The sequence below is a fragment of the Mytilus californianus genome, unplaced genomic scaffold (genome assembly GCF_021869535.1).
Source record: "Mytilus californianus isolate M0D057914Y unplaced genomic scaffold, xbMytCali1.0.p SCAF_12, whole genome shotgun sequence".
Lineage (NCBI taxonomy): Eukaryota > Metazoa > Mollusca > Bivalvia > Mytilida > Mytilidae > Mytilus > Mytilus californianus.
In genome coordinates, this window is record NW_026262604.1 from 65,104,967 (window position 1) to 65,231,679 (window position 126,713).

General features: G+C 32.8%; 5 protein-coding genes and 1 pseudogene across 7 annotated transcripts; 1 reads left to right on the forward strand and 5 right to left on the reverse strand.

Annotated features, from left to right (window-relative positions):
- The first annotated feature begins 2,658 nt into the window (after positions 1-2,658).
- On the forward strand, positions 2,659-10,040 carry LOC127722193 (uncharacterized). Of its 2 annotated transcripts, none has more exons than XR_007991694.1 (2): positions 2,659-9,656; positions 9,933-10,040. XR_007991694.1 is itself a non-coding variant. In XM_052229092.1 (2 exons), the coding sequence occupies exon 2, from the start codon at positions 3,231-3,233 to the stop codon at positions 9,330-9,332; it is 6,102 nt and encodes a 2,033-aa protein (XP_052085052.1). In that variant the 5' UTR covers positions 2,659-2,846; positions 3,123-3,230; the 3' UTR covers positions 9,333-10,040. The 2 variants fall into 2 exon arrangements, 1 of the variants encoding a protein (XP_052085052.1); XM_052229092.1 differs by having other exon boundaries at positions 2,659-2,846; positions 3,123-10,040.
- A 315-nt stretch (positions 10,041-10,355) lies between these two features.
- Positions 10,356-20,591, reverse strand: LOC127721175 (uncharacterized; annotated as a pseudogene).
- A 7,702-nt stretch (positions 20,592-28,293) lies between these two features.
- Positions 28,294-44,122, reverse strand: LOC127722206 (uncharacterized). The gene is made up of 7 exons (XM_052229111.1): positions 44,093-44,122; positions 35,402-35,779; positions 31,790-31,999; positions 31,330-31,404; positions 30,544-30,624; positions 29,395-29,511; positions 28,294-28,506 (listed from the first exon to the last, which is right to left on the reverse strand). The coding sequence occupies exons 2-7, from the start codon at positions 35,698-35,700 to the stop codon at positions 28,476-28,478; spliced, it is 813 nt and encodes a 270-aa protein (XP_052085071.1). The 5' UTR covers positions 35,701-35,779; positions 44,093-44,122; the 3' UTR covers positions 28,294-28,475.
- Positions 44,123-69,432: 25,310 nt separating this feature from the next.
- On the reverse strand, positions 69,433-78,140 carry LOC127722197 (uncharacterized). Its single transcript, XM_052229095.1, has 5 exons — positions 77,896-78,140; positions 74,423-74,570; positions 73,925-73,975; positions 72,668-72,727; positions 69,433-71,135 (listed from the first exon to the last, which is right to left on the reverse strand). The coding sequence occupies exons 1-5, from the start codon at positions 77,897-77,899 to the stop codon at positions 69,491-69,493; spliced, it is 1,908 nt and encodes a 635-aa protein (XP_052085055.1). The 5' UTR covers positions 77,900-78,140; the 3' UTR covers positions 69,433-69,490.
- Positions 78,141-95,680: 17,540 nt separating this feature from the next.
- LOC127722199 (uncharacterized) lies at positions 95,681-105,863 on the reverse strand. The gene is made up of 8 exons (XM_052229099.1): positions 105,664-105,863; positions 104,577-104,777; positions 103,623-103,767; positions 101,669-101,716; positions 99,891-100,652; positions 98,903-98,959; positions 98,349-98,393; positions 95,681-96,022 (listed from the first exon to the last, which is right to left on the reverse strand). The coding sequence occupies exons 1-8, from the start codon at positions 105,668-105,670 to the stop codon at positions 95,977-95,979; spliced, it is 1,311 nt and encodes a 436-aa protein (XP_052085059.1). The 5' UTR covers positions 105,671-105,863; the 3' UTR covers positions 95,681-95,976.
- Positions 105,864-109,554: 3,691 nt separating this feature from the next.
- On the reverse strand, positions 109,555-120,929 carry LOC127722205 (uncharacterized). 2 transcript variants are annotated; one of them, XM_052229110.1, is made up of 7 exons: positions 120,836-120,929; positions 116,360-116,410; positions 115,057-115,303; positions 114,390-114,488; positions 112,782-112,823; positions 111,723-112,022; positions 109,555-110,489 (listed from the first exon to the last, which is right to left on the reverse strand). In XM_052229110.1, exons 1-7 carry the CDS (start codon positions 120,843-120,845, stop codon positions 110,396-110,398), a joined length of 843 nt encoding a protein of 280 aa, XP_052085070.1. In that variant the 5' UTR covers positions 120,846-120,929; the 3' UTR covers positions 109,555-110,395. The 2 variants fall into 2 exon arrangements, with proteins under 2 accessions (XP_052085070.1, XP_052085069.1); XM_052229109.1 differs by having other exon boundaries at positions 115,045-115,303.
- Between the last annotated feature and the right edge of the window lie 5,784 nt (positions 120,930-126,713).

Sequence of the window (126,713 nt, forward strand, 5' to 3'; positions counted from 1 at the left end):
AACTCTCAATATAAAAATAAGGAGATGTGGTATGATTGCCAGTGAGACAGCTATCCACCAAAGTTCAAATGAAGCAAATGTAAGCAATTATAGGCAACCGTACGGTCTTCAACAATGAGAAAAACCCATACCGTACGGTCTTCAACAATGAGATAAACCATACCGTACGGTCGGCTATAAAGGGCCCCGACATGAAAAATATGATTCAGAAACAATTCAATTGAGAAAACTAACGGCCTAATTTATAACAAAACAATTTACGTAAAACAAATATGACAGACATGAACCAACGACAACAACTGAACTACAGGCTCCTGACTTGGGACAGGCACATACAAAATGTGGCTCAGACTGGTAGGGAACATGAATTTTATCGGAATCATTGTATCGATAGTTGGTACATAAAGATGGAAACTTTACAATGAGAAAATTTGATTTTTTTTTTTTTATATCATTTTTATCACAAATTGGCGAGAGCAGGAGCCTAATAAGTATGTTGTATTTAGTTAAACTGGTGATAGTTGTTCAGATGTTCGGAAATTTGCATTGACTACCTACGTGTAAGGGTAATAAGCAAACTATACATGTAACCAGGAGAAATTTTTTGGTGGTTTTCATAAAAAAAGATTGAGCTTTAATTGTTTTCAAATCAAATACAAATTTGTTTATGTATATGCAATCTTCAACACATGCCCTTAGAGGTCGGTCCAATTTCCCTCCCCCTGTATTTGTTTACGTATATGAAATCTCCCACACATGCCCTATAGAGGTCGGTCCAATATCCCCTGTATTTGTTTACGTATATACAATCTCCCACACATGCCCTTTAGAGGTCGGTCCAATTTCCCCTGTATTTGTTTACGTATATGCAATCTCCCACACATGCCCCATAGAGGTCGGTCTAATTTCCGCTGTATTTGTTTACGTATATGCAATCTCCCACACATGCACTATAGAGGTCGGTCCAATTCCCCCTGTATTTGTTTACGTATATGCAATCTCCCACACGTGCCCTATAGAGGTCGGTCCAATTTCTCCTGTATTTGTTTACGTATATTCAATCTCCCACACATGCCCTATAGAGGTCGGTCCAATTTCCCCCGTATTTGTTTACGTATATGAAATCTCCCACACATGCCCTATAGAGGTCGGTCCAATTTCCCCTGTATTTGTTTACGTATATGCAATCTCCCACACATGCCCTATAGAGGTCGGTCCAATTTCCCCTGTATTTGTTTCAATCACAAGGTCAAAATCTAAAAATAGTTAAAACCTTCTGATGATGGAGATGAAAAAGAGTCTATATGATGCTGTCACACATATTCCCAACAATTTTACATAATATTTCAAATAGATAAAAATCAAATTCAGCGATCCTGATTCAGCTGATGAAGACAATATTGCAATTCTGACATGCTTTTGTAAAATTTTGCATCGAAAGACGTATCTTACCAAAAATAATTACATGTATACAAAAATCTATTTTATAGCTTTACTTACCACAGAATTTTGGTTGTTGTTAAGGATATCCTGCTTATATCTTTTTTGGATAAAACTAAAATTTAGTCAAATCTGTCAAATTTGCACTTTCGAGCCATCTTGAGGCGTTTTATAACTTGCTCACGTGTTAAAAATTACACCAAAATTTTGTTAAAACCTTTTAAAATATATATTTCAGTCTAATATATTTTGAATCGAAGAAAAGATTGGAGGATAAAGAAAAACCATGGCGGCTTTTGTATTTTGAATAAATTAATCAATGAACTATAATCATATTTATAGAGAAGATGAAGGATAGAAATGTTATCCACGTGGTAATAAAACTTACAAAGTATTATTGTAATGCATATTCTGTATGCAAATATAAATGAGGGTATGGAAGGGGGTCCTTCAATTCTGTATTCTTTAAATTTTTAAGCCATTTTTCTCTAATCTTTATAAATTTTGCCCATTTTTTCTATCCTTTAAAAATTTTGTCCATTTTTCTCTATTCTTTTTATTTAAACACCCTATTATTCTCTTTTTTTTTTCCCCATTTTTATCTATTTTTTATTTTTTGGCCCATTTTTTTTTTTTTTGCAATATTGACCCATTATTCTCTATTCTTTAAACCCCGACAAGAGCCTCGTATATATGGATTGATTTAACCACTTAAATATTAATTAGCATATTAAATTAACTGCGAAGGTTTTATGGTTACAAAATATTTCTTCTGTGCATGCTCTTTTCATGTTTAGATGCAAATTTCGCTGTTGCGTGTAATGTCCGCTCTTCTAATTTTAATTGTTAAAGTTCAACAATTCTGTAATGAAGATTGGAATGAGTCAAATTTATTTATATAAGAAAATTAGGTTCCAAGTTTCCTGATATGATTGTCTTAATCTGTTCATGACGCGAAGCATCTAGTATGTTTGCATTGATGCAAATGAAAAAATTACGAAATTTAAGCGTTTCTAAACCACAACTTTTAAAAATCGGTATGATTTAGAGTTTGACATATTGGGTAAACTATATTGCCCTTCAGATTTTTTTAAGTATTTTTTGTCGTTGGGTTGTTGTGTCGTATACACCAGATATCCTTAAATTTATATGAGAAAATAGTGTGTGCACAGAAACATGTGTAAAGAATAAGACACCAACCATGTTATTAGTGTAAAGGCCAATTTCCTGTTTAGAATTGTAACAAATTTCGTTTTGCAAATTTATTGATTTTTGATGAAACTTACCTAAGTACATCGGTTACTTTCCCCTGTATATATATTTCCCTGAAAACTGAGAATGGGTCACGACAATTTTGAGCCCTTTAATTTTGAATTATTTAGAAATATCAGAGTCTAACAAATAAGGTACGTTATTTTCTACATATATTCTATGCATTTTGTGATAATATGAAAGTAAATTTAGCTATTTCAATGCCATTAATATGAACTTGAGACAATGACAAAATATTGCCAATCGGATAATTGTTTACTTTCGAAATATGAACTTTATTCATAACTTGTGTAAATCCTAGATGTTGCAATGACTGTTTTCTATATTTTCACACCTATGTTTATATTTTTGTGTATGTTTTGAACATTGTAATTGGTACAAATCTCATGATGATTGCATTTTCTTTGTAGTCAATCTCATCTCACCTGTTTATACTTTGGATCCAGTAACTTGGAATATTTTTGGAATAAACTTGAGGTGTGAATTGTGTTATATTCATTTCGACTGATATTAGCGGGATGTATTCATTGACTTATTTGACGAATATGAGCACGCCAGAAGAAGTCGACTCAATTATAGAATCAGATCTGATTTTGAAAAGTGTGGACACAGAAATAAGTGGACAACAAATAAGTTCCGAAACAATTATGGATGAGAACGTCAAAACAGAAACGACAGATAAAATGGAAGAACAGAAAACCCTTGAGGCAGTAGGCGGGGTTAGGCCGAGAAAGTATACGGACAAAGGAAAAGAATTTAGCGAAGGACAAATAGCTCAGTGTTTTAATGGATTAAAGGTGTTAAGTGAAAAAATAATCAGAATGATATCTGACAAAGAACACAACGAGGCAATACGAGTGAACTATAGTAATTGGATGCAAGACTATGAACAGTTTCTTATAAAGCATCAAACACATTTTAGTAGATTAAAAGAGACAGAACAAGAAGAGTACATGCAGATTCATACTCCTAGAGATGTCTTTCTAATGAACTGTAAAAGTGAAATACAACAAAATATTAATTCAAACCCTGTCCAAAGACAAGAAAGTGCTAGAGGCAAATCAGTAAGAAGCGCGGGCAGCTCGTCAGTATCTTCAAAACGACTAGAAGTTGAGGAAAAAAGGATCGAGCTAGAGGCAAAAAGACAAGCAATGAAACGGAAGCGAGAACTTGAAATGGCGAAAAAGTCATTACAGTTAGATGAAGATGAACTTCAAATGCAAACCGAAATAGCTGTCGCTGATGCAAAAGCAATGATATACGACAAGTTCGAAAGAGGTGAAATTGACGGCGTTGAATTGCCGAAAGTAAAACTTGAAAACATAGAATCTATGCCGAAACCTTTACAGGACAAAGTGCAGTCGACTGTCGAGTCAAAGACATTAAACCCTGTGGCAAAAGCATTTCAACCAGCGAAGGAGAAAATGGCCAAAGTAAAGGACACTGGTAAATTGGATTTTATGAAGCTGCCACCTGTCGGAATGACAGAAAACACTACAGTTCCAAAACAGAGTGTTCATGTACATTTACCATCATACAGACCAACCCAAAGTGACGATGTAACATCTGCGCCGATTCAAAACTTGGCTTGTAATTCTAACAGTAGTGCTGAAACAGCTTTTCAAAGTATGGTGCAGCATTTGAGAAAACCGACACCGGAAATAAGGAAATTTAATGGAAATCCTCTGGAATATAGGAAGTTTCTCCGACAATTCGAAGCTAAGGTTGTTATGAACTGTGAACATGACGATGAAAAGATGAACTATCTTGAGCAACTAACATATGGAGAAGCGCATAAGGTAGTATCAAGTTACAGTCACTTGCCAGGTAATAGAGCATATCAGGCGTCAATGCGTCATCTTGAAGAGCGATATGGGGATACAGACGTGATGGCGTCGGCCTTTATTAAAAAGGCTTTGGATTGGCCAAGTATTAAATCAGGAGATATTAAATCGTTGGACGAATTTGCGTTGTTTTTGGTTGAATGTCAATACGGCACAGAGAGTATGGAAGCCGGAAATGTTTTAGAGTACTCTGAAAATATTAAACGTCTGATGTCAAAATTGCCCTTTCATATGCACGATCGATGGAGAAATGTTGTATATCGTTTAAAGGAATTGCACAAAACAGTAAAGTTTATTGACTTTGTGAACTTTGTTAAAACGGAAGCGAAAAAGGCAACGGATCCGACCTATGGTAACATCGCCATGAATTATTCGAATTCTCGTAGCACAAATCAACGACAACATGGACAAAGAGTTTCAAACGTCTGTGATGCGGCAAAGAATACTAGTACTGAAATACACTGTTCCTACTGTAACGGAACACATGAATTAGGCAATTGTAAACGACTTATTGCTCGTCCACGGGAAGACCGAATCACTTACTTGAAAAGTAAAGGACATTGCTTTGGGTGTTTGAGAAAGGGCCATATGAGTAACAAGTGTAAAAAAAGACTCAAATGCTCAATCTGCGGGCGACTACATCCAACTATTCTTCATAATGACAATCAATCAAATAAACCGCCATCGTCACAGCAAGATTCATTTAGTAAAAATGATGATTCTCAAAAATCCGAAAATCATGAAAGCACACAGCAACTTGAACAAGTGGTTAATAGCTCTACTTGTAGTGATAGAGGGGCTGGCGATGTTACTTGTGCTATGGCGATAATACCTGTGCGAGTTAAATTGAACAATAAATCCCAGAGTGTCAAGACTTATGCCTTCTTCGACTCAGGTAGTAGCATAACCTTTTGCAGTGATAAACTAATGCGTCAACTTGGAGCCAATGGTAAGAAAACTCAGATTACCATCAATACTATGGGAAACACACAAACTCTAAATACATATGCGATTAATGGTCTACAAGTGTCAAGTTTGTCAATGGAACACGTGGTTGATTTGCCAAAGGTGTATACTAAGGTCAACATGCCTGTATCAAAGGAACATATTCCCACTCCGCAAGAAATTGAGAAATGGACTCATTTAGATTCGGTTGATATCCCAGAGATAGATGCGGACATAGGAATTATGATTGGCAACAACGTTCCGGATGCATTTACGCCATTCGATGTGGCAACAGGGCCGAGTGGTTCTCCACATGCAACGAAAACGAGACTAGGATGGATACTTTGGAACGTTTTACGTGAAACACAAGGAAATAGTTTTGAGGTTAATAGAGTGCACCTCCAGAGAGAAGGAATCGATGAAACACAACTTGACATTTTAATGCAAAGTATTAATTTTGATTTTCCAGAAAGGATAATAGAGGACAAGAAAGAAAATTCAGTGGAGGACAACATGTTTATGCGACAAGTTGAGAAATCAATCAAACTTGATGAAGATGGTCATTATTGTATTGGTTTACCGTTCAGAAACAATGAAGTATATTTTCCAAATAACTCGGAACAATGTTTGCAGAGACTGAATTCGTTAAAGAGGAAGTTATTGAAAAATCCTCGTTTTAAGCAGGATTATCTGAAATTTATGGACAAGATTATTGAAAGAGGTTACGCAGAACCTGTTCCTTCCGATGACTTGGATAGAAATGACGGAAAGGTTTGGTACCTACCCCATCATGGTGTGTACCACCCCCAAAAGCCAGAAAAGATTCGCGTCGTTTTCGATTGCTCTGCAAGAAATCTAGGTGTTTCTTTGAACAATGAATTGTTACAAGGCCCGAATTTAGCAAATAATCTTTTAGGCGTTCTGATGCGATTTAGGCAAGACAAGATTGCAGTGTTAGGCGATATTGAATCCATGTTTTATCAAGTCAAAGTACCAACAAATAACAGAGACTGTTTGCGATTCTATTGGTGGAAGAATGGAAACATAGATGAAAACCCAACAGAATATAGAATGACTGTGCATTTATTTGGAGCAACATCTTCGCCTAGTTGTTGCAACTACGCACTTCAGTACACTGCAGAAAAGTTCAAAGACGAATTTGACACTAAGGTGACAGATACTGTGAATAAAAACATGTACGTTGATGACTGTTTGTCGTCAGTTGATGAAGTGGAAAAGGCAGTTTCACTTATAAAGAACGTTACTAAACTGTGTAGTAAAGGAGGTTTTAATTTGACTAAATGGATGACAAACAATCAAACTGTTCTGGAATCTGTACCTGAAAAGGATCGTAGTAAGAGGTCACATGAATGGAGTTTAAGCAACGAAAGTGGAGTCGAACGCGCTTTAGGCGTTTATTGGTTCGTAAATGAAGATAAACTTGGTTTTCACATCAACATGAAACATAAACCACAGACTAGACGTGGAATTCTTAGTGTAGTTAGTTCTGTCTATGATCCTATTGGAATCGCGTCTCCCTTTGTGTTATCTGCGAAATCCATTCTTCAAAGTCTTTGTAAAAGGGGCATAGGATGGGACGAAGAGATCCCCGACAATGAGCTTACCAAATGGAATAAATGGCTTAATCAACTAGAACAACTGGAAGGTATCAAAGTCGATAGGTGTTACAAACCTCAAAGTTTCAAGACTGTTGTTTCTTGCCAATTACATTGCTTTGCGGACGCAAGTGATTTAGGTTATGGATCCGTCTTTTACCTTAGATTAGTCGATGAAGAGGGAAATATTCAATGCTCGTTCGTATTAGGAAAATCGAGAGTGGCACCGTTGAAAACGGTTACAATTCCTAGAATGGAGCTGACAGCTGCTACAACTGCGGTGAAACTTTGTCGTATGATTACAAAGGAACTTGAATATACAATTGATGAAATTCATTACTGGACAGACAGTATGTCCGTACTCAGATACATTGCGAACACAAAAACACGTTTTAACACTTTTGTAGCCAATCGTTTGGCAGTGATTCAAGATGCAACTAATATTGACCAATGGCATTATGTTGATACGAAACAGAATCCAGCAGATTTAGCCAGTAGAGGAACTTCGATTGATAAATTCCGTTCGTGTATGCAATGGTTCAATGGTCCAGAGTTCTTGTGGAAAGCCGTGGAATCGTGGCAAGATAATAGCGCAAGCACGACGTTAGACTTAAGCGTTTCAGATGACCTTGAGATTAAGGGTGTCGGCACGGTTTGTGCTGTCAAGCCAGAATCTACTTTTGGACTTGATCGCTTAATTGAACACTTTTCTGATTTAAAAAAGTTGATTAAGGTAGTTGCCTTATTTATCCGTGCTATTGACAAGTATAAAACTAAACACAAGTTATCACTTGAAAGCGTTAGAAACGAGAAATCTACTGGAAAGAAGATCGACATGATTTCAACTGAAATGATTGTCAGAGCAGAGAAAGTACTTTTAGCGTATATTCATAGAAAACATTTTATAGACGAAATAGAAGTGTTACAGAAGCAACAGATAGGCAATATTGTAAAACATCTCAAATCTTCATCGAAACTAAGGAAGCTTGATCCATTTTTGGACGAAGAAGGATTGTTAAGAGTAGGTGGTCGGTTGGAACGCTCAGATATTCAGTACGATGCAATGCACCCAATCATTCTACCGAAGGATTCAACAGTGTCAAAGCTTATAATCGAAAACCTTCATCGTTCTATTGGACACTTAGGAAGGAATTCAATGTTGGCTGTTCTTAGACAACATTATTGGATCTTAGGTGCTAATGCGATTATAAAGACATTAATTGCCAAATGTGTACTATGTAGGAAGTATCAAGGTGCTTTAGGCAAACAGAAAATGGCAAGCCTTCCTGAGGAATGTTTGAAGGCAGATGATCCGCCGTTTACAAGAATCGGTATAGATTTCTTTGGACCGTTCGAAATAAAGCAAGGCAGAAGTGTTGTGAAGAGATATGGTGTGATTTTTACATGCTTGAATATCAGAGCAATTCATTTGGAGTTAGCACATTCGCTCGACACTGACTCATGTATAAATGCTATAAGACGATTTATAGCGAGACGAGGAGTACCTGAATTCATTAGGACAGATAATGGTACAAATTTAGTGGGTTCAGAGAGGGAACTCAGAGAAGAGATAAATCGATGGAATATAAATCGAATGCAGGAATTTATGATACAAAGACATATTCAATGGGAATTTAATCCTCCTTCTGCATCACATTTTGGAGGCGTTTGGGAGCGTCTGATAAGATCTGTGCGAAAGGTTCTTTTTTCGATCATGCATGAACAGAACATTCGATTGACTGATGAAGGTCTTATGACTCTATTCTGCGAAGTAGAAGGCATTCTTAATGGAAGACCGATCACAGAAGCGTCAAACAGTATTACAGACTTGAAAGTATTGACTCCGAATCACTTGATACTTCAGCGTCCGGGTGAAAGTTTTCCACCTGGTGTGTTCTCTAAAACCGACAACTATGTCAAAAGAAGATGGAGGCAAATTCAATATCTTGCTGATCTGTTTTGGAGCAGGTGGAGAAAAGAATATCTGCCTCTTCTGCAGAACCGCCAAAAATGGACAAAATCTGAAAGAAACATGCAGTTAGGTGATATCGTTCTTATTGCGGACAATGCACCGAGAAATTCGTGGAACATGGCTCGAGTGATTGAACTCATCAAAGACAAGAACAATGTAGTTAGAGTTGTTAAGGTAAAAACCTCAAACTCTGTGTTGATGAGACCAGTTGCGAAACTTTGTCTTCTTCTAGAATCAGACTGAAAATACTCACCGCTGCCACCAAACCTGTGTTGTTATGATAGACATGTGTTGAACATTTATGATATAATTGACCTTTGATTTTGTTTGAGTAATTGCGTTCTAGTTAAGAACCCAATTTAGGGGCTGGTATGTAAAGGCCAATTTCCTGTTTAGAATTGTAACAAATTTCGTTTTGCAAATTTATTGATTTTTGATGAAACTTACCTAAGTACATCGGTCACTTTCCCCTGTATATATATTTCCCTGAAAACTGAGAATGGGTCACGACAATTTTGAGCCCTTTAATTTTGAATTATTTAGAAATATCAGAGTCTAACAAATAAGGTACGTTATTTTCTACATATATTCTATGCATTTTGTGATAATATGAAAGTAAATTTAGCTATTTCAATGCCATTAATATGAACTTGAGACAATGACAAAATATTGCCAATCGGATAATTGTTTACTTTCGAAATATGAACTTTATTCATAACTTGTGTAAATCCTAGATGTTGCAATGACTGTTTTCTATATTTTCACACCTATGTTTATATTTTTGTGTATGTTTTGAACATTGTAATTGGTACAAATCTCATGATGATTGCATTTTCTTTGTAGTCAATCTCATCTCACCTGTTTATACTTTGGATCCAGTAACTTGGAATATTTTTGGAATAAACTTGAGGTGTGAATTGTGTTATATTCATTTCGACTGATATTAGCGGGATATAATTAGTATGGGAAGGGTCTAGAATGTTACATTTCCTAATACCAACTTTGAGTGAACACGACCTAGAAAAGTCACATTGAGGAAATAAATGCCTGAAAATTTTATCTCAACATAACTTCACATTAGGTTTTATTTCACTTGATTTTTTTTAATGCATTACGAAGAAAAATAAGTATTATTGCGTCTTTGCGAAAACAAAATTTTTGGTGAACATAAAGTAAACTCTTACTAGTTTTTTCATCTCTCACCGAACCACAACTAAAATTTCAAATGGTTAGGGCCTAAAACTGATTAATGCATTTTCACTATTGTTAATCAAAAAGGCTTACTGTGGATGCAGGTTGTTGAGAAGTATGGGCATGTTCCATGCATAACTCTTTGTGGTCTTCCTTTTTGTCATTTCTCACCAATTTATGACACACGTCACAATATGACTGCCAGTTCTTCCTTGGACAAGTACGCTCATGAGTTCCCCATGTTGATCTGTAGGACATGTACGAAAATATTAATAAGACTCCTTGAAGTTTAACATACATGTATAACAAGAATGCATTTTCATAAAGATTTGATTGCTTGTGTGAAGATTTGATTGTTTCCTTTTCTATTTCTAGTTTCATTGGCATGTAAGAGTTAACCTGTTTTTTTGCTTGCACTTCATACCACGTGCTATATCGACGTCAGTTTGCTTTGCAATCTTTGACTTTAAGCTAGATAAAATAGTATAAGTGTTCTCAATATGACCATTGAACAATAAACGAACAATTGACCAGACACATTTTGCAACAGTCAACCTGTGGTCAAACAGTTAAACTTATTAAATTAAAAGTTACATGATACCATAGTACTGTCAACCCTTCCGAAGCATTAGATATGATATACTGACCGACTTTAGAAACGCAACACTAGATTATTCTTTTTAATTCCCATTTTCAAATATTCAATGTTTGTTAAACAAATGTATGAACTTAAATGTCATTCATTACTTCATTGTTTAAAAAAAAAATGCAGTTCGAAAGTTGAATTGGTTACATCATTTTTAATGTTCAAATCATGTGGTATGCACTGAAACCCTGGTTTTCCCCTTACCAATGGATGTGTCACCGTCGAAAGCAATGACTGCCTGTAACCAACGCCAAAGTGATTGTCCGAAAGGTCAACCAATTCTGTTCGGCATGTTTTGGGTTCTGTTTTGCACCTTCTAATTTTGCCTTTGTCCCACCCATTACAGTGTGTTTTGGCAACTATGCGGTTGAAACTTAAGGCTTTAAATGTTTTTCTGCAGTCGATTCTTTAGCATTTCAGTTTATAGGAAACATTTATGGCATGAATCTGTGTGCCATGGCATTTGGCAATTTGATTAGGAGTTGACGTTGATGCCGTAAACATGTCTCGCAAATGACGTTGCGTAATCAAATTCTATTGACGTGTAATTGTCACTACATATTGATCTGGTCATTGATGGTCATCAACAAATCCCGTCTGCATGTATTGTTGTTGGAAGGACAGTAAGACGAGTTTCGGACGTCAAACTGTCTGGTTACAGCACGTTCACGTTTTCCTGTCTGCAATATTCTTATGGGCTGATTCAGTTTTTTATTGCTCAGACTTGGCAATACGGAGATGCAACATTGTTTAACTGATTTAAGTGTTGGTATGGATTGAAAGAGTTGTTTCACGAAGAAAAAAAAATGAAAAAAATCATTTATGGGTTCCAAATTTCTCTTTAAGAAATTCGTGCGACTTCAATAATCCGGTATGTTCAATAACCACAGGTAAGTCAGATGTTGATTTTTCCTAAACAGATCGAAGTATGGTAAGCATGAATAGTAGTTGTATGAGGACCAAACATGATTTGGTAAAAAAAATCAACAAAATGAGTGTTGCGTTTTTAAAGTCAGTCAGTATATATAGTCGTGTTATTTGTGTTTTAGTCATCTGTGTGTATTCTTTTCATTTCGGTCATGGCCTTGATTTTTTCTTAGATAACCGTTGATGATAAAAAAAAACTTTACCCAGGAACCATCATTCCACATAATGGACATGCCTTCTTCGTCTGACAGGTTTTTAAGTGGGAATCAAGTTTCTTGAAAGGCAATTTTCTCCCACAAAACTCACACTGTGACATTCGAAATGGACATGATGCTGTATGAATTTGTATATTAATTCGTTTATCTCTGGTTTTACATCCCCTTTCAGAATTTGCACAACTGATATTTGCGTGTAAGCATGTTGACCTGTGTTGTAACATTTTGTATCTTGTCATTGTTAAACCACAACCAATGTTTGGGTAAGAGAGTTCCGCCATTAAACAAGCGTCCAAGTGAAAAGGCTCTTCCTCACGAAGCATCGTCTTTTTACAAAGCTTGCATTTTGTTTCAGACTTCGCACAATACTTTTCATGTTCACGTAAATCTTTTTTCATCATGGCTTGACCACATTTATTGCAAAGTAATGAAGCAAACAAGCAGGTATCTGAATGTTTGAAGGCGTCTTTTTCTGTAAGTCGTTGGTCACAGCCAAAATGGTGGTTTGGGCAAAGAATGGAGCGATGTTGACATTTTAACAAGTGTTGTTCTATTCGACATCTTAGGATTTTCTCTCAACATCCAACTGATAGACAAGTTATATAGGTAAGTGGACATTCCTCGACATGTTTATCGACACACCATTTCGGGAGGAATGTCTTGCGAGCTTTGTTTGGACAATTGATTGGTCTATATCTGAATATTTGTACATGCCTTATAAATCTGGTGAATTCTCAACCACTGCAAGCAAATGAACAATGGCCGTACCGGCAGTTTAGAAAGCAGTGTTTTAATACACCTGTTAATCGCCACAGTTGAAATGGATTGATTTTGTGTGTTGACTGATCAGATGCCTTCTTTTTCAATGCTGATTTTTTTTAACTTTTTCAACAATATTCCGTGTCCACGTCAGTGTTTTTATACCATTCCATCTAATTCGTCTAAACTTTGGTGGTGGTTCTATAATAGAATAAAATAATATTTAATACGAAACGTGATACAATATATAAATAACACATAGCTGAGATGGTGATAGAACAGATTGTTACCCCGAGAAAACATTGTCAACAGCGGCGAAGCTAAGGTTGACAATGCTTTTTCGAGGGGTACCCTCTCAGCTATGTGTTATTTAATTTATTATACTGAATGTCCTATCATTATTATCTTTTACGGATGAATTTTATTTAAAAGTATTTTCTATGGCGTCACGTACATAACAACGTTACGAGTATTAGAAAAATCAACAGAAATGAAGCAAGATGTTTTATTTCAAATAATAGAATCTGAGCCAAAACGTAGAACTTAAGCATTGTCTTTAATAACTTGATGTAAATTCAATTTATTGTCCTTTAAAGTATCGATTTTTGATTGGTCTGGACGAGAGGGTGACATTCAAAAAAATTGTCACCCGCTCAGCCATGTAATAGAGTAAATTAACACCCTCGTATTAGCCAATCAAAATATGGCATTTTAACGTGAAGTATAATAAAAGGGTTTAAACTCCTTAACAATCGGAATACAAAATTTCCGTTAGTACTTGCTTGAAAATTTTAGATGGAAATCGTTAAGCAAGAATCACTAAAAACTTTAAACCTACTTAAGCTGACTACCCCAGCATTCAATAAAAATTACAACAGGATTCGAGTTCAATCTTTTCAAGAATAATTCAACGATGTACATTTAACTAGCAAAACTTGATCATAGTAAATTGATCGTCTTTTAATCGACGAAGCCTAAGAAGGTAAATGTTGATTTAATTGTTCGTCGCCATATAACGTTGTTTTAGATAAGTACTGATGGACAAAACCCTGTACTAGCTGCAGTAAAAAAGATGTTTTTCGTTGAGTTGTAGTTAAGCAAAGAAACAAAGCGCTCAAATATCAAGGACAATTCAAGATCACAATATCTAACAAAACAAAATATTAAATAACGAGCTTCAAAACTTGTTTGGCACTTGTATTGAACGGGCCGGATTGGACTAAGTCGTGCGAGCTGGCTTCGGTTTATCGAGAGAAATGATCGTGAAAGAATACTTAACGGTGGTCAAATATTACGATTGGATCGTGAAAGCTCTGGTATAGGATCGTGAATTCAATCTTATCAAGAAGACATATGCTATTACTAATCTAGTATGATGAATTATACGAACAAATTTACAAAAAAATAAAACTGTCTGTCAAAATGGTTCAACATAATGATAAGTATCAGAGAAAAATCAAGGTTTAAAATTCAACAGTTCTTACAAAACTACAAAAGGCAGATTGCTTCTCGACATTTCAATGACATTAAAAATGTAACCAAACAAGATTTTTTTCATAACTCGAATGACTAAACAACTTTTCGATGAAAAATGATCTACCATTTTAATGATTCAAATGGTTCTTACAGTTATTTTGTGTTAGCATTATCAGAAATTTTGTAAAAATGGAAATATTTACAAAACGTTAATTTTTTTTTATCGTAAAAGATCGTGTACCGCTTTTGAAGATCGTGAAAAGGATCGTGAAAGATCTGATGCTACGAAAACGTTCAACTCATTATTTAATTATATGGTAATTTCTATTTTTAATTGGTATAGCAAATATTGGATTTGCATGACTCATTCAGTTTCTCTTTTGTTGGCGAATAGGGCTATAATCGTTCAATGCCATTGGATCTGATTAAGGTATCTTATACATGTAATACCCAACCGACTAGGTGCCTTATAGCAAAATCAGTTCTAATTTCCGTCCTTCATAAGTTTTGATTTCTTAAACAAATTTAAGATTGAGAATAGAACCTAATCGGCTACATTACAGTTTAAGCTGGGCATCATGCACAATCGATCGCGAGGTACGTTGATTGGTAATATCCCCACTAAATTGGTACAATGACGTATAACTATTGTGAACAGACTTGTCAAACAATCGAGTATAAATAACGTTATCTTGGTACCTTTTTGTTTTATGTCAGCGCAGCCACGAAATAAACAATAAATAAGCAAATATTGTCATACGATGTACGGCACGCATGAAAGATAATCCTTATAACTGAAGGTAACATCCCTTACACACACACACACACACACACACACACACACAAAACAAACAAAAAAACTTTCACATTCATATATGTTCAGGGGGGTGCATTAAGCATTACAGATACATATAAACTTTTACTTTTTATCAAAAAATTTCGCTCCTGAAGGTCCTTTTATCTTGGAGAGATACATAAGCTAATACATGTAGGACACACGTTTAAGTTGAGTCTTTGAGACAGAAAATATAGACGTAAAAGAGAATGACAATATTATTTTACTTAGACTATGTACTTGTTCATAAACATGTCAGAGTTATCTTTCTTTGCACTAGTATTTATAGTATTTTATAGTGTTTTGTAGGGTCTTTATATGAGACGACTGTTATTTTGTTGAAGTCCTAAGACCTTTAATAAAGAATCCTTACAATATTTACGACCGAGTGCTGTTATAATGATGCCTATTTCCACCCGGTTTCAGCTATTCCCCGCTTAAATATTTTTCTGGGATCCGGGCCCGTCTGGCCACCACAGGGGTTCAAAGTTGTCCCTTAACATACATTTCTGGGATCCGGGTCCGTCTGGCCATCACAGAGGTTCAAAGTTGCCCCTTAACGTATTTTCCATACCAACCACACATTCGTTACTCATCGGTATATCCCTACGGCAAAGTTCCGAACCAGACCTAGCTCATTTCAAAGGTATTGACCCATGCTATTCCCCGCTTAAATATTTTTCTGGGATCCGGGCTCGTCTGGCCACCACAAAGGTTCAAAGTTGCCCCTTAGCGAATTTTTCAAATTAACCACACATTCGGTACTCCTCGGCATATCCCTACGGCAAAGTTCCGAACCGAACCTAGCTCATTTATAATATATTGACCTGCGCTATTCCCCGCTTAAATATTTTTCTGGGATCCGGGCCCGTCTGGCCACCACAGAGGTTCAAAGTTGCCCCTTAACGTATTTTCCATACCAACCACATATTCGGTACTCCTCGGCATATCCTAACGGCAAATATCCGAACCGGACCTAGCTCATTTCAAATGTATTGACCGAGGCTTTTCTCCGCTTAGATATTTCTCTGGGATCCGGGCCCGTCTGGCCACCACAAAGGTTCAAAGTTACCTCTTTGCGAATTTTTCAAATTAACCACACATTCGGTACTCCTCGGCATATCCCTACGGCAAAATTCCGAACGGGACCTAGCTCATGTCAAAGGTATTGACCTGCGCTATTCCCCGCTTAAATATTTTTCTGGGATCCGGGTCCGTCTGGCCATCACAGAGGTTCAAAGTTGTCCCTTATCGTATTTTCCATACCAACCACAAATTCGTTACTCATCGGTATATCCCTACGGCAAAGTTCCGAACCAGACCTAGCTCATTTCAAAGGTATTGGCCCATGCTATTCCCCGCTTAAATATTTTTTTGGGATCCGGGCTCGTCTGGCCACCACAAAGGTTCAAAGTTGCCCCTTAGCGAATTTTTCAAATTAACCACACATTCGGTACTCCTCGGCATATCACTACGGCAAGGTTCCGAACCGAACCTAGCTCATTTATAATATATTGACCTACGCTATTCCCCGCTTAAATATTTTTCTGGGATCCGGGCCCGTCTGGCCACCACAGAGGTTCAAAGTTGCCCCTTAACATATTTTCCATACCAACCACATATTCGGTACTCCTCGGCATATCCTAACGGCAAATTTCCGAACCGGACCTAGCTCATTTCAAAGGTATTGACCCAGGCTTTTCTCCGCTTAAATATTTCTCTGGGATCCGGGCCCGTCTGGCCACCACAAAGGTTCAAAGTTACCTCTTTTCGAATTTTTCAAATTAACCACACATTCAGTACTCCTCGGCATATCCCTACGGCAAAATTCCGAACGGGACCTAGCTCATGTCAAAAGTATTGACCTGCGCTATTCCCCGCTTAAATTTTTTTCTGGGATCCGGGCCCGTCTGGCCACCACAGGGGTTCAAAGTTGTCCCTTAACGTACTTTGCACATTAACCACCCTTGCTTTCGTTACTCCTCGGCAACTCCCTACGGCACAGCATGTTCCGAACCAGACCTAGCTCATTTCAAAGGTGTTGACCGAGGCTATTCGCCACTTAAATATTTTTCTGGGATCCGGGCCCGTCTGGCCACCACAAAGGTTCAAAGTTGCCCCTTAACGTATTTTCCATTCCAACCACATATTCGGTACTCCTCGACATATCCCTACGGCAAAGTTCCGAACTGGACCTGGCTCATTTCAAAGGTATTGACTTACGCTATTCCCCGATTAAATATTTTTCTGGGATCCGGGCCCGTCTGGCCACCACAGGGGTTCAAAGTTGCCCATCAACGTATTTTTTCCATACCAAGGAAAATTTCAGTTTTTAATCAATGAACTGGTAATGATGCAAGCCGTACAAAATAGTCCACGTAGGATTTTTTATGAAAATACTTGTTCACATTAAAAAAGAGATAACCATTACACGTATATCGAAATGTTTTAATTTCATATATACAGAAATAGATTTTAAAAATGGTTTCATCTAAAATACTGGATATTTGAGGATGTATGTGATTTTTCTATCTTCCATCGCATCTATTTTATTCAGTCCAAATTGGTTGGAATTATCTATTATTAACAATTATAATTGTACTTTGATTTTTTTCTAATTTTCTATTCCTACATTTTTTCTGTACCTCCTTATCATAAGGAACCAGAAAGGATAAAAAAAACACGAAAAAAAACTATTTTAAATTGTACATCATACATTTTTTTTATTAAACAAACGGTGTTCTCCGAAAAAAGGTGGCTGCTATCATTATTGGTATTTGAAACGGACTGAAATCCTTCGAGAATCACCACAAGCCGTGGAATTGTCGAATCGTTGTTAAATTATATTTAACTAAGATTTTTAGATTTTTGGAACGTTTGAGTCTTATACAGTTTTTTGGTTTTTGGGCATATCATGAAAATTGGCTGCTGGAAAAAGTGGCTGCTACCTTGATTGGCTGCTAAAAGTGGCTGCCAACTTGAGTCTGGTTCAGGGGCGTAGCTAGGCCAATATGATGTGTACTCAATGCCGAAGGAGGAAGTCAAACAGCGAGGGGTTTGGGGTCCCTAGAAGCTCTGGGTAAATGGTGCAAAATCCTGCATTCTCGCAATTTCCTGGGACTTAAAATGACCTCACCGAAATCTTATTATCATGAGTAACAAGTCAGCTTTAAAAAAAAAATGAAAAAAAAATATAATAATTAGAGAAAAACAAACAAGTACTGTTGGCTTAGGAATTTGGATTTTCTAATGTGTAGTGGGTTGAGCTTGATTAAATTAAATTAAAATGATATTCGTTGCTAGTTAGTTTAGTTTGAAAGGGGTGGTAAAGGGTGGTACTTGCACGGAAAAAACGTTAAATACAAAGAAGGTATAACAATTTCAATAATTTCGTCCATGAACGTTGATAAAAAAGTACTATAACGAACGCGTATCATACGTTGGAAACCTTTAACTAGCAAGTATATAATATATACGTTTTAAGTCCCGGAATCTGAATCAAATCTATAAGGAAAATCATCAAATTATTTCCGATTTTTTTTTATTAACTTCCTAAACGATAGTCTTTTAATTTTACCAAGCATGGAATACAAACACTTTAAATCTCGAAGCATGGAAAATAAGCACTTTTAATCTCGAAGCACGTATTATTAAGTTGGGGAAACACTTTGAACGAGGCACCCGTCTTGCACAACCAAACGTAAAAAAAAAAAAAAAAAACGGCAAGCACTATGCACGAAACTTACCCTTTACCAACCCCGTTAAACTTAAGTCAGACTGGCTTGTTTAAAAAAATCTGTTATGACGACGTATGTAATTAAGACTATACATACCTCACATGAAATTCATGAGAATGAATCGTTGTCCATGGTCTCTTTAGAACGTCATATTTTATTTCGTCAGTTATTTTGAAATCTTCAGAAAAGATGTCAGGACTGGGTAAGGAGGCATAGAATTGATTTCTGATACCTCGGGGGCCATTTTAATTGTTTGCATCAGCAACATAATCATGATGCTGGTTCCGTAAATTAAAAGTAATTTCAGAAACGGAATATAGCTACAAAGTGATTATTAACATGTTTGTTAGATAGTTTTTAATTTAATTTATTACTTTAGTTTTATTCTTACTAGATTTACCATATTTTCATTTTTGTAAAATTTTCGATGTGTACGCAACTGCGTTTTTGCGTACGGGTTGCTACGCGCCTGTGGTTTTTGATATTGCGCCGTATATCTTCCTGTCTCATCAGGTGTAGTCAAGGTGTAAAGAAACCCAGTAACTACCACAGGTCAGTCATCTACACACAAACCTGAATAGACAATAACTGCAAACAGATATCACTTATGACATTCATTACTTTGGATTGGGACACGCATATTACATAAAACGTAATTATATTTGCATATGATATCAAGTTTTTGTGATTTCTGACAGTCGTGAAATACTAGTATTACTTTTTTAATAAAAGTTTGTATAACATTGATTTTATACTTTCTTATATAAATCATATCAAAGTTATCCAATAAATGTAAAAAAATTAAAAGGGGAACGGAGAATTGAGGGAATGATGAGCGTGATATTTATCAATTATGGATGACGAGGTCAATACGTTATATATGTACCTGTTCAGATTATATTGACCGAGGACGAAGTCCGATTGTCAATATAATATAACAGGTCCATTTATAACGTATTGACTAAGTGAAAGTCCTTAATTTATATATTACATATGTAAATAATGTATTAGGAAAATGGACTTCAATGTTCTTTCTGTATATTTTTAAAATGTATTTTGCAAGATTTTTAACATTATATTGAAAATATCAATAAATAAGATGAACTTGTTTTATTGTAAACAAAAACACAGCATATTTTATATTTTTTTTCTGTTAAGAACAAAAAAGAAATCAAATGGAACTCATTTCAGTCTACTTTTAAACATTAATCTGATGTTCAGTAGTTGTCGTTTGTTGATGTGGTTCATAAGTGTTTCTCGTTTCTCGTTTTTTTTATAGATTAGACCGTTGGTTTTCCCGTTTGAATGGTTTTACACTAGTAATTTTTTGGGGCCCTTTATAGCTTACTGTTCGGTGTGAGCCAAGGCTCCGTGTTGAAGACCGTACTGTGACCTATAATGGTTTACTTTTATAAATTTTTACTTGGATGGAGAGTTGTCTCATTGGCACTCATACCACATCTTCTTATATCCAATTAAAGTTGTAACTGAATGTTACATTTGATCAGTTATATAAGTTTGGCATAGACATCACTGAAGCCCTTTGAGGAATAGCATATTTACTGGTGTATTGTCTGTTGTCTGGACAGGAACAACTTCCCTAACAAGATCATAAGTCTTGAAAATATCATTGAGTTCATCATTGAATAACTCACGATCGGTCGAATCACCAACATCGGCCAACAATACTTGTTCTTGGGAACAATAGAGCGTCATGAGTTCTGTACTTTGATCATTTAAATCTGATATTGCAGTTGTAGCAGTGTAGGTAGATGTAGTAGTATCTTAGACTTTGTTAGTAGCAGTGTAGGTAGATGTAGTAGTTTTTTAGACTTTGTTAGTAGCAGTGTAGGTAGATGTAGTAGTTTTTTAGACTTTGTTAGTAGCAGTGTAGGTAGATGTAGTAGTATTTTAGACTTTGTTAGTAGCAGTGTAGTTAGATGTAGTAGTATTTAAGACTTTGTTAGTAGCAGTGTAGGTAGATGTAGTAGTATTTAAGACTTTGTTAGTAGCAGTGTAGGTAGATGTAGTAGTTTTTAAGACTTTGTTAGTAGCAGTGTAGGTAGATGTAGTAGTATTTAAGACTATGTTAGTAGCAGTGTAGGTAGATGTAGTAGTTTTTAAGACTTTGTTAGTAGCGTTGGTCTTTTTATTTAAAGTGTCTGACATAAGTTTCTTTTGTTTCTTTACTCGTTTGTCCAGTGTATGTTTTAAGGGAGTTCGCAGATTGGTGTCCGGTTATAGACATTATATAGAAATAAGAAGATGCGGTATGAGTGCCAATGAGACAACTCTCCATCCAAGTCACAATGTGTAAAAAGTAAACAATTATAGGTCAAAGTACGGCCTTCAACACGGAGCCTTGGCTCACACCGAACAGCAAGCTATAAAGGGCCCCAAAATGACTAGTGTAAAACAATTCAAACAGGAAAACCAACGGTCGAATCTATACGAGAAACGAGAAACGCTTATGAACCACATCAACAAACGACAACCACTGAACAATTATATGTCTTTTTGGAAACTGGGCAACATCAAGAACATGTACAGTGGTTGCTCTAAGAGAATGGTTTGTATAAGACATTGACAATTTGGCAGCTGCAGATATTTTTTTCATCCTTGAACCGAGATAGTTATGGCCCAAAGGAACATTGGTGTAGTATGTTTTGTCCTTCGGTTCATTCCTAGACTGCTGAAAAAATTATTTACATTTTGAATTGAGTCTTTTAATGTATGCCACAAGACTGCGAACTGGACATCTGGGACTTTCTAAAAATAGAATGAAAAACAAAGCACATTAATACTGATAGGTTATATTTAGATGACAACATAAGATTTTTACATATAAAGTTTTACGGATAGACACAATACGTAGATGCTGAAATTAGAATTGAATATATATATATAGTATATTTTAACTCTTAGACCGGTCTTCCAGTTATGATATGTCATTGAGATATACATCTGTCTTGAAAGATTTTAGGAACTATAGTTGCATGTATAGAAACAAAACATAGTATTTGAGATAACAAGTATTAACATGTAGCAATAACAATTTTAATTTTAAATGAAAGTGTCTTTTCACCTTTAATTTCTTTCATCCTCCATTCACTTTTGGCATCATCTGCCTGGTAGCTTTTAGTTAGCTCATCCCGAACTTTATAAGCATAAAATGCCCCCCCCCCCTGTCCATCACGAGTAACAGCAAAATCATCTCGTTGTAGGTCCCTAAGATTTTCCCGGCCACGTCTCCCAAAATGGAGCATAACATCCACAAAGACCTACAAATTAAAGAAGTTTTGCTTTATATCTATCTTTACAATACAGAAAAAAAGTAACAAAAAGTGTGTATAATCAAAGTTTGCATCATTTTAAAATTTTGTTTTTAACATGTCTTATGTGTGTGTCTGTGTGGTCTTGGTATTAATTGTGGTGGATGTCAGTTTTTTTTGTTTTTTTTTTTAATAGGGAATACTTATGCTATTTAAAATGTAATATAATATACATGTATAGAAAAAAGAGTAAATGTGGGGAATTCGTCACGAAAAGTCTTTATAATACAGGGCAGTATCACTAATATTACATTTGGTGTAGCAAAAGCTTACAAATCACATGACAATCTAAATCTTTTGTGCGTTTTAGATTTCCAAACACCCAGAATACTTACTTTTCCTCTTCTGCTTCAAGAAAGACGGTGAGAATTGACATGGAACCAACTAAACCATAAATATTCCCTTACCTTGTCCCTCTGACACTGTCATGACAGTGATATAATGAATCCTTTGCCATTTTTTGAAAAAAATGAAATTCTCCTTGGAATCAGTGCAGTGACTCTTTCCAATCACAGTTTAAGTCATGAAGTGATGAGTCTGTGCACTGGCTTACCATACAGTAGACTATTTTGTTTTCAAAGAAACAACCATTTGAGTTTTTATGGGGGGAGGGGGGCATGGAAGTGACTTCAAATCCTGCTTTTTTTACACAATTTTTTATCCATTTTGGTTTGACCTTCACATCGTACTGGTCCACTGTAAACATAAATTATATCCAATGGGATAGAATTTTAGGGAACAAATATTCCATAGGATAACATTTTATTGAAAAATTAATAAAAAATATGTGATATTTTATCTCCCAGTAATATATTTGATCCGTCATTGGGGTTAAACAGAATTACGAAATATTATCCTTTATTCATGATCATGATGATAAAACAAGTGTTTATTTGTATGTGCATATTGAAGGGATTGTTAAGGTCTTCATTCATCTTCTTACATTCATAAAGTCAAAAATGATAGCAGAGTACAAAATTTCGCTCATTATTTTTGCAATTTGGAAAATATTGACTGTGCAATGTTGATTAAATTAAAATAGACTGAGCACATTTATCAATGTCCACACCGAATCGTTAATAAATGTGAGAAGTTCTCCCCATTAATCTAAAAGTTTTGTTTGGAGGAAAATATATCTGTAATTGGTTATGGAGTTCATAAAAGATATAAAAGCTATATTTTAATGCAATAGTTTTGTAAACATATTTCATATCCTTCAAAAAATTTTATTCCATGGGATATAATGTGGCATAATATTTTTTTAATAACTTTTGGGATATAATTTCACTAACATTGTTTTGGAGGGATAAAATATGAGTGCCCATAGGATAAAATTTCTTATAAAATGTTATCCCTTTTAAACAAAATATTATCCTTCTGGGGGATAATATTTCTTTAAAATATCTTATCCTATGGGATACAATTTCATTGCTGTTTTATGTGGCGAGATAACATTTTGGGTAGGAACAAAAAAATATTACACCACTACCTTTGTGTATATATAGTCTATAAGCTGGTGTTTTAGGAAGACACTACCTTTGTGTATATATAGAGTCTATAAGCTGGTGTTTTAGGAAGATTGATTGATTGTCATTAGTTGATTTGTATTTCTTTCAGTTTAAGGATGTACATGAGTCAGTTTTAAGAATTTTTGTCCGATGTTCGTTTTTTTCCCTACGATACAGGGTAAAATATTTTGCCCCATAACACCTATTTTTCTTTTCATATTAGACTTCAACAGCTGATAAAAGGTCATTTACCAAAATTTGAGCAGATTCTAGATTTGTTTCCTTTCGATTTGAGACCCAAATAACACCATTGAAAGTATAAGGTAAAAGTCCGAGTCAAATTTTTCCCGCCATTTTAAAAAAATCAAATATCTCGAAAAGTAGCTCCATAACCTATCAATATTTTTAGGCATTTGTTAATTAATTAAATCATTACAAATCGCGTATAAAAGACCATTTACATAAAAAAAAGTTCGAAGTACAATATGATTTGAGTCCTGATTGATATTCATTTTTTGAAAACGACTGCAATAAATATTATTATTTGAATGAATTTTTTTTTCTGTTACTATATATTTCTTATTTTGGTGTTTAATTGGCCACTTTTTTTTTTCTTTTTTTTCTTTTTGTTTCAGTCCAAGAGGAAGTTCTACATCTTCAAGTGGATCCGAAACCTGTTATCCGGATTCAGATTTGATTTCGCCAACCCCTGATAAATTGAAACTAAAACAGAAAAAAAGAAAATTTACAAAGGAAAGGGTAAGAAACTTTTTATGTTTTAGAAAAATTAAACTCTGTATTTCTTTCTAAATTTTTGAGACATATGTTGTTTTTTGATTAAATATAAAAAAAAAATACAGAAGCATAAAAAAAGGAGGACAATTTAGAGACATCAGAATCCAAAGACATTGTCAAAACGTGAAAACAAGAAACAAAGACGATCCACATACACGATGTAGACATCAGAATGCAAAGACATTGTCAAAACGTGAAAACAAGAAACAAAGACGATCCACATACACGATGTAGACATCAGAATCCAAAGACATTGTCAAAACGTGAAAACAAGAAACAAAGACGATCCACATACACGATGTAGACATCAGAATCCAAAGACATTGTTAAAACGTGAAAACAAGAAACAAAGACGATCAACATACACGATGTAGACATCAGAATCCAAAGACATTGTCAAAACGTGAAAACAAGAAACAAAGACGATCCACACAGACATCAGAATCCAAAGACATTGCCAAAACATGAAAACAAGAAACAAAGACGATCCACACAGACATCAGAGTCCAAAGACATTGTCAAAACGTGAAAACAAGAAACAAAGACGATCCACATATACAATGTAGACAGCAGAATAGAATACTTTTACATATAAAAACTGAAGATTAAGAAAAACAAGACAACACATAAAAAAATAAATCACTTGCAATATGAACGCCCGCAAAAAAATGGTGGCGACATCAGATTTTGACAAACTAAATTAAATTTGATTGATTGCTCTACTTTTTTTCCAACAGAAACTAAACCAAGCACGGAAGCAGGAGCAGTGGAAGGGACATCTGCAACAGGTACGACAAATAATGACACACATCATACTCAGACATATTTATGTGGTAACATACATATATTTTCTTCTGATTTGTTCACTGGAAATCAGTTAGTTATTCATGAGGGGCCTCTTGACAAAAATACCCAAACATTGATTTCTTTGGAAGTTACAGAAAGACTGCAAAGACTATGTCATTGAAAAACTCTGATATCATCTTTATGCTGGCAGATAAGCCTATGATACAAGTTGCTAGCGAGTTGCTTGAAAAAAGGAAAGACCAATGACAGTTTATCAACAAAGTTTAACTCATACTATAAGAAAGTGAACAGGATTTCAGAAACAAACATTAAATTAAAAAAGGGTAGGGATACTGATTTTTATCGTGAATTTTTGGAAGGAGAGTTCAGTCTGCCCAATTCCTGTCCTATTGATTCTCCTTAAAATCAGACTGAAAAGGAAATATCTCCTCTAAATCCTGACAGCACAACCTCTGCATGTGTTATCTCAAAAATTACAAATGAGTTGCAAGCAGAAAAATGCAAGAATATTTCATTGGAATAGGAAGTTGACAGAATAGCGGACCAAGTACCAAAAGTGGACAAGGAAAAAAAGACTTGTCTATCAAGGAGTGTCAAAAGAACACGAATGCGAGAAGCTTATTATAGAAACAAAGTTTTCAAGTTGGAACAAGATGTGACTGATTATAAAGAAGATGGAAGGTACAGAATGTTGGAAGATAAAATCAAAATTTTAGAAGCAGAAAACCATGATTTAAGGAGACAAATTATAAAAATCGAGTATGAAAAGGAAATAGACGAGGAAATTTTGAAAGCAGAACAAAGACATTTGGTGAAATTATTTGACGAACATACATTTAAATACACAACGGAACTTCAGACTTGTGCACATACACTATTGAGTAATCATGTAAGCACAACAAGGATTGGACCTGTAATAGAGGCTTGTTTAAAAATGGTTGGTAAAATACCTGACAGACTACCATCAGTCACCACTATAACATGTATAAATAATATGAATGTACAGAGGTTGGTTATATCACAGAAATAGCTGTCTGAAGAAATACCAAAGAAGGAGATAACCACGATTGAAACTGATGAAACCTTTAAATTTGGAACAAAGTTTGGCGTATATGCAGTATCTTCTTACAATACAAGCTTCTGTTTGAAGATTATTCTTCTTTTAACGGGAACAATTTAAGAAATACGAAAGTATCAATTTTGACAGAACCCCCCCCCTTTTTTTCGTAGTTTCAAGGGCCCATAACTCAGTCAGTTTTTAAGATAGATCCTTAAAAATAACACCATTCAAATGCATTTTCCAATGATTTATATCATGTTATGTTTCTGAGACATTTTAAAATTGGCCTGTTATTGCTAGACTCTGAATGCCTTGTCGATATGACGTCAGTGTTGTCTTTTTGTACATTTCTCCCTTCTTGTCACGGATTTCTACATAAAACTTGGTGAGGGTTTTGTCAAGTGTTTCAACATCGTACTTTTCCAAGTCTGAATCTGGTTTAGTCTCCGTTAGATATTCTTTGAACAACTTCACAGCTTGATGCGTTTGCTTTCAGGTATTCTTATAGCGTTTGCATTTAACATCATATTCTTGATATTTCCATCTGATAAGCTTACAAATTTTTTTTTCGTCTGCTGCGGCAATTCTGCCATGATTGTTATGTGTGACGTCATGACGTAGAGTAATTTCGGACCGGAACAGCTTATATCCGGATCTAAATTTAGCAAGATTTTTAATATTGACCGTCAATATACATATGAATAGAACCTTAGCGTCAATATACTTAAAAATAGAAAAAAAGGCTTCAGATACATGAAATAACCTTTGAAACACGATCACGTGATCATAATGACCAATGAAAAAAGTAGAATGCTACACCATATGTAATATATAGGTTTATTTCACAGAATATCAAGAGATGGTTCAGTTATACCTTCGAAATATTGGCTTCAAAACGTTAGCAAAAACAACCGTATTTTAAAAAGCCTACAATTTACCAAGCGTGCCCGTGAAGGATAAAACAGGCATTTATATATAAACGATTTGACAGAGAAGATAACAAAGAAATTTCCTTGTGTATTTAATCCGGTGTGGGTGAAATAAGACCAATATAAAAGAAAATACACGAAACATACAGTAGATATCAATCAATCAAAGTCCCGGATACTTATATATAAGTTATAATAAAATCCATTATTATACCTAAGTTACCTAAGTTATCATTTTCTATATTAAATAAGTACACAATATTTTGACTATTTTCTAAATTGCAAGGTTTGAACTATTTGACCGGTCAATAGTTTCCAACTATTGGACCTCGATGAAACTATTTGACCGCAAGCGTCATTATATTTCGCGGAATTTCAAATGCAGCTACGGGATCGGAGGCTGTTGAGAATACCGTGGTAGTTGCGACGTCGCGTTTTACCTATTGTATCTAGGGTTGACCTCAGTGCAGGACGTAGCCTTAGCATTCAGAAAATATATGAAGTAAACGTCAAACAGTATGGTTGTGTTTCTGCTTTTTATATTACGATAGTTGATTAGCCCGACATTTTTGTCGGTTGTCTCTTTCGGTATAATAAAACACTTACTGATTGGATATTCGTTGAATAGTAAGTTTATTATACCCTCGGATACAACTATTGCTCTCGGCTACGCCTCAGGGCAATAGTTTCATCTCGGGGACAATACACTTACTATTCCACTCATACCCAGTCAATAAGGATAAAATATTTCATATATTTAAGATAGATATTCATTGTTGAGTTAAATAATGAGTGTAAGCATATTTTTATTCCATGTACAGTAACCTTATATGTAAATATCGTCATTTTATGGTAGACATCGGAACCTTTCAATGCGCATTGTACTTTCTTGATTGGTCATTTACTCATGGGAATCGGAGAACATGCACACTTCTCATACTTGCCCTCTTTTATCGAAAGCGAACAATAATGTGAGAAACAACAACCTTTATGTAAAATTGTTTTATTATAAAACTATAACTCAAATTAAAAAATGATATGCGTTGATGATATGTACAATATGGACTGTATTTCTAATAAATGTCTATTACATGAGCACTAATTGTCTGTTTGTAGTTTCTGAACACAATTATTTCATAGATCCTATATCCAAGCACTAGCATACAGTTTCACATCCGATATGACTGTACTTTCTTCGATCTGCAAAATAGCGAATAAAATAATAAGATATCTTTGTCAAAATATAGAAAGCAAATTGCATGTACCTTATATTTAATCTTTGAAGAATCAATATTAAACACCTCTCTTCCGTAGACATAATTTATCTTGCCAGCAACATCTTCAACTTTTTCAACTCTATTTGAAGTGTTGTTTATAAGATGCTTTTTATGTTTCATTCTAACTTTAATTCTGCCTACACGAGAGTTATACTTAATTTTCGAATTTTCTGACCATGTGTTGTTCGTTATTGTTCGTTTTTGTTTTCTGGTCTGCATTTTTTCGATGGACTCCGTGTGTTGATGGTTGATGTGGTCTGTGTACTGTCCAGTATTTTTTGGATTCCTGTTATCTTTCTTATGCATTATTGGCTTTACGTTAACCTCAATATGATAGGGATTTTTTATTTCAAATTCATTATTTCAACTTGCTTCACTGTATGCGTCTTTTAGTATAAAAGAAACTAAACAGAAACTAATTGTATAAAATTAATGTTAAAACTAGATTTGTTGTCATTGAAAGTCCTAATAAGTTTTGATTTTTCAAATATTTTGGTCTCTAGCATCACTTAAGAGACATTTATAGTCGAAATGCGCACCTGGTGCAGAAAAAAATTGGTGCCGTTAAAATTTTCATAGAAAGCTATTTTAAAGCACTTGTTGGTTTATCTTGTGAATGGTGAATTTCTTACAGAAGTAAAATGTATTTCTAATTGAACTTATTGGCGCTAGATCTTGAATGTAGAGATAGAGATACATGACACAGGTTTGAAAACCTGTCAGGAAATCTCTTGCTAAGGAAAATTATAGCAGTGGTGTTATATATACCAGAACAAATATCAACACCTCACCAATGGTGAGAATAGCTTACCCTGAATGAACTCTTGCCAGAGATGGATTATGTGGAATTTGTTTATAAGCTGAGAAGTCAGGAACATTGCTTGGAACATTTCTGTCTTCAGACGGATGTGACAATGAGGCTAATGACCTATAAAAACGTAATATATAGCAATATTTGAATTTTAGGTAATTAAATTGTTCATCTCGAGTCTTTCTGCATCCTCAATCATATAAAAACAAGAACATGCTTTCGTTTCTTTTAAGTATTGACGTAGATCCTTTTTATATAAGATAATAACTGCTTTGCTTATATCTTCGTCATTTGAACTCTCGTGCATAGTTGTCTCATTGGCAATCATACCACACCTCTTTATTTTTACATAATTCAGATTAGGTCAGTAGTTTCTATTGGAATATGTGATAACACATGTATGTATGTTGATAATACGATTAAATATAATTTCACAAGTCCAGTGAAATTTTATCATTTTGAAGACAGTTACAAATGTTGGCTAGTTGACAAAATTAATGGTTAAGAGCAATTGAGACTGTGCATGTGTAGTTGCTACGATGTCAAAGAAGCATAGTTTCAAACCCCACTGAGGGAAGGGCAAATTTGCAGATTTAACATTGTTGGGCTTTTAAGACAGTATATATTTTTAATCAATTTTGATATGCCCATTTTAACTTATCTCTTTTGGTGTCAGGATGATTGACAATGTATTTTAAAAAAAAGTTCATTTTTTGAATACACAAGTGACATTGTCTAGACAATGAAACCACGGCAAGTATATATTTTCTGACCGCCAATATTGAAACACATAAATAATGTCGTAATCCCTACAGGAAGTAGGTACGACACTCAATTTCCAGTCTAAAAAATATATACAGTATAGAGAATGGAAACGGGGACTGCGTCAAAGAGACAACAACTCAACCAAAGAGCAGAAAACAGCCCAAGGCCACCAAGTGGTCTTCAACGCATCGAGAAATCCCACACCCGGAGGCGGGCTTCATATTTCCCCTAAACAGTAATGTATATTAGTTAAACGAAATGGGACGCCACACTAAACTCCGAAACAAACAAATGAATTAAAATGAAAAAAATATGTTAATGACTTACAATGTAGTTATAAACGTGCCATAATCTTAATTAACTTTACTTCATAGGACAACTTACCCTGAAGGTGTGACCTGTAAAGGGTCAAATTCCTCATCCCACCTTCCTCGATATACATCATCTAATTTTAAAGGTTCCAGTCTAAAAAAATAAAAAGTAATTTATATATCTTGACAGAATCAATAACTTATAAAATTCTTAAATTAGTCATAAAAAAAAATCTGCATGTGAAACAAATATGTTTGGTTGATTGATTGCTGTATGTTTTTAATCATAAAATGGCAAATTTTGCACGTATATTCAGGGCGAGAGAAAATATGAAATTAATCAAAACTCAAAGTAGGTAAAAAAATGTTTGAACCAGATATTTGACAATGATGATAAAACCAAATCCAATAAAAATGAAAGATAACACGATTGACCCCAAAACGTGCTGTAACAATATACATGTTAAACTAACAGTTTTCTTTAGTAGACTAAGGTTTACTGAATGTCTGTCAAAGTTATGTAAGAAAACGTGTCGTCGTCTGTTTATAATGGATTGTATCGATTGATTGATGTGTGCTTAACGCCACTTTCAGCAATATTGGTTATATCGTGGCGGTCAGTTTTTACTGGTGGGAGAAGCCGGAGTGCTCGGAGAGAACCACTAACCTTCGGTAAGATAATTGCTTAGAAAAGAAATGCTAAATTGTACGCTGACTAAAGGTTTGACTTAAACTACAAAATGTAATGTAATCATTCAAATTGTCTGATAGTCTTTGAACTTAAGTATATATGGTGCATGCACAGTAAACCGATGGTATTTGAATAATTACAAAAAGAAATGTTATGGTTTATACTTACGATTTATTGTTTAAAATATACGTGGGATCTTCATTAATATACTTTAGATATGATGATGCATTGCTTTTCATTGACCTAAAATACAAAAAAAAATTATATGTATAACACATGGTACTCTTTTCAACTAATTTCTTATAATATTAAAAGAAACTCACTTTGTGATATTATCCACATATAAATCGGAAAATATATAAATAAGAAAAATTATTTCAAAATATAACTCCTCCAAGGAAATCGCATGAACTCTAAAAGGAGTAAGCAGCCAAGATGTTTCGACAGGGTTAAGCGTATTTTGCTTTGTATGCGGCATTGCTTACATGTGATTCAAACTCAATGGGATATTAAGAGCAGATTAGTTTATGACATAGAGAACGATATATAAAGATAATGATTAAATCTTACTTGCAAAAATGTATCAGAAACTGTTCCCAAGAAAAAACAATTTAACTTAAATTCTTACCTATTATCGGATATATACAACGGAAGTGACGACGTCGAGCCCCGGAAGTTGTAGTTTGATAGCGGACGGGACATGTTTTTACTTTCTGATGTGTAGTATGTACTTCTTGTGTTGTTACTTGAAGAATCTGACCAATCAAGTTGGCTGTTAGATGACCAGGATGAAGACTGTGATGAACTGGATGATGATAAACCTTTGTAAGGCAGTTGTCTGAAATAAAATGGTCAAAAATTAAAGTATAAAGTCCATTAAAACTACCGTTAAAATGGGTGTGTGTGCAATTGAATAAGTATCAAATATCATCAAAGATACTGGGCTTATAATTTGGTACGCCAGACGCGTTTCGTCTACATAAGACTCGTCAGTGACGCTCGAATAAAAACAGAAGGGCAAAATCAAATCAAGTTGTAATTGGAACAAAATTGTTGTTGGTAATGATTTCATTATTTTATAAATTAATAATTTCATGTTATTGATATTTATTTTTTTGAACGTTAGGCTTGAAAAAGTTTTCACTACATGTATTATTACAATTCTTTTACCTTACAATTGTAAATAGGATGCGTGCTTTGTCCCTCTCTAAAACATTAAGATTTTTTATTATTTATTTACCTTTGTCTACTCAATTCCTACCAAATGAAATACATCTATTGTGTTTCCTTTTCCATCTTTAAACGTACCTATATATTTGGTTTATTTATTCTATTGTTTTTTCAAGGTTAAAAATCAAGGATAATTTTTATGACATCCCTTTGGCTACTACACAGTACCATTATTGAATTATCAAAACAGCCAGTAGGCATTGTTAAAGATTGGATCTTTCATTTCATGTAAACAATTTTAATAAACACTTAAAAAAAAACAATAAAAAGAAAAATAACATTAAGAAAACAAAAACAAGATTATTTTAAACACAAAAGAAAAATAAACCACGTGACTGTATATCGTTATATAATTTGATGTATCCCGAGTCTAAGTGTTAAATTATTTTTTTTCGAATTACAACTGGCGATTTCATTGTAGTGGTATTAAAAAAAATAGCATTTTGTGAATTGTTGATTTAAATTACTTTAATCGACTACGTCGTAAAGATTTATCAGGTAAATATGTGTGGTGTTTTATATAGAAAGGTTGAGTAATTTGCAATCGGAATTTGTTTAAACCGAAGTAAAAAATATTAAAAATCGAAATGATTAATGTCAATAAAATCATGCTTAATTAGTCGTCTTTTGCACTCTGAAATGTCCACAGAACGTATAATTTTACGTCTAGTCGAGAAATTGATTCTGGGGAGAATACCGACCCCCTTGCATAAGGTCTACACACTATAGTACTCAATCTAAGCCCTTGATTGGTTTTGCTCAAAGTTATAGGACATTCATTTCATGCATATTCAGAACGAGAAAATTTTGTTAAAAAATACATTAATGGGTGGAAAAGAAAGGATACAGGGTATCAATTCATGACTCAACATCACTACACGTACACGAAAACATCAAAAAGCAAAGGGACCGTGCTTTAATTTTTGTGTTCATCTCAAAGACATAGGGAGACCTCCAACATATAGTACAAACTCTCACCTCACTGCAAGTTCAAGACGTTCTCCATCATCGGTTTCAGCGGAATTTTTTTGCTAGATTCTATCATGCATGGTATAGCTTGACGTTAAGCAAAGAACAATCAGTCATTTATATTAATGTCGCAGACGTCAAATATGTAACAGAAGAAATTTTAAAAATTTGTCAAATATAATATTTCTTGCATTTATGTATGCGAGGTGTCAATTCATTCATATTGATTTATTATTTTTCTTTCAGAATTTAAGATTTCGTTTTTAATTAGAATAATTTTGAATTAAAATTCCAAATCAATAGTTTAATAAATTATTGGTATGCGTTTTCAAATGTCATCATATTTCATAGATGACAACGACTTTAATGTGACTGTCAAATACCATTACATGAATTATCAATCAATCAATCGTTACCAGATGCTTCCACAATAATGAATGAAAAAGACAGTTCTAACCAAACTGCTCAAAGAGACATCTAGACACTACCTACAAGCCTTTAACAATAGACAGGTGTCTGTATAATATGTCCAGCAATAAATCGTCCCGAGTCGTAAAAAGTTGTATAAAAGAGGCGGAAGATACAAAAGGGGCAATAAAAAATTATAAGTGTAATAGAGACTTTCAAAACTGTGGCAAAAAACAACAAGAATGTGTCCATAGTGGGGCACTCGCACTATCATTTTCTATGTTCAGTGGACCGTGAAATCGGGGTCAAAACTCTAATTTGGCATGAAATTAGAAAGATCATATCATAGGGAACATGTGTACTAAGTTTCAAGTTGATCAAAAACTACCTTGACCAAAAACTTTAACCTGAAGCGGGACAGACGGACGGACGGACGGACGAACGGACGAACGGACGCACAGACCGAAAAACATAATGCCCCTAGGTGGCACATAAAAACGGCCAAAGTACAAACATCAGTCTTTAAAACACTACGTAGAAAATTAAAGACTGAGCAACGTGAACGATAACAGGTGCTCCGGAAGGGAAAGCATATTCTGCTCAACATTTGACACCCGTCGTGTTGCTCATGGTTAGCGTGACTAAATTAAACAGAAACGATGAAAAATCGATATGTCATTAACAACAATGTGTCCAAATGACAAAAACATTAAGATATAACATAATATGACCACTACCTCCTTTTTCACAATTTTTTGAACCACATTTAGCAAGGTGTCATAATGAGACTTGTGCGTGCACTTTTGGTTCCGATATTGTATTACTATCTTGATAATGTAACAAAGTTTTAGGGGCGTTGTTGCATAGCCGTCATGATTGACAATAAACTACGTTATCTAATTATGTATTGAGATAATGACAACCAATTGATTATTAACGTACAATATTAATCATTCAAAAATGTGGAAAGTTTCACAGAAAGTCATTTTTAAACATGTTTAATGACTTTTTCTCCAGAATTAACAGAAAATCATAGTAATGAATAGTTCTCTTTAAAGACCAAAAATAAGATTATTTTCTTTATTAATTATTTTGCCATTATTCTTCTTTTTTTTATTTTAGCGTCCCAGTATTCTCTACTCCTAATTCTTTTGACTTTTTTCTCTTTTTTTTTTATTAATTGCCCTGTATTCTCTGCTGTTTTTTTTTAATTTTTTTTGCCTGTTATCTTCTATGCTATAAAACAATTAATTTATTATACCCTCATATAGAGAACAACAGAAAGATGTAAAACTCAATATAAGTCTTTCACTGATGAACGACAAATATGTGGTGTGAATTATCTGTTCACTTATCTATTTTTTTTTTTTTTTTTTGTTAAAATTCTTATCAAATTTTAGATTTTAAATTTATAATTAACAAAACAAGAATCAAATACTCATGTACAGAATGTCTTCTGATATAGTCAATATACCCTATTATATTTGAACGTTAGAGGTATCTGAATTAATGTTCAATTGAATTTAAACAGATTTTAGTGTCATTGCAAGGACAAAGCCCGATGATTCCGTTTAGCTTCACCCCTCGAAAATTTAAATACAAAGCTGTGCGATAAAAGTGAAATTGTACTTACCCATACCGTTTTTCTTTGCTAACGACTTGTTCGGTATATTTACACTCCGTTTGAATCACTTTATGTTGTTTTCGAATCATTGGCATACAAAGTCTAAGAATAATAGCAATAATTGATAAGAACGCTACAGTCACACATGCCCCTATTATTACTTGATCTTGGATTGACAACTCAGTTTTTAACATTAAATCATCTTGACCGGTCACTGTTCCGTTTAAAATCCCATTATGGATGTTCGATTCATTCAAGCGTGTCACTGATGGTGATTCTGTTAACGAAACTATGTTGTTCGTTCCCATTTTGAACTTTATGTTGTAAATGTATGTTTTTATCAATGTAGTGGATGTTTATTCATGCAAAAACATTCCAGACAGGCACCTACAAAAAAGGAAATATATAACAATTAACAAAAGATAAATAAAACAGAGAATATGTGAATAAATTAGCTATCGATATTTACTTGTTTATATATTCTGAGGTCAATGAAGCCGATGATAAGTATATGACTTGGAAATAATAAAATCATAAATAAAGGAACCATGATGGTAGCACATGTTAACCGTTCAAAAGTGGAAATTTAAAGTTATGAATGAAAATAAAAGGTGCCACAAAACTTTCTTCACTCAGACATATTTGTAAATGACTAAAAATCAACACAAATTAAATATCGAACTGGTACTTGCACGACATTAAGTTGATTCTGAAATCAAATTTCTTGTTTTTAAAGAGGTTTTGTTGATTTTAATAATTAATAATAATCAACCAATGGTAACGATGTATGTCCCATTAATGACACTTAAAATTTACAATGATATGTGAGGCAAAAAAAAGTTCTCTAAATTATAAGAATAACACATAAAGATTTATTCTGAGACAACAATGACGATGATCTTGAATTACAGGCATTATGAACTATTATTAGTAAACCATTTCAAATTATTTTCTTTTCGCAATGAATAAAGAATATGAACTTAATCAATATGCAGAGTGTTGAAAGACAAAACATGTGTATTTAACTTATAAGGTGAAGTTAAACCTCATCAATCAATCAAGGAACTCTGTCGTCCTGAACATGTATGAAATATTTGCCACTGGATATAAAGCAAACAACAATTAATCATTCAATGTTATGTATTCTAAACGAGGTGGTAGGTGAAATCTATAAGTCTTTGTTGGGTTACTGTATCATTGACTTTTATTCATATTTTATCACCTTAATTTCTTGCCATGAGATGACTGTTGGTCTACCCAATATGTTTGGCGAGACAAAATCTACATTATATACAATTACAATATAGATATATCATTTTAATATTTTTATCTATGAAAGGCGTTTAAAAGAACAATTTGTGACTTGTAAAAAATAAGATTTTTATGTATAGCGGTGTGTTGGTTTGACATGTTTTTAACATAATAATGTCGTTTACCTGTACGTCCAGGTACAATTTATTGGATCAAGATAAACTGACGTATTCTATGATGCATGAGATGTTGTTTGTACATGTAAAATTGAAAAAAACTATTACGAGAAAAATTCGAAATAAATACTGATTTACATGACGTAATCATAATTTTGAAAGTTAGGAATAAAAGAAAAAAAAATGAAATAATTATTTACATGTATTTACCTGCATGTTCAAGTACAATTTATTGGATCAAGATAAATTGACGTATTTTATGATGCATGGGACGTTGTTTTAACGTATAAAATTGCAAAGCTGTTAGTTCGGAATAAAAAATTGAAATAATTATTCAATAACCTGACGTAATCATAGTTTTAAAATGTGAGGAATAGAAAATACAAAAGATCAGAAATCGACATCTGAAATGAACCAGGAGCATGCATTATGCATTATGCATACACAAAAAAAGTAATACTTAAAGTTAAGAATTACAAGGAAATAAATCAAATGAACTGCTTTTAAGGACAGACATCACACAAGATAGTAAAGCATCAATACAATTTAGTTCGGAATGCATGTACAACTTTTGCAAAGGAATCATACTTCATTAGCTGCAGTTATTTGACACTCAACATAAACATAATGGTAATCCTAAGCCATGAGCTGTTAACGCAATGACTTCGACTTAAATTAGTGATGGTCTTTTACTTAATTTAGCATCTTATATGTAATTATCAAGATATGGCCATTTTACATGATATAGTAGTTTTTTGCAAAATTAATTATGAGCAGAAACTTTTGTTTGAAATTTAAAGGCTAAATGTATGTATTGAACAAATAGATTCAATTTAACTGATGTGTAAACGATACATGTCTTGTGTGAAATAAAATGTAAGTACGTTATTGCAGTGGGTAATGGTATTTCACTTTCACTTTCAATGAATACAATTGTGGAATCAGATTCCGATGTGGGCAGATTTGTTCCTCGCATGTACATGTATCAGTTAATTCGAAAATGAAGCGAATGAAAATAGGAACGAATTGTAAAATATGCAAAATGATAATTTTATGATATTAAAAGAGAGGCGAAAGATACCAAAGGGATAGTCATACTCATAAGTCGAAAACGAACTGACAATACTAATGCAAAAATCGAAAAACGACCAAAATACAAACAACAGTATAAAAACAACAACATAGAAAACTAAAAACTGAGAAATAAATAAAAATATTCTTACTGCAGTTACGAAATATCGTTGATCACATGTATTCCAACGTTTCATAAAATATAATTGCACATGAAATTAAACTATGAATTACTTCAAAGTTTAAACTATCAATCAAAGATGCAATTCATCATTGTAAAAGGAAAGTGCACTATGTACAATTAGCAGGTTAATTGATTTTTTAGCGTTTAAAGTTTTAAAAAAAAGTAATATACGATTTTCCTTTTCTTTAACTTGTTGACGAATGATAATGGATAACAACGGGTTAAACAACTTTCTGAAATTTACGACTTCTAAAACGTAGCAGGTGTACATGTACTGATTGTCAACATAAATATTAAGATAGAGCGTTGATTGATTAATTAAAGGGGGAAAATAAACCGAACGACCGGCAAATTTTGTTAAACACGCATCATGGAAGATACGAAGGGTTGAACATGTAAGTATTAGATACATCTTGAGGGCGTTAGCCCGAATGGATGTATCTAATTTACACCAAGATAATATTATTGTTATTGTTAATAAAGAATGATAGTTTTAAACACTTTAGGAGGGGGTCTTTCAGCGATTTGACCAGGGCAGGGCATCCAATTTCATTTAACGACATTGGTGTAATAAAATTGAGAATGGAAATGGGGAATGTGTCAAAGAGACAACAACCATATAGCAGACAACAGCCGAAGGCCACCAATGGGTCTTCAATGCAGCGAGAAACTCCCGTACCCGGAGGCGTCCTTCAGCTGGCCCCTAAACAAATATGTATACTAGTTCAGTGATAAAGCACGGTTACAGTATATCGTTTTAGGTTTCAAGTTCATATTCCTTGAATACTGTATGTAATGTTTAGGTGTCGTCCTTGGAAAACACTGTTACAAAGTTACTCGGAACCCTAGAAATGAAACATTTGTAGCCAATACCCTTTGATTTACTTAAAGTACGCATGCATACGTAGGCAACATCATAATACGATATTAAAAAGACAAGCATATAAACAGATAAGATAATACCTATGTCTTGATTTAATATTACATGATTGGCAGACCCTTTGTTGTACGTTTTCAAACCGTTAAAATGTTAAAGATATTTTGATTTTAATGTATGTTTCCTTAATTAATTACAAGAAATAAGTTCAAGCTTACACGATTCGTTACCTAAAGTATCTTGGAAAGTTTCTCATCTTATTGGTAAAATTACAAAAAGCGTATTTAATTTACAAACTGGTGAACTAACATTATTTTCATACCTCTGCTCTCCAACCTTATAGACCAGACATTAAGCTGACTTACAAAGTTACAATTAATTTATAAGTTAAGAGTAGAGTATTAATTTCCGGGAAATAAAAACTTGTGGGAGTTAATTTGAGGTATAAATATGCAGCTAAACCTATCAATAAACAATAACACATAAGTCATTGTTTAATATGAAGAAATAATGAAAGCTGATATTTCGTTTTGACAGTTTCAATTCATACATGTTTTTGTAACTATTTGTGGTTACGACCATACTCGTTTTTCTTAAAAATTTACATTAAGGATCGGTTATTATGTGTACTTCATTATAGTATTGTTTTTTTTTTTACTATAACTGACATCCAAAATCACATTTAGTTGATTAGTTAATGGGGGAAAACAGACCACATTATAATGACATCCTCTACGTACTCCGTTTATCTTGTTGATCAACATGTTTAGCAATTTTGAGAAATTGTAAAAAAAATTAAGATTTTCCAATCATTGGTACAAGCACAGTAAAAAATGATACTGAAATGCTACGTGTTACTTTTTTCTAATGATTGATGTGTCACGACGATCTAGATGGGGTTCTTTGTTAATGTTTTCTTAAATTTATTTAAGAATTTTTCTCCATTCTTTTTTTAGCCCATAATCTTGGAGCAACTTTTTATTCTCTACTCGTAATGTTTTGGTCCATTTTACTCCATCTTTATTTTTTGGTGGTCATTATTCTCTATTTTGTTAACCCCGTCCAGACCCTCGTCTACTTGACCCACAACAAACTAGAATAATTGTGAGCATATTAGTTAACAAATTAAACCCTCTCTCCCAAGATTTGAAAAGTCTCTCTGTGACATAATCCAGGTGTACTGAAATGGCATTGGTAATAAAAATACCAATCAATCTATTTGCAGCGATAATTCGAGGTTCAAGCTGTGCTATTGAAACCGCAAAATTTATTTTAATCAAAATATAAATAATACGTGCACAATGCCATAAGGTACTTAATATTTGTTTAAATTAATCTACTGAAGGATGTATTGTAAATACAAAGAAAAACGGTCAAACAAACTTAAAATTGAGAATCGAAAGTAGAAATAGGGAATGTGTCAAAGACACAACAACCCGACCGAAGAGCAGAAAACTGTATGTTTTTTAATTTTAGTTCATTTATATGTTTTGGAGTTAAGTGTGACGTCCATTTTCATTCAACTAGAACACATTTTTGTCCAGGGGCCAGCTGAATCCCGCCTCCAGGTGCGGAATTTTCTCGCTGTGTTGAAGACCCATTGGTGGACTTCGGCTGTTTTCTGCTCTTTGGTCGGGTTGTTGTCTCTTTGACACATTCCCCATTTCCATTCTTAATTTTATTGGTCTCTGATTGAGAGTTGTCTCATTCGCAATCCTACCACATCTTATTTTTTTATAAACGAACAGTTAGTATGATAATTATGCATCCTATTTCATTAAGCTGGGGTATAAAAAAGGGACTTAAATTAAACCAGAAATACAAATACAGACAACCAACAAATTGAATGAACACATCACATAGCCCACATAGCCCGACTAGATTCAGGCACAAATTGTAGGGTATTTAAACTAGTTTGATACCTTTCAAGATCTATATAATTGACAACTTCCTTGTCGTAATACAATATAGATAGCAGCTCCGGTCATATGTAAAAATGGCATACTTGAATGTTTTGTATTGGTTTCTTTTAAAGAAATTTTTGTTATATCCGATATCATTCAGAGGAAAGAATGAAATTAAATAAAAACTTCGATAATTGAATGTATTGACAAGCACAGTGGCATGTATCGAAACATCCAAATACACAGAAGTATTTCTTCAATTCTATAATGATATCTCGTTATTTTGATGATAGGCTTGTTTACATAATTGTATGGACAGAATACCTATTTTATTACCATGTTGGTTTACATCAATAAAGACAACACGTAACAGTAATATAATCATAGTGATAATTTATGTCTATGAAACGTTGACATAAAAATCCAGGTTGAATACGATGAATAAAGTTAAGGTACTATCCAACGTTGTAGATACATTTTTCTAGTTATAGTAGAGGGTGTGGATGGGGTTTACAGAATATAATGGGCAAACAATATAAAGAATAAAGAAAAATGGACCAAAAAATAAAGAATAGACAATAAAATATTGGGGTGCTAAAAGGTAAAGGATAGAGAATATTGAGGTGCTAAAATATAAAAAAATAGAGAATAACTGGCCTAAACAATTAAAGAATATAAAGTTTACGGAAATGAAAGAACCCCCCCCCCCCCCCCGCTAATCCAGACCCTCATAGAAGTCTTTTAATTAAGAAATATGTCTGATGTAGTCTTGATATGGAAATATTATCTGGTGTCATGAAACTACTCTTACATTATGAGGGGGACAGACCAGATTTTTTCTCCCCAGCTCTATTCCTTTTTTCGCTAACCCTTTACTTATTTTTCTCCACTATCAGACTTGCTCTTCCACTTCTTTATTTCACTATACTAGACTTTTGTCTGTTTAGGCTTTCCTTTTTATGGAGGTTGCCTAGTATATGTATAACGTTCAAATCAGGCAACGCTCTGTTAAAAAAAATCCGGAATATGCATATATGATGCAATAAAATAGTTTAGAATTTTGTATGTGTATAACTACCCCTTCGTGTGTTTACCTGCTGGTGATTTGAAAGTCCACTATGGGGTACCGTGGACGCCATTGAAGTTGGACTTAGTTGATTGCACTACTGGATATATATGAATGTCCCTTTTAGATGCAAAAAAATGTTAAATTCTAAGAATACCTGGACAACGCATGTTCTTTTGCAAGTTTTATCATCCATTTTTAGAATAATATTTAGCTTATGAATATTTGATGTTTTATGTTACCAAAATAATCATTCCTATGACCAGAGACGAGATGCAATGTTTCATAATACGGTCCGTTTTCTTTAATAATTTGTATACTTCAAACTTCAACTTGGTCCTTGCTATTGTTGTTGGTCTTCAAGTCTCTGGTCTACAGCGCTTGTGCACTTGCACGATAGTTCGAGGTTAGTTCTAATGTTATCTTACAATGATAAGTAGTGTAAGTGGATGGCTCAAATTTGTTCACATGAACTGTTAATTATTACATAAAACGTAATATAAGTATAGTAATACATTTACTTAACTGATTTGTCCTCCTTATAAACACCGCAATAACAAACTTAAGGTCAATATACACAACTCTGCTTATCCTTATTGACGAAAAGTCCAGTTTTAAGTTAAGGATAAAAGTTTTAAGATTCATACGTGATAAAACCAATAACATACAAAACCTTTATCCCTTCGTAATTAATTATAATTGATCGGGAAAAAAAAATGACGGGCGTGTGCTCTAAATTCATTTACATGCAGCTTATTTTGGGTCATAATCGAGCACAAAACAGCATTGTAACTAAGTCATTAAATAAAAACTAACGTTGAAGGCCCGTTAGTGGACTTGGTCTGTTTTCTGCTCTTAAGTCGGATTGTTGTTTCTTCGACACATTCCCCGTTTTCAATTCACCATTCTAACATTCACATTTCTTTTAAAGCCTTATTCAGATGTGTTATCAACTATTGTTACATATAATCATTGTAAACAAATTCTCAAACTACTCCGATGTGAACCCTAATCCTGTATTAGTCGAGAATAAAGTATATTTGGGCACATACGTTGTAGCTGGTTCAAAAAGGAATCATTTATATCATATTATATCAATGATGTCGTAAACATTGCAGACAACATTGTTTTTTTTAACTGCGAAATCTTCCAATACACGAATTTTATTCAAGTTTTCAAATAGATAGTTATTTACTTTCCTTCTTTATGGTTAACATGGTTTATGACGTTACCAAAAGAGTCACCATGTACGCCAACGCCTTGCTTTATTTTCTTGAATACACATTCGTAAATATGTAACGCTCTAGATTAATATTAATAATACAAACAACACCTATGATACATGAGGGTGTGGGGTGAGTGTTTATAGAATAGAGAATAATGGGCAACAAATATAAAGAAAAGAGAAAAATGGACCTAAAAATAAAGAATAGAGAATAATAGGCAAAAAGTATAAAGAATAAAGAAAAATGGCCTACAAAATTTAAGAATACCGAAATGAAGGGACCCCCCCCCCCCCCCCAAAAAAAAAAAAACAAAAAAACTCCAGACCCTCATACATGTAGATAGCAGTTAAATCAGATAACTTGTTCTCCGCTTTTCTCTAATAAAATACCATACTGTTTCTTGTTGGCTTTAAAGGCTTTATCATTATTGAAAACCGACTACGTTATGGTTCTATGGGTTTTGCTCATTGTTGAAGGCCTACGGGACCTATAATTGCTAACATCTGCGTCATTTGGTCTATTGTGGATAGTTGTCTCCTTGGCAATCATATTTAACAAATATCTATTTAATCCTAAAGCTGTTGACGAGTATACAAAAAATATACATGTATATAAAGATTTCAAGCTGCTGAGAGTTGAATGAAACAAGCTGAATATATCTCAATGAGACAGACACCCAACGAAACAGAAAAAAAAAAACTCATGTGCAGGTATTTACAGAAAATAAGAAAAAAAGGTTTGATTTTTTAAAAATTAAGAAACATCCCCTCAGAAAAAAACAAATCGTCGGAAAAATAAATAAAACATTTGCCACTGAACGTTACGCCCTATCTTTGTATGCAAAATATATACAAAACTATTTACATACAAACATTAAATTGTAATTATTTTTACATACAAACATTAACTCGTAATTATCTAATTAGGTTTACAGTTATTTATTACCTGTTATTTGAAAGTAAGTGTGTATTCCGTTATGTAATCCCTCTAATAACTTATTGACAATTTAGACACTGTAATTTAAATTAAATTTTGATGACATCACGATCGGTTCCAGTCCGTCACAAACCACAATACGAGATATTCCCGCCCCACAAAGTCCTGGAATTTCGTGGGAGGCATTTCAGACTGAGGTTGTCATTATTACACGGAAACATGTGTGATGTTCTGATTGAGAGGCGATTAATGTCGTCTATAATTTATGAATAAGAAATCTATAATAGAAAACAATGCTATCGAAGGTTATTTCAGGTAAAAAAAGAAGAATTATTACGGCCAAAATGATTAAAAATAGAAAAAAATCGACTGGAATGTTTTATGAGTTCAAGGAATGTAGACTGGTCAATCGGTGATAAAAAGAAAGTGGGGCTTTGCATTGAAAAATCAAATAATTATATAATTCGATATAAAAATGATAAATTATAAAATGGCCAAGTTTTGAAAAAAAATCTCTGTCGCATTTCTTTCGAGAATCTACGATTTTTAATAGATGCCTTTATCTGTTTGGCTCTGACTGACAAGGGTGACTCAAATATCCGTATGTTGCAAGGGAGATAACCCGCCTACAATTGGCAAAGCTCAGCAGTGGCATTGTTATACTCTTATTAACATGTTTTCTCATTGTTTTTTTAAATAGTCAGAAGATCCCTTAATTTCGAATTATTATAATTCTTCGTTTTTCAGTCAATTCAAGATCTCCTTTTAGCAGTGAATTGCTAATTGTTTTTTTTTTTCTTCCTTAAAATAGAATGCAAAACATACACTCAAGTTAGATGTTAATTAAATCATGTCTTCAGGAATATAAATTTCTAGAACTTTAATATATACATTTAGTATAATTTCAAATATTTAGGAAAATATCAAATTTCTGAAACTTTAAAACATACCTTTTTAATAGTATTACAATTTCACTTCACAAATTTACACACTTGAAGAATACAGGGACCTTAAGATAATAATTCATCCTGACGACTTGTCATGTGACTTGTGTGAATATAAAAGTATAATATAAGTGCAGCACTGGGATAGACAGAAATTATATTAATTACAAGTCTAAACGTCTTATAACTTTATGTGTGTTTTCATTTTCGCTTAAATAAATTGAGCTCGCAAACAAGATTCGGAGAGGGTAGAAAGGATAGGTGGAAGCAACACAAACCTCAGGTATGCACGTGTCGTTAGCTCTTGAAAACTGTCATCACTAAGTCTGACTCCAGGATAGTTACCGTCAATCGCAAAGTTGTCCGAATGAGGATCATTTGAAAGCTTTCAGAAGAAATCAATGTCATACTATGGGGACAGGCTGAGTGCTAAAGAAGCTAATTTAACTCTGCGATATAAATGTGTTTGTCCGAAGTCAGAAACGTCGTCAATTTTTTTTCTTTATTTGTACCGAAATGTTTCTTTTTCGTTTTCTTAGGGAAATATGTGTTGAATGCACTTCGTTGTATGCCTCTGTTTGTCATGATTTATTCACAAATTTTCGAGACTCGGAGATATGTACGGGTTGGCATCCTATGTAGACACATGTTTAAGACTGCACATTCACAGCTAGATGTCATTTTATTTTTGTGTAGTTGAGTTGCTTTCTATATTCTTAGTGGATATCACAAGATTGCTTTCGTTCATATGTTAGTGGGCTAATACACCTCGATGTCGTCATAAAGTATATTTTCATCACACGTGTCTGTTCGTTGACTGGTGGACCGCTTCAGTGGTCTTATGGTTGTGTGTTCGCCCTGAGTGCAGGAGGTCGTGGGTTAGAACCCCGACCTGTTCAAATCAAATACTTGAATATTGTTATTAGCTGCTTCTCTGTTAAGCATGTAGTGTCATTAAGGAGTAAGAGCAACGACTGGTAGGCTCGGAATCAAAATAATGTGTCCGGGTAGGATGACCTGTCTTCTTGCGGATTGTTACCTTGTGAACTAGCACGTTAAAAATCCGGCTCAGCGAGTCGGTGTAGTACAAAGCAGTGTTGATATTCATTTTACATTAACATGTTTTCGCCCTGAATATGCATTTAATTTGCCGTTGGATGTAAAAGAACTATCCATCATCTTGATTGGTGTACAATAACTTACTCACACAATCGCAACAATCTAATAACGTATATCGGGGTTTATCCGCGTGTGTTTAATTTTCGCTTTGTTCGCGGCATCTAAAGAAACGCGAAAATTTGACCCCGCGTAAATTTCCCTGCATATTCCAAGATTTATGGTTGTTTGTCAATTATCGAGTCTTTTGTGTTGTTCGACAGATCACAAAAATAGGCATACTTATATACATATTTGTTTAGGGGCCAGCTGAAGGACGTCTCCGGGTGCGGGAGTTTCTCGCTGCATTGAAGACCCATTGGTGGTCTTCGGCTGTTGTCTGCTCTATGGTCGGGTTGTTGTCTCTTTGACACATTCCCCATTTCCATTCTCAATTTTATTAATTAAGTTTTCATAATAATTAATTGGCTTATCATACATGATACAATACTGGTATCGTAGTCGAGAAGAACTCTGTGCCTTCAAAAATAATGACCCCCGAGAATTGTGGAAGAAAATAGAAAGAATTGGCGTTGGAAATGAAAGACAGAAGTGCATTCCGATGGAAGTTTTACAATATGACGGTTCAATTTGTACGAATACTGATGTAGTTTTAAATATATGGAAAAATTATATTGATAATTTATTGAATTTTAAAGATAAAGATAACTTGCCTAATGAAAGTATAACAAACGATATTTTAGATGAATATTTAGATTGTGAAATTAGTATTGACGAAGTTATAAATGTATTGATTAAAGCAAAAAATGGCAAAGCGCCAGGTATTGATTTGATACCTGTAGAATTGTGTAGAAATGATACATTATTACGTGTTTTACATAATTTATTTAAGTGTTTCAAATTTGGTAAAATCCCTTCCATGTGGAGTAAAGGGATAATAACACCTATACCATAGTGTTCTACATCAGTCACTAGTGATCCTTTGTCATATCGGGGCATTACATTAGCCCATGTAGTTATAAATTGTTTTGTAGCATTTTGAATAATAGACTTGTATCTTGGTTTGAAACTTAATTTGTTATACATGATGAGCAAAATGGTTTTCGTTGTGGTAGAAGTACTATTTATCATTTGAGTACGCTTACATCTATTATTGAAACCAGAAAATTATCTACGTTTGCAGTGTTTGTAGATTTTAAAAAGGCATATGACACGGTTAATAGAAATTTATTGTTAACGATCTTAATGATCTTGGTATAAGTAAACATGTTTTGTGTGTTAATAAACCTATTTATTCTCAAGTTGAATGTGCTATTAAACTAAATGGGAATATGACCGAATGGTTTAGTGTTAATTCAGGCCTAAAACAAGGCTGTGTTTTGTCTCCAATATTGTTCAATATTTTTAAAAACAGCTTACCTACAGATATTAAAGCATTAGATATTGGTATTGATATTGATGGTGAAAAAGTTGATATTTTATTATATGCAGATTGCAGAGAATGAAAACGCTTTGCAATTACTCTTAGATGTTTTAAATACATGGTGTAAAAATAAGTTATCAAATATTAATCGCGAGAAAACTAAAATTGTACATTTTAGAAATCCGTCTGTACAACAGACAAACACATTATTTTTATTTAATGATAAGCAAATATGTATTGTACAAAGCTATCAATATCTGGGTTTACTATTAACTGGGTTTACTGAATTTCTAAACTATAATGTAGTAGCCGAGTCAGCTAACAGGCATTAAGTTTGATTATTGTAAAGAGTAAGGCACATGGAGGTTTCCAGTACAGTACATTTACTAAACTATTTGATACCCTGGTCTGGCCTTTTATAAGTTATGGTGCAGCCATTTGGGGTACCAGAGATTTTTCGTGTATTAATGTGGTCCAGAACAGAGCTATCAGGTCTTTTATGGGTGTGGGTAAATATACCCCGAACGATGCAATCCAAGGGGATATGGGCTGGAACCCTCCGAGTGTTAAGCAGTGGACTTGTGTTTTTCGACACTGGGCTAGATGTAACATAATGTGCACAGATAGTTTGAATTATAGAACATGTAAATGGTGTTACAGTAATGCTCTTTTAAGAGACGAAATTGGTGTTTTAGGATTATGTCTAAGTTTAAAGAATGTAATTTAGATTTCTATGTTAATTTAAGTAATGTATTGTATAAACAAGAGATTACACAAATAGAAGAAGTTTTATTTGATAATTATATAGAAAACTGGCAAAATAGAATATTGACACAAAATGTTGGTAAAAAATTACGGACTTATAAATTGTTTAAAGACAGTTATGGAAGTGAATTATATTTATCTAAAAATTGATCGTATAGATATAGAAGTGCATTTGCAAAATTTAGATGCGGAGTAGCTCCGTTAAAAATCGAAACAGGGCGATATGAAAATAAAAATGTAGACGAAAGAGTGTGTTTTATGTGTAATGATAAAATAGAAAATGAAAAACATGTCATATTATCATGCCCGTTATGTGCCGATTTGCGTTTTTGTTTATATAGTGAAGCTATGAAGTATAATGTAGATTTTTATGATTTGTCTGATGATGATAAATTTGTGTATTTATTTCAAAATATTAACTGTTATGATACGGTTGCCAAATCCTGCTTTAATATTTTAAGTAGAAGAAAAACCTTTTTATATTCTTAAAATAAAAATTATTTTAACAGTCGTATGTAATAAAATAGTTTTATATTATTTTACAGTCTCTCATAATTCTTAATAGAACGGTACTTGTATTTCATATTTGTAAATTGTCTATTTTATATTGTGTATATACCCTGTTACGTGTATGTACTTGTATTTATGTATTGCAAGTAGTGATACTATAATACAATATTGAATCTGAATCTGAATCTACATGTCACACCCTTTGACAACACAGCAATCAGTGACATGTTAAAAAATGTTTATAAGCGACGCTCTATTGATTGGTGTCATAACCAATATGATATAGTTATTTTTTCGCGTGTATTTTCCCATTTAAGGAAAATATACACAGTGAAAATTTAACCTGCCCATGTTGCCATCAAATCGCGAAAAAATGCCAACGCGAAAAAAAAAAGATATAAAAGCCAAGTTTCTCATTTCATCTATTGGAAGATACTGTAAGCATTCTTTTTGCATTTGGAATGTCTAAAAGTAACATTATGATTAGAAATATTAATTCTGTTGCACAATTGTTCGTAAAGTTCATTTTGATTAGATAACGCCGTACTGAAATTTCAGGGCATCGATTGCACGATTTATGTTGAACTTCATAAATTATGCATACAAGCGCAAACGTCATGAAAATGATTTTGAATAACATGTAGGTAAATTATATTTGATTTAACGGTTTTTACTTTTATTCCATTAGGATTGTTAGAATAGTATTGTATCTGACGAATTGCACGCGTTATTTTATTTAAAAGACGCAAAAGAAATATCAGTACAATTGCACCGACCAAACGTTGATAGTAAACTCTAACCATCAAATTCTTATTGATGCCCACAAAACAACAAATACTTTTATTTACAATAATGTACATGCAAGTGTTAATACATTGGCATTTAAGTGTAGATTTCGAAAAGAATTAGATAATTCTTTCGATAATGGTTACAATTGTCCTTGTAAAATCGTACATTACGACTACAGTTTTAAGATTATAGTTATAATCTGATCTGAAATTTTAAAGTTCACAGGTCCTTATAGGTGTAACGTCGGTTCGCAAGGTTACCCGCCAAATCACTTAAAGGTCGCAGATCGGATTTGACCATGTTGGAGCCACACATTAAACCCTACCTCTTACATTGCTTTATAAGTCTAACTTTATTTGAACATGGTTGCATGTAAATACGTAAAAGACAAATCAATATCAATATCGAATTATAAATGTCAACTCCTCCATCTAAATCTAAGACTGATATTTTTACAACTATTAAATCATTCACATTTTTTTCTTTGAACATTCTGACTTTTAAAAATCTGATCACGTTAATTTGACATCTTGTAGTACGTAGGGCACCACGCCTTATGGTGTAGATTTCATACAAAATACCAAAATACATTATTAATCATAACAAATAAAGGTTAATATAAATATATTTGATTATGATTCATAAAACTAATTGATTTATATTGTGTTGTCAAAAATAACACGCCCGTGTAAAAATAGAAATACAGATGTCTTAATTTACGCTAATATTGGTGGTCTTGGACTGTTTTCTGCTCTTTGGGCGGGTTGTTGTCTCTTTGACACATTCGCCATTTCCAATCTCATATTTATGATAATTTTTCACGAAATCAGATATTTTATTTTCTTACACTCTCTCTCTCTCTCTCTCTCTCTCTCTCTCTCTCAATTCAATAATTGACATTACGGTACATGTTTACAATAAATAATTACGTTTAAGTAGGAAGTATATGACCACAATGTGATACAGCGTCACAGTAAAGGAAGGTTTGATTTCTTCATTTGGTATTATTATGATGGAAAGATTGATGTTTGTTTTTATGAATAAATCAACATTATTATTACAGAGATTTAAACTGCATTGATTTTTTTTACAAACTGACAACAAAAACGAAGAAACTTTTAGACTAGAATCGATTGGTGAATCAAAATCTAGATAGAAAATGGACTTAGAGCCGGAACGAAAATATAAAAAATAAGAAAAATACAACGGGGGAGCAATAAAATCTTATTAAGTCGAAAAGACAGATAACAGCAAAAAGCAAAATAGAAAAAATACCGAACTCCAAGGAAAATTCAAAACGGAAACTCTCTTATTAAATGGCAAAATCAAAAGCTCAAACACATCAACGAATGGAAAACAACTGTCATATTCCTGACTTCCAAAAAAAATTGGCGCAAATGAAAAAATAGATTGGCACAAACGAAGAGTGGATTTATAATCTGTCCAGACAGTAGCCGATTGACAGGAAATGTAAAGGGTAAATTGAAACCATTTTAATTAGTTTATTACTGTCTGTTGAATTGCGTTTAAAAACTTGACAGATTCAGATTCAATAGTTTATTAAAGTCTCACCACATACAACATAGTTAAAACAAGATACAATTATTTAATTAAATATACAGTAAACATATTTAAAACAATTACATATATGTATGTGCCATTCTTAAAAGAATTATGAGAGACTATTAAAATACATATCTATACTAATTCATTTTATAAAATACTACAAATAGTTAATGATATAAAATACTGTTTCTCCTTGTTAAAATGTTATTGCAGGTTTTTGCAACAATATTACACATATTGCTATTTTTAAACATATATATAAATTTTTCCTCCTCAGACAAGTTTAAAAACATATCATTATGACACAATATACCAATAAACAGAGCATGTCTTAGATCTTCATACAATGGACAATTTAAAAGTACATGTTTTTCACCCTCTAAAATATTGCAGTTCAAACAGACTCTTTCGTCTAGATTTTTCTTTTCATATCGACCAGTTTCAATTTTGAATGGTGCTACACCACATCTAAATTTTGAAAAAGCACTACGATGACGCAGTGGCATTTTCTGTAGCAAATATTGTTCAGTGTTATAAGTATGTTTATAGAGTTTATATGTTCTCAATTTACAACCAGTACTATATGAAAAAATTCTTGTACACCAGTCTTTTTTATATTTATCAAACATTTTCTCTTCTAACTGAGATATACTATAACTATCAAGAAAATATTCATTTATTTACAATATCTTTCAAAATCAAAAGATTTTAATATCTCCATAGCTTTGTAACACCAATTTTTCAATTTACAACTGCCTTTCATCACTGACCATTTAAAAACTTTATAATTAATTCTAGTATTGTCCATTTTTGTACATCTGGACCAGTGTCTAAAAATATTTGTCCACTGTTTAACACATGGTGGCTTCCAGCCCATATCACCTGACACAGCATCGTTCGGGGTATATTTACCCACACCCATGTAGAAACGCATGGCGCGATTCTGTACTGCCGTGATGCACGAGTAATCTCTCGTGCCCCAGATAGATGAGCCATAATTTATGACTGACCAAACCATCGTATCAAATAGCTTTGTGTAGATATTGTGCTGAAAACCACCATGTGCTTTACATTTAACAATAAGTAAACCTAATGCACTACTTGCTGACCTGGCAACAGCTTTTGCCATTAATTGGTTGTTTAAAATTTCTGTGAACAATAAACCTAAGTATTGGTAACTTGAAACATACTCAATATTTTCATCATTTAAACTGAACTGAAAATCTGATCTGGCTACAGAGGGATTTACTTTTAAACTATTATGATTACACCATACATTTAAAACATCTAATAATTTTTGTAAATCCTCAGCATTTTCTGCTAATAAAACTATGACATCGGCATACAGCAAGATAGATTTTTAGAAAGTTTATCAAATTACAATAAACAGAAACATCGAAATACCACACCCCTCTATTCTAACTTAAAAAGATGTTGAAATATTCCGAAACACTATCCAGTTGATATTGACTACATACAATTTCAAAGTATACAGTCATGAATAAAACACAGTATACATGTAAATGATATCTACAAGAACCATATTTAAATCAGTCCTTTACTGATACTTGTGCCCATGTGATTTCAGATAACATCGGCGGGAAATTTCCCTAGTTTTAAACTTCAAAAATTATTCAACGGTAAAATGAATTTTGTCTTTGTCTGTGCGCTTTACAAGAGCTTGGTTATCGCTACCACGAATTTTAATGTAAGAAGTCGTCTGAATTTGCAGTATAACCTCAACGAATGTGTAGATGGCTGGATGAGTAGAATAAAACTGTTCATGGTAATGGCTGTGAAAATGCTCTGACCCATTGTTGGTACGGTTTGTGGCTAAACAATTCAAATTTATTTCAGATTTTTGATTTTAAATCAAAAGAAAATTTGTTTAATTTCGGAAATCATAATTTGTTTATAATATTTTTTTAATTTATCCGCACAAACGTAGTGTCTTTTCAACAGGTAGATTTCGCGCAAACGTAATTCATTTTGTCGCGCAAACTTAGATTTTTCACTGCAAACGAAGGGCACATTCGCGAAAACGTAACACACCGGCCAATGCAGTGGAAAAATTCAACAAATAAGAATGTTGCCACAGTGTGAGTTGGGTTTCGTATTTATCAAAAATATTAACTGACCGATAACTCGTCAGCATACATGAACATAGGGCTATGCAACAATTCCATGTTACAATGTAATTGTTTGTAAATATGAAGGAAGCAACTTATTAAGAGTGTTTTTCTTAACCATGTCCGATAGTACACTCACTTGAGTCGCTGGTTTTCAGTCTTTTCAGTAGCGAATGTGATCCACTTTGCTGGGCCACAGGTTAAACCTTTACAAAACAGGATATAGTATTTTAGCGTTAGTTTATTAGTTAGACCATGTTATACTAGCTTCCAAAATAAATACAAGTAGGTAAAGCAAAGTGCGTGACAGAAAATTCCAAAATTTAAAAATATTGGAGAATGAAAAAAAAAGTTTAAATCCAAAAGACACGTTATTACTTTCAACTGTATCACCACAATACCAGTATTTTCTTTTTATATTCCCGAAGTTTTTTTTTTCACACTGAAGTAAAAGATTATTTTTTTTAAAGTATATATTTATACATTTCACAGATGACCACTTGTATCTTCCAGCTATCATAGCTAGAACTGGGTGTCTTAACTGGTTCATCTGGAATGAAAACTATAGTAACATGAACTTTTAAGCTAAATTTTCACCATTTAGTAAGTTTACAAAATATTCCTAGAATGTATACGATTTTTGTACAAATGTAAGCCTTTGAGGTCTATACACATACTTCGATTGTAGATACTTTAGAAATGTTTTATATCAAACAATTAGAAAACTCATAAATTGATAAGAGTGTATTACATATCCTTATGTATGGAATCCAATATTAAATATAATTGAGTATACATGTATTTGTTGAATATACAGCTAAGCATATTAATAAAATAGCATTTTGTACACCCCTGTTCATTTTTTCTCAAAACAAGTAGTCCTTACATTTTCCGATTTCTATTAATTTGTTTTCGACGAAATTTAAATGTTTATTTAATTTTTATGACTCTTAAAGTGTGGTTAACTTACAAATAATTGAGCCACCTTAAAACAATAAAATAACATTCTTGAAAAGTTTCAGTATGATTTTCTAGTAATTAGAAATGTTCTTTAATTAGTACGAGCCTCTCGTGTATTGACAAGTCCTCTGTCTGTCGTTTATACGCCACACTGTCATAATTATCTCTGTTACGTTTCTGCATATGACAATAGTCATTACAATAACGATTATGTACAAGAATTTAGGTGGAGTTATGATAACTTAGAGAGCTACCATTTGATTTTTAAGGGGGGGGGGGGAGGCTAGGATGAAATTTAAAGAAAAAGACAGGACAGGAGTTTTGAGTAAAAAAAAAAGCCAGGATGAGCAACTTTGCAAAAAAAAGGCAGGATGACAATTTATGAAAAAAAAGTCAGGATGACAATTTATGTAAAAAAAGTCAGGATAAACTAATATAAAAAAAAAGGCAGGACCGAATAGAGTGAAAAATAAATAGGCAGGACAGGGATTACAACTATAAAAAAAAAATGGAGAACAAAACTTTTCATCCTAGTCCCCCCCCCCCCCCCCCCCCCCAATAAAAATCAAATGGTAGCTCCCTAACTTGATACATGAGGTAAACAACTTTTAGATGTGTACATTTCATTGTCTTTTTTCATAAACAAAGTGTTCATAATGTTTATTGTGTTCATAATATTTTATATAACCATATATTATTACATTTATTATAAATTTCATGTTGCTTTACACATGATAATGTTGTAATTTAAATATGCTATAAGCATAATTGTGCTTATTGCAGTAAACGTCTTTATCTTATCTTATCTTAACTAACATGAGAATACTAAATATAGTTATAGGTGATTTATATGGCAAATGTCCTACAGTAAACCTTTTGGGTCAAGAATGATAGTTGATTATGTTATAGTCTCAGAAAAAGTTTTACACAGAATAAATTATAAATAAAAATATTTCTGGGAGGTTATGTACATGTATGGACTAAGTATGGGCTGTTTCAAAAGTTAAAATACTCCCCCAAAAACGTAAAATAAATGTACAGACATGCAAATATTTTGATTCTGGTAAAAGTGTTAAGAAGAAAATATTTTTAGATAAAGGATAATTATAGTTTGTCACATGGTCCCTTAATATGCGGGTCCTATTATAAATGTTATAAATATTATAATAAATTACGTAAATATAAAAAAAGGTAATTTTAAATAGACGTTTGAAACAGCTGCATTTGTTTGCACCTGTTCTAAGTCAGGAACCTGTTTCAGTGATTGTCGTTTGTTGATGTGGTTCTTACGTGTTTCTCGTTTTTTATATAGATTAGACCGTTGGTTTTCCTGTTTGAATTGTTTTGCACTAGTCTTTTTGGGGCCCTTTATAAGTTGCTGTTCGGTGTGAGCCAAGGCTCCGAGTTCAAGGCCGTACTTTGACCTATAATTGTTAACTTTTTATACATTGTGACTTGGATGGAGAATTGTCTCATTGGCACTCATACCACATCATTCTTATTTATATGTGTTGGATAGTTTAGACAGACTAAGAGATAATGATCCAAACATTTACTAGAAGCTAGTAAATTCATTAGAAGAATCAACAAACAATAATTATGCACAATCTGTTGAACCAGGTGAATGGGTTAATCACTTTCTTAGATCTAAATAAGATACCTTCAAATCATATGTCAAGATTAAATGAGATATATGCATTAGTAGAAAATACGGAAAATAATAAAAGTTTCTTTGAATTAGATTACAAAACTTCAGTAAAAGAAATTTCTGATTGAATATCTAAATTAAAAAATGGAAAAACATGTGGACTAGATAAAATTCCGGCTGATATGTGGAAAGTAGGTTCCACTGTATTTAATCGTCTGCTGTAAAAACTCTTAAATGTAACGATGTCTTCTGATAACTATCATACACAGTGGTCATCCGCATATTGACACCTATTTTTATAAGCTGTAATCCAAAACCTGAAAATTACCGTGATATTGCAATTAACTCTTGCCTTGGTAATTTGGTCAATTAATTTGAATCGAAGATTAGTTAAGTTTTGCGAAGAAAATAAAATATAATTAAGTAAAAGATCAAGAACTTCGGACCATATATTTGTTTCAAAAACACTAATTGATAAATATATTAATTAAAAAAGGTAGAAAACTATATATTTGCTTTGTAGACATCAGAGAGCATCTGACAATGTTATATATGCGGGCATCAAATATACACTTTTAAAACTAAATATAGCAGGCATTTTATTCTATCATTTAAGACATGTACAGTAAAAATGTATTTATCCCTAATATTGTTAAGTTGATTATAAATGATCTGCCAGAAACATTTTCCCTGTGTACTAACCCTGTTGATCCGAACTACAACAGAATTGATTGTCTTATGTATGCACATGTTTTGTGATTTCCTATGAAACACAAGATGGCTTAATAGAGAGAATGGATAGATTATAATTATATTGCTCAAAATGGCATTTGATAAAACAAAGTTTTACTTTTTAACAAACCAAGTAAACACATCAATTGCCCATTGTAGTTAATTGGTAAACAACGTGAAAGTGTAAAAGAAAGGCGAAAGATACCAAAGGGACATTAAAACTCATAAGTCGAAAACAAACTGACAATACCATGGCAAATAAAGAAAAAAGACGAAAAGCAAACACCAGTATACGAACACAACATAGAAAACTAAAGACCGAGCAACACGAACCCTACTAAAACTGGGGGTGATCTCAGGTGCTCTGGAGAGGTAATCAGATCCGGCTCCGCATATGGCACCCGTCGTGTTGCTCATGTAAATACAAACCCTGTAGTAAATCTAATTCGATGGGTCAAATTCGCGGAAAAGAGGACGGGATTGTTTTTACAATTGATGAAACACATCCGTCGTCATCAAGTTACTCGTGATGGCGTCCGTAAAGTTTTGAAGGGATGATTTCATCTTTACCACTTGGAACTCTTGGTTCAATAGGTTTTCTGTAAGCAGCAACACTCTATCGAGGAAATCATGATAGGAAATGCAAGCTCTCGAATATCGTATCAACTGGGAAATATATACTCCATATGCAGGTGGTGCTGGAATTTTGCTACATAGAAATGAAAAGTTCACAATTGGGAAGCTGCAATCATCTCTTTTGTCGTAAAAGATTTGTTCTCAACCGATCCTTCTTGTCAATTTCTAGATGTAAGTCAAGATATGAGGAAGACTTAACTGTATCTGTTGTATCCTTTATCTCCATTTCGATGGGGTAGATGTGTTCAACATAATCCCCAAACTTTGAAGTATTTTTGAAAGATCGCATTTAGCATAATACATTAATCTAACCTGTCATCTTTTTAAAACATTTTAAACCACAATTTTGTTTATCAAATTGAGATATATTTAATTTTATGGCATTTTTTATGAATGATAAATTCACGTTCGAATGAAGATTATTTCCGCTTATACTGGTTTATATTTTCTTTTATTGTTCTATTTAAACCATAACCGCATGCGAATGATTAATTTACATTTTAAACGGGAATAATTGATGCTTTGGTATTTTAATTTTAAATGTGCATTTTCTGCGATATTCCTAGTTTACCAAAACCATTTGTATTCACATTGAGGTGTGTAAATTGTCTTAAAATAAGACTGACACGATTTATTTAGGTAATTGATCAATATTATGTAATCAATCCAGATATGATTGACATGAGGGTCGGGAATAGGGATTCCTTCATTTCTGTATACTGTGATTTGTTTAGGTCATTTTCCTCTGTTCATTATATGTTGTGCCCATTATTCTCTATTCCTTATTTTGTTTTACTCTATTTTTCCCTATTCGTTATTTTAAATGCCCATTATTCTGCACATTTTGCCCATTATTCTGTTTTCTGTAAACCCCACCCGTCCTCTTTGACATGTAAGAATAAGATTTGGTTCAAGGCAGAGCACATGTACGCTTAAAGAATATTAACAATCCTACTATTTATATACATATAGCTAGGGTACTATATGTAGTTGGTCAATTAGTTAAAAGATAATGACTGTAAGTAACAAATCGAAACTGTGGTCAGTAAAAACTGCCCCTTTGAGATAGAAAGTAAGGGCTCTTATAGGTTGCACTTTGTAAATACATCTTTTTTACAAACCAAGCCTCTTTTGGGGTGATATATAATGTTCTTGGATATTTTGTTTTGTTTATCAGCTGGTTCCCAGATATGATCATTATCTTTCATCTTATAAAGACACAACTTGGGAATTTTACCAGTATAAATACACATTGATAGCGGCCAAATTGAATTTCGAGGCAGACCCAAAGTGAAGGGAGAGGTAGTACATAATTTTAGTATAAGCTTAAACTCTTAGAAATTCGAGGCATATACATTTTGAAAATATGCCGCACAGCCCTATGTTTTGACCTTTGAAAAAAAAATAGTACTTTCCATTCTAGGATATATTTTTTTACGAAACTTCATGATAAAAATGTTGATAAAGCTTTTAGCCGTAAAAGGAGTTCCTATGGGAATTTGCATTGTCTATATTTACAGAAGTGCAACTTATAGAAAAAAAAGAATAACAAAAATACCGAACTCATATGTAAATTCAAACAGGAGAAAGTGCATAAAAACTGGCCAAATCAATCGTTATCAACCAACGGAACGAGTGGAAAACAACTTGCATATTCCTGACTTGGTACAGGCTTTTCTCGAAGAATACTGATGCTGAATGTAGCAGTTGTCCGTTTTGTCGGAAAATGTATCAAAGGCGTCGTTAAAAGTGAATAGTTACGATGACTAAGGTTGGCCAGGTTTTACGTTCATTTGTCGCAATTTTCAACGAACGAAATGCACGGGTAAAACGGACTTGACAGGAGGTACTGTTTCTTGACTTTCGTCATTTCGTCTCTATTTGACAAACTATCACAACATTTTACACCAAATCGCCAAAAAGATTTTTAATGGTTTCGAACTGACATTACTTGCAGAAAAAAAACCAAGTAGTATACATGTTTATTACACTTCATTGCTATGTGTTCAGTCAGCTTACAGTAACGACAATCTCGTAGTAAACATACTTAATGATGTTCTTTTCAAAGGTGCTAAAAAATATAACTTAAAGTTTTCGCATCAATGACTAGATGTACATTTAAACCAATGAAAGCCTGAGATATCAAATTGTGGCTACCTGGTAATCTATCAGCTGGCATCGAAACTGAACTTGAGGAAATTTCCAGGACATATAAATACGTTTAAATGTCTGATATTATTATGTTTTTGATGACGTCTTTGTTATATTTATTTGTATGTTTGAATTTGTTAGTCAGTTGTGATGTATGCTTACACAGTTTGGGCTGTCGGGTCCCAATTATTGTCACATAAACCTATATAACTGTTTGGGTTGCCCAACCAATCCAAACCAAACCAATCCAACGGAATTATAAACAACTGGGAGGTTTAGCTAGCTATAAAACCAGGTTTAATCGGAAAATGCCTGTACCAATACAGGGATATGACAGTTGTTTTTCATTCGTTCCGTTGATTAATAACGTTTGATTTTGGCAGTTTTCTATGGACTTTCCTTTTTTAATATACTTTAGAGGTCGATATTTTTGTTATACTTATTTCCCTAAGGAACTGTTCAGACACTGTTCTCTCGGTCAATAATGAACTATTCAGTATATTTTCAGAAATTCAATTACCTGTTAATAACATTAACGGTACCAATTTTGCTGCACCTGATGAGCATTTCGACAATAAATGACCCTTCAGTGATTCTCGAGGACGAAATATTTGTAAATCCAAAGCGTATTAAAAATATGAAGAGCTTATAAACCAAAAGGACAACCGGTGCAAAACAATAAATAATAAATTGCCTGAATAGTAATTTAGCTGAACTTAATTGATTTATAATGTCTTCAGTACTGCTAATACGAAAATAACGATAAACCACAATTAACTCAAATGTCAATTCAGACATTTCTTCTGACATTTCGAATGAAGTTGGGACAAAAGACAGCTATTTGCAGACTAAATCCTTTTACTACGAACAAATAAAAAACAGAGAGTTGATGCATTTGATTCATAACATTATATGTACCAATCTGACTGTACCATATATAGATATAAGAAGATGTGGTATGAGTGCCAATGAGACAACTCTCCATCCAAGTCAAAATTTATAAAAGTAAACCATTATAGGTCAAAGTACGGTCTTCAACACGGAGCCTTGGCTCACACCGAACAGCAAGCTACAAAGGGCCCCAAAAATTACTAGTGTAAAACCATTCAAACGGGAAAAACCAACGGTCTAATCTATATAAAAAACGAGAAACACTTATGAACCACATCAACAATCGACAGCTACTGAACATCAGATTCCTGACTTAGGACAGGTGCAAACATATGCACATTTCGACAATAAACGTCTCTTCAGTGATGCTGGCGGCCAGAATATTTGAAAATCCAATACCTTATACAAACGTTTACACGAGCTTATTAAACCAGTAAAGACAAATCCGAATGGTGTTAAATATCAAGAATTGTCGCTCTTTAACCAAGTAATATGTTGTTTTTCTTAACACCTTTAGTTAAAAGATCCAAGTTGCTCATCAATTTCGAAAACAATGTGTTGCGATACATTTCAAATTCATGTCTACGTTTGGAATTCATGTGGTGATTAATTTTTAACTCAATCTCCCCTCGATTTTTTGTTTCTTCATTATACAACATCGTACAAGTTTGGATACGTTGCAGATCGATGAAGTTCGTCTGGTTTTATAGTCAATTTATTTGTTAAACTATTTACAACTTGGGATGAAGTCTCTTGTTTCTTTGTCTGATAGTAGCAGCGCTAGGCATTGTAGAGCCCATATCGCAAATAAATCCAGAAACATGAGTACTTCTGCTTGGGATTTGGTTTAGCGATGTTTGATTTAAAAGACTCTCATTTTGTACGTTTGTTTGTTCAGCGTTGTTGCTAACGTCTTCAAAATACATCTGAAGTACTCCAGATTCGTTATCAGTAGAGGAGAGTTTTGAATAGTTTGTATCGTAATCTGCTATTGGAATGTTTTTCTCTTGACATTGTGAATTATACTGATCTTGTTTTAAATATTCAAATGAGACTTCTAAATTTACCGATTTTTTGGACACATGTTGCCGACTTTGGTGTATTTTTTTCCATATTTTATTCAAGTCCGTTTCTGAAATGAGAGTTGTTTCTTGTTTCTGACCGCTAGATATAGATCCATTTTGTCCTAGTTTTAATGATGAACGGGGTCCGCTAATGGCTGTCAATTGACTCTGTTGATTCATTGGATACCTTGAAATCTGATTATTAGAATAATCTCTATACTTGTTTGATTTATGCACATCATAAGAGGGAGATGAAGTTGCATTCGTTTCAACAGTTTGTGTTTGCTCTTCCAGCACGCTAGTGTTTACCGAAGGAGGTTGTTGTACAATATATTTCTCTTTAGTTTCAGTTACTCTTATCTCTTCATTTTTATCATTTGTTTCCGCCTTCTTTTGCTCCTCCTGCACGCTAGTGTGTACCGGAGGAGATTGTTGTATTGTGAAATATTTCTTTATAGATTCAGTTACTCTTTTCTCTTCATTTTTATCATTTGTTTCCGCCTTTTTTGTTTTTTCCAGTTTTTGATTCTGTTTCATGACCGGGTTTTCCGATATCGAAGAATATATGGCATATAAATTTGGGTCACAATAATATGCATATTCTTCGCCCGTTGGGAAAATGTAAGGCTTTATATCAACCGGATATCGTGCCATACATGGATCTTCTTGACTGAACTGCGAACGATAATTCATTCGATGTTCATATTCCCTTTCTTGTTTGTAATTTCTCGAGTCACACCGATATGGAACTGAATAGGGTGTTTGCGTGTTTATTGTTGTTATAGTTGGTGCATGCTTCTTTTCAGGTTGTGTTTCTTTCTGCATTGCTTGAATATCCTGTATTTCTAGGGGAGCAGTTTGTGTAAATCGAGATTTAAATTGAAAAGTCTGTGTAGCCTGAGTCTCTGTTCGAAAATTGTGTGAGCACGAACTATAGCTTGTTTTCTTTTCAACATTGTCTGTAAACGTAACATGATTTTCTTCTTCAGCAGTTATTGAATATTTATTAGAAGGAATTTCACGGGTCTGAGTAAATTCATCCATGGGATGAGATACAGTTTTAGAGGCTTCCATTTTACTCTCTGGGCAGTCAATATTTTTTTCTACAATGTCTCGCTCATCAATGATTTTCATAGGTCTGTCTTCTGATTGACAGCGCCTTTGTTTAGTACACGATGAATTTGCAACTAATGGCTGACAATTTATGACGTCATAGAACCGTTCTGACGATAAACCATTATGTTCGGTTTGAACCTTATTCGATGTTAGATAGTCCTCTCTTGTCTTAATTGCATGTCTACTTTGTAATATTGTTGAAACTATTTGCTTTTCCATAAAACGGGTGCTGAAATCGAAAACAATGACTATCTAATACTTTCAAAGTGTTAATGCATTGATAATTTTACTTGACATTGTTTAAGAACTTGTTAATAGGGAATTTCAATAATGTATCATTCTACAGGTTATTGAAACTAAGGATGCAACTACCTCAGGCAAAGTTGGCCTTCCAATGGATTTGGCTCTAATTATAAGTCGTTTTTTGGTCATATAGCTCCTCAGCTGTTTCGGTTCTTATGCATCCTTGCGTTTCAAATATTTGCGTTTGCTCTTGTTGGTCAGTCATAAACTCCGCTACTGTTGAAGGTAAATCATAAAAAGCGTTTCGGACGCATGACATTAATAAGTTGTTGTTTTTATTTTTAACAATAGTATAATCACATTGAAAATTGTGCATAAAGATGATTATTTCTTAATGAACAACAGCAAAAACAAATATTGTATTTTCACATTGAGCTGAATGATAACAATTATCGTTTCCAAACATAATATAAAAAATAGTGTACAAAATAAAATAAAAATAGAAAAATGTAAGATGATTAGTAATGATTTAATCTATTCACATTTAATAGAAATACCTGCCAATAACGGATAATCTATCTTTCGGTACATCGTTTCTACTTCTCCGTCGCCGTAATAAACATTCTGTCATAATTTTTATGACTATCAATGCAAGTATAAAAATAGCAACAATGTCTCGCACAAAAAGTTTCATGTTGTCAGAATCTGTAAAAGAAAATTTTTAGTGCAGGCTTTATGCGTTATATAAAAGTGTTGTTATGCTATTGTCCTTTATCCATTCTTAATATAAAAATGCGAAGAACTTTCCATCAGAGACCAATTGACATAGCAGTTGTCAACTATATGTCACCGTACTGCATTCAACGATGAGCTAAACCCATACTTCTTTAAATTCTGAACATTTTGAACGACAGTGCGATAGTAAGTATTACGATTTCAGCAAACAAATAATGCTGTAATATTTCTAAAAACGCGAGATTTTTTTTTGGCAAAAACATCTTCCTTTGCAATATGTACCAAAAATAAAAGCATCGCAAAAGTTTTAGATTTACAGTCTTTATATTTGAATATAATTCGTTTGGAAAGAGGTGTGAAATTTACATGGTTACTAATGGGTATATGATTATATTTTATGCTGTTCTACATTATATTTATTTATATTCGTGATATTGTTTTAATTTGATGCTGTTCGATTAGAATGGGGACGTTAAATCCCTCATGTAGAGAGAGTGCCATGCTCTCTGGACGTTCAGAACCCTTGCAACAATTCTTTGAGGGGTCCGTAGGTGGCCTGTTGCAAGGCCAAATGTCTGTCCCTATCCACTATATCCTCATTTTCCAGTGGCAGTACACATTTCCCCGACCTTCATCCCGGACGGTCTCAATTACAGTACCTACCTTTTGTATTAATCATTTATTGTACTCGTCCTGAACATGCATGAAATATTTGCCACTGGACGTTGAGCAACCAACAATCAATCTTTCAATTGTTGCTTCCTATCTCGATGATGTATTTTCCTTGGTTCTCCAATACAGGATAATGGAGTGATATCTGGTTTAGATAAATATATGTACCAATATAGAATATGCAAAAAGAACACACACACACACACACACACACACATAATGTTTGTTTAGAAATTTTATTTACTTAAAATATATAAAAAGATGAATAACACTTAAACTAATTGTTGTAATTACTCACCCATCTCTGGAAAAAATCTCAATTTGAAACTGTCGTCACTTTAAAGAAAACTATAAGTTTTCGTTTGGAAACTCAATGCGTGCAATTTAAATTTTTTATGACAATATGTCATGTTTATCTGATAAGTGAACTTTAATGTTTATATAACATCCATTAAGTTAACAACATATACAGACCAGCAACATGTAATATACAGTTGTTATCACATCTAACCTTTCTTAGAATTTGCGACGAAAGCACTGTTACAAAACAGTATCGAGAACGGTTCCACTGTAACCTTTAGATCAGTTTCTGACAAAATGTGTTCCACCGTAGAACTGTTGTGAAAGATCCTATCCAAGACTAGTTTTGTACAGTTCTAGCGTAGAACAGTTCGACGATAGACCTTTTCTATCACTGATTATTATGACAGTTCTTAAGAAAGGGTATAAATGATCCGTACTGTATTTACAACCATACACGTAGCTTGAGATTATATAATTTGAGCGTACAAAGGTTAATTCATAACGATGTATGTAATTAGAGCATACTCGAATACATCTTTTTCAAATTATGATTCATATACATGTATTTGATAAACATGGTTCCTGCGCATAATAGTATTTAATATGATTTCTGCTCAGTAGATTAATGACATAAAATTGTTTGAAGGAATATGTATGTATTCTTTTAAATTCAAAGGATCATCACCAAAGTGAAAGACACCGATAAAATTATGAACTATAGACATATCGGTGCTAACCATGTCATTTAGTCTCTGGTGGATAGTTGTCTCATTTGGCAATCAGACCACATCTTATTGTTATATGCATGGTCATTTTGGAAATTTGCTTCTCGGATTTGATGTTTAAAACTAAATATTGGAAATCTACATGTATAAAAAGTTAAAGAGCATTTAGCTCAATATAGCTTAAAAGGAAACCCTTCAGATATACACTTGTTTAGCTGGGATAAACTTAATAGAAAAACAAAGGATATGGGGTATCCATCCATGACACGAAATCAGTAAATGCACAACAAAAAACATATAAAAAGCAAAGGAACAGCGCTTTTACTGCTGTTCTTCATCTCAAAGTCACAGTGAGACCTCAACACAGAGCAAAAAAAAAACCCTCACCTCACTGCAAGTTTAAGACGGCCCCTAGAACCGGCTTAGAATTTAACCAACTTAGTATTTGCTTTTTTCACTGACAATTACCTAAGCATCAAAACATAAGATATTAGAAACATCATGACAGGATTATAAAAATACCACTTGCTGCTAGTCAGTGATACTATTGGGAGATGCATTCAATCAAGTAATAGTTGTGAATATTGCAAGATACGGAAATTTTAAAGTCATTTGTAAAATGCAAAATGTAAAACAAACTTCATTAATTGATTTTTTAATGAATTAAGTTTTAGCTATTTAATAGCTTGCTGTGCGGTATAAGTTTTGCTCATTGTTGATGGCCGTACGTGACTTGTATTTGCTTACTTCTACGTCATTTGGTTTCTGGTTGTAAGTTGTCTAATTGGCAATCATACCACATCTCGTATTTTTATATAAGTGATGTCCATAAGGCATACAATGGGTTAAAAGGGTATAAACGATTACCAAATAATCCGAAACAAACACAAAAACCCATGGGATTGTGCTAAAAGGATAAAAATCTTTCACCAACAAACATTGAAAAAAATGAGTCAGCTAAGCTAATTATTTGAAATATCAAGTCAGTTACTTCTAAGTTTTACCATTGCAAGACCTTTTTGTATTTTGATTTCTTAAAATGAGAACGGGTTGATATTTTTGTCTGGGATTTCCACATAACATGTATGTACAAAGAATTCTAAGATATGCAAGCCAGATGACAAGTGACTTTTAATTGCCATCGTTTATATTGACGGGGACTTATTTTGACAAATGGATTTAAAGGAATGTAAATTAACCTACTGATTTAAAGGCACTTATTTTGACATACGGATTTTTTTAGGAATAAGAACGGGAAGTAGTGTATTTGTGAATTGAACTTCAAGTGCTTATACCATGTTTTAAACTCAACGAGATAACAGTGTTTTGTACTTTTTACCTTGACCAAAATTAAATTTTAACAAGTATGTACAAAACCACATAGGGAACTACAGTGTCAAAAGAAAGGATGCATTTCAATGTTTCACCTGTAAAAAATATTTTTTTTTACATTTGGTTTTATCATAATGGGAAGTTTGTGTTTATTAGTTAAAATTGAATTTAACGATTGATTAACAAAGACAAAGATGACAGAAATAATAATCTTACGGGTTTGTACTAACATGAGTAACACGACGGGGGCCACATGTGGAACAGGTCTGCTTACCCTCCCGGAGCACCTGAGATCACCCCATTTTTTTTGGTGGGGTTCGTGTTGCTCAGTCTTTAGTTTCCTATGTTGTGTTTTGTTTACTATTGTTTGTCTGTTGGTCGTTTTCCTTTTTAGCCATTGCGTTGTCAGTTTATTTTTTACTTATGAGTTTGATTGTCCCTTTGGTATCCTTCGCCTCTCTTTTAGAATAGATTTGATAAGGACGTAAAGGATTATAAAAAAAAGAGTAAAAAATGACAGACATTACTCACGAGGCAATACAATGTCCAAAATAATAAAGATTACAAAGACAGACAGCAGTCCACAATACATTGCACGCATAAAAACCCCGACTGAATGAGCGGAACGAACCCAAAACTAAAGCTCGGCTGTCCTAATGTGCTTAGCATTTCTTGGTATTTGATTTGACCATCTAACTTTTTTGATTCAAGCGCCAATAATTAGTCTAAAGTAGACGAAATGCCCCTCCGGGGTTCCAAATTATAAGCCAGGTGTTTGATTATGTTTATTTTTCTAAACACATGTTAATACTATACATGAAGAGCAAGCTCTATATCACCTCAACGTAGAAAACTTGTGATGAAATTCAATCGAGATGATCAAAGACCTTATATATATTATGATATGTATCATTTCAGGCAGTGAACATCAAAACTTGTTAATAGATTTTTCACTGAAAATGAATTTTTAAAGTCATCTGAGCATGAATGACTTTACATTAAATCAAAATGCAGGAGCCTGTAATTAAGTGGTTGTCGTTTGTTTCTGTATATCATATTTGTTTTTCGTTCATTATTTTGTACATAAACCAGGCTGTTAGTTTTTTCGTTTGAATTGTTTTACATTTGTCATGTTGCGGCCTTTTATAGCTGACTATGTGGTATTGGTTTTACTCATTGTTGAAGGCCGTACAGTGACCCATAGTTGTTAATTTCTGTGTCATTTGGTCTCTGGTGGAGAGTTGTCTCATTGGCAATCATGCCATATCTTCTTCTTTTCATATTGTTCATTCTTTCAAGCAATTTATTAATTACTTACTACAGCAGCGTTCATACACGTGATTGTGGTTAACTAAAATGTATTCAGTATAGTTACAGAGTGTGTAGAGGCTGTTAACCTGTGCTAAAACACAAATACTGAATTGTCTTAATAGGTAATGACGTGAAATGTTTAACAGTACTTAATTTACTATCACAAAAATAATACTAGTAGATAGTGAACCTTTTTTAAAATTACTGTATTTCAGATCTAGAGCATTTAAAAAATATAGAAAAAATGAAAACAACACGTTATGAATCTCATGCGTCTGAAGCGCTTTTCTGGATTTACCTTCATCAGGAACGCTAAAAGCCGAATATTTGAAGGTTGAGGATGTATAAGAACCGAAACAGTTGAAGAACTATATGACCAAAAAGGACCTAAAAATAGCCAAATTCATCTAACGGCAATTTTGCCTGAGGGAGTTAAAATCTTAGTTTTCTTATAATTTCAATATTTATAAACGGACAGTTTTAGAAAATTTGTTATAAATCATGTCAGTTCCGAAGTACTGACTACTGAGCTGATGACACACTCGGGGACTGATAGCCCACCAGCAGAGATATCGACCTAGTGCTGTAAAAAGTGAAAACAGCACGTTATAAATTTCATGCGTCCGAAGCGCTTTTATCGATTTACCTTCATCAGGAGCGCTCAAAGCCGAATATTCGAAAGCCGAGGATGAAACGAACCGAAACTGTTGAAGAGCTATATGACCAAAAAGTACATAAAAATAGCCAAATTTATCTAAGGTCAACTTTGCCTTAGGGAGTTGAAACCTTAGTTTCCTTATAATTTCAATATTTATAAACGGACAGTTTTAGAAAAATATGTTATAAATCATTTCAGTACAGAAGTACTGACTACTGAGCTGATGATACCCACGGGGACTGATAGTCCACCAGCGGAGGTATCAATCTAGTGCTGTAAAAAATAAAAACAACACGTTATAAATTTCATGCGTCCGAAGCGCTTTTATGTATTTACCTTCATCAGGAGCGCTCAAAGCCGAATATTCGAAAGCTGAGGATGAAAAGAAACGAAACAGTTAAGAGCTTTATGACCAAAAAGTATCTAAAAATAGCCAAATTCATCTAAGGTCAACTTTGCCTGAGAGAGTTTAAACCTTAGTTTTTCTTATAATTTCAAAAATTATAAACGGACAATTTTAGAATGCTTTCTTCATTGAACATGTCAATACCGATTTACTGACTACTGATCTGATGATACCCTCGGGGAGTAATAGTCCACCAACTCATCAAAGATAATAGCTTATGATTTAATAAGGTAGACCTGTGTTTTGTCGTCGAAACAAAACTTGTGGAAACCCAAATTATTTTCCAAGTTGAACTGCACTAAACAAAATCCACCCAATACTTATGCTTCATCCGCCTAGGGCCATTAGTATCTGGAAGTAGACACAGAAATATCGTAAAAAATCATCTCAGAAAACTGAGAAGCATCTCAGTTCATATTGTCATGTTTGGAACTCATGTCGTAGTATATCTTTTTAAATTTTATTTATTTGGAATTTTGATTTTTTATGCATATTGCCACCAAACTATATTACAAAAACAAATATTATTCTTCTTATATAGGACATATATGACTTTAATGTTGAAATTCTAATACATGAAGACTAGCTTGGATACATTGTAGAACGATGAAGTTCGTCTGGTCTCATAGGTACATCATCTGGTAAAATATCTACAACTTGCGGATGAAGTCTCTGGTTTCTGTGTCTGATAGTATCAGCATCAGGTCTGTAAGAGCCCATATGAGAAATAATTCCAGAAAATTTGGTGCTTCCGCTGCGCACCTGTTTCTGCGATGTTTGATTTGAAAGTCCTCCATTCTTAACGTTTGTTTGTTCAGAGTTGTCGCTAACGTCTTTCAAATACCTCTGAAGGACACCAGATTCATTTTCACCAGAGTAAATTTTTGAATCATATGTATCGTAATCTGCTGGTGGGATGTGTTGCTCGTGAGTATCATATCGAACTTGCTTCAAGAAGTCAGGTGGGACTTCTAATTTAATGGACCCATTAGACCCATGTTGACGAGTTTGGTGTCTTGTATTCCATATCCTATGCAAGTCCTTTTCTGAAATGAGGGCTTTCCCATGTTTCATACCGCTAGATTTTGATTTGTTTTGTCCCTGTTGCGCTGATGATCGAGGTCCGCCGTTGACTTTTGATTGATTCTTTGCATTCATTCGTGACAGAGAAATCTCATTATTTGAAAACTGTCCGAAATAATCTTTGTACTTGTTAGATTGATATACATCAACAGCGGATGATTTAGTCACATTCGTTTCAACCTTTTGTGTATTATCTTCTCGCACGATAGTTTGTACGGGAGGAGGTTGTTGTATTATGATATACTTCTCTATAATTTCAGTTTTTTCCACTTTTTCTCTACGTTTCTTGACTGGTTTTTCCAATTCCGAAGATGATATTGAATATACATCCGGGTCATAATAATATGGATATGCTTCGTCAGCTGGGTACATAAAAGGCATCATATCAGCCGGATAGGGCGCCATGTATGGGTATTCCTGGTGCGAGCCGTGATAGTAATCCATCCAATGTTCATATTCCTTTTCTTGTTGATAATTTTCCGATGATTTTATACGATCCGAATCAGATGGATATGAAACTGAATAGGGTGTCTGTGTGTTTGTTGTTGTTACTGTTGGTTCAGGCATCTTTTCAGGTTGTGTTTCTTCCTGCATTGTTTGAGTAGACTGTGCTTCTATTGGAACAGTTTGTGTAAATTGAGATTCAGATTGAAAAGTCTGTGTAGCCTGAGTTTCCGCTTGAAAAGTTTGTGTACATGAACTAGAGCTAATTGTTTTATTTTGAACATGTTCGATAATCGTAACAGGATTCTCTAATACAGCTGTTATTGAATATTCATTGGATACATTAGAAGGAATTGCACGTGCTTGTGTAGACATATCCACGTGATAAGATGAATCCTCAGAGCTAGCATCTATCTCACTTGTTGGGTATTCGATAGTTTGTTCTATGTTATCTCTCTCATCACTAGGTTGTACAGGTCGGGTTTCCGGTTGATAGAGCTGTTTTTCAGCATTCAATGGATTTACAGTGTAGTATTCGACAGCTAAGGGTTTACCGTTTCCAACTTCATAGTACCGTACGGAGGATATACCATTCTGTTGGGTGTGAACTGGTTTTGAGGCAAGATAATCCAGACTATTTTGGCTAAGTTGTCTACTTTGTAATGTTGTAGAAACTGTTTGCTCTTCGACAAAACGAGTGCTGAAATTTAAAATTCGTTCAAATGATAATTTACAAATTCATCAATACTAACTTCACATACCATAAATAAAATTGCATTTTGTTTGAAATTAGTCAACTGTTTATATATTATATATCTAACTCAGCATCGTCATGTTTGGTATAGAAGGAATTATTTGGTTAAAGATTTTAACACTTTTCTTAAATTTTACGTGCGTAGTTGCAATAATAATCTACAATACAGGAATTATATATTACAACCTATTTCCTTTTGTCAGGATAATTTTCAAATTCCCACTTTATGGTGAACATTCTAAGAACCTTGAAATTTTCACATTTTTTGTATATACTTTTAAAAGAGTATTTCATGAAGTTTAGTCTCGATGAACCCTTTTTAGTTAGATGTTACTCAAGCCTTGAGAGATCCGGAATTTTTATGATTTTTTTAACAATCCTAGAGAACGTTATAATATTATGATTCCAGTTTCTTTCGTTGAGCATTATTTTATGTTTTTACGTTATGTCGTAATTTCTTTAAATTTATTGGCTGTGTCTGTTATCATTTCATTAAACAAGCATCCAGATTACTATTTCGTATGTTTTCAAATATATGAGTTAATGCTAGTGCAGACATATTTTAGAGTACATGACGTTACATGATATATAACTGTAAACGAGACAATGTCCATTTAATGTCCTGTTGTTACCAGTTTTAGGTAGTAAGGCCGTTTATTCAGAAATGTAATTACAGGATTAAAAGTTATAAAATACAACGTTGCATTCAATCCCTATGTTTTTAGAATGATGAAGACATTTCTACTTTGTAAAGTTTGTTTTTTATTTAAATTTATTTCTTCTGCAAGATTAGTGTGGTTGGAGATCTTTTCCGCAAGTGGTATTGCAGTAAAATATGAGGCTATGTTTTCAGAAAAGCGTTTTAAGTAACATTCCACTATCTTTGTTTTGTCTAAATGCGAAAGGTATATGTAACTGATTTCAAACATTAAAACTAGAGCCAAGGCATACAACATGCCGAAATAAAGACATTAATAAAGCTTTTCTAAAAGGATTTGTTGCAAATAAACACAAACTTGATCCACTTTGAAATGAACCATTAATGCAGACATGTGCATTTACTTTTCCCTATACACATTCAGAGGTGAAAAATAATCATATATGTCTCTATATAATCTAAATATCCAGCTTTAGAAAAAAACATGCAATTTGATTATCAACATTTCAATTGTGAGCCTCATTTTTATAAACCAGTGCTTGGTAACTTTATTTTGTGATCTTTCATCTCAATTCTAATTACAAAATCACCAAAATACCAAACTGATAAAACAGCGAATCAACTCTAAACTAGTCGACACAAAAGATAAAAGCTATTAAAATCTTAATATCAAAATTTGAGATCAGTAGGTCACCGTTGAAGACCTCCGTTAAACTGAAGAAGAAAATAAACTCTATTTATATATAGTGTTATCTCATTTACATCAACCACACATCCTTACAAACCTATTAAGGATATATAATTAAGAAAGTCATCATACCGTTTTGCTGGATTTGCTTTCAGGGAATTCAGGTAACGAAACAGCCTGTACTTCCTTTGCCTAAAAATAAAAATATCCTGTCGCACATGATACAATAGACTATTTTCATATTACCGACTTTTGACTCCGGATTATATTATTTGTCGACTGGTTACCTTGGACATCATGGTACCAAGTGAGGTAAGAGCAAGCTAAAGAAGTAAAACCAAGCTTTCAATCGGTACAACTTTGGGGCAAAATTACCTGCTTAACATTTTTTTTTCACTACAAAATCATCGGAAAACAGTAAACTTTCCCCTCAAATTACACCGATTATATGTTTGATTTGACTTATTTTGGTTGCTCTTACTTGACCGAGTACCATGATGTCCAAGGTAACCAGTCGACAAATTATATAATCCGGAGTCAAAAGTCGGTAATATGAAAATAGTCTATTGATATGGAATAGATTAACAATATCTTATCTAAAGAAACATGTAAATGCATAAATACAACATATACGTCAGAATTTTGGTACAATGTTATTTCTTCTGCTATACAGTGCCTTCATTAATCGACAAGGATCGCTTGGAGTCACATTCTAATTTTATTTTACAGTTCATAGATTCAACGTTACTTCTGAAGAACACTTGTCAATGTTCGATTCTTTTATAGTTAATGGAGAACAACAGTGCGTATACCATTATTCGTTGATAAGCGACGGAGCGCCTGAAGTCAATTTACGACTCTTCTATAGTGAATGTAAAACAACAGTGTGTATTCATTGATAAGCAACGGAGCTCCTCTAGTAAATTTACGATTCTGTTATAGTTAATCGATTAGGTATAAGATTTGCTTAAAGGGTTTGTATAGTAAAGGTTTTTATCTTATGTTATTTTGTCCTGAAGATTTTCTTGTTTTTGATGTTCATTTTAATAGACGACGTTTTAATTCGTGCACATTCCCTTAAATTCCCTATGTTATTACGTCATAGTTAGAACTGATTATTCGATGACGTCGTTTACGCCGATTGACCTCGGGTCAACCGGTGGAAATCACTCATAAAAACAACTCGAAATTGGTGTATTATAAAAGGTAGAACATATGTAATTTAAATTTGGAAAGACACAATGAAACATGTCTTACAAATCGAGGTAGATGGGGCAAGACAACGCCAAATCATCCCCATAGAGAGTTCGCATCTCATTGTCCGTTCTTTTTTATGAGATATATTTACATTCAGTCAAACCCTACCTTCCCCTATGAAATATTACTTACCTTTTAGCAGGAATAACTTTCTGTCCTTTAATATATCCATGTAACGTCGTACTGATAAAAACAATTGCATGTTTTCACAAACAAAATATTGTCTCATATTTGTAAATTAAAGAAGACTTAATTTATCGGGGTAAACCTCCGAAAACAGTCGATGCATTCTTAATGTGTTAAAGTAATACCTTTTTCAGTTTAAAGCGTATTATTGAATTAAGCAAAATGTATTCTTCCAATACTTAAAAATGTGTTTCCGCAATATACAATATTTCACAAATAGTTATCAATATTTGCTCTTAGTTTGAGTGTAGGTTAAACTTGAAAAAGTTTTAAGATGAAAATGAAATACTTTCGAAGTTTTAACTCATACATATTTGGCTTTAAATTGCTTATATATTAGAAAGGAGCAATTCTTATTTTTATAATATATTACACAAATAAACGATTATAAATCAAAACGAAGACAGGTGTCTATAAAAATGGTTATTTATTAAGAACAAATACCTGCCATTAACGGCTATTCTATTATTGGCACTTTCTTTTCTTATTTTCCGTCGCCGTAAACAACATTCTGCTACAATTATTATGATTATCAAAGCGATAACGAAAACAGCAATAAGGCAACCAATCAAGATGTTTGTTTCATGGGAATCTGAAAAAGAAGATTTTTAGTTAAAAAAATGCTGTTTAAAAGATTTTTGTATTGATATTGTCATATATTATCTTTTCAAATTGTAGTGAATTTTATATCTAAATTTCTTAAGATGATAAAATATAATTGTATGTGTATGCTTCATTTAGCTTTATTAATCGCTTCTAATGTTAATGACATTCATATTCTTTCGTTCCCGATTGTTTTAATTAAAATTTAAAAGTATGATTCATCGTAAAGTTGATACTATCGGATCTACTATGACAACTCAATCAGTGTTACATGCCAAGGACACACAGAGAAAAGGCGATATTTCGATACAGAGAGATATAGGGAATTCCTTACAGCATTGAAGTTTATCTGTCCAATGATTTGCAAATTCCGGCACAGAGACGACAGTACTCGTAATATGTTAATAAACATTACTGGTGCAATATACTACTTTAACGATTGGCTTTAAAAGGTAAGTATACAGGCTAGATAAAGTATTTTGTATAGGTACTTACACATGTTTGCATTTTTTTGTAGTAGTTGTGAAGAACAAAATACTGTCCAAATCATTAAAATGCAAATACGGTAAGTGTGTTAACATATCTATACCAAGACAACAGAAACACTAGTGAATTATTTCGTAATAACCAAGATATGCCATTACCACTAAATCCTTCAAGGCCAAGCTGATGGAGATATAACTATAAGACAACAATTGTTATGCATGCTTCTTGAATACTTAACACGTGTTTTACATGCAATCAGTGGAATATCAAAAGATACAGAGAGGAACATTCAACACAAATCCGTTCACTTTTCTATATTATGTCTATGAATATGTTGAATGATTGCCAATGACACAACTATCAATCAGAGGCTGTGCACCCGTGGATGTAAGCATCAAGAGGTCATTGTATGCCTTCAGCAATGAGCAAAATCCCTACCGTATAGTCAGCTATAAATTCGTTCAAATGATAATTTACAAATTCATCAATACTAACTTCACATACCATAAATAAAATTGCATTTTGTTTGAAATTAGTCAACTGTTTATATATTATATATCTAACTCAGCATCGTCATGTTTGGTATAGAAGGAATTATTTGGTTAAAGATTTTAACACTTTTCTTAAATTTTACGTGCGTAGTTGCAATAATAATCTACAATACAGGAATTATATATTACAACCTATTTCCTTTTGTCAGGATAATCTTCAAATTCCCACTTTATGGTGAACATTCTAAGAACCTTGAAATTTTCACATTTTTTGTATATACTTTTAAAAGAGTATTTCATGAAGTTTAGTCTCGATGAACCCTTTTTAGTTAGATGTTACTCAAGCCTTGAGAGATCCGGAATTTTTATGATTTTTTTAACAATCCTAGAGAACGTTATAATATTATGATTCCAGTTTCTTTCGTTGAGCATTATTTTATGTTTTTACGTTATGTCGTAATTTCTTTAAATTTATTGGCTGTGTCTGTTATCATTTCATTAAACAAGCATCCAGATTACTATTTCGTATGTTTTCAAATATATGAGTTAATGCTAGTGCAGACATATTTTAGAGTACATGACGTTACATGATATATAACTGTAAACGAGACAATGTCCATTTAATGTCCTGTTGTTACCAGTTTTAGGTAGTAAGGCCGTTTATTCAGAAATGTAATTACAGGATTAAAAGTTATAAAATACAACGTTGCATTCAATCCCTATGTTTTTAGAATGATGAAGACATTTCTACTTTGTAAAGTTTGTTTTTTATTTAAATTTATTTCTTCTGCAAGATTAGTGTGGTTGGAGATCTTTTTGATTGATATTGTCATATATTATCTTTGCAAATTGTAGTGAATTTTATATCTAAATTTCATAAGATGATAAAATATAATTGTATGTGTATGCTTCATTTAGCTTTATTAATCGCTTCTAATGTTAATGACAATCATATTCTTTCGTTCCCGATTGTTTTAATTAAAATTTAAAAGTATGATTCATCGTAAAGTTGATACTATCGGATCTACTATGACAACTCAATCAGTGTTACATGCCAAGGACACACAGAGAAAAGGCGATATTTCGATACAGAGAGATATAGGGAATTCCTTACAGCATTGAAGTTTATCTGTCCAATGATTTGCAAATTCCGGCACAGAGACGACAGTCCTCGTAATATGTTAATAAACATTACTGGTGCAATATACTACTTTAACGATTGGCTTTAAAAGGTAAGTATACAGGCTAGATAAAGTATTTTGTATAGGTACTTACACATGTTTGCATTTTTTTGTAGTAGTTGTGAAGAACAAAATACTGTCCAAATCATTAAAATGCAAATACGGTAAGTGTTAACATATCTATACCAAGACAACAGAAACACTAGTGAATTATTTCGTAATAACCAAGATATGCCATTACCACTAAATCCTTCAAGGCAAAGCTGATGGAGATATAACTATAAGACAACAATTGTTATGCATGCTTCTTGAATACTTAACACGTGTTTTACATGCAATCAGTGGAATATCAAAAGATACAGAGAGGAACATTCAACACAAATCCGTTCACTTTTCTATATTATGTCTATGAATATGTTGAATGATTGCCAATGACACAACTATCAATCAGAGGCTGTGCACCCGTGGATGTAAACATCAAGAGGTCATTGTATGCCTTCAGCAATGAGCAAAATCCCTACCGTATAGTCAGCTATAAAAGGTCTGGACATGACAAAATGGGCAACAATTCAAACGAGAAAACCATTAAATGTTATGTGTATTGCTTGTGTTTTCGTCGTTTTTCGTCCAGCCATAGTGTTCCTTGTTTTCCGTCGACTAATAATGTTTCGTTTACCATTGTAATCTTCTCCTTGGTTTTTGTTTTACCTACTATTTGTTATTCCAGAGCTCACACTTTACACAGTATAAGATAAACTATATCTATAGAAAAAGTATAAAAAATGATCGCATATGCTGAAATAAACTTCAAAGTACTTTATATGTTGATTCAAAAATCAATACACGGCCTGTATATATTAACAATCTAAATATATGACAAAAAAACCCGGACTTGTTCCTTCCAGGTAAGGGATCTTTATAACTAATTAAAATGAAAACTAACCATCCCTCGTGAGTGATAACTTCAATTATGTTACAATGCTAAATCGAGTTGTAGTTTTTAAATTTTCATCTTTAGTTTGGTTAATAAAATGTCAAAAATGAACAGCACTTTAACCATTTTAATTGATAACTATTGATCAAATGTAAAATAGTCTTTTTCAAATATGTAACGATTCTCATACACGTACACTGGAATAAGAAAAATTTTACTCACCCATCAGCCGTCGAAAAATATCACTGCGAAATATTCATCATTTTAAAGAAAATTATATATTTCCGATTGGAAACAAGGCGTAAAATATATATGTAATAGAAAATATATCTTGCGTATCTGGGCGGAAACATCGTCAGAAAAGTGAATTTAAATGTTCATATTGCATCCATTTACTAAAAAACTATAAACTCCCCAGCAACATGTTACATATTTACAAATACATCTATGATATGTATAACTTGTGAACACACAAAGGTTAATTCATGTTAATGTTTTGTAAATAGCATACACCTTTTACATCTATAATTCATGCATTTGATAGAAATGGTTGCTGCACATAATTACTTTCCGTATGAGTAAATATTTTAATATGATTTTCCTGGTCATTAGATTAATGACAATTGAATGATTGGATTAATATTTTGTATAAGATTGATTTCTAAGATAAAGAACTGCAATACAAAACACGGACATAAATATATAAACCATTATGCATTTGGAATATGTATTTCTTTTAATTGGTGTTAGAAACAAGTATCTGAAATACGAATGTAAAAAAAAAAGTAAATGAACAATCTGTAGAAGCAAAACATTGCATAAAAGATAGACATGAAAAATGAACTTTAATTGCTTTTTTATAAACTGATAACTTCTTCAAAAGATGAACCAAAGACAGTAAAATAAGCTTGCTAACGGTCTCGTTAACGCCTTGATAATGTACAGCCCAGCATCAGTAAGATTAATGATGTGAAAGTTATGCAACACATTGTCTTAAATTTTGCTTTGATCAATTATTGTGAGCATTTTTTATCTCACATTTTCGAGTGATATGGGTTTTTTTTTAGTCGCGTAGATAAATAATATATGACTTCATAAGCCTACGTCATTGGTATTGTCTACGAAAATATCGATAAACAGATTATCACTGCATTTGAGTGTTGCTGTATATCATATTTATTTTTCGTTTATTGTTTTGTACATAAATCAGGCCGTAAGTATACTCGTTTGAATTGTTTAATATTTTTCATGTCGGGGCCGTGTTTGGCTTACTGTTTGGTAAAAATTTGCTCATTGTTGAAGGCCATTATATTTTAGAAAAAAAATTATAGTCCTTATATATATTGAAATGTGACGAGTATCACTTTGTTAACACAGGCAAAAACAGAGAAAAAGTAATAAACGATCAAAACCTGGTTTAATTGTCGGATTTCAAATATTTAGTTTTGAACACTACCAATGTGAAATAGATTTTTCCAAATGCATATACAATTCATATATGCATGAAAATATGCCAAGAACAAACTTATCTATAACAGAAATGTCTATACCATATTAAAGCCCTCAATAACCCGAAAGTAACTTTTAGATTTCGATTCATGTGCATCGTTAATTCTTTAAAACACGCCCAAAACAAACATTTGAAATTGACAAACTTAGTACAATTGATGAATTTCATTTTTTGTTGGTGATTTATACATCTTCTGAGAACCTTTGTTGAAAATGTTTATAATATCCTTTATCTTGAAATATTAAACGTATGTGCAAATTTTGTTTTTGTATGTTGGTTTTGTGTCAGTGTTTTCGTTATGTATGTGTGTGGGTGTTGGTGTTTTTTTTTTTTAATTTTTGATTTTCTTATTTAAATGTATCTTGTTTTCATAAAAGTTTTTCCCACACTGATCTCTTAGTTTTAAACTAAGATCCTTTACTTTTTCAACATTTGTCTGGATGTAATTGCATTTAGACGAACTGTGTTAACCTTCTATGGAGCGCTTCAATTAAGATAAATGTATATCTATATAAAAGCAAAAAGCATTTTTCGAAAATTAAAACGCTTTAGATTTCTTTGGTTTATTGCATGAACCTAAGCGCAAATACATACAAATAAATAATATTTACTTGGATAATAGTTTTATAGTCTTAATCGTAACATTAACAGTAACGTGAGAAACCATGAAATTTCTTTTTTTTTCAAAACTAACATTTTCATTTATAGCTTATGTTTGACTTCTTTTGAAGTAAGTTGATAATATACAAAATATTTAAGGAATTTTCAGCTCTGGTTCTGTGAAGTGTAATGACCTTGACTTTAATTTTGAAGGTCGTTATTTCTTAAGACATTGGCATACCTTTGTATTCAAGCTATTATATGCATTCGTATTTTATTTGTTCAACTTTTAGATGACAATATTTTATAGCTAGCAAACACTACAAATTATATATTTTTTTAATTTCGATGAAATAGATTTAAATATTTTTCTTGCTTTTCACCTGGAATAAAGCATGGAAGGTAATTTATTTTTTAAATTAGAATAAAATTGTAAACATGATTGCCCCTTTAAAAAGGTCGAGATACTATCTGGAATATTTATCGCAATATTAGTTGTATCCTAGGGTTATTGCCTGGTCGTATTTGTCACAACTTTTAATGCTCTTTAACAGATATTTATAAATATAAGACAAGAAATGAAACTGAATTAACTGTATCTGTATTATCCCTCATTTCAAGGTTATCTACTTATATGATTTGGACTTCTAACTGTTTTGATTCGAGCGCCACTAATGAGTCTTATGTAAATGAAACGCGCGTCTGGCGTACCAAATTATAAACCTGGTATCTTTGATTTTTTTTAATGGTACTATCTTTTAAATGAATCTCAACTTATTAAATTTGAATGCCGTTTTTCAAAATCTATAGATCTCGTTCTAACCTGCCCCATTTACGTTCTTAAGGCAAATAACCTCGGACATCAAGTTGCAAAATAAACGTATGGAAATAGTTTAACCCCGCCCAATGTTAAAGTGTTTGTCCTATGTAGAAACCTTTTCAGTTTTGTCTAGTCTTGGTTTATATCCTGTAAATAAATAGTTAATGAATGCAGTTTTCTGTAAATTTTAGGACTAATTGTCTACTCTAGGGTCAGTTTAGAGCTTGCAATCTTGTAATGAGGTGCATTTTGTTGAAGATGGTATGTTGACATTCAGATGACTATTATTGTCTCCTTCATAGACGAATACACCACTATTTTCATTCAGTTTGAACACAAACAATAAGTGCCTCAAACTTTTAATGTAATTGAATTTCTGTTATATATTTTTCAAAAATATTTCTAGCTATAAATTGATCACTGCGTGAATAATACAAATTCCAAATCCGGTTTTATTAGTAAAAATAAAGTGTGTTCATGAAATTTAATTCAATATATTTATAATTTCCCACCGTTCGACAGTATATTACTGTCATAACGGTACTAGTGAATACTGAATATCAATACGGGTACTTCATACACGTACATGTCACGTGATATTGAGACTGCTTGTCAAACATCAAACTTGACAAAAATGAAATAAAGTTCAATATTATTCATAGTTACATACCATTTTACATACTATATATTTGTAAATAAACGTGTATTTTATTTGGCTGCATACACACTTAATATGTATTCATATCACAGTGATTCATATACACAAACATTTCATTCATACTGTCCAAAGTAAAACTCTTGAGACGATCTTTCGAGCATTGGGTTTTGGACACATGTTTCCGACAATTTCCACTATACTTAAACTGTAGTCATTTGACTGCATTTTAAATGTAGTTTGACTGAGTTAACTCCTATTTGTTATTTTTTTTTCTAGCCGGCGTGATCGTTGAGGAGAGAGCATAATATTTATTGTACACACATGATCATCAGATTATATTTGATTTTTATGCTCATAAATTATGTAATTTCATTATATATTTATAATTACAAATACTGTGTGTTATATAGGTAAATTCGGTTTCCACCAGTTGGGCTATCGGCTGTATATAGAGATTTTAGTAGTTTTTATTGATATGCTTATATAGTTTAGAAGAGTTGATACTTGATTTCTTTGACATGGTATATTAGGTCTATAAGACCTATTACAAGTGCACCCTGAAATAGCTAACAAACCTTCATTGTGTTTAAAAAAAACTCGTTGTTTGGCTTACAAAATAACTTAATATCATAGAATTATGAATCCGATATAGATATACATATAGCATGAATACTGAAAGAAGGAGATATTTAAGAACGTGTATATTTCTTAATACAACTTCGATAGGTCAGATGGATGTCTACATAAATTTATCTTACACATACATAGAGCACAAAAACTACACAGAAAACGTTCGATTGAGCATCACAAACCACCTCAATAACAGGAGGTGACTCTTGTCCAGTTTTATGCTCTTTTTCAACTACCAAATCTTTGTTTTAGATTTGTATGCAATAATGTTTTGAAAATTAATGTGCTCACATTTTTCATAAAAAAAACAAACATGATTTAATAAATTTTTACTGTTTCCTACAACAAAATTTGAACAATGACTTCACATCACAATTAACGCAAAATTAACACTCAAGAAAGTTGCGGCTTATTTCGGCATTTTGGTTGAAGGTCGTTATCCTTTGTCCTTGACTTTGAAGTTCCCTTTAGATGATTTTTCATTGTTGGTTTTCCTTTCTGTATTTGTTAAATGTGCAACTGAGCTTTAAATTCACTAAACGCCATATTGATGAGAACAGTCATGACTGTAATAAATAAGATTATTATTCATTTAGTAATAATAATGTTGTTTGCAAAGTATAATACACTAATATAATAGTAAAAACTACCTAGGGATTATATTTTTCATTATACAATTAAAATTGTTTTGGTTTCTTGCAATGTTGGTCATTAGGTATTATTTTTTTAATATGACAAATTAATCATCTACTGCAGTGTATGAATTAAAATCGGGTGTGTTATCGTTCAGTCGAATGACGTAATTCATGATTTAATAAAAGATAATGAAATAACTCAGCCGTACCCTTTTACTTGTATTAAGTCAGTCCGTTGTTCTATTTGAGAAATTCATTTATTAAGAAAATGTGGTATGATGGCCAATTGGACAAATTTCTATCAGAGATCAAATGATTTAAAATTAGAAACCAAATGTCATCGTACGGACTTAAACACTGCGCAAAACCCATACCGTATTGCAAGCTATAAAAGGCTCACATGACAAATGTAAAATATTTCAAAAAGAAAATTTAAGGCCTGATTGATGTACAAACAAATAAACGAAAAACGAACATATACAGCAACAAATTACATTCACTGAATTGTAGGCTCCTGATTTCGAGAAAGCACAGGCATAGTGTGGCGGTGTTAAACATATTTGCGACTACCTGCTGCCAACCTGTTCTAACCCAGGGGGATAAGGGGGTTAACGTCACCAAATAATAACAAACTATAACAAATCAGATTTGATTCATAAGATACGAAACACAATTAACAAAAAGACAAAAAGTTTTTACTTAACTTTGTTTCAATTAAGGATTCACACTTACTTGTACATAAGCATAATGTTGTTATTTTTATTTCATTCATAGGTTTTCTTTTAAAGGATTTAAATGCACACGAAGAATTTCAAAGGGTTAGAAGTTTCTTAAATAACAATCAATAATACGGCCAAACCTTAGGAATTATTTTTCTTCTGTCAATTTCTTTTCTTTTTCTTTTCGATTTTGATTGTAAAAAGTAAAATTTCAAAACTACTACACTCCGAGGAAAATTCAAAACGGAAAGTCCTTAATCAAACGGCAAAATCAAATGATAAAACACATCAAACGAATGGACAACAACTGTCATATTCCTGACTTGGTACAGGCATTTTCAAATGTAGAAAATGGTGGATTGAACCTGGTTTTATAGCGCTAAACCTCTCACATGTATGGTCCGATTACACAGTTATCGCCCTTTGATTTTCACGAATAAAGTCCCTAGTGTGGACAGTGTGTTGCTTGCCAATTTTTTTAGTACCCCTTCCAAATGTATTCCTTCATGTTTTATGCCTCAAATAGCAAGTAGGGGGATGAAATTACACTGTAAAAAAATTTGGGTCATGAATTGTAAAGTAAAGTAGTGATTTGGTCCAGCTGAAAAAGGTTGAAAATTAGCACTTCGGAAGCTGTCAAAAGATTTCAAGACCCCCTTAACATAGAATTGTCGATATTTTGAGTTAGAGCCGATGAAGTTTTCTATAATTTTGATATAATTTGTCCCAAAAGTAGTACAACACACTGTAAAAATATTATTGAGAAAGCGCAGGTGGGATTTTTTTTATTTTCATTTATTGTCTAAAAGAAATGCACTACGAAATAACTGTGTACTCGGACCGTATGACAGTCGTATCAAATTCCATTCATAAAAAAAAACCTCATCATTGATAATAGACTTATACTTTTTTACGCCAGACGCGCGTTTCGTCTACGAAAGTCTCATCAGTTACGCTCGTATTTATAAAAGTTAAAAGGCCAAACGCAGTACGACGTTGACGAGCACTGAAGGCTCGAAATTCTAAAAGGTTTTGCCAAATACAGCTAAGATAGAATCGGGGTATAAAAATCCTTAGTATTTCCAACAAGTTTTGTAAACAGTAAATTTATAAATACTACCATAACAATGATAATTCATGTCAACACAGAAGTCCTGTCTACTGGGGAAAACTGTGTATAATTTCAATGGTCTTAAATCCTGTTTAATTAAAAATATTTTTTACATATCTGCATAAAACATCATTATACTCGACAATTGGTGTAGTTTAAATCCACTTTTAAAACTTCTCAAACATTCTTCAAATTTCCCATACATTTCACTTGGTTGACTGGCATTTACTTAAACTGACTTCAAATTAAATGCTATAAATTATCCAAACTATTGATTCAAAACATGTTCATTAACCTTTTTGGAAGTTTATCTTGGGTGAAATGGTTGATGCAGCAATAATACATTATAAATGTACTACTCAGTATCATACCTTAATATTTCCTAGAGTCATTTTATAAATATAAAAATAGAAATTAGGAATTTTGTGGTGAACACATATCTTTCATGATTTCTGTTTATTTTTTTCACACGGTTAATGAAATGAAGTATTTAAAATAGCCAAATGGGTGTGTTCCCATTTCGCCTTAGCTGTGAATTCCAGGTAAAAAAGGTAAAAAAAATACTAAGGCGAGATGGGAATTGAACTAAGGCGAAATGTGAATTTAGATAAAATTTTTAAATAAACAAATTAACCCTCTGTGTTTTTATGACAATTTAAACAACATGTAATTATGGAATTGTTTCTCTTGAATTATTATTTTCATATTCATTTAATACAAGTGGCCATTTTTATGATTTCAACTCAGAAAAAAATCTACAATAAAACATTTATCAGTAGGAAAGTTGCTTCTCTTGAAATATTTTTTGTTTCATTTAATAGTTTTAAGATTTTATGCAATTAGAAAAATCTGAATACTTTATTTATCTTTTACATTATGCAACACGTTCGTCGTGCAGCGGCCTTACCATTACTGCCCTTAGATCGCTTGGAAGACTTTTGGTTTCACGTCTAGGAAAACACACCGCAGACAGATGCCTGCACCAAATTAAATGACTATGTAATTCTGACATGGATAGAGGGCAGATACCCACAACCAACCTGGAATCACCACAAAAAAGAAGGACCCAGGATAAACAGTCATTTAGAGGGCTGGCATAACAAGCTGAAAAAGAGGGCCAAAATAGCACATCCAAACATATTTGACATCATCATTGTGTTCAAGAAAGAGCAGCTAACGAGGTAAAGAAAGTACAATATGCAGCAGGTGGCAAGATGAGGGGGAAATCTAAAAAGTATAGAGAAGTAGAAGAAAGATTCACCACTTTGAAAGAAAACCTACAGAATGGTACAACAGACTACATTCAGTGTGGTGATGCAGCATCCTACACCCTTAAACTTTGTAACTAAATGAATTTTGAACATTCCAATGTGTCCATCAGTGCCTTGTTTTTCATAATATGAACTATCACAGTACTATTTATTTATGTTTATGGAAATAATTCTTATGTTTTATGCTTTTTTCTTTTGCGATTATTTATTACATGTACATTTTCTTTATTAGTATGCTAATTTAAAATTGTGCATGTAATTCAGTGCTGATTTAGAAACAAAATATGTGTTATGATTGTATGATATTTGTATTTGTCTTTATTTTATTCATTAAAAATATGAAATATTCCGTATCCAATTTGTCATCTCTAATAAGAAACAACAACAAAGGCTTTATTTACAAAATGTATCACAAAAGTAAAAAATACATTTTATAAAAAGATAAGCCACTATAAAAAGAATTATTCAAAAAGTGGAAAAATCGGGATGACACCAAAAACATTAAAAAGTATGTCATGAAAACTTTAACGGAACATTATATATCAACTAATTGCAATAGAAACAAAAATTAACTTAATTACATTGTTTACACAAGTTCCCATTCCGCCTTAGTTAATTCTTTTGTACCTGAAAATTTGTACTAAGGCGAAATGGGATTAATTTTATATTAATGATTTTGACAGCTAAGGCGAAATGAGAATAAGCCAACTTCCTAATCTGCAAATGTTTATATCTATCTATAGCTATGTCTATATATATATTTGTATTCACAAAGCGTAGCAGATAGCAATCTCGTGTGATTTCTCGTTTTTGGTCAAGGTTATAGAATATTGTATACTTATACTTATTTTTATATCTAATATAAATATGTTTACATTAGAATCTTTAATTCAGGCGAAGTGTTATTCAATGAATTTATATTAAGGTTACTTTATGCACTAATGTTTTCATATATTGAAAGCATGTCATTGAACTATGAAGTCAATTTCATGAGAAAAATTGTTCAACTATAGAGAGATCTATGCACTATTTCATGAGAAAAATAGTTCAACGGTGGAGAGATCTATGCACTATTATCAATGTTATGCTCCTAATTTTGTTTTATTGCACATGATGATTGTAAAAAGAGTAATGACCTATGTACACTAAAACTATCCATATTTTTATTACGTTATTTATTTTGCTGTTTCTGTTTACATTCATCTCTGTTATTTGAAACATGAACAAGCAACTTCAGAATTTTTGTATAAGTTATTTGAGAAATGTCCAATGTCAATAATTCAAAAACGAGAGAAAAAAGTAATGAAGTAAATGAATGAACCTTTGCAGCAACTGATTACGGCTTTTATTCATAATTCCCATCAACATATGTCCTAAAATTAAGATAACATATATAAAAATTAGCAGCGACTTTGTCCAGTCGATGGAAATAGAAAATACTTCGAGAAAGAAATTTCTTTTTTACTAAGGTGTATTTGTCTCAACCTCTCAATAGTAAATACACTTCTCCAGAGGCTTTTGATGAGTTAGAGAATGCATTCATTTCCTTTTAAAATGACCACATTTTGTTACGCGCATGGGGAGTTTAACTTAAGAACAGGTATACTGGTATTATACTATATTTTGTTTATGCAAATGAATACTTAATGCATATTTTGCATGATGTAGAAAGTGGTGTAAGTGAATACATTTTCACCTTTATGAAATCACTTTTGTATAATTTACAATTGAAAAGATTTTATCCTGATATTTCAAAACCAAATGCTTATGTTGATAAATTGTCACAGTTGTGTACATATTTTCAGTTTTAAAAGCAACTATGAGAATTGGTCAAGTCCGACGAACTACTAGTATATCAACATCTCAAAACCTCAAAGATTTTGCAATATTCCTTATTTCTTATCTTTCAAAGTTAATGATGCTACACAAGCAAAGGTCAAAACAAAAAACTTTATCTTGACGTGAAACCTCGACATCAAATTGCAAGTTAGGGACTTATAACTCAAATCAAAGCACCATAGAGCTTCATGGCTTACGGTTTATGAGTTGCATCAACATGTCGCTTAGTAAAATAGTCAAGTGTAGAGACCTCCTACAATATATCACCGGGTCGTTTCGGTCTAAATTAATTAAAGCTTCCGATGATATAGCGATCAATTTAGAAAAAAGAATGTTGTCTATATATAGCTATTTTGTTTGTTACGGAGAAGATGCGTGTACAAAATAAATAGTGCTGGGGGATATGACTATTATGAAGAATATGTTTGGATTAGAGAATGGTGGAAAGAACTTATTTTGATTTTATATTGGTTTGATAAACATTAAGTGAAGTCAATGATTGTTCTTACTTGGACCTAACTTTAAATATAACGGTCAAGAAAAAAATTGATGCGACAAGCACATTCGTCACTTTTTGCTCTTTTTTAAACATCACTCGAAATTTGAACATTATTGTAGATTTTTAGTTAAACTGTTTGAGAGTTAAGTGTCACCTATTATTCTATAAATCTGTTAGGTTTTGAGATTGAAAGATATGAAGAAAATTGATAAAGTTCACTTGCAGTATTTTAAGATGATCTTGGACTCCGTACAAGAACAGAAAATTACATGGGAAATGTAGAGATATTCGCTGCACTTTCAATTACTATTTAGATTGGTGAACTGTAAAACACTGCTTAAACCCACGTTAGTTATTAGGATTATTGCATAAATTATTGTATACATTACATATTATATATGTTCATAGTTAATTTTCTCACATCTATGTGTATATGTTATTTGCATTTTTCTATCAATGTATATTGAATTCCTCTTGCAACACTTTATGTGGCTGAGAGTTTGAATAATGATTTGAACTTGAACTTGAACTTGTAGCACTTTTGAAACAATTTAGATTCATTTATTTCTTTTCCGTCAACATAATTTCATTTATCTATGGCAACTAATCCTTGCACCATGTAGTGCAACATAAATAATATATACAATAAACATTGATCGGTAGTACAAATAACTGAATTATAATCCAATATGATCACTGAAGCATTTTAACAAGCAAAATTGTGTTGACGAACTGTCTGGGAACTCCCTCGGGCAAAGTTGACCTTAGATGGATTTGGCTTTTGGTCAAAAACTGTTTCGGGTCTCATCATTACCTTTAGAAAAAAACGTCTTTGACAATTCCTGATGAAGGTGAATCCAGAAAAGAGCTTCAGGCGCTTAAATTGTATATAGTTAATTTCATTTTTACCGCATTAATAAGATGAAAATAAAACAGAACTCCGATATAGATTTCGGTTATAGTCCAGTTGAGTACTATAATTTACATCAATAAATGATTAATAATCAGATTTTTTAAAGTACTTATTTTGCATTGAATATCTATCAATGTAGTAATACAAACTCGGACAATTGTTTATATGTATTTTGCTTGATTAATGTAAAAGTTGTTCAGTGTATCTAATGTTAAAACTTTCTTAACATATTTTAGAATGGTAATTGAGCGAATGAATTAACCGTAATAGCAACTGGTCGGGTGTCATATTGCTAATTTTAGAATATTTATTCAAATATGAATACCCGGTAAATAGAATCTTATTATCGATATGATAAATACATATAGAATAATATGTAAAAATAGAATTACGGTTTTTTTTTTATTTTCTTTTTTCGTTATTGACATAAATTCCTTTTTCTAATTAAAACGGACAACATAAGAGAGTAGACTACAAGTCAATTTCCTTATATTCATATATCTTTGATATTCGAAAAAAAATAAACATTTTCATCTTTTAAGAAGATATAGAGTGTTTGACAGCAGACGACCTCCCCAACCGCACCCATTTATTGCCGTAATTATGATATTCATTTACTTTGATTACTCGATGGAAAATGATTTATGAAAGCTATCCAACATCGCCCTGATTAATTTTAAACACCCTCGCCCTTTTATTTAACATTGCAGATTCTTGCTGAGTAATGGATGATCGAGTGTGTGTTCTCTTTGTATATTCATTTTAAAATGTAAAGCAATGTAAACCCAGCATTTTGACATTTGAACCTAAACGTTTTTCATTCATATCTTTACCATGTTTACTGTTTTCTGGTATTCAAAGCGTTAATTTATTCAAATGTTTTGTAGTGTATTTCTATTGGTAGTGATTTAATATATATTTGATTGTCGTATAATTTAAAATAGATTTGTATTATAGTATAGTATAAGAAAGAGTAAAAACTGAGAATGGAGACCAAAGTATGCCGTATTCACAAAGTATATGTTACATAACAAAGTAGAAAATAACCACCACTAATGTATCCCGAGACTCTTTTGGTCGTTGCACCTTAACTTGTTGACGAGGAAAGGAGTTATTTCCCTTTTTTCGACGCAACTTAAATCGCTTCAGCATGATCAGTTTATCATTATGCAAATGTATTTTATTTCGTTGTGGGTGATGTCATAAGTGACATTTTTGCACTAGTTGTATTACATTGTTCATTTATCAGTAAAAACTATAATTTGAGCCTTATATAATTGTACATTTATCCAAATTTAACGGCAAAATATTGGCTCTTCTCATACATCATCCTTTACTGGTTTGTGTGGAATAACGATGTGCATTAAGTGGACAATATATTTTGTTAAATTTTTTGCCCATAAGTGTTTTATGTGTTCATTGTACCGATGGTCTTTCAATAACAGTATTTGGTATCTTCACAGCAAACTATTGACTGATGTTTAAATACAAATGAATATCATTCTGATCATCTGTAATTGACTTAGCCTGGGATACTTCTACGTGTCTTATCAACAGACAAGTATTCTAATAAAATAACAAAAAGTGCAAATTTGTTGTTACATTGAACAAGAAAAGAAACATTTTAAGTGGAGGTAATAACAAATAATTGCTAGAACAGGGTGGATATTTTCGGAAATAGAAAAAAAAAACACAAAATAATAACCAAATCATCTTCAACTCAAGATTAAATTTATTTCATGACCTGGATAATTCAAAAGATTTCGTTTTTTGTATTGGCAGACAACAGTTAAAAGACATTGCTCCCATGACAACAGTACAACAGTGCAGAGGGAAACACAAGAAAAGCTTCTTCTTACTCGTCATTCAACGACTATAGCAAAACAAATAAATCATACGAATTGAATGTATTTACTGTAAAATGTTATAGGGATGTAAAATCATTGACCGTGTGCACATGATTAGTATGAGAGCCCGCTTCATATTAAATGTGCTCCGGTCAATACTTTTTTACACCTCAATAAAATTACTAAAAGAAGCGTTCACTCTTAAATAAGAAAATGGAAGTGTTATATGATAAGAACAGCCTCCACACGGTTCTGTGGATTTACTCCGATATCTAGGGTAAACAGTAACTGGTGCTTCTCCTTAGGTGGCGCGGTCGTCATGATAATATTTAGTAATAAGTAATTGTTTATCGATTTTAAATACGGAATGTCAGTAGGCATTATAAAATGTTCAAAAAGAATTATAAATATCATATACATCTTGTTATTTATGTACACACTTTAAATAAGACTGATAGCTGGCACTGAAATGTTTGGTCGACGTATGTGTAAATTTTAGCCAAAATATTCTTGAATTTTTATAATATGTGTCTAAAATTATGTTATAACTACCCATACTTAAAGCTTACATTTTCATTTATAACTGTAATCTACAAATTTCTGTCATTTAGCTGGAATAAAAAGAAAACAAATGTACCTTCTATATAAAATGTTTCTTTAAAATGTCATATTGCCATATGTTTTATCTTCGGTCGATTACTTTCAACATTGCTGTACATGAAGAATGTTTTAAAAAAATTTTCACATGTCACTGCTGGAGTTAACAATATAATTTATGAACAAAAGATTAGTGATGTCACATGTATTTATTACTTTTCCTTCAAGCAAAAATGATTTTCCCCAAACTATTTCGGGGAAACTATTTTTTTTTTATTTCCTTTAGGCAATTTTATATACATTTAGCGTAAACATGTTAAAAAGAAAAAAGGCACTTGTGAGTAATCACCCTTTTTTAAATTAAAAAAAAAAATACATTGGATAAATGGCATAAACTACAACCCATTTTGTCAAAAGAAAGACAACGAACCAACAAAAACCATTTAATTGTTTTGCTTACTTTTTATCTGTATTGTCGACATTTTCTTCAACTTCCTTACAAGTCAGAATAAAATTTCCTTAGTTTGATATTTGAAATTTGAAAAAAAAAAAAATAAATATTGCAGACTGAAAAGTACATGTCTACTCTGTACTTTGCAGTTTTAGTAAATTAAACATTGAATTTTAATAGATAGTCTAATACTTTTTTAACGGAAAAAAACCAAAAAGATTTATAACGTCGAGCTTAACAGAATTTAAAATATACTGCATTTTATAAACGCTTATAAACGTTGTGTTTTGTGTACTATTGTTTGTCTGTTTATCGTTTTCTTTTTTGAGTTTGAATGTGCTTCTGGTATCTTTCGTCCCTCTTTTATAACATAAATTAAAATCATTGTTTTGTCTTCTTTCTTAAATGCATGCATACAATTATGATCTAACCAGTGGTTTTCTAATATATAACTTTTCATCATAGCCATATAGTTGGCGGTACTAAATAAACACAAAAACATAAGTTTTATCAATAAACATAGACACCGCGACGTACACACCCTATATTTTATATAGATTTTAACCAGGGCCAACCCAAATGTCAGAATGAATTTCGTTATTATCGTCCCAGTATTGTTTAAACCATATCTTTATTTTTATATGCATAGTCAATTTTCTTACTTACTTATGAAATAACAACTTATTGGAACCACCCTTTTCTGCATATATTACCAAGCCCAAATCTATATCATTTCAAATGTTTAATACAGGTTTTGTAATATTAAAGTCATGATGACAAAATATTTTATAATCATGTGAAAAACTGCAATTTTCTGTCATCAATGAAACGTGACCAGTTTAAATCTCAGCAGTAAAAATGATTGATCGCGTGTTCAAAGTTAAAATCAAGTCGGTTAAGATTCAACCTTATTTATCATTATTATATTCAGTTACCTGTAAACATTTTATTATTGATTTATGCTTATTTGAGCATATAAAAAGACATATTCATTAAAATAATGTAAGCTCGTTATCAAATACTGGGGGAAATACTAATAACAAGGTTATTATAAGGAAGTATTTTTTTTTAAATTATAAAAAAAGATGCAATGAATATGTACTGGTTTTTCATTCATTTTGATTATGCACTTTCCATTCTTGTCTTGTGGGGGTACTTTTTTTCTCGGTAAAAACAATGTGTTTCGACTATATTATAAACAACCAAAATTTTAAAATCATACAGGAGCAAGATTTGTTTTTTCAATCAATGAAGAAATGATTTTTTTTTTGCTAAATTTTAATGAAAGCAAATAGTTCTTTTTCACTTTCCTTATTCCACAATTTTTGCACTTTTGAATTTCCCTCCATCATAAAGGTTCAGGAAATGCAGAGATGGATCCATAAAGTAGGAGTTGTATAACTAATAGGACATCGTTGATAATTGTTTGCTGGAACTTTTTTTCTTTCTTTTCTACAAGTATTATAATTAGCGTTTTCCCGTTCTATTTCGATATATAATTTTTGATCATGTAAAAACACATAGGTTATTATCAAAGACAGGGGAAAATATCTATTAATTTCTGGAATCATTTCTGAAATTATTAATGAACGTTGCAATGAATACATAACGGTTCTTTATTCATTTGGATAAGGATTTTACCATTCCTCGCTTGTTGAGGGGCATGTTTATATTTTCTCTCGATGAATAATGTTTTTCGACTGTAATAAAATTAAAACAACAAGCGATTTCTTATTAACATACAAGAGAAAGGCATTTTTGAAACTCACGAGCACTTACCAGATTAATCCTTGTATAAAAGAAAACAAAAGTTCCAGCAAACAATTATCAACGATGTCCTATCATTTATACAACTCCTGCTTTATCGATCCATATCTGCATTTCCTATACCTTCAATAAAGAACAAAATGTTCTTCTAATTTTCAATGGAAGCAAACAGTTTTTTTTTCAATTCCCCTCTGAAATTTTTTTTTTTTCAAGAAAACTAGAATCAAATAATGTGATTTAGTAATACCCCCCTCCCCCTTAAACACGAACAAGAAGAAATGTCGATGCTTTTGAGAGTTATTGAATGTAAATGAACGATATCTTTTATCCTAGATAACAGTTAATTCAGTCGATTATTTGAGCTTTGAAAAGCGGAACAAAACAATAACTTGCCGTTTTATGTGTGTTTGATGAACACCTTGACTTTTATTTCAAGGTAAGAAAATGAAGATTAGGCAAGTAAAGATGGGTGGATAAATCAGGCGTTATATAACTAAACATCGTTGGTTCGCTAGAACTATTTTTTATCTGCTATACTGGTTATTATAAAGCTATGCATTATCCAGTTCTGATTTGTTATAAGTTTGTTTATCTGCTCCGCGAGCAAAGATCTGGTAAGAGCTCGTCCGTAACAGATAAAGAATTCCTGGCACATGTATGTGTTAAATGAAACTCCAACACTTTTTATTAAAATATATTCCAACTTTGTAAAGGTAACGCACAGATTGAAGATGTGCATCTCCTATTTCGACTAGATTTGATATATTTCTTCCAGGTTTCCTATGTGTGGAACGTTGTCATTTTTATCGTTGTCATAGAGTTGCATGTGTAATTCCACACGTCTTCCTTCATATAGTTCAAACTTTGCAATTTGGCAAAAGAGCATATTTTTGTTTATTTTAAAAATATGTTGGGATTTTTGCCTAGACTATTGGAAAAATTGCTCTGCCTTCTTTTCTAATAAAAAAAGAATGGTGGTCAGGGTCTGTAGCTCTCCCATCACGTGTTTGCTTAAAGCAACGGTAACTGATTACAAATGTTAGCTGTTTACAAAACTTTGTATTGTTCGAAATATTAAAGATTTCCTACCCCAGACATAGATTGTCTTTGCTGTGTTTGGCAAAACCTTTCGGAATTTTTGGTTCTCAATACTCTATAACTTCGTTCTTTATTTAGCCTTTAAACTTTTTTTATTCGAGCGTCAATGACGAGTCTTTTGAAGACGAAATGTGCGTCTTGCTTACAAAATTTTAAGCCTGGTATCTGTGATGTATTTGTTTATACGCATGATAATGGCAGATCCATTGAATTTAATTTCTTTCGCGATAAAAAAAACCTGTTGGCCCGTCGCCGTTCACCACATATTCATTTTTTTTGCGTAAAAAGAGATATAAAACATATAGAACAACATCCTCGGGTCAACTTTGACTTGAGTATGATCCAATTTCAGTTTTTGTAAATACATAATTTATTGGCAGATATTTTATTAAACTGATCGTAATGAATATAAAACTAACGCTGAAACATGAACTATCGGTTGATGATACCTTCGAAGACTAGGTTTCAACCATGAATGATATTGACCGAGTGGTGGTTTAACAAAGTTAAAACGTATTTACCCATGATAATCAAAATATGTTACAATCTGATTAAAATCTTGTGCCCAAGTTTGCTTATAGGATATGAAAACGATCCTTTCTACTTTCATTTGTAAAGACCTTTCGGGATCATCCTTTAGTCGGAATAATACACACTTTCAAAAATTTGAAGGCTGAAATTGCATTGGCTGATACTTCGGGGTGTTGTTAGATCCTTGACACAGGATCCGTATTTTAATCGGATTGAATATGGCTTTTATCAGTTCTATTGGACTTCAAATACAATATTTAGAGAATCAAACAAATAAAAGACACAGTCAAATAACAGTGACAACAGAAATTTTCTAATTTTGATTTAAACAAAAATAGAAGACTGATGCAAAAACAGCAAAGAACCACTTAAACCTATTTTCAACGATATGAACGTCGGACATATTTTTCTGATAAACAAGAGAATAGTCCATAAAAGATCATGCAAATAGATACACCTAAGTTAAACATGGTGACATGTATCATGCACAGTTTTACAAATAAATTCAATCAAAAATATAAATATTTTATTACATGATAAAAAAACTTATAAACCAATACATTGTATCTGTGATACCAAGGAATATGACGTTACACAAATATGATATTGAGTATTTTTCACTTCAATGTTAAGGAAGCCTGATATCTTTGATGACTTTTCAATGGACGGTATAGATAGATACCAAGCTTTACATATAAGTGTGACCTGTATGTGTCTACTTTCTGAGGAATAACACCATGCACATCTTTAAAACTCAGTGAATTCAGTCTGATATGACATTAAACTGTATGTAGAAAATCAAATGCGTTAGAATTTTGAATTAAAAACGGCATCAAATCCAAAGTTGTTATCACTGAAAAAAAGAGAGATATGATAGATTTACGTATGTATAAAATATACAAAGTTATTAGTAGTATTACAATGTTTTAGTTAAAATATTTGAAGTCGAGCATAAACTGACAAATATTGGTTGCCGTTTAAAGGTAACTACAGCTTTTTTTGAAATGTTGAATGCTAATAATTTTATCGATGAAAACCCGTCCCAAATCTCTACATGTTCGTGCTTGGAATAGAGTTAAGAGAAGCTTTGTTTTTTTATTTGGACATGTAGCAGCTAGAATATTTTAGAAAAAAAACCCCATATTTTTTGTCTCAAAACTGTATGAAGTACACGTTTTTGCAGCACAAATCTATTTATGTTGTATTATTCAGAAAATCAGATTTATTTCTGTACTAAGCGTAAAAGTTAATTAGTTGGCAAAATTCTTAATTGTACATTTATAACGTTGGAATTTTTTGGCAAAAAGCATTTTGAGTCTCATGACCGTATGGAGAAAAAATAACTTTTTGAAATCGGCATCTGTTTATGTAGTATCTTTAATTAAATCAGATTCAATTTGGTTTTTGTAAAAAAGGAAATGGCTTTCAAAAATACTCAATTGTATATTACTATTTCGGTTTAAATGAGCAAATATCCTGCGCCTGTTTCATTAATAGTAGTTTTTAAATAGTTCACAAACGATAATATAAATAGTAAGGCGCAGGACATTTGCGCTTTTTTACCTGTATCACGACATTTGTGCTCAAAACACTATGGGCATTTGCGCTTTAAACTTTGATACACCTGAACTAAAATGACCGGACATTTTTGCGCTTTTTACCTATGTTTGTTTACCTGTAATCTTAACCAATTTTATCAAAATAAAAAAAAACAATTTTGTATAAACCACAAAATCAAAAACAAAATCATTCAGGTAAACGATAAAAAAAAATATTCATGTTAACAATTGAGAAATCGATGGATGAAATCCGAAATTCAAATTCAAATTATGCCCTAAATTTTTTCAAGCAGCTTCATACAATATGAGGATTTAAAAAAAATGGAAACTATATCCCTCTTGTGTCCATTATATTGCATTGAAAGTCTGAGGAACTGCGCCTCTCAGCTTGTTTCAATTTATGAAGACCGAAATTCGATTTTTTTAACCACCTGTTGTTTTTGTTGGCTTTGATGATAGAGCCATGGTTTTTAAATGAAATTTACTTCTATCGATGTATCCTCTTGAAATGTTTGTCATCTGACCGAAGAATGATGGCGGAAGATTAAGTCTTTTAAATATGCTGTATATAAATATATATATAGAATTTTATAAAAAGGACAAACCAGCAAATTTACTATGTACCGGATCGTCTAGAATAGACGATACTGTGCAGATAAGAAAAAAATTATATAAGTCTAGAGATTTGCACAACGATACTAATATAAGATGGTATTATACGAAGATGTTGTTATTAAATCGTGTTGACAAATATTCCGGCTTAACAAATAGCCTTCTTCGGTGTCAATAATTTTAACAATACTGATTATATGTATAAAAATAGCTTCGTAATGTGTTGGATAAATTGCCAGGTGTTTGTGGCATGGGCTTGATTTGTAGTCCGTTAGGAATACTTTCATTATACACATAATGGGTTAAATTAGATAAGTAGTGTTCAGTTCCAATTTGTTTTTGTTAAATAGCTCTAAGTTGTTTAAAATAATCATTGATGTTCATGATATGAGAGCTGAAAACTTAAATTCACTGGGATTATGTGAATAACATAATACAGGTCATTCAGAGGAAAAATAATATAGAAGTCTATAAAAAGGACCAACCAGCAAATTTACTATGTACCGGATCGTCTAGAATAGACGATACTGTGCAGATAAGGAAAAAATTATATAAGTCTAGAGATTTGCACAAAGATACTAATATAAGATGGTATTATACGAAGATGTTGTTATTAAATCGTGTTGACAAATATTTCGGCTTAACAAATAGCCTTCTTCGGTGTCAATAAATATATATATATATATATATGAATGCGTTGGGGTTTTGATATTATGTGATTTTCTAGCTTTAAATTAAACCATGATAACTCAAATATTATGTTTATAAATCTCAAATGTCATATGTAAAAAGCGCAAATGTTCTATCAAAAAGCGCAAACGTCCCGCGCTGGACGAAATCTCAATGTTTGCGTGCTATTTTTTTTTTTATTTTTATGACATCGAACAAACGGATGTAGCTAGCCATGTTATTCAAACGATGCTTGTATGAAAATGGCATCATCAGATTTATAGAGAATAAAACGAACTACGTTATAATAGTCACTTTCTTTTTGAATAAAATACTTACACAGGTCTCCACAGAAACGGGTCTCTATTGTGAAGAAGAGCTCTTCTGTAAAAAGAAATGCATTATTTAAACTTTTACCAAAATTCATCAGTTTTAAAAGAGAGGCATAAGATACCAAAAGAATATCAAAACTGATCAGTCGATGACAATTAAGCTGACAGCGCCGTGGCAAAAAACAAAAAACGACCACAAGAAAAACAACAGTTTATAAAACACAACATAGAAAACTAAATACTTAGCTACACGAACCCAACCAAAACCTGTCGTACAAAATTTTAACCCTGGTATGTATGATGAGTTTATTTCCAAACAAAACATTGGGGTAATTTCATGTGTTTTGGAAGGGTAAGCAGATCCTGCTCCATAAGCAACACACGTATGATCCAGTTAAAACATTTTTTTTAATGTACCATCACCATATAAAAACATGCCTTGTGTCTTTCACGAGTTAGATAGTACGTTGAAATCGAGGCTAATGAAAACAACATTGTCTTCAATTAAACTTTAGGTGAAGTTATATCAAAAGATACTTTAAAAAATAACTAATAACTTACTTGTTGAATTCTGTTAAACTTTTTAAATCGTCTCGCATGGGCCAGTTACCCTGGTAACTGAAAAGGAAACAATCATTATTATAGCTTTTCCTTTATAAAAACGATATTTAAAAGAATCTAAAATGTGTGTTTGCATGCCTAGTGTCAAGTCAATTTCTTTAATAATGCCCTGCAACTTCCGATGTTAGATCTGTAGATAGTCTCTACTCCTGTCTTTAAATGCTATACTTTTTTATGTGCGGTGAGGGAGAACAATGGACAGATGTCATCTTCGATGTTACAAACGATAACGAAACTGTTCGTCCCAATCTCTTCTGTTGTATTTTTTTCTCTCTCAAATTAAAACTTATCGTCAGAGGACAATCGGGTAATGATGGGATTTTACGGAATGATGAATAATTGGCCCGATATAAACAAGAATAGAAAAGACGAGCCATAATATAAAAAAAGGAGAATAAATGGTTGATAAAATATTGACCACAGAATGATGGGGAAAAAATATAATGAATAGAGAAAATGTCATTAAAATTAAGGAATACAGATATGAAGACACCCCCCCCCCCCCCCCCCCCAAACCCACTTTTCAAGTCCATTAGGCATATTTTGAATAAGTTTTGATATGAAAAAAGAGAATATATTTGCCAACATCGGAATAAAAATGTAACAGAAACGAAGCTAACTTTACTACTTTCAAGACTGGCCTATACTCTAATTTATGATCTAGGTTCGTTATTTTTCTTTTAATCATGGTTTTGTTTTTGTTTCCTCGACTTATGTTTTTAAATACTCTCTCGGTTCGTGTTGCTCCGTCTTTAGTTTCAGTCTATGTTGTTTATTTGTACTGTTGTTTGTCTTTTGTTTGTTTTTCGTTTTTTGTCATGACATTGTCAATATGTTTCGACTTATTAGATTGAATGTCACTTTTGGTATCGTTCCCCTCTCCTGTGTGTCTTATCTCCTCCGTATAACATACATGTACATAACTTACACGCCTTTCGGTTTCTCGTTTGCTTGATTCTTCGAATCATTCGGTTTTTCCGAACCATTTTGTGACGATTTCAGAAGTACCGATTTATCTGATGAAACTTCATAGACGAATGGTCTGGTGTTTCTCTGCTGAACGGAGTCGTCGCTGTATCTTCGTTTTTCTTCCGTTTGATCGTCAATTGATCTTGATTTCAAATATCTGGACGGAATGCGCACGTCATCGTCAATATTGTTTCCCCGTCTTAAGGCTTGTGTCGAAATGACCTTTCGATCGTCCCATCCATTTCGGCCCATGTTTGTTGCTGAAAAAGTACGACGATCATCTGAGTCGGAATCATTTTTTACTCTGTCTGAAATTTCTCTTTGAAATGAGTATCTGTTTGAAATTGGATGAACAAATTGTGAATAGCTATTATCAACATCACTAGATATCGACCTTTGACGATATTCAACCGGGTTTTGTCTTCTTTCACTCTGAAAAGGAGCAGTATTCCCGATGCTGTATTGCCCTTCAGACGTTTTAGTAGACGAAAGATTCTCCGTTTTGGATTCCGTTTTATTTTCGGAATCTATTTCTGGTTTTCCGATGAAATAATCATTGCCATCCCAAATTGATTTACCAGCATGGATGCCCGCATCAGAATCCGGATTTCTGAATGGGAACTCTCTTTTTCCAATCATAAAAGAATGAGTCATTGCGGGCCATGCAGCAGCATAGGACGGAGGTTTATATTGTGTTTCACCAATCATTTCTCCTGGGTTTCTGAAGTGTAAAAAATATATATTATTATACTTCACGTTAAAATGCCAGATTTTGATTACCGCGAAAACATTGTCAACCGAGGTCATAAGTAAACAGGTAGCCGTTCACCCAGTAAAAAATAGCATTGTGATATAGAAGCTACAAATGTATACATATTACCAAACCCGAATCCCTACAAGTTCATAAGTTCATTTTTATATCTTTAAAAGTATTCTTCGCGTAATGTTATGAAATTATTAGTCAATACATTGAAATGTTATTTTTCAGTATCTACACAATATTACAAGCATTTCGATTAAATGATAACTAACACTTTGCCAATAAAATAAAACAAATAATTATAAATGATAAAGAAGAGAGGCAAAAGATACCAAAGGGACATTCAAACACATAAGTCGAATTAAAACAAACAATTGACAATGCCATGGCAAACGACAAACGACGAAAAGACAAACAATAGTACACAAAACACAAAGACTGAGCAACACAACCCAAGCAAAAACCGCGGGTGATAAAGAGTGCATTTCTTTCTAACACAAACGATGCAAACGGCTAAGCGCGCACATGTTTTGATCATTTGTTTCTAACATACGTTTGCAAACTATGTACATAAACTTTGACAAACTATGCACTCGCTAAAAATGCGTCTACAGTTTGTCGTTCATCGTTTGTTAGTACAAACGCTACATTTGTTTCTAACTTGAACCTGATTAAACGATGTATTTGTTTCTACGTTTGCAAAAAGTCTGTTTACCAACAACATGTGCATGCATTATTGGAAGTTCAAACAGGGTCAGTAAAGACTGATTTAACGATGTATTTGTTTCTACTTTTGTAGCGTTTAGAAAACAACAACAAACGCCACACAACGTTTACAAAATTTTGGTTAGTAAGAAATGCACGCAAGGAATAAGATTTTACGTTTAAAACTTTGTCATTGAATAATCGTTCTCATTGAAAAAAGTTGTCACTTGATATTATCTATGTAAATATTAATGTTTAAAAGAGTAACTTACTGTCCTTTCGGAGTATTTTCCTCTTGCAAGTGATTGTAAAATTTCTCTCTGAAAATAAATTACCGTATTCTTTCTGTAAATGATTTTCAAATAGCAATATTAGGTGAAGCACTGTATTGTGTCCAATATTAGAGGAAATATATGCATCATGATTATCAACTTTAATCAATAAAAAGGGTATACACGTCAGGTACCTTTTACCCATCCGAACTACTGAATCTTTGGAGAATGAAACGTCTCCTAACCCTAAGTATAATGTAAGTGGTTTAAACTTTTGTGTTGTCATGTAGATAGGTTTTTTTTTTGTAAATTTACTGTTTATAAATGTTGAATTATTAGGAACACTGAGGTTTTTCTATCTTTGTGGATAGATTGCCTTAGTCTTATACTCTTCAACCTCGTTTCTGATTTGGCCTTACAACTGTTTTGATTCGATCGTAACTGGTGAGTCTAATGTAGACAAAACGCACGTATAGCGTACAAAATTAAGAAATTCTCTTTGATGTGATTTTTGAACTTATGAAAGTGATCTTTTTTATCCACAATACAAGAATATATTAATGATCAAATCTAAATGATTCTTTTGAGGTGTAATACCACCATTGTTTTTCCCCTATTAGTCTTTGTTAATGCACTTCTCAAAAAATTGTGCAGAATTTATCTTTGTTTCAAATAAAGAAATACTTGGCATGAGTAAAGTTTTATCCTATTCAGTACTATAGACAACATTTCACATAACATTTCATTGCATATAAATTAAAATCATCACTGGAAGTTAACCAATCAAATTTCCACCCTTTCTTTCCTGTTTATAAGCTTTAGTAACCATGTAACCTCAAGTATCCAAAATATTTTCTAGAAAAAAAAGAATGGTGCTTTGAAACACCCAAGACATATGTTTATGACTCATAATTTTTTTACTGTAATGAAATGTAGGATTAATGTCCTACAACTGTCAAATTCAAGGGAATATTTTTTTCGACCCTTTTTCGTATACAACCGAAAGTGACGTACTATGAATTGGTGGTATTACACCTAAAACTTTGGTATTTTGTGTGGGTTGCTGTCTCATTGACATATATCCTAGCTCGATCTATGTTTATTCTTATTCTGATGTCACGTGTAAAAAACAAATTAGAAATCCGATGCAAACATGTATATGAACATGCACTAATCTAAAAATCATGAAATTGAAGATCATACTAAGTATTTCATATGAACAAAAAAGGTGATGTGAGGTATATGTCAATGACACAGCACCTAACAACAACATTAGAAAAACAATTAGATTTATACAGGTTAACACACAATATTCAAAAGTAGACATATACATTGTACCAAGCTTCTAGTCGCACCATGGCTTGAAAAGTAGAATTATCCTTATATTCGAACACATTAAGAACTGAAAATGAAATACCAGTTTAGATGAAAATATTTCAGCCTAATAATAAATATGCCTTAGACTTTTAGGGACATTCTATTTTTAAAGCTTCTCATTTCCATTTTGACATACACTGTATATTTTTTCCAACTTGACATTTCCAAGTTCCAACTTGACATTTCTCAGTTCCAGATTTTTACAACAGAATGTCCATATATATATATCGGTCTTCCGTACAAATAGTTGAACTTATCGTTGTAATAACTAATGCAATTTGTTTTAACGATAAGCAGGTCTTAATACATTGCTGTCCGGTAAAGGAGCAATATTTTATTATACCTTTTAAACACCAAGGTTTTTCTACCCCCCAGACACACATAGTCTTAACAGTATTTGGCACAAGTTTCCGAATTATTTGTTTCCAAAGATCTTCAGCATCGTATTTGATTTGGCCTTTTGACTGTTTTGATTCGAGCGACGCCGACGAGTCTTCAGCAAACAAAAAAAGTGTACCTAATTGTAAGCCTGGTGTCTTTGGTGAGTTTTTATATCAAAATACTTATATAAACCTACTGATCAGATTTTGCTTTCCTTGATTTCCTTCGCATACAGCATGCTATCAGGATTATGATGAATAGAACCAGAGCAACGCCCCCTACCACGGCTCCTATTAAAATCTTTGTCCCAGTAGATAACCCATCAGATGTTGAGTTGGCTTCTGAAATTAAAAAAGGCTTGAACAATGAGGGCCTGGATGAGGGTACTTCATTTCTATTTTCTTTAATTGTTTGGTCGTTTTTCCCTATTCTTTGTATCTTTTGACTATTATTCTATAATCTTTATATTTTAGCACCCCAATATTCTCTATTCTTTATTTATTTGGACTTTTTTCTCTATTCTTTATTTTTTTGGCTCACTTTTCTGTTGTATTAGCCTCCTATTCTCTATTCTTTAAACCCCATCCAGACCCTCATCTGTGTTCGGATATACATTGTACTTTGAATTGGTGTTTGAATAATTGGAATATGAATAAATTGATATGTTTTATAAATGTCAACGAAACAGCAAACCAACAAATAACTCAAACAAGAAAAAAATATTTCAAAAGTTTTTAGTTTGACATAATCTATGGTTTTCCCCTCCATTATATACAAGTAAAGAAAACCAGAATATTTCTTAATTCAGTATTTATGTGCAAAACAATAAACGAAAAACAAGTATGATTTACACCAACAACTGAAATACAGGCTCCTGACTTGGGACAGGCATATACAGAATGTGGCGTGGTTAAACATATTTGCGGGCGCCCAACCCTCGCCCTTATCTAGGACATTGGTTAAACAATATGATTTCTTCTTTATTTAACAGGCAATATACATGATATAGGTCTGGAAAATAAAATATTTTGCTGTTCTTCTCAATTTCTAAAAGATGAAAGAACTAGAGGAATAATCGAATTTGTCACTTCTTGTTATTTTGTCACATTTATAAGAACAATGTTAAATTCTATTCAACGGATGTACTCACTACAATATGGTTTGTCTGTATAATCCCATCCTCCCGTCTTACACGTGACTGAACTCTGACCAACAAGGGTAAAGTCGTCCAAACAGGACAGGTTAACTGTAGTTCCGACTGTTCTGGTGTATGTGGATAGCCGCAGTTCACCTTTGTTCAACGTTGTGGTCACATCGCTATTAGAGTTCAAATTGTTGAGTATCGGACAGTCTATTTACAGAAGAAGAAACAAATCATGAAAATAATTGAGAGTGTTTAATTTACTCAGTAAATCGAGAAATGGCACGTTGGTTCATGTCTGTAATATTTGTTTATTTTTCGTAAATTGTATTGTATAAATAAGGCCGTTAGTTTTCTCGTTTGAATTTCACATTTTTCATGTCGAGGCCTTTTATAGGTGAATATACTGTATGGGTTTTTTTTTAAATTGTTGATGGTCGTACGATGACCTATAACTGCCTACATCTTCGTCATTTGAACTTTGGTGGAAAGTTTCTCATTGGCAGTTATACCGCATCTCCTTATTTTTATAATGAAACAAAGAATAAATTTCTCACAAAATTAAGATGTCTCAAAATGTTGGCCTTTCTCCAAATAGTTTTTTGTTAAAGAAAATTAAAGCTTTTTGAACTCTTACTCACAGAAAAACAATCGATGATTGTGTTTTGCTTTTTAGTAGTATTTTAACCAAACACATGTGAGATAGTGGTAAATGTTATCGCTATTTTATAAAATGTAAAACTTCGGTACCGGATTACAAATGAGTTTTCTGTATCAGTTTTATTTATCAGACTAATTTCCAAAAAATGCTAAAACAATTTCAAATGTAAAGCAAAATTAAGTGAAAAAATGAAAATGGCAAGGACAGAAAAATGGACCTTCAGACATGTTCATTATTGCGCTGCTAAGTATTTCAATGTTCTTGCTGTTTTTGCTTAGTTCTAAATGTACAGCATTCCTTCAATTATTTGATAGTCCTCTTATTTGTCTACCCGAATTTTTTATCCCCACAAAATATATTTATTTTCTAATTTTCTGTATCCCCCTTTTTTGTCTCCTACCATATAAGGGCTAAGATTATCTTGATAACACTTACCTGCCATCACGATATGTCTCAGTCCTTTGATATCGATCGTTTAAATTCTTATATCCTTACCTAGCTATTCATTCAAATTTCTCAATTTTACAATCAATCATTTCCGCTAATATAACCAATATAACCTAACGTCAGAGAATTAATGACCCAAACACCAATATGTTGCATAGTAAAGGTAGATATTGATGGAAGCCATAGTGCGTCGCAGAACCGACGCCCAGATCAATATTTATTACATATTTATTTTGTAAGTCGCTGTCATAGCAGCTACCAATTCAAATTTTAATATTTTGTATATAATAATTTTGGGCGTTGTACTAAAATTTGAAATATTTTATATCCGTTTATACTTTAGTCGTCTTAAACTTGTGTGAAAAATTGCAAATTGAGGTACACAATGATTTAAACATTTTTTATTTCATGTTAAGTGAAAATTTCTTTTAACATGAATGACTTTACATCGTAACAACCAATCTCATGAAATTTTAATGGATCCTTTAGGTCTAAAACTCAATAAAATTCATCTCTCTCTATGGAATAATATGCTTACAAATATCATTTTGGGAGGATGATGATGACAAGAGCTCTTATTTGTTTCTGCTGTTCCAGTCCGCTTGTGTCCCTCTACCCTTGACCTATTGGTTTATGTTTTCTCTAATTTGTTTCTGATGTTCCAGTCCGCTTGTGTCCCTACACCCTTGACCTATTGGTTTATGTTTTCTCTAATTTGTTTCTGATGTTCCAGTCCGCTTGTGTCCCTACACCCTTGACCTATTGGTTTATGTTTTCTCTAATTTGTTTCTGATGTTCCAGTCAGCTTGTGTCCCTACACCCTTGACCTATTGGTTTATGTTTTCTCTAATTTGTTTCTGCTGTTCCAGTCCGCTTGTGTCCCTACACCCTTGACCTATTGGTTTATGTTTTCTCTAATTTGTTTCTGCTGTTCCAGTCCGCTTGTGTCCCTACACCCTTGACCTATTGGTTTATGTTTTCTCTAATTTGTTTCTGATGTTCCAGTCCGCTTGTGTCCCTACACCCTTGACCTATTGGTTTATGTTTTCTCTAATTTGTTTCTGCTGTTCCAGTCCGCTTGTGTCCCTACACCCTTGACCTATTGGTTTATGTTTTCTCTAATTTGTTTCTGATGTTCCAGTCAGCTTGTGTCCCTACACCCTTGACCTATTGGTTTATGTTTTCTCTAATTTGTTTCTGATGTTCCAGTCAGCTTGTGTCCCTACACCCTTGACCTATTGGTTTATGTTTTCTCTAATTTGTTTCTGATGTTCCAGTCAGCTTGTGTCCCTACACCCTTGACCTATTGGTTTATGTTTTCTCTAATTTGTTTCTGCTGTTCCAGTCCGCTTGTGTCCCTACACCCTTGACCTATTGGTTTATGTTTTCTCTAATTTGTTTCTGATGTTCCAGTCAGCTTGTGTCCCTACACCCTTGACCTATTGGTTTATGTTTTCTCTAATTTGTTTCTGATGTTCCAGTCAGCTTGTGTCCCTACACCCTTGACCTATTGGTTTATGTTTTCTCTAATTTGTTTCTGATGTTCCAGTCAGCTTGTGTCCCTACACCCTTGACCTATTGGTTTATGTTTTCTCTAATTTGTTTCTGATGTTCCAGTCAGCTTGTGTCCCTACACCCTTGACCTATTGGTTTATGTTTTCTCTAATTTGTTTCTGCTGTTCCAGTCCGCTTGTGTCCCTACACCATTGACCTATTGGTTTATGTTTTCTCTAATTTGTTTTTGCTGTTCCAGTCCGCTTGTGTCCCTACACCCTTGACCTATTGGTTTATGTTTTCTCTAATTTGTTTCTGCTGTTCCAGTCCGCTTGTGTCCCTACACCCTTGACCTATTGGTTTATGTTTTCTCTAATTTGTTTCTGCTGTTCCAGTCCGCTTGTGTCCCTACACCCTTGACTTATTGGTTTATGTTTTCTCTAATTTGTTTCTGCTGTTCCAGTCCGCTTGTGTCCCTACACCCTTGACCTATTGGTTTATGTTTTCTCTAATTTGTTTCTATAATTAAAAAAAGAAAGAAAGAAGATGAGTAAGGTTGTCATTGAGACAAATACCCACCAATGGATGAGGATGTTATTAATTATAGGACACTGTATGGCCTTCAACAATGAGCAAAACCCATATCGTATAGTAAGCTATAAAAAAGCCCCCGACATGACAAAGTGTACAACCATTAAAAAGAGAAAAGCCAACAAGCTGATGTATGACAAATTCTTTTTACTGAATCTTTTAAAATTGATGAACGTTTTAATAGTTTTACAGACTTTTAGAAAGTGGTATTTTTATTTTCGAATCAAGAAATTAATAGACGCCGAGAAGTTTTATATGTTAAATAATATCACAACTATGCTACAGATTTTTAATATTCATGTTTGTATTTTAATGTATATACATGTTGTTTGAGAGTTGTTATCGTCTCTCATAGATCTGTACAGATTGGTTTATTTATGTATAAAAAAATATCTCTTTTATGATTGTATTGTGTAATTGTATGCATAAGGGCAGACGTAAATAAAATATTGAATTGCATTGAATTGTATGCTTAAACAATCAACAAAAAACTAATATGACCGACAGAAAACAACGAACTGATTTATTTTATACAATCTTATGTGGACCAGTTTTTTTGTCATTTTAGTCATCCTAGTAACTTAAAGTTTTAAACCTGTTTTCAGTAAAGGATGATTTCCAATACGACAGCTACCCAAGTTTACTAAGTTTACATACATAATAGAATAAGGAGATGTGGTAAGATTGCCAATGAGAAACTATCCACTAGAGTTCATATGAAGTGGAATTTCTTTTATTCATATAAGCTTGTTGTAACGGGATTTATATATAATTGTCACTAAATGGCCCTCAACTACTTTCTTATAGAGATGATAGAAGTGATCAAATCAGAACAAAATATGGCAAATTTTTAAGAAAAAAACATAATATAAAAATCTCAATAAAAGGTGCTTTCGGATACAGCCACTGACTTTTAACCCTAACTTGCTCTTTGTTATAAAGTAAAGTTTCATTTGAAATTGGTTTTGGACCGATTAGACGCCCAAAACTGTAATAAGTCAGTCGAAATGCAGCTTACATCCATGGCAAACAGGCTATCCAAATAAAAATGCTGCTTTTTTTTTGTCGTACAGCAATTTAATTTCAAATAGTTTTATATCCGAGGAAATTCATGTAGCCCATCAGAGTCAGAGTAGATGTTCTTGATTTATTCAACACTTCTTTGACCGTCTGCTTCTGTGTGTTGTCAATTAATGCTAGATAAAAAGTAACTGAATGTGTATTTCTCCGATTTTAATGTCAATAGGCAAGTCATTATTGTTTTAAACATACTAGTAAGTACATTCATGGTCCTACACTCCCATATTTAGATATCCATATTTTGGTATTATACAAGGTCATGTTTTTTTTTACTGTTAATGGCGTCTTTACATTAAATCCTTTGGAAGTTAGATGTATTCTGATTGATATTTTTTTTATAAAGTTGTATTTGGTTTTGACCCAGCTTTCTGTAACTGCGAGTACTCTCATGTCTGTACTTTGTGTCTATTGTGTTTTTGTTAGTTGTTTCTGTAATTCAGTGGTTGTCGTTAGTTGCTGTTTATCATATCAGTTTTTCATTTATTGTTTTTTTTTTTTTACATAAACTAGACCGTTAGTTTTCTCGTTTGAATTGTTTTGCATTTATTTCGGGGCCCTTTATAGCCGACTATGCGGTATGGGTTATGGTCATTGTTGAAGACCGTACGGTGACCTATAGTTGCTAACCTTCTACTTCATTTGGTCTCTGATGGAGAGTTGTCTCGTTGGCAATCATACCAAATGTTCTTATGTTTATATCAAAATAAAAAATACTGCAAGTTTGTAAGCACTTTATTTGTGTATCACATTTCAATATTTACATGAAACATTCCTGGGAAGTATAAAATTAAACAAATCAAATCTCAATTCATAACAAGTAATAAAAATATACTACTTAAACAAATATCTCATTTAAGATTAACATGTGTGGATTTTGCTCTAGTCGTCACATGGTACGATTTTACCAGTTTCCATTGGTTAATAAAACATCATCTGGTACGATTTACCAGTTTCACAAGTTTGTATTGGTTAGTAAGTCGTCACATGGTACGATTTTGCCAGTTGCTTAAGTTTAAAACGGATAGAAAGTCGTCACATGGTACTATTTAACAAGCTTCTATTTGTTAGTAAATTATTTTTCAGTATATATTCTAAGTGTGTTTAGCTGATAGATTACTGCATAAGCATAACTGACAACAAAAAGTATTCCTTCCCTTAGTTAGATCCCCTCAAAGACTTAAAGATCCACATTTACATTAGAGCACGGCATTTGTCAGATGCATGCGTTGTACCTTTTGCGTTTGATATCGATATTTTTATCATATAAATTTTACTAACTATTTCTATTACTTAAGTTACACTTTCAGCTATTATTTGGAAACGAGATATCGTAAAAATGAAATTTATATACAACAATGATACTGTTACCCTTTATCCGTTTTATTTTAAGACAATAGTAAATTTTGGAACATCATATATATCTGGACTAAATTAATCAAATGTAGGTCTGACGGTAACAATATATTGACTACGATATTTCAAAAGTATAAAATACAGAGTAAGAGCAACGTCTTAAGTCGAGCAGCAAGCAATAAAGAGTCTCTGTTCACTAATCTCAAAATGACGTTTGTTTCGAGTCGTCTCCCTTTATCCTTTGGTAGGTATAGTAAACTCTTTTGAAATTATCTCGGTCAGCAATGCTGCTATCCCTGTAACATGTATAAATAGGACATATTACAATTTATGAAACCGATGTTCTTGTTTTTTTCTTATATATAGGTGAAAATGTTTAGTATTTTATATGGCAAATAAAATTTAGAATGGAAACGGGGAATGTGTCAAAGCGACAACAACCCGACCACAGAGCAGAAAACAGCCCAAGGCCACCAATTGGTCTTCAACACAGCGAAAAGTCTCGCACCCGGAGGCGGGCTTCAACTGGCCCCTAAACAACCTTTAACGATGAGATGGTGATGCAGGGTGTATGTCAATGAGACAATAACCAAAAACAATAACCAATACAAAAGCGTATATTGCAACGACTGACATGATATAAGAAATACTTTTTGAATAAAATCTCCAGCTAAAAATAATTTGCAAATTTAACCTAAGGTTTAAAGTGACTTATGTAAAACCAATGCATATTTTATGTGCTATTGTCTATTTTGCCAAGGTTATTGTTCCTTACTGTTTTCAACATTTTTATATTTCGTGTTGCGTTCCACGCTTTTGTAAAGCATGCGTACTTTGTGATAATTGATCTGTAAAAAAATCTTTAAGCTCAATGAATATATTTTGTGCTGATTCTTAGTTCATAACAAGGGGATCAAATTGTAATCATTTAATCGTATTTATCTATAAAATTGTAGTAGTTTCAAACTACTTTCAACTTTGTCGTATGATTACGAGCTTACAGGATTAAGGACACTTGAGATCGCTCCCCTTTTTTGGTAGTGTTCATGATGTTCGGTCGTGAAATGTCTATGTAGTGTTTTGGGGATTTGTTTGACTTTTCGTTATCGAATTTCGTGTTTTGCCATTTCGTTGTCGAATTTCGTTTCTTTGACTTTTCGTTGTCGAATTTCGTTTTATGCCTTTTCGTTGTCGAATTTCGTTTTTTTGCCTTTTCGTTTTCGAATTTCGTGTTTTGCCTTTTCGTTGTTGAATTTCGTTTTATGCCTTTTCGTTGTCGAATTTTGTTTTTTGCCATTACGATATCAGTTTATATCGAATTATGAGATATGAATGTCCCCTTGATATCTTCTGTCGCTATTCTTTCAAAAAGGCTATATAATTAACCCGTCGTTAGTTATTAAAAAACTTCTATTCGGATGATAGCTGTAAAGCTGCATGTTGTCTACATGCAATTTTACAAATTAAAAAAAATTGTACAGCTACATCTTAACAGCCCGAATATCGATGATAAGACATTTTCTACTTGCCCTCGAATGTCTCTTTCGTAAATATATTCAGTTTCAGGTAGCGTCATTCTTGTGGTATCCATGGTGATATGCCTAGAGATTTCGTATTCAGCAACAAGTTCTTCTCCTCCTCCTCCGCTTCCTTCCATCCGTTGTACAGTCGCATATCTACCTCCGTCGGTTCCCATACCACCGGATCCTGATTCCTCATACATTTCCCGCCTCATTTCCATTTCCGACATCTGTTTGGCGTCATTACCTTCCCAGCCTCCATCTCTGGTGAGTTCACGTAACCTTGTTTCTACTTCATCGTCCGGAACACTGAAAACAAAATTAAAAAGATTAAACTGGACACAGTTTAGTTTCTTCTTCATCGTCCGGAACACTGAAAAATGATAAAATATTTAAACTGGACAGTCTAGTTTCTATTTCAGCGACCGGAACTCTGTTAATAAAAAATGTATTCAAACTGTACACCAGAAGTCGATCAGATGTATATCATAGACAAAAATGATGATTCTACGACAGTCACTACATTATCGATTAAAGATATGAAACATTTGAACAAGCAACCTTGACGCTATTTTTCTTTTATGCTCACAGTTAAAAAGGCTAGTTCCTCATAATGTAAGTTCATTAGTTCGATAACACACAATAATATCTTATTCATTTGAGATTTTATTTTGTCTTGTTAACAATCTAAAACGAAGTAGTTTTCTAAATAAAATTTTGTCATAGATAATTCAATCTTGACCTTGCAGTTTGTCAAAAATTTCCGTTTTTAGTTTTTCCTAGTAAATACTTATAATTAACAGCATTTCTTATCTTGTTTTCTGACATCATAAATAAATAAGCATGCCTTTATACAAACGAATAGATCACTACATATATAAGTTTCAATGGAATTTGAAATTTTTGATAATTCAGTCATCAGGGGCTCTTTTCACAAAATATCTTACGGCAAAAATTGATCGTAAGTAATATATATATTCTCGTAAGATTTTTTTGTGAAATTAGTCGCTGACTCTTCTGTCAAAAGGGAATTAACTCTAACTTCATTTAATGACGCTATATACATACCCTCTTAGAGTTTCTAACCATACTCGAGGAAGTTTCATGTCCCTACAAAATTATGAAAAAATATATTTTTTAAGATGAGTAAAACCTACCGGTATTCAATATTGTCATATCTTCCGAATTGATTTTAACCAATTTTCAAAAGTCGCCATTCATTAGAATTATATTCATTGTTAAGCAATGGTGAAAATCATTCATTAATATAATGAAAGGCGTGCAAACTAGAAATGCTCGAAAATCAAGAGGTTTTAAAAAATTGTACACAAAGGGAAGTAACTCTAACTTAACTTAAAGACGAAACCTCGTTAATTTGAAACTGGAAAAATTTTGTCTTTTTACTTTATCTAATGAAATTTTGACACTATGTGATAATTTGATACAATTTTAGATGAATGTTCAGAAATATTTAAATGAACAATATGTTAAATTTATTTGTTAATACCCCAGGCTAAATTACAAAGAATTGTTTTAATATTCAATTCTAAAAAAAGAAAAAGTGGAATATATTCACATCGTAAAACCAGAGCCAGTTTTATAAATTTTAACGATTGAAATAGCTCAACATTATTACTGATAAAGTGCATTTCCCCATGTTTTATACTGTTTGTTTCGGGACTCGTGTAATTATTTCCTATTCGTATTACCCATTGTGTTTTTAATAAGACTATTAAACTGATAATACTATTACTAAAGAAAACAATCCACAGATTGCATGTGCAATTTTCAAATATTTAAAAATTTAAAAAGGATTTTAATATCAGTACACTTATCAATTGCTTTATTTTAGTCTTAGTATCGGAGTTTATGTGTAAAGGAGTGTTATGCAATCGTCTATAATCAATTAACCTATATATATATATATGAATCTACACTAAACTAATATTATCACAATGTATTAGTTTTACAGTAGCCATCACATATTCGCCGATCATAAGGCAAGTATGTAGCAAATGACCAGCTGCATATTTCATAAGACCATTACGTCCAGTTCTGACAATAACGAAGTTTGATGCATTGGGTAATACGATTGACGGTAACAGAAGACCCTGCACCCGAAATCATTCTTGTTTCCGAAGCACCTAATATAATTTTCTCTCCCGAAGCAATTATTATCATTCTCGCTTCCGAGGCACCGTATATCAATCATTCTCGCTTCAGGAGCATCTATGGTCATTCTCGATATCGACGGCTCGTATAACCAAAAAAACTCTAGTTCTTCATTGTTTCTCCTTTGAGATAGATTGTTTGTGAATATTTTACCTGCTATATTCTTGATAGTTGATTTATAGAGTAAAGTTTACGTTTCGTTGATTAAGAGGAGGTGTAGAGTTTACTTTGAACAATGAGACAATAATCTTAAAAGAAATCAACGTTTGGTGCACCTCAAACGTTTCTTCATATATTATGTTGAAAGTGTACAAAACGGTATGAATTCGTAGCCGAATGTGTAACAATGTTTTCGCCTCCGTTAGTAAACGTGTCCCAAGTCATGTAAACATGACAACGACAAGATAGCACAAATACAAACAAACACTAACACACGCAAAATATTTGTGTAAGTCGTTCATTCGTATTATAAGTGTTTATTATTAAATTATAATTGTTACTCACACTTCATACAAGTTGTCATGGTCAAATCGATCGAGTTTGTCCCAATTCTTATCCCAAGAACGATAACTCCCAATAGATTCTACGTCTGTACTTCGGCCACTGAAATTGAAATATTCTCCACTGAAATGGAAATAGCGACTAAAGCATGCACACGTGGACTGCTTTCTAGGCATCAAAGACAAATGACCAATACTACAAGTAGGATGAAACGATGAAAACAAATAAAAATGTTGTTATTTTTATTTTTGTTTTTTTTTAAATGATGTAGCTAACGGAGTTGGGTTTTGATGATTGGTGCTGGTTTAATATTCAAATTAAAAAAAAGATGTATATTACGTTTTAACTGGCCAAACAACAGTTTTCTGATTATTTTGAAACAATGTTACAAAACTTATTCCACAATGAAGTATCCTGAAAGTGGAAGATTTATCATCATATAACAAGCTCAACGTAGAAGATGCTTGATCAAAATCTGGGTTATGACAGTAATTTTTATTTTTTTTTTCATCAGATTTCTTTCTTTTTCCAGTTACATGTTCAAAATGTATATTTATGTATTTATAATTTAGATTTTGAATCTCGATTGAACCACCATGAATCAAATGATCCTGTATTAAAAGTGATGAAACATTTTTCTTAGATTTAAACGACAAACCTGTTAACAAACCTTGAAAATTCATGAATATTTTTCCTCTTCTGTACACCGGCTCCGGCAGCAGCGGCAGCGGCCTTCTTTTTTCCTCCTCCTCCACAACAAGCGAATGGTAGTGGACACAAACAACACAAGAGTGGAAGTGCCAGGAAGAGAAACGTTGCGAGCCCAGCTAACACCCCAGCTAAGACCGCTGTTTCATCGTCAGTCATACCGGTCACAGCAGATGTAGATGTTTGTCCTTTGACTATATCAGCAAACCCTAAATATTATATTTCTCGTTACAAATGATTGTCAATGACATAATTATTATTACTTCTCTTTCGCATGAGTAAAAGGAGAAAATAACTCAAACAATAAAATGGTTAAAGCATTGTACCTTGACATAATTATCATATAAAACTATAAAATATTGAAAGCAGCATTTTGTCCCTTGTGAATACTTTGATAGAATTTTTTTCTCAATTCTTCCAGTGCCTGTGTTTCCGATCACGATTTCCTTGACGATGTATTACAGAGTTTCTGCTTACAAGGAAAGTATGTCAGAAAAGGTTCTCCATGAAAAAAAATGGAAGTCATCGACTAGAAAGTTTTCCAAACACCATCATGGTGTGGTTGACTATTAAGGTATAGTGTATATCTCTAAAGATGACCAAGGATTATGTTCTTCTATAGTCATCACGATCTCGTCTCCTTTCCTTGTTCATGGCATCACCGGATGTGACTTTTACCGGATACTTGTCGTGAGCAACACAATAGGTGTTACCCATCCGGAGTACCCGAGTTCATCTGTGGGTTTTTGTTTATTTATGTTGCTCAATATTAGTTTTCTGTGTTTTCACTTCAAATTATGTCTGTCCTCTTGGTATTTTTTATCTTCGTCGAAATATCCAGAAAACATATTTTGAGATGATTGTTCTGTGACATTTATTATAATCAACTATTTAGGAGAGACGCTTCTTACGAAAATGAGGTAAATGCATTAGTTATTAAAAATAAACCAGAAAAATAAACCAACTGTTAATGTTTCTAATCTATTGTGTTTGTGTTATATATATCCTCCTATTTGGGGCCTGATTTTGTGCTTAGAATTCTTATCTTATTTCATAGATGTGAAATTCAGAATCTTAGTTTTTGTATGAAGTATGTTCGCTTGGATTTTTTTTTCATAATCACATGGTCACTGGTTTCGTGATTTTTATCAATATAAATTCTCGAAGTCTATGACGTGCACTCAGCTCTTCAAATATAGTTTGAAATAATATTGATTGCATGTTATATATCATGGGAATTGTATTACTTATCTTTTTATGCTTACCAAACTCCGAAGTACAGTCACACATGGCGGACTCTGCCATCTTCACTTGTCCTGTTGAATAAAAGAATAGATTAAAACTTAATTGTATCATATGAACGTAACATATACCTAATAGTGTGGTTCCAGGATTTGAAAAAAAGGGAGCAAAAATGTCTGGACGATAAAAAAGCACGTAGCATATCGAGGAGAACCAATTTTGGACCATTTGAAAGCAATAAAATACATATTATTTTTCCCGATCAAAAAAGGGCCGTATGCCATATACGCCACTTCTTGAATCTGCGCCTGACTGTAACGGAGAAGGATAGAAAAGCTTTTGAAAAGTTAGTTTAATATAACAAAATGTACATGTATGATCAATATCAAGCACCTGGTGTTAATACTGACCAAACTAATATTACCAAGTAGCAGCTAGTAGTTATAACTTTAAAAAAGCTCTGATTGGATACGAAGAATCGTGATTTAAGAAAATTTCCTGTCACATCTTAGGTATGTTGTATAAATATAATAATAAAATATATTGTCCTACAATCATTGAAGAGGAAATACATGTATACATATTGTGACTTGGATGGAGAGTTGTCTCATTGGCACTCATACCACATCTTCTTATTTCTAATAAATACCATTACATTCGGCGTTTACTTTTCCTTTTTCTTTTGTGTTCGCTTTTTTTTTTTATTTGTTTGCTTTTCATTCCCATTTTACCATCTTTTTTGATATATTCATAAAACGGATCTAGTCAAATAAAATAATATTAGACTTTATCTATTTGTAATTGATAATGTCAAACTAAAAACGGAATAAACTGAAGTTTGCGCGTTAAGTACGAATATTCGCTGATTCGATTTCAAAGATGTCAAACATGAAACAAATTGCTTCTTCGCTAAGACGGCGATATTCAGAGTAAGGTCAAGTCTTGTCATCTATTTGTCCGTATACGGTGACATGCCTGCCTGTATTACCACGCAAACAAGCACTTGTAGGTCTAATACAAAAGCGGGATTTAAATTGTTTTTACTGTATAACATTTCTGGTGGTAAAAATGATTGAATCATTGTCTGCTGGACAGTAGATATTCACTCAACTTACCAGTAATTATCTAACCGACTCGGTGGTCTCTTTGAATCATTAGTTCGTCGAATTACATTTGTAGCAAGTTGAAAGTCCGGCTTAGTATCTTTGTAGAGTTCAAAGCAGCGTTCTTATTCATGTCATATTGAACTGTTCTAGTCTTGATATGCATGTAATATTTGCTACTGAACATAAATATCAATACATCCTTCATTCTACCATCCATCTGACTTTATTTGAATCAAATAGTCTGTATTTTGACTTCGCGAAAACATGAAATCCATGGTTCAAAATTTGGCATCGGAGGACATCTTTAACAAAATCAGTTATAATTAAGGTAAATTTAAATTGCCATATATAGGGTTTTTCCAAAAGAGTTTTGCTACATTTATAATGTCCTTCGTGTGTGTGTGGTTTTTTTGTGTTGTTAAGAAATAGTCTAAACTTGTAACAGTCTATCTAAGAAATTCAGATTTTAATCATTTTTTAGGTGTTTACTATATATATATATATATTTAGAAATAAGCCATAGAATTGTTAGAATCACAAAGTCCGCACATTGAGCTTTGACAAAGTGAGTTTTAATCAGATTGAAAATCCATTTCAAATCGTCCCTGCTGTGACTAAATACAGGGCTGGGCCCAAACTTCCTTTTCTATTAAAAATAGGCTCGGGCATATATGGTGTTTGCGCCTGTTCATGTATGCTGATTGTTAATTTCTCTTTACTTTCTTTTCTTGTTGGATTGCCATTATCATATATTCTTTCTTTCTCTTTTTGTGTATTTCTACTTGTTATGATAAAGTTCAATCCATTTTTAATATTAAACTATTAGGTTATATGTTGTGTGGTGTTTCTAGCTTTCCAAATAATTATAAGGTTACCGTAACACCTTTTTTGCGAAAAAAAAAAAGAAAAGCATACTTGTGTATTTTAAGTTATTTTGACAATAATTGGATGGAAGTAATTGTTTGTTTATTTATTTTATGTATTCATTTATTAAGTTGTTTTTATATATTTATACAAATATACATCAATTGTCCTTTTACAAAATTTAATATGCTTCAAATATCTTTATGATGTTAAATTCCAAACAAACAAAAACATTTATCTGTATCTGTCGATCTGAATGACTACTCCAGTTAACAGATATACATCTAAAAAATTCTTCAGTTCGTTTGACAGGTCAACATCCAAAGGGCAAAACATGTCACGTGATGTGTGTATTCCCTTTGTAACAATGCATGTTTTAGGATGGTGGTTTTGACAATTAAATATCTCCTATCCCAGGGGCAGTTGATGATTTACATTTTATCTGGCCATCAAACTGGTATTTATGACTAATACAATGTACAATGAGAGTGACAATTCTATGCCTAGGCGAAATACACAGAAAACTGTGTAAGTTAAAGATTGAATTGCTGTTTTAGTTGGTATAAGTAATGTCAGCTAAGGTCATCCAAAGTACATATTGTTCCGAGTGGAAAGGAGATTTATGAGGGTCTGGATGAGTTACAGAATATAGTGACTATAATTGGCAAAAAACACAGAATAAAGGGCAAAAAAATAAATAGTAGAGAAAATCATGAGACAAAAAAGTATAGCACAGAGAAAAAAGGGGTGCTAAAATATAAAGAATGGAGAATAATGCAAAATAAGTAAGAATACAGAAAAATTACGTGAAAAGAATAGAGAATACAGAAATAAAGAGGACCGCACCCTGATAAAACTACAGATCCTGTGTCCAAGCTCTGTTTACAGTAAGCAAAGCTTGAATACATTATCTGTATTTTAATCAGATTGGAATACTGGTAGCTAAATGTCCAATATCAGACAAAACATTATATGTTTCAAATATGGTCTATCTATCTGTCTGAAGAAATGTTGTTTTTTGTTCGTTTATCGTTATATTTCGGATTTTTTTCGGAATTTTTTTTTTCTTTTTGTACGATAAAGCCATAACAATAAAATATATTTGAAATATTACCCCAAAAAAAATAAGAGGAGAAATGTGATGAAGAGGTATGATTCGTTTCCTTTATATACATTTCGCCATCATGGAAATATTCATATTTTTCATGTCGGGTCGTTTTATTGCCGACTATACGGTACAGGTTTTTCTCATTGTTGAAAGCCATACGGTTGCCTTTAATTGCATGTATCCACTTCATTTGAACTTTGGTGGATATTTGTCTCATTGGCAATCATACCACATCTCCTTATTTTTATATTCAATAGGTGCCAGGATCTCTAACAACATTCACAGGATCCCAATTTCACTAACGTGTCTTACGGGTCTCACAATAGTTTGTCATGTCTCCATCATTGATGAGAAAGACTTTTAAAGTTTTTTAGTTCTCTTCTTAAAAAAACTCAATCCTATAATCCATAGTTTATCAAAATTAGCAATTAGCCATCGTCTTGTTAATGAGAATTCATTTATGTTTGTTCCGATGTTATTTTAATGAAACATTTTACAAAACCATAAATTTTTCAACATTTTAACACAATTGGTTTCAACAGCAACAAGTATAGGACTGAATATCTTCATGAAATGTTTGAGAATGGTTTAGTTTTATCTCGGTGATACTACAATTACACTAATTTTCGTCGCCATTCCCAAACCTAACGTTTTGAGTAGAGTATATAAGAGTAACGGACCATATTATACCTCTTTGCTACTTTAGTTTCTTTTAAAGAAATATATCAATTATTGATTTCTCTACAGTTTTGTTTTCCCCGTTTATCTATCATTGTAAATATATGTAACCATATTTTGAAATGCATTGTTTATACCTGTTCAATATTGTGTTTTTCCAAATTATAAACCCTGTGGCTTTCATTTTCAAGTTCCACGTAAATTTCACTGATTGTTTTCCAAAGTTTGTTTTGGCGCATACATAACAAGTACCTACAGCGGATTTTTCAGTTTGCAAATCTTCTTTTTGTTTCAGCTTCAATTTGTTTTTGTTTCAGCACGTTAAATGTTTCAGTAAAAACTGGTTAATAAGCCGAGATAACCAATTTAGACTCCGATGGCTTTTCGTGTTTCTATGTACATGTTGTGCACCATTTCCTATGGTTTTTTTTTATGTAATTGATTATGTCAATTACAAATAAGTAATTCACTAGTTTTCTTACAAATAAACCTATATAATAGCTTTTTGACAAGCTTTTAAACAATCTTTAAAATTGTAAACACATTGTCTGTACAAATGTCATGCTTGCATGTTCATGATCGTGTTAAAAAGTGGTTAGAAGTTTTATTTTAGAAGCAGAAATTTGAATTGAAATATAAGATGCTGTTACATGTAGTTATTGTGAAACTTATCGGAACTTATATAATTTATATAAAAAAAAAACGACATGTATATTGGAAAAATTCTAACTTATAATACATACCCACAGACATATTTGAAAAATTCTATACGTCGAAAAAATACTTTTTCCGAAAATATCCACTTGTTTCTTGAATTAAAACAACATCTAACTTCACTTTGTAAGTAAAAAAGCCAGAGGCTATTCGAATGTTGTCAATTCATTCGTGACTTATAAATGAAACTCCTTAGCCAAAGGGATAGAAAAAGATGAAGAAGTTACTGTGTTGATAAATGAGACATTCATTTGCAGTGGCGGATCCAGGATATAATATGTCTTTTTTTAATCGTGATTAAAAATGTGTTTCTCAAAGTATGAACACTGTAAAATTAGATTAATATCTTTATTTTCTTTTTCTTTTTTACAAAATGAAATTCGCTATGAAATGATTAATATCATCGGCAGTTGAAATTTTATTCATAATAGACACATTGATTTATTGATTGATTGTGGTCTATGTCGCCTCAAATACCAATCTAATTGAAATATAGTTCTCTGATTTCGCTATACTTCATACGAATCTATATTGTAATTAGATTGCTCAAATACAATAAAAGAAAACTTTTTAGTAGCGAGATCTATATACATATATGTACCAATTTAAATGTTCAAACTGAGATACATAAGAATGAAAAGTGATATTAGGAAATTTGGTAAGTGTTGGTGATGAACGGAGTCAGCAACCAGTGGCGTAGCTAGGCCATTTTTAAGTGTACGCCCGAATCTCATCGAGGGGTTCGAGGTCCCCTAAGCTGGTCCAGGGCAGGAGATCTTCTGGTAGGTCGCGAAACCCCCGGAAGTTCACGCGTTATTGAGAAAAAGATACCAATATCTGTCATTAAAAACTCATATCAATAGCAACATACTTGATCGATATAAGAACAAAACTTTACGATAAAAGAGATGATTTCAGCTTCCAATTGTGAACTTTTCTTTTCTATGTAGCAACATTCCAGCAGCACCTGCATATGGATTATAAACCTCCCAGTTGATAAGACATTCCAGAGCTTGCATTTCCTATCATTATTTCCTTGATAGATGGTTGCTGCATGCTTAGAAGGAAGCTACTGAACCAAGTGAAGAGTTCCAAGTGGTGAAGTTGAAATCATCCCTTCGAAATTTTACGGTCGACATCACGAGTAGGTTGCCCGTTATGGAATATCTGTTTCACTGATTGCTAATGACGACAGATATGTTCAAATTTTGATATTACCACAATCCCGTCCTAGCTCTTTTCCTCGAATGTGACCTACCGAATTAGACTTATCACTGGGTTTGTACATACATCAGCAACACGACGGGTGCCACACGTGGAGCAGAATTTGCTTACTCTTCCAGAGTAACTGAGATCACCCCCAGTTTTGGTGGGGCTATGTTGCTCAGTCTTTTGTTTTGGTGTTGTGTTTTGTATACTGTTGTTTGCCTTTTCGTAGTTTTCATTTTTTGCCATGGTATTGTCAGTTTGTTTTAAACTGATGAGTTTGAATATCCCTTTGATATCTTTCTCTTCTCTTTTAGAGTCTAATTTGTTGTTTTTTTTATGTTAAATTTATCAATTTTGTGTTGATTTGGAATATAATGTACATTTAATTAAGAGAAAAATGTCCAAACCAGTTGCGTTAAAATATGTCTAAAAGGAGATGTGGGGTAAACAGTCAATCAACAAAAAAATCAAAACTTTAAAGAGATAGTAAAAAAGCAAGTCTCCGTTTCAATGTTGTCATTCTATTAATTTTTTACCTTATTTAATTTACTCACCTTCAAATTCAAATTTCAGTAATGGACACATGTCCTAATTAATTCTCATAGATCGGTCAGGTGTAACGTAAAATAAATATTGAACTGTAACATAAAAATGCAAACCACATCGTATCTCAGCAGATAATGAATTGATCTAAACAAAAGTAAACTGTAGAATTCACAGTAAAATCAGACTTTGACAGAAAATGGACAAATATATAATATAAAATATGAAAACAACACGTTATTAATTTCATGTGTCCATTTAGCGCTTTTCTGGATTTACCTTCACCAGTAACATTCAAAGCCGAATATTTGAAAGCCGAGGATGCATAAGAACCGAAACAGTTGCAGATCTATATGACCTAGCTAAAAGTATATAAAAATAATGTGATACCAATTGATTAAGAAGTAAATCAGTAGGCCCGGTAAGACCCTTTTTTGGCCCCAAAATATAGCATTTTTTTAAATTTGTAGAATTGATGTAAACTTTTAGCTATTTATTGGAAAGAAGAATACTTTTGTTCCATAAATATGGGCTGTTTTTGACAATACAATGCACATTTGTGCTAATTTTAAGACGGTTTTTGTTTAAAATGGAAGTGGCAGCATTTGTGTTCAGTCTTAATATTCAAATATATGTTGTTTTTGATGGTTATACATAACATATATAAAGGTTGAGACTGAACACGAATGCGGCCACTTACATTTTAGACAAAAACCATCTGAAAAGTGACGTTTAATGGCATATTTGATAGAATTTTTCATATTTAAGGTTGAATTTCAGCGTCTTTAATGACCAAATCATTTCAAATCCTATTACATAAACTAATTGAATCGACTGAAATAGACACTTAAGTGTTTAAAAAATATCAAAAATCTTTCATCAATTGTACTTCGAATTTTAGGCCAAAACTAGCCGTTACCGGACCTTCTACTTTCATCACTTAGTCTTTTATCTTTAATTACAAGTCATTGAAGAAAGAATTACAATGCTCGTGTGCTTTTAATCAGTTCTTTTGATTTATTAGGGTTAAAATATTTTTTTCTTCAAATTTATGTGTACGCCCGGGCGTTTTGACGTTAACGTAGCTACGCGCTTGGTTGGCAACCCAACAAAACTAAAAAGGATAGTAATGTACAATAAAAACCCGGGCCCATATGCATAAAGCTACTTAATTAAGTTAAGATATACAATCGTAATACTAATTTATCGTAGGACATGTAGAAAAATCCGTCCTTTCGGAACAAATCTTAACTTAAGTAGCTTTATGCATACGGGCCCTGATCTCCTACAACCATTTTATTACTTACTTATTTACCTACTGACTGACTTAGGTTTACTTAGGTTCATTTATTGAAACAGGATTACTGTCCCCGATCTTCATCATTCTCTACACCAATTTTTTCTCCATTTCCGGTGATTGCAGTCCTCGTACATCATTGTTTGGTTCATCCAGTATTTGTCAAGCTTAATATATTTGTTGTTAGTGATGTAACTATATTTTCTGGTAGCGTTTTCAATGATTTTACCTCTTGTAGAGCAAAGGCACGTGTGCTTAATTCTGTTCTAGCAATCTGCTGATTTATTTTCAGACTGTTGCCTCGTACCCCTGTTCTCGTGGTCATGTCCTTCCAGAGTTATACAAAGAGTGCTGTGGTATTTACCATTGTAATATTTTGTGATGCTAAATCATATCTTCTCGGAACCTTAAAAAGCTTAGTGATGACAGTTCATTTTTGTATTATTTCTGAGTATGTTGAGTACCTAAGACCTGGTAGTTGTTTTGTTGCTTGGCGCTGTACATTCTCAATCATACCAATATACTTTATTCACATTCTTCTTTTATTTAAGAATTGAATGCTTCTTTTTGTAAATTCATTGGGGTGTAAAAGCGTTGACCGAAGTACATTTTGTATGAAGCGCGGAAGCGCTTCATTCTAAAAATGTACGCACGAATCTATATTTTAATTAGATTGCTCAAATACAATAAAAAAAAACTTTTTAGTAGCGAGATCTATATACATATATGTACCAATTTAAATGTTCAAACTGATATACATAAGAATGAAAAGTGATATTAGGAAATTTGGTAAGTGTTGGTTTTGAAATGAAAAATGACGCAAGATTGCTGTTACTCAGTGTTAGCCAATCAAAATACTAGTAACGTTTAATAATGAAACATACATCTAATGTAATTATTTAACCTCATTCACATGCTCATTTATGTATGCATATTATGATTATACAAATCGTCATTTCATCTTTGTCATTACTAGTATTACTTATCACTTTTCCTCTAATTCAGATTAGTTTTGTAATATTTATATATATTATGCATACATAATAATATGTACTTGGATGTTAGCTACAATTTTGTATATGGACAACATTACATAGATATTCAAGGCATTTTTGTTCTGTATAATATAAGATTTCCATTTATTATGAGAACCGTGTTCCACTAGGAATACCCATCCAACTTCTTACAACACTACTTATAATACAGTGGATAATGTGTGGTAGTTTTTTTTATACGAACCCTAACTAATGGAAAACAAAGCATTGCACTCGAAATTAAGTTTTTTTTTTCAAAAGTTGTTGTCTCTTTGGCATGTGATGGGTTAATATTTTGTGTCATGGATGGATACCCCATATCCTTTCTTTTCTATTAATATGTCAAGTCCTTTAGGAGCCCTTAGTTTACTTTGTTATTCGTATCTTGTAATTTTATCTTGATGCTGCAAAAACTAAATATTTTGAAAGAAGAAGTTAAACAAGTTTATCTTTAATTAAAAAAGACCTACTATTTAAAAAGTCAAGTAGAAACCTTTCTATGGATGATTTTTTTATTTCAATTTTACCATTTTCGAGTGGTTTTAGTCAAAACTGTACTTCCAATGCCCGCAAAATGGATATGCTACAAAAATTACTTAAAATTAACCTTATACGATGTATGCATTCTTGAATATGATACCAATATTTTAAACTCAATTAGCCAAAAAGATGATATAGCTCAATACCAAACTGACTTAAATAAATTATCACAATGGAGTGCTACTTCAATAATCCCAACCTGACGAATATTGGTAAAAGGGAGCTTACCAAGACTCAAGTAGACACTGAAGTCAACAATATTACAAAGAGCAAATGAAGAAATACATATTAACTAATTATTGACTCTGAATTAAATTTTCAAAAACATATTAGTGCAAAGGTAAATAAGACAAATTCCATGTTTGAACTACTGAGATGGACATTTTAATACTTAGATACAGATTATACAAACCACTAGTAAGATAAAATTGAGAATGGAAATGGGGAATGTGTCAAAGAGACAACAACCCGACCATAGAGCAGACAACAGCCGAAGGCCACCAATGGGTCTTCAATGCAGAGAGAAACTCCCGCACCCGGAGGCGTCCTTCAGCTGGCCCTGCAAGCTCAGTATTGCATTATTATAAAAAAAAATATAAAATGTCTGATGATACGAATTCCCCTGCACAAGCTTCAAACAAACGAAAATTGGACGGACGGACGGGCGGAAGGATGGAACGACGGTAAGACTGAAGGACGGAAAGACGGAAAGACGAACGGTCAAGGGTAACACTTAATTTTTATGCCCCCCGCCGGATGCTACTATAAAGCATAAAAGTGGTACTAGTAAAATAAAACACAAACTGCAAATAAAGCACATATTTTAACAATAATAAAGCAAATTAAACACAAATAAGAGTAGAAGTATGATATAAAAGAGAGGCTAAAGATACCAAAGGGATTTTTAAACCTATAAGTCGAAAACAAACTGACAACGCCATGGCAAAAAACGATAAACAACGAACAGACAAACATAACAGTACACAAAACATAACATAGACAACTAAAGATTGAGCAACACGAACCCCACCAAAAACCGGAAGGGTAACAGATCCTGCTCCACATGTGGCACCCGTCGTGTTGCTAATGTAAATACAAAATCCGGTGATAAGTCTAATTCGGTAAGTCACATTCGAGGAAAAGAGGACGGGAATGAAGTTATGACAATTGGAACATATCCGTCGTCACGGCGTTTGTAAAATAGATATCCATAACGGATGATTTCAAACTAAGTTCACCTGACTAGGAACTATTGGTTCAATAGCTTCCTTGTAAGCTTGTTAT

Bases quoted from the DNA above. Each gene is read 5' to 3' on its own strand.
- LOC127722193 (XM_052229092.1), top strand. From the start codon at position 3,231: ATGTATTCATTGACTTATTTGACGAATATGAGCACGCCAGAAGAAGTC.
- LOC127722206 (XM_052229111.1), bottom strand. From the start codon at position 35,700: ATGGGAACGAACAACATAGTTTCGTTAACAGAATCACCATCAGTGACA. The intron at 32,000-35,401 runs GTAAGTACAATT...ATTTTATTTCAG, and splicing joins AGCAAAGAAAAACGGTATGG to ACAACTGCCTTACAAAGGTT. The intron at 30,625-31,329 runs GTAAGTATAAAC...TTATTTTTTTAG, and splicing joins TATATTTTAAACAATAAATC to ACTGGAACCTTTAAAATTAG.
- LOC127722197 (XM_052229095.1), bottom strand. The intron at 73,976-74,422 runs GTATTTGTTCTT...TGTTTTTATCAG, and splicing joins AGAATAGCCGTTAATGGCAG to TACGACGTTACATGGATATA. The intron at 72,728-73,924 runs GTAAGTAATATT...TTTTATTTTTAG, and splicing joins AAAGTTATTCCTGCTAAAAG to GCAAAGGAAGTACAGGCTGT.
- LOC127722199 (XM_052229099.1), bottom strand. The intron at 103,768-104,576 runs GTGAGTACATCC...TTTTAATTTCAG, and splicing joins TACAGACAAACCATATTGTA to AAGCCAACTCAACATCTGAT. The intron at 98,394-98,902 runs GTAAGTTATTAG...TTCTTTTTACAG, and splicing joins AGTTTAACAGAATTCAACAA to AAGAGCTCTTCTTCACAATA.
- LOC127722205 (XM_052229109.1), bottom strand. The intron at 114,489-115,044 runs GTTTGTCGTTTA...TTTCAATTTCAG, and splicing joins TTTTCAAGGTTTGTTAACAG to TGGCCGAAGTACAGACGTAG. The intron at 110,490-111,722 runs GCAAGTAGAAAA...TACATGTTACAG, and splicing joins TACGAAAGAGACATTCGAGG to GGATAGCAGCATTGCTGACC.